The following is a 144,179-nucleotide window of genomic DNA, read 5'->3' as shown; positions in this document are numbered from 1 at the left end:
GTAAAAGAGCCCTCAAAGAGGAATTAAACCTTTGTTTCAAGCACTAGGGCTTTGTTTCAAGATTTCAAAAATCCAGGAACAATTTTTTAGGCAGATTTCATGGCGAATTGACCTGGGCTATATTCCTCTTGCCAAAAGTCTTTGCAAGAGGAAAACTCTTCCACAAAACATGGCTCAAGATGGAGCCCTACCCTTCACAGGAGGTGAGACAAAGCATGAGATTTTTCTCCCAATTCCAAAGAAAATTAACCTGGGGGGGAAAAAAGGTCACATTCCTTTTCTTGTTGCAGTGTATATCGGCATGATCATCTTGAATATGGACAGTTCAAGGATCTTGAGGTCAAACATTGGAGTGTCAAAAAGTGAACTTCAAAACTGAAAAACATGCTCTCACACAAATATACAGTGGACATATAGCAAATATTTTATTCAATTCATGAATGAAGAAATCAGTAAGATGACAAGACTGGTTCGAAGGATGTGTTGAATACTGGCATATTTATAGTCCACTTTGAAATAAGTTTGCTAAGTTAGAAGCAAAACTGGTTAATATCCAAAGAACAGTGCAACTGTAACTTTGTGGTCATATTTTCTACTGGACAGAAAATTCAATATACAAATGTGGAATGAGAGCCATGAGTTAATAGTAAATAGGAAAGTTGTAAACAGATATGTCATCCTAGATTATTAAATAACGCTTGGGCGACCCTGTCAGTGTCACAGGACAGCACTGGAAGAATATAAAACTCAATTTCTCCCCTCATTTCTCAAGTTTTTTTAAAGGTTTATTTTTTTTTTATTTGAAAGGCAGAGTTACAGAGAGAGAGAGAGAGAGAGAGAGAGAGAGAGAGAGAGAGAAAGATCTTTAATCTACTGGTTCACTCCCCAAATGGCTGCAACAAACGGTACTGGGCCAGGCCAAAGCCAGGAGCCAGGAGTTTCATCTGGGTCCCCAACGTGAATATAGGGGCCCAAACACTTAGGCAGTCTTCTGCTGCTTTCTAAGACCATAGCAGAGAGCTGAATCAGATGTGGAGCAGCTGGGACTCAGATGGGTGCCCATAAGGGATGTGGGCATTCAGGCGGCAGCTTTACCTGCTGCACCATGGCACTGGCCCTCAATTTATCAAGTTTTAAATTATATATATTTTATTTTTATTTAATAAATATAAATTTACAAAATACAACTTTTGAATCGTTGTGGCTTTTTCCCCCCATAACCTCCCTCCCACCCACAACCATCCCATCTCCAACTCCCTCTCCCATCCCATTCTTCATCAAGATTCATTTTCAATTATCTTTATATAAAGATCAACTTAGTATATATTAAGTAAAGATTTCAACAGACTGCACCCACACAGACATAAAAAATATAGAGTTCTGTTCGAGTAGTAGTTTTACCATTAATTCTCATAGTACAACACATTAAGGACAGAGATCCTACATGGAGAGTAGGTGCACAGTGACTCCCGTTGTTGATTTAAGAATTGACACTCTTCTTTGTGACATCAGTAATCACCCAACGCTCTTGCCATGAGCTGCCAAGGCTATGGAAGCCTCTTGAGTTCACCAACTCTGATCATATTTAGACAAGGCCATAGTCAAAGTGGAAGTTCCTCCCTTCAGAGAAAGGTACCTCCTTCTTTGATGGCCTGTTCTTTCCACCAGGATCTCACTCACAGAGATCTTTCATTCAGGTCGTTTTTCCCACAGTGTCTTGGCTTTCCATGCCTGCAAAACTCTCATGGGCCTTTTAGCCAGATCCGAATGCCTTAGGGGCTGATTCTGAGGCCCAGAGTGCTGTTTAGGGCATTTGCCATTCTGTGAGTCTGCTGTGTATCCTGCTTCCCCTGTAGGATCATTCTCTCCCTTTTAATTCTATCCTTCATTATTTGCAGACACTGGTCTTATTTGTGTAATCTCTTTGACACTTAACCTATCTTTTTGATCAATTATGTCCTTAAACTGATCACTTTAACAAGTGAGATGGCATTGGTACATGCCTCCTTCATGAGATTGAAATGGAATCCCCTGGCACATTTCTAGCTCTACCATTGAAGGTAAGTCCAAGTGAGCATGTGTCGAACTATATATCTCCTCCCTCTCTTATTCCCACTCTTATATTAAATAAGATATACTAACAATAACTGGGGCCGGCGCTGTGGCGCAGCAGGTTAACACCCTGGCCTGAAGCTCCGGCATCCCATATGGGCACTGGTTTGAGACCCAGCTGTTCCACTTCCGATCCAGCTCTCTGCTGTGGCCTGGGAAAGCAGAAGATGGCCCAAGTCCTTGGGCCTCTGCACCCATGTGGGAAACCTGTGAGAAGCTCCTGGCTCCTGGCTTCGGATCGGCATAGCTCTGGTCATTGTGGCCAATTGGGAAGTGAACCAGCGGATGGAAGACCCCCATCTGTCTGTGTGTGTGTGTGTGTGTGTAACTCCGACTTTCAAATAAATAAATAAATCTTTAAAAAAAATAAGAGGGCCAGTGTGGTGGCATAGTGGGTAAATCCACCATCTGTGACTCTGGCATCCCAAATGGACCCTGGTTCGAGTCCTGGCTGTACCTCTTCTATTCCAGCTCCTTGCTAATGGGCCCAGGAAAGCAGCAGAAGATGGCCAAGTACTTGGGCCCCTGCACCTAAGTGGGAGACTCAGATGAAGCTCCTGACTCATGGCTTTGGCCTGGCACAGCCTCAGCCATTGCAGCCATTTGGGGAGTGAACCAGAAGGAAGATTCTCTTTCTGTGTGTGTGTGTGTGTATGTGTGTCTGTGTTCCTCTGTATAATACAGACTTTCAAATAAATAAATAAATCCTAAAAAAATAGAGCTAAGACACTTACAAATGTACTAGTTTTTGAGTAACTATCTAAATTCTCTGAAACTCAGTTTCCTTATCTGTAAAATTGTAGTAATATCTACTTTGCCTATTTTTTAAAATATTTTATTTATTTATTTGAGAGGTAGAGTTACAGACAGTGAGAAGAAGAGACAGAGAGAAAGGTCTTCCTTCCATTGGTTTACACCCCAAATGACCGCAAAGGCCAGAGCTGCGCCGATCCGAAGCCAGGAGCCAGGTGCCTCTTCCTGGTCTCCTACATGGGTGCAGGGGCCTAAGGACTTGAGCCATCTTCTACTGCTTTCCCAGGCCACAGTAGAGAGCTGGATTGGAAGAGGAGCAGCCAGGACTAGAACCAGCACCCATATGGGATGCTGGCGCCACAGGCGGAGGATTAACCCACTGCGCCACGGCACCGGCTTCTGCCTATTTTTATTTTTTCCTCCTCCTCAAGTAGTGGAAACCAAGTAGGGATAACCCCTGAACAGAGCCTGGGTCACCATATCCAGGGCATGGGAAGGCTAGACAAGTGAAAAGGAGCAGCAAGTCTAAGGAGAAGGAATGCAGAAACAAAACTAAAAACATGTAGACCAGAGACACACACAACCTTGAAGTTCAAAAAAATCAAGCAGTGGAGAGAGGGGATGAGAGTGTTTCTGAACTCAAGCCATGGAAGATGTTAGTTTTTGTACTATTCAGTTTGGCCAATAGTGGGATGGCCTTCAAGATTAAGAGTATGGTTGAATAACGAATAGTGTAAAGGTTAAAGTTAATTTACACCAGGCACCATGTTTAGTTTCCAAGATAGCAGATACTTAAGAAACGGTAGTGATTATACTTTTTATGTCCTTTTCCCCAGCGGAGGTGGTAGTTGAGGCAGTTTTTTTTTTTTCAAAAGAAAGGAACTAGGAGAGTATGATCTCAATGACCTGTTTACTAGGAAAGATATTCACGTTACTGATGAAAGTGAAGTAGACACCTGCTGTTTCTGCCTGCTCTGGTAAACAAGCAGATGTGTGCCTTGCATCCTCCCTCAAGAACGAACGTGTTCTTTAGCTTCAAAAGGTGCAGCTAGCTGACAGCCTGCAACTGCAATGTCATTAGGATCTGCCTGTCTCAGCACGTGATCGTGAGACCCTGCTCACGTGATCATTTCTGCCAAACACAGGTCTTCACTGTTCAGACATCTTGGATCAGCGCTCCCCACTGGGTTGTTCTGGGCTTTGTCAATGTGCATTTGAGTCTCAGGCTTCCTCTGCTGAATTCTACTTCCTCCCCCAATATTTTCATAGGCATCAGGTCTGCACCACCATTTCTAGGCTTAACCTGTAAATCTGCTTCCTCCCTTTTCATGTTTCCCAAGTGTTAAATGTCTCAATAAATATTTTTTTAGTCCTTCCTCCATCTCACTGCTTCTCAGAGGACCTGAGCTGACACAGTTGGTACTGTAAGCAGTCTGAAAAATCAGGAGAAAATATGGGGGATAGTGATGGGTCATTCAACACCTGACTGGCCATGAGGACCCCATCGGGTAGAATGATGGTCCCTGGCCCAATATTAAAGTCCAGTTGCAGGGGCTGGCACTGTTGCACACAGCAGGTTAAAGCCCTAGCCTGAAGCGCCTGCAGCCCATATGGGCGCTGGTTCTAGTTCCAGCTGCTCCTCTTCCAACCCAGCTCTCTGCTATGGCCTAGGAAAGCAGAAGATGGCCCAGGTCCTTGGGCCCCTGCACCCAGAAGAAGCTCCTGGCTCCTACCTTCAGATGGGCACAGCTCTGGCCATTATGGCCATCTGGGAAGTGAACCAGCTGATAGAAGACCTCTCTCCCTGTATCTACCTCTCTCTGTAACTTTGTCTTTCAAGTAAATAAAATAAATATATTTTTTAAAAAGTCCAGTTGTGAAAATTTCCATTGCTGGTGATTTGGGAGAAGTTTCTGATAAAAGGGAATACCCTGGCTGATTCAAGGATTTGAAAAGACCATGGTGAGAGAATTGGGGGAAGATGGATGGTGCAAGGCTTATAAGAATAATGCAATTGCCTGATAGTTGTAAGTTGCAATAACACTCTACAGAGAGATAATGAAAACCAAGTGCAGTTTAATAAACAGTGGAAAACCCAATGTGCAGGCCATAAGCCTTCTGTGGGAGAACAGAACAAGCTATGGACTAATTAAGATTTAATAGTTTCATTTGTTGACCTTCAAAAATGATTGAGTGCTTAGCTGAGAGAATATATTATAGCAAGGTCAGATCCCTATTTGGGATAACCTTGGACTCATACATGAAATGGGAACATGTGGGTAGATGACCCTGAAGATTTTGACTTCTGGGGTGGGTGTTGTGGCATGGTGGGTAAAGCTGATGCCTGCAAAGCCAGCATCCCATAGTGGTTCCAGTTCGTGTCCCGGATGCTCTATTTCTGATCCAGCTCCCTGCTAATGGCCTGGTAAAAGCAGCAGAAGATGGCCCAAGTGCCTGGGCCCCTGTCACCCATGAGGGAAGCCTGGATGAAGCTCCTGGCTCCTGGTTTCAGTATGGCCCAGCCCAGGCCATGTGGTCATCTTAGAAGGTGAACCAGCAGATGGAAGATTCTGTCTCTGTCTCTCTCTCCCTCTCTCTGTAACTCTGACTTTCAAAAAACATAAATAAATCTTTAAAAAAACACAATATTTAGACTCCTCAGAGAAACTTCAGGGTGACCCACTTCTCCTTAGTAGGAGCTAGCATGCTAGCATCACTCAGCTGGGGAAGTACCAATGTACTAGCCTTAGAGCATGGCTGATCTCTGGGGCTGAAGGATAAGACTGGCTAAAGGAACATTTATCGACTTGGTGGCACTCTCCTTGGAACACCCAGGCAAGGACCTCGGAGGATGGAGCAAACTCACTGCTACATGGTTGCTACACCTCCAAAGAAAGAGATACCCCAAACTGAGAAAAGCTGAAGTGCCCAATTTCCTATAGCAAATGGTAGCACAAGGACTAGTGTTTGAGAGAAGTAGGCAGAGAGAAATGCATTATATTACGTGGCACAAAAAGATCCTCCAGGGGATTATGCCCCATAGAAAAGTCCAGAGGACACATCATTCACCAAAGCTATCAGAAAGGCATTGGTGAGATGTTCATCAATTTCACTAAGACTTCTAGTGGTGGCTTCCTTCACATGTAGGCCTGGTTAAGACAGAGAGGCTGTGACAAGTGTGGCTTGTTGATAGCCATGGCTATGCTATGATGATTTTTTTAAGGCAATGTTAGAAAACTTTAAATACAGGGTCAAGATCAAACCGGTAAGGCATCACAAATTTAAGAAGTAATTTGGCTGCATTCAGCGTAGCGAGCAGACAATCTGGGCGGGCGACAGAACGGGCGAGGGCGAGCTGGCGCCGGCCCAGGGTCTTGGCGCTGCTGCCGCGCTGCGCACCCCACACCCGTCCGCGAGGAGCCGGCGGGCTGCCCGCACCTGGGCAAGCTGGCGCCCCGGCGAGGACTTGTACCATCCCAGCAGCCTCGGGGCCTCCTAATACTGCGTCGTCCTTTGGCTCTGGGGTCCCTGTGGTGTGTGAGGTGCCACAGCACGGGGCAGCGAGTGTGGCACTGGCTGGGCCATCCTGGGTTGTGTAGTAGTTTGAGCTAACAATGTAAACTTCAAGTGGAGACCGCTTTGGATTCTGGATGACAAGTGTCTGCTGACAGTACGGTGTAGCGGCCAGCCCCCAGAAACCCAGCAACTGGACTGAGGCCGCAGCCGGCAGGGCTGACCCTGGGATCTGGCCACCGGCGGGCGGGCGCTGAGTGGTCAGACCGGCTGTGGTTCCCGAGCAATAGAAACCATGGGGATGCAATGATCATTATGATGAGAAAGTTGGAATAGCCATCAAGGGGTTTAGCTAGAATTAAATTGGGAATATGGTTAAAAACTACAGCTCCTTAGGCGTAAAACCAATGGGCATGCAACCAGGCACTGGATAACACAAAGGAAGCAAAAATATATGTATAGAAGGCTTAAGGTGTCACTGCAGTAAGAAGTCCTGATTCTCTGCCCATTTCCTGGATCTGAGCCAGTTTTCAGGACTAGAAACCCCCCGACTAAAGAGATGGCCAAGGAACCAGTTCTCCAATCCTCAAGAGGAAGGACTTTGCAACACTATGGCAAGTGTAGAGCATAACAATTCTCAGCACCTTCCCCAAAGGACTGGCTGTCACTAACTCAGGTGACTGTCACACCAGGGAAAGGGAAACTTACAGCCCATCAGAGAGCTATTGAGCAAAAGAACTGAGTTGAGATTGAGATCCAGAGATGCAGAGAGTGGAGGCATCTGAAGATAAAATTCTGGTTTACAGTGCTTCTACAAATCGTATAGACCTACTTGGTAGTCATATTCCTCGTCACCAAATGTAACACTGGGATTGATATACTTGGCAACTGATAAAAAACCAACGTTGGGTGCTTGGCCTATGTAGGGCCAAGAACTGTCATAGTGGGGAAGCCAAGTGGATGAAACATACTTTTCCCTCTATCACCTACCTACCCCAAACAGTCAGGGTAGTAACTAAATAACAGTATTGCATCCCAGGAGATGGCATGGACTAATGCTATCCTGAAGGACCTAAAAGGATCCCATGAATCCATTAGTTTTCTAATCTGGCCCCTTCATAAACAGGATGAATTCTGGGGGATGATCATAGATTGCTGTAAAATATAAGCCCAACCACAACTGCCAAGTCAGGCATGGTGTATATATTAGAACAAACTCACATGTCCTCAGGTACATGCTACTCAGGCATTGATTTGGCAAATGGGTTTATATCCCAGTCAGGAAAGATGATCATAAATAATCCTCATTTTTCTGGAATGAACAAAAACTTGCAAAGTTAGGCCACAGAGCTATGTTAACTTGTCTATCCTGTTGTAGCACAGAAAGGTCCACAGCACTGATGACATTATTATGATTGGGAAACATAAGGAAGAGGTGTTCACCAAAGACCTTATATTTCAGTAATAGGGTCCAGTTGTTGGGGCCTGCTAGAACATCCTCTGTAAAGTCAAGTACAACTGTTGAATCTCAGGTGCTTCCCACAGAGAAGGAACTATAACATCAGGTGATTTCTTTGGATTCTGGAGACATGACTTTCTATACCGAGGAATACCATTCTGGGCATGTACTGGGTGACATGAAAGGCTGCCAACTTTGAGTGAGTCTAAGCAGGAAAAAAAAGGGCTTGGCAGCAGTCCAGGCTACAGTGTAATTAGCCCTATTAAGCCAGAAGACTTGATGGTATTAGAGGTGTCAGTGGAGGAAAAAGAGGTAGTGTGGAGCCTATGCCAAATCACTATACACTTACTCCCCATGTAGGACCTCTGTCCTTAATGAGTTGTACAGTGAGAATTAACCATAAAACTAGTCTTCAAACAGTACTTTATACTTTGTGTGTCTGTGTGGGTGCAAACTGTTAAAATCTTTACTTAGTACGGAGTTGGTCTTCTGTATATAGAGATAAGTAAAAATGAAGCTTAATGAAGAATAGGATGGGAGAGCAAGTAGGAGGTGAGACGGGAGTGGGGGTAGGAGGGCGGGTATGGGGGGAAGAACCACTATATTCCTAAAGCTGTACCTATGAAATTTATATTCATTAAATAAAAGCTTTCTAAAAAAAAAGAGCCAGAGGCTGGTATCAAACTCAGATGCTCCCATATCCTGACCAGTGTCTTAACTGCTAGGCCAAGGATTTTGCTTGAGTACAGGAGTTTCTTAAATTGCTGATTAAAAGTAGATTTGTATGCTTAACCACCAATCAAGTGGAGTTTGATTTTGATTTTGATATTTATAATAACCCATGTTGGCACGGAGGTGAGTTAAGGAAGTCAAGATGCTTCTAGAAAACAGTTCTGGGCCTCCAGATGAATGCATAATCCATCCCCTAAAGCACCTGTCAATGATTTCTTAATTATAGTAATTCCTAAGGAGAGTTTATTAGTGACCCATCATATGGCATAGAAATAACTATAATAGAGGCCAACACTGTGACTCAGAGAGCTAAGCTGCCGTCTTCAGTGGCATCATCCCATATGGGTGCTGGTTCCAGTCTCAGCTGCTTGACTTCGCATCCAGCTCCCTGCCAATGCACCTGGGAAGGCAGTAGAGGGAAGGCAGTGCTTGGGCCCCTGGCACCCATGTGGGACACGCAGAAGAAACTTGTGGCTCTTGGCTTCAGCTTCAAACAACCCCAACCATTGCGGCCATTTGGGGAATGAACCAGTGGATGGAAGACCTTTCTAACTTTAAAAAAATAGTTATGAAAACACATACACAAAATAGTTTAAGTAATATAGCTTTTGGTGAACTCTTAGTGTGAGTTATCTGAAAAATTATATGCATAAAATTATTGGATATGTACTTTTTAATTTCCTGAAGCATAGAATGTTTGGATATGTATATATAAATTTCAAAGAATGGTTTGGACTTTGTGGCAGAGATTATTTACTAATAGAGTGGCCACAAGATTTGTTCTCCAATTTTTCCTTAATAATTTATTTTTCTATCTATCTACTTTTTAAAAAGACTAGGTACATGGCTTCTCAAATAAATGTACATTTCCCAGCCTCCTATATAATTAGAAGGGATAAAGTGAATAATAAGCCACTATATTAGCCCTTTACTTCTTTTTCTTATAAACAATTATTTATTTATTTGAAAGGCAGAGTTGCAGAGAGAGAGAGAGAGAGAGAGAATTTATTGATTGACCTTCTATCTGCTGGTTCACTCTCCAAATGGCAGTAATAGCCAGGGCTGGGCCAGGCTGAGGCCAGGAGCCAGGAGCTTCTTCTGGGTCTCCCATGCAGGTACATTAGCAGGGAGTTGGATTGGAAGTCGAGCAGCAGGGACTTGAACTGGTATCCATATGGAATGCTGGTGCCACAGTGGATTTACCTGCTACATCACAGCCCCTGCCTCACAGATTCTGATTTTAAATTGAGTGATCAGCAGACCAACATGTCAGTAGTTCGGCCTGGATTAGAGGATTGCCCATAAAAACCGTTTGATGGGGCCAGCGCTGTGGTGTAGCGGGTAAAGCTGCCACCTGTAATGCCAGCATCTCATATGGGTGCCGGTTCAAAACCTGGCTGCTCCACTTCCTATCCAGCTCTCTGCTATGGCCTGGAAAAGCAGTAGAAGAGGTCTAACTCTCCTGCACCCGCGTGGGAGACCCATAAGAAGCTCCTGGCTCCTGGCTTCAGATTGGCACAGCTCTGGCCGTTGCATACATTTGTGGAGTGAACCAGGGGATGGAAGACCTCCCTGCCCCCATCTCTCTGTAACTTGTTCAAATAAAAATAAATCTTAAAAAAAAAACTCAAATGATAGACTTTCTTTAAAAAATGAGGACTGTAATTTAAGAGGGCTTAATAAAATTTTGGGCAGGGGTCTTGGATTATGAAGGCTGAATAAAAGGGACTTTTGGATTTCAACATAAATATGAGCATACTTTGTTGATCTCATTTACTAAAAATATGGATTCATAATGCCCCCTAAACCATGTTCATTAGTGCTTCCAGAAGCCTAACCTAGCACAATTATGTAATGAATCAAAGAAATATTTTACTTCCGCATTTTTTTCTTAACAAATTTTAAAGCTTATGAATTTTTAGTTAAGCATTTTTTTAGGCAATAAGAAGTTTGTGATAAAGGCAAACTTTAATAATCTCCTATGAGGTAACCTCTTTTGTATCTCTTTTCATGAGGCACTGCATTAGCATGGCCAAGGCTGGGTTTTGTTTTATTGCATCCTAACATACTTGTCAAACCAGAAACCAGAAGGGTGAGACCTACATTTACCAAAACCTGGAACAGTTATTCTGGGGTTGGCGCTGTGGCATAGTGGGTAAAGTCGCCGCCTGCAGTGCCGGCATCCCATATGGGCGCAGGTTCAAGTCCCGGCTGCTCCACTTCTGATCCAGCTCTCTGCTATGGCCTGGGAAAGAAGTAAAAGATGGCCCAAGCCCTTGGGCACCTGCACTCATGTGGGAAACCTGGAAGAAACTCCTGGCTTCAGACCAGCACAGCTCTGACTGTTGGGGCCAACTGGGGAGTGAACCAGCAGTTGGACGACTCTCTCTCTGCCTCCCCTTCTCTCTCTGTGTAACTCTGACTTTCAAGTAAAATAAATAAATCTTTAAAAAAAATAAAAAGTTATTTTTATTTATTTGAAAGAGTGACATGGAGAGGGAGAGGGAGAGGGAGAGGGAGAGGGAGAGGGAGAGAGAGAGAGAGAGAGAGAGAAATATCTTAGGACTCTTTCATCTGGTAGCTCACTCCCCAAATGGATGCAACAGCTGGAGCTGGCCGGGTCCAAGCCAGGTGCTCGGAACCCCATCTAGATCTCCCATGTGGGTGGCAGGAGCAAGTACTTGAGCCATCATCTGTTGCCTCCCAGGTGCATCAGGAGGAAGCTGAATTGGAAACTGGGACTCCAAACAGTATTTCAGTATGGGATGTAGGCATCCTAAATGGTAGCTTAACCTGTGGTGCCACCATGCTGGCCACTGGAACATGATTTTAATTTTCAGTGGTCTGCTGTTAGAAATGAAAAGAGAAACTCCTGTCTCCAGGCATTAGGGACAGTTTCAAGAAACAGCAGGAAATTGCCAGTGGAATTTTCTTTTTTTTTTTTTATTAAACTTTTATTTAATGAATATAAATTTCCAAAGTATAGCTTATGGGTTACAATGGTTTCCCCCCTCCCATAACTTCCCTCCCGCCCGCAATTCAGTGGAATTTTCAAAATCCTTGCTCTGGACTACTTTTCTCAACGTTTTAATATCTCCTTCCAATTAGACTAACTAGACTTGGGTAAGTTGTCATCAGTTGAGGAGAAGGAAAACTTTTAAACTTTCTACAGAACTAAAAATATAGGCAAATACAATGTATAGCACTAACCTCATGCCTATAGACAATATTGTCCCAAGATTTGTCATATTTCCCATTACTCAGCAATATGCAATTGATAATTTTAGGTGGTTTGTTGAGAATTTTCCATTTTTTTAAATTTTTAAAAAAAATTTTTTAAATTTTTGACAGGCAGAGTGGATAGTGAGAGAGAGAGACAGAGAGAAAGGTCTTCCTTTTTGCCGTTCGTTCACCCTCCAATGGCCGCTGCGGCCGGCGCATCGCGCTGATCCGAACCCAGGAGCCAGGTGCTTCTCCCGGTCTCCCATGCAGGTGCAGGGCCCAAGGACTTGGGCCATCCTCCACTGCCTTCCCGGGCCACAGCAGAGAGCTGGCCTGGAAGAGGGGCAACCGGGATAGAATCCGGCGCCCCAACCAGGACTAGAACCCGGTGTGCCAGCGCCGCAAGGTGGAGGATTAGCCTGTTAAGCCACTGCGCCGGCGAATTTTCCATTTTTTAAGAAATTTTACAGTTAAGCTCTCCTAGGACAACTGCCTGTGAAGAACCAGTCTTGGCTGTCAATGTTAATGTTTGGGTTTTCAAAGATCCATAAATAAATATGGTTAAAACTGGTACTGACCAAAACAGAGAAAAATACAATCATGGAGACATATACAGTGTAAAATAAAAAAGAATGTATTTTTTCTGAAAGGCAACTTGGCATTATGCATTAAGTTATATTTCTTTTATCCAAACATCTACACTTTAAAGAAATTTTTGTAAGGCTAAAATCATGTAATTGAATACACACATCTGTAAAATAATATCTATTGCAGTTTTGATTATGGCAATAACATAATTGAAAACAATGCAGTACATCACAATACAGGATTGGCTAAAAATTATGATGTAAATTTAGGAGCTGGCATTGTGGCACAGCAGTTTGGGCAGCTGCCTACAATACTGGCATTCCATATCAGAACGCCAGGTGGAGTCCTGATTGCTCCTCTTCCAATCCAGCTCCCTGCTAAGGCACCTGGGAAGGCAGTAAAGAAGGCCCAAGTGCTTGGTTCTCTGCTAACAATGTAAGAGTCCCGGATGGAATTCCTGGTTTCTGGCTTAAGGCTTGGTTGTAATGGCCATTTAGAAAGTGAACTAAAATTGGAATCTCTCTCTCACTCTGTTTCTCCCTCTCTCTGTCACTATGCCTTTCCAATAAATCCATTTTTAAAAATGTATAATTGAAATATTATAAGCTGCTACAATAGTTTCAATAAATATAGAGGTAGGAGTTGGTGGGCAGAGGGTTAAGCCCCTGCTTGGGATGCCAATATTCCTGATGGGAGTGCCTCGATTTGAGTCCTGCCTTCACCTCTGCTTCAGATGCAGCTTCTGCTACTGTGCCTGGAAGGCAGCAGATGATGGCTCAAGAGCTGAGTCCCTGCCACCTACGTGGGAAACTGGCTTTGGCCTGGCCTAGCCTTAGCTATTACAGGCATTTAGGGAATGAACAAGGTGATGGAAGATCCCTCTGTCATTCTGCCTTTCAAATACAGAAAAATGAATACATATTTTAAAAATATATTTATTAATATAAGCTATTCAGTATTCAGTGAAGATCATATGTAGCAAAGTACTATGAATTCTGAGTTTGATAGTTTAAAATGTAAATGTATATATTTGCGTATATATGCATTGAATATGTTTGGACATGTATGATAGAAAATATTGATTATTGGTAGGTTCTAAAAATATTTTATCACTGAATATTGCAAACAGTTATGAAAAATAAAATACTACGTGTGAATTTATCAGATGACGTTATCAAATGTTAAGATTTTGCCATCTCTGCTTTAAATATATTTTAAGAAATGAAACATTTCATGGACAAACCTCTCTCTATTGACCCCTCTCCAAGCTTTTCTTCTCTTTCTCCTCAAGTTCACTAATCTTCTGAACTTGCCAAAATGTTAGATTTGCCAGAATTATATATTTACTATCTGTAATACTAGTATCACTCCATTACACATTTTCGTAGATAATACATGTATCATAAACATATAATACCTATATAATACATACTTCTTGCATTTAAAAAACTTTATAGAAGTATTATTATAAAGTATTTGCCTTGCAACTTTTTTTCTAATATTGTGGTTTTTAATTATTTAACTCATTTTTATTTATGAGAAAGACAGAGAGACAGAGAGAGTGATCTCCCATATTCCAGGTTACTCTTCAAACGCCAGCAGCATGGAGCTCAGCCTGTCTCTCATGTTGGTGGCAGGGACCATCCCCTTCTCCTTCCCAGGATGCACATTACCAGGAAGTTGAATTCCAAATTGGAGTGGGGACCTCAACCCAGGCACTCCCTAGTGGCATCTTAACTGTTGTGCCAAATGCCAGACCCACTATTGTCATTATTGTATTTTTTTAAAAAAAAAATTGAAAACTTACATGAGATTGAGGGAGGGGAAGAATGAGAGAAAGCTCTTCCTCTGGTTCACTCCCCAAATTCCAGAGAGAGAGAGAGAGGGAGGGAGGGAGGGGCAGGCCAGTGTTGTGGCTTAGTGGGTAAAGCCACTGCCTAAAGTGCCAGCATCCCATATGGGCGCTGGTTCTAGACCTGGCTGCTCCGCTTCTGATCCAGGTCTCTGTTATGGCCTGGGAAAGCAGAGGAAGATGGCCCAAGTGCTTGGGCCCCTGCACCCACGTGGGAGACCCAGAGGAAGCTCCTGGCTCCTGGCTCCTGGCTCCAGGCTTCAGATCAGCACAGCTTCACCCACTGCGGTCAACTGGGGAGGAAAGCAGAAGATGGAAGATCTTTCTCTCTCTGTGCCTCTGCCTCTCTGTAACTCTGCTTTTCAAATAAATACATTAAAAAAGAAGAAGGAAGGAAGGAAGGAAAAGAAGAGTGAGCGAGCGAGCATGCGCTTGCCCTTCCTCTGGCACTCCCCAAATGCCTGTAACAGATAGGGGCTGAGGCCAGAGATGGGAACTCAGTTCCATTATCCCACGTGTGCAGCAGGAACCCAATCACTTGAACCATCATGACTGCCTCTCGCGGTCTGCATGAGCTGGACGCTGCAGTCTGGGTCTGAGTCAGGCAGCGAGCCTAGACACTTCAATATGCGACCTGGGTGCCTTAACTGCTAGGCCAAGTGCTTGCCCCAATACTGTGCTTTTAAGATTTACACCAATAACAAGTTTGGGTCATTTGGGTTTGTTTATTTATTTATTTGAGAGGCAGAGAGAGAAAGAGAGAGCGAGTTCTCCCATCCTCTCACCTGTTGGCTCATTCCTCAAATGCCCAGATCAGAGCCAAATCTTGGAGTCAGAAACTCATTCCATGTCCCCATTGTGCAAAGCAAGAACTCGTTACATGAGCCTCATCGCTGCCTCCCTGGGTCTGCATTAGCAGCAAGCATAGTGAAGTGCCAGGGCTCAGAGCTAGCACTGCGGCATAGTGGGCTAAACCCCCACCTGTGGCACCAGAATCCCATATGGGCTCCAGTTTGTGTCCCGGCTGCTCCTCTCCTGATCCAGCTCTCTGCTATGGCCTGGGAAAGCAGTAGAAGGTGGCCCAAGTCCCTGGGTCCCTGCACCTACATGGGAGACCCAGCAGAAGCTCTTGGCTCCTGGCTTCAGATCGGTTCAGCTCTAGCTGTTCTGGCCATCTGGGGAGCAAACCAGCAGATGGAAGACCTTTCTTTCTCTCCCTCTCTGTCTATAACTCCACCTCTCAAATAAATAAATTTTTTTTTTGACAGGCAGAGTTAGACAGTGAGAGAGAGAGACAGAGAGAAAGGTCTTCCTTTTGCTGTTGGTTCACCCCCCAAATGGTTGCTATGGCTGGCACGCTGTGCCGATCCGAAACCAGGAGCCAGGTGCTTCCCCTGGTCTCCCATGCGGGTGCAGGGCCCAAGCACTTGGGCCATCCTCCACTGCCTTCCTGGTTCACAGCAGAGAACTGGCCTGGAAGAGGAGCAACCAGGACAAACCGGCGCCCCAACTGGGACTAGAACCCGGGGTGCTGGCACCACAGGCGGAGGAATAGCCTAGTGAGCTGCGATGCTGGCCAAATAAATAAAATCTTTATAAAAAAAAAAGAGCCAGGGCTGGGAACTGAACCGAAGTCATGTAGGACATGGGCGCCCTTACCGTCATCTTAACCATTAGACCAAATGCCCAAACCATATTCTTCTGTATCCAAGCATTTTCTTATCATAGGTACCTCATGTAAGTGGAGTCATGCAATATTTGTCCTTTTATGTCTGGCTTATTTCACTTAGCAAAATGTTTTCAAAGGTTTGTCCATGTTGTAGCATGAATCCGAATTTTGCTCCCTTTCTAAGGCTGAATGATATCCCATTGTATGTATACATCATGTGTTTTTGTTATTTTTGTCCATTGCCTGTTGATGCATACTTAGGTCATTCCCCTCTCTTTGGAAAAACGTCAAGTCAAGTCTTTGCTCATTTTGAATTGGTTGTTGAGTTCTCTCTGAAATGTCTGTCTGTCTCTGTGTTATGTTCTGTATGAACTCCTCTGTTCTAGCTTCTAACTAGTCCTTTCTTGGAGTGAGTTCAAACCTATCTTGTCCTATCAACGGGTCTTCTTTCCATCTCTAGATGCTCTCGTCACGTGTGATCCTCTGAGTTCTTTCTTGAAGTCCTCCATGTCCAACATGAAATTTCTTCTCTAGTTGGTGAGAACTCAAACAACTGCCGTTGATGTGAGCTCCAGGAAGTGAGCAGCTCACAGCTCCAATTTCTCTTCTGTCTGATAGTGTTTCCCCTACGCATGTGCAGCTTAGTATTCTATTCAGCAGCAGACTTGGTGGCCTAAGTTTATTTTTGGAGCTATTTCTCTGCACATCTGCCTCCTCTCCGCTACTCTGCCCTACCAATTCCAGTCATAAGTATTCCTGAATACTGATATCCGTTTCTTCAATTCAACAATTCCTTGCTCTACTTGGGATTCTGGACCACGATCTGGAAATTGCCTCTAGGCAGAAAACACAGGGGTGCGTGTATGACTCACTGAATTTGTTTGCTTTCCTCATGTTCTTATGGTCTTGTTCTGCTTACTGGTCAATGTCCAAAAGTTCTTACTCAGTTCTATGTTTTGACCAGTTTTGTAGTTTTCTGTGGTGGAAGGATATACTGAGCTCCATTTACTCCACCACAGCTCAAAGTAAAAATCTGTCTTTGAGGGTTTTATTTTTTAAATTGTAACACCACCAATTTTCCAACTACCTTGGAGATTCAATTTATTTTGTGAATTTTTTTTTTGAAAGGCAGAGGAGGGAGAGAGCGAGCGAGCGAGCAAGAGACTCCTTCTTCCATCTACTACTTCACTCTCCAAACGTCCACACCAGTTAGGGCTGGGCTAGAGTGACGCCAGGAGCCTGGAACTCCATTCGGGCCTCCTATGGGAGTGACCGGGACCCAAGTACTTGAGCCATCATCTGCTGCCCCGGGGTGGAATTGGAAGCAGAGCTGGACCTCAAACCAGGTACTCAGATATGGGATGTGAGTATCCCAAGCAGTGTCTTAACTGCTGTGCCAAATGCCAGCCTCAGTCTTTGAGTTTGAAAGTCGCATTTCCTCCAGAAGAGCTCGAATGAAAATAAAAGCACCTTCCCACTAATTCAAGTGTGGCGTCTGCCTACAGAAAGCCACAGAAGTGAGGGTTAATTGTGATTTGCCAGAGTTAATGAGAAAGGTAAGTTTGGAGAAACTAGGAAGTGATGAGAGCTTTGCCTAGAGACACTGAAATGACTTCAGGAGCTCTTAGAGAATAGAGGGTAACTAATATATTAGATGCCACAGGTAGCCTTTCCATGTCCCCTTGGCTTGTGAGGCTATGGACATTCCCAGCAAGGCAGCAACTTCCTACTGCATAGTATCTGTTTATCACTACTCTAGTGCCAAGGGCTTCCTCTGGCGCTGCAGGGGTTGGTTCAGCCTCAGGTAGGCACAAACCGCAAAGGGCTATTGATGGCTCCCAGGACAACTCTCAAACAAGTGAGGAGAGGAGCTGCTGGATCAATTCCTCAGTGCCTTCAACAGTCAATGGGCAAATTCGAGGGCTATTTTGTACAGATGATCTGCACCAGGACTGAAACTTCATTGCCTACGGCATTCTTTGTAGGTATTTCCCCTTCCTTTCCTCACCTTCCCCAGTTCTGCACGTGTGCTTCCTGGGACTACTTCCAAATAAACTACCTGCTTCGAAACCCTTGTCTCAGGGTCTGCTTTTAGGAAAATCCAAGCTAAGATGTTTACTTTGCCTGCTGTATGGTGTAGACTCTTTCCATTATGGACCTCCTCCAAAAAGTATGCTTCTTGACTGCAGTTACAACAGTAAATGCTAAAAGGAAAATTATAGACTGAAAGACCTGGTTTTCCTTACTTGCTCAATGGATTTCATCTATGTAGATTTTAAATGAGTGAGCCATCTCTACGGTTGATGGAATTGGCCCTACACTCAGAAAGGAAACAGGAAGAAGACTGTAAGGTTTGAATTTAATCGTAAACGTCAGAAACTTACTCAAAATAACTTAATCAAAAAGGAATATTTATTGGCTCACTGAGTACCAGGATGTACTTGGGTCTCGGGAATATTTGCAACTTGGAGTGTTATTGACAATCTTTCCTTTTTCTCTTTGAATCTTATCTTTGTTTCACTTTGTGCATTGATTGGATTTTTCTCTCATTACAGATCAATTGTCTTATTTCCCTCTTTATCATCCAAATGGCTAATATTTATTTAGTCCTACAATAATATAATATTTCATTTCATGGTCAAGCAATATTATGATTTAGGAGCTTTCATTATCCCAGTATTTCATCTGTGTCATTGATCCTAAGCAAGTCACTTAAATTCTCCCGGCCTTAGTTCTCTCATTTATAAAATGGAGATAATGAGGGTACCTACTTCATGGAGTTCTTGTGATGATTAAATCAGATAATATAAGATCTAGCACAGTGCCTTGCCCATGGTAAGTAATGAATAATAGTAGCTATTATCATTATTACAGGGTTTCATCATCAAAGTAAAATGAGCAGATACAATTAGTCCTTCTCCCTACATATACTCTCTTCATGGTAACATGCTTTTCACTAAAGCTGTGCTGATTTTTAAAAATCAGATTATTTCAGGGCAAAATTGTTTAAAGTAAATGAAGGGAGCATAAAATATCAAGGATTGTGGCTCTAAAGGCCCTAGTAATGGCCTAAAGCATGATCAAGAGTGAAAAGGGATTATGAAAATGTCTGCTCACTTGTACAATTCCTCTGATACTTCCAGGGTGCCTTATTTCTAATTTCAAGTTGAATGTCACACACATCCTTCTTCATTTTAATTCTAGACCATTGACTGTTTGGGTTGACTGTGACCTGAATATCTTAAGAGTGTGGTCAATGTTTTTTGAGGGAGTCGTCTTATAATTAATTGCATGTGACACAAGAAGTAAGAAAAATGAAGCCTAAAACTAGTTGTGATGCCTGGAAGAAAAATCAACTATTATAGCTAATGCAAATTTCTGCAAAAGGGAATCATGCCCTAGAGAAATAAGGTACTTTGTTAAAGAATATCATGTCCAAACAACTTTATAAATTCAGATTTTATGATCATCAATTGTGGACTGCTTTGCTTTTCCTTTTCTCCCTCAAAGTTTGAAGAAATACTAGGCTCAAACTAAGAAGGTGTTATCCATTATGATGACATTACTTGAAATGCCACCTTATATTTTAAAATAACTTTAGAATTTTCAAGGAACATTTTTTCACATTTCACTCCTTTATAGTCTCTTTCATAAAGTAGAACATGAGGTTTATCCACAAACAATAAAAATAACAGCAATGCATGATGGTGTAAAAATAATACTTGCCCCAAACCAAGGTGAGGATCCCATTAGGGTGAGGAAGAGTTCGAATTTGGAGAGGAAAGTGACAGAGTTCAGCGAGTGTCCCTAAGTGTACTGGGGCCTGGTCCCCACTGTTGGAATGGGTCTGGAGTGTGAAGGAGTAATACAAGCCTCAGAAGGGTCTTAGAGGATCTGAGGGTGGAAGGGATTGTGCCCCACAACCCAAGTACAGCCAGAAGCCTGCAAGCCTAGGGAAGCGTCTCATTTCACAAGACACCATGATGGAAGACAGTGAGGCAGAGAGAGCTTCCCAAGCCGCTGTACGTGACGTCAGCCTCATAAAGGGCAGCGATCAGTGTTCCTGGCCCTGTGCAAGCATGACAGAGTAACAGGAGACCCAGGGCGTCCAGGGTCAGGGTGAGAGGAATCAGGATTGTGTCTTGATGACCACAGGCCATGACAGGATTATGGACCTCAGCGATGAATGCCAGGACTCAATGACAAAGACCAGATAAGAAAGTTAAAGTTCAGTAAATTCCAGCAAAACATAGGGCCTCTGTATCTAGAAACTCTCTCGAGCTTGATCTGTTCTAAACCACTCAAAATGAAACAAGCTCATTCCTGGGGAAAAGAAAGGGTGTGGAACACTAAATTACTCAAAGGGGTTTTAATCTGGAAATAACTGAGTTACCTTGAATTGACAAGATTAGGTTTTCTACTCAACTGCCTTGGGGACTCAATACCTAAGTGCAGTGAACAAAAAAGGAAGAAAGTTACAATTTTTTAGGTTATTTGAAAGTTTAATTGTCTTAAGCTATAGTGATTTTTTACTCCCGACAATGAAAAATTGTCTCCTAATTAATTCATGACTTTTCTAATTTCCAAGGAAGTATTTGAACATCAGATTTGAAAGTTACATTTTTGCACACTCAGACTGTGGGACTGTGAATTTAATCCCTATATCTTTGTGCAACTAAGTCACACACTTCCCTATCTAATGGACAAAGGTCATTTGCTCTTAGAGGGATTGCAGGCAGGAGATAAACTGTGAGAGAATACGTGAGAGAGACAGAGGTGGCGGGGCGGGGGGACACAGAAAGACACAGACTCTGCTGTCCCTAAATTGGCTCCACCCCTAGTTTTCTTAATATCTGAGCCAATGTTTGGTTTTATTCTTGAAGCTCATTTGTTCTGGTTCCTGTCACAACTGAATTTCTTCACTAAAACAAGTGAACAAAAATATGCTAGTCTTATAGAAAACTACACCAATTTGCACTATGTTCTACAAGAAGGCCTCAATAAATGGAGAGACACAGCTAGTGGATACCCAAGAAGAAAGCTTTCTCTTTGGAAGGGATCCCATATTTTATGTAGCATTAGTGGCACCACTGTGGAAAATGAAGATGGGAAATCCTCTCTCTCCCTGCAAGGAAGGGAAGGCAAGGAATCAGCACATGGCAAGAGTTCAGTCAGTGAGTCCTACACCCATGGAATAGGAAGGAGTGATTTTTAGATATAGGGAAGTTTAGAGATTGTTCATAGTCATGGTGGCCATGAGAGTCCAGCACCAGGCAGGCTGCGTGCTGCTGGGGTCAGGTGTACCTGCTAACTATAGAGGACCCACTCTTGAATAATCCCTTCCCCATGAGTCTGGGCAGAACCTGTGACTTGCTCCTAGACAACAGAATATAGCAAATGTGATTAGACAGTCATTCCCTTGATTATGTTCCATTATCTAAAGCTATCCCCGTGGACTGGAGAGCGATTTTTCTGCTTTCTTGAAGAGGTAAGATGCTAAATTGCAAGAGTGCCACTTGGCAAGAACTTGCAGTAAACATCCAGGAGGTGAGAACAACTCCAGACAACAGGCAGCAAGAAAGCAGGGACCCCAGTCCCGCAATCACAAGGCACTGAGTTCTGCCAACCAGCGTGTGCGTTTGGACAAGGAATCAAACTCAGATCAGAGCACAGCCCTGGCTGACATCTCTGAGACCCTGAGCAGAGGACCCAGTGGTGCCATGCCCAGTCTCCTGACCCACAGAAACTCCTAGATAATAAATGTATGTTGACTTATCTGCCGCCTTTGTGGTAATTTGTTATGTAACAATAGAAAATTAGCGAGCGAACAGTCCTCTTTTTGTGCCAGCTAATGTCCATCATCCCTCAGCTCTTTAACCAGCTCTTGTTTTCTTCTGTAACCTTCAGGGCTCAAAACCCTGCAAACTACATTCTTCAGTCTCAATATTTGGCTTTCTGCTAAATTCCGCTGATGCAAAGTAGTGATGAAAGACTTCGTGCAGGCAAGGAAGAAACCCTTTCTCCCACTTTTGGAGCATCATTAGAGAAATTAATGAAGACTGCTATTGAAAGCACTAGCATTGTTCGTGAGAGGGGAGGATCCTAGTTTCTCGCTCAGCAGAAGTGGTGCAGTTTCAATGGCGGCAGCATTTGTGATGTCTCCAGGAGTTCAAGGGTGAGTATTCATTCGCTCATGGGCTCCAGCCCAGGGACAGTAATATCACATTGGTTTCTGAATAATAATACTATCCATAGTCATTCCATCTGTTCCATTTTTCTCTGCCCCACTTTTTTGTTTTGCTTTTTCAGAATTTCCAATCCCCATTTAAACAGTCCCCTTTGCTTGAATCCTGAAGTGGTTTCTGATATTTCAACTGGACTCCAACTGGTGTGAAAACTCTGGTTATGCATCTTGCTGTCTGACCTCCCTTGGTTCTTGCTTTATCTCCAGATCTTGATTTTCTAAAATTTGGGGGCTCTAGAAAATCTTGAATGCTATTGCAATAAATTCCTTGTATGTTTAAGTTAGCCAGAATCTATTTCTGTTACTTGCAACCAAATATACCAACTGTTATGGGAATTTCAATACTGTAGATTGTATTAGTTTATATTGCCTCTGTAAAAAAATCACTACAAGGTTAGTAGCTTAAAATAACACATATTTATCATCTTACATCTCTGCTAGTTCGAAGTTCCACAGGAGTCTCACTGGGCTAAAGTCAGTGTGTCAGCAGGGCTGCATTCCTTTCTGGAGGCTCCAGGGGAGACTGGAATTCCTTGCCTTTTCCAGCTTCTTGAGGCCACCACATTCCTTGGCTCATGCCTTCTTCCTCCACCTCAAAGCCAGGGACACTGTGTCTCTCTGACCCTTTTTCCATAGTCATGTCTCTCTCCCTCCAACTCTCCTCGTAGGCTTCCCTGTTCACTTTTATTTTTAAATGTTCTGGAAAGATTTATTTGAAAGTCAGAGTTACAGTGAAAGAGGGAGACACACACACACACACACACAGAGAGAGAGAGAGAGAGAGAGGAGAGAGAGAAAGCGAGAAGAGAGAAAGAGAGAGATTAATTTTCCATCCTCTGGTTCACTCCCTGGATAGCTGTAATGGCCAGGACTGGACCAGGCCAAAGCCAGGAGGTTAGAACTTCTTCCAGGTCTCCCACATGGATGGCAGGGGCCCAAGCACTTGGGCCATCTTTCACTGCTGTTCCCATGCCATTAGCAGGGAACTGGATCAGAAGTGGAGCAGCTGAGACATGAACCAGTACTCATATGGGACGCCAGGATCTCAGGTAGCAGCTTTACCCATGGTACCACAGTGCCACCCTCCCTCTTCACTTTTAAGGACTCGAGGACTTTCACCCAGATAATCCAGAATGATCTATTTTAAGGTTAGTTGATTAGCAACCTTCATTTCATATGCAGCCTAAATTGCCCCTTGGCATGCAGCATAATATATTCACAGGTTCCAGGCATTAGGATGTGGACTTTTGGGGGTGGGGTGGGTGGGCATTAATCTGCTTGTCACATAAAGCTGTCATTTTTCCCTATAGTTAATTTTTTAAAGATTTATTTATTTATTTTAGAGGCAGAGTTACAAACAGAGAGAAGGAGAGAGAGAGAGAGAGAGAGAGAGAGAGAGAGAGAAAGAAAAAGAGAGAGAGAGGTCTTCCATCTGCTGATTCACTCCCCAAATGGCCACAACGGCTGAAGCTGCACTGATCTGAAGCCAGGAGCCAGGAGCTTCTTCCGGGTCTCCCACATGGGTGCAGGGGCCCAAGGACTTGGGCCATCTTCCACTGCTTTCCCAGGCCATTATCAGGGAGCTGGATCAGAAGAGGAGCAGCCAGGACATGAACCAGCACCCATATGGGATGCTGGCGCCGCAGGCAGAGGCTTAACCTACTGCACATAACACTGTCCCCGCCACCATAGTTAATCTATACATTTAATGCAATGGCAATTCAAATATTTATCATACATTGTCAACTGCATGTAAAAGAGGTAATGTATGAGAATAAAAAAGAAGTCTGAAAAGTAGGAATAATGGTGGCGATTTCTCTACCAGATATAGAACATACTATAAAACTAAACTAATAAAAAATACTTTGGCATTGGTAGGTGATAGAATATGTTTTTATGAAAATAAGCAATTCATTGAGTTTAAAACAGGGTCCTTCTGTACATCATATACAAAAATACATTCTAGGCACTAGCACTGTGGTGCAGCAGGCTACGCCACCGATTGTGACACTAGCAGCCCATATAGGAGCAACTTCAAGTCTTGGCTGCTCTGCTTCCTGCTGATGTGCCTGGGAATGCTGTAATGATAGTCTAAGTATTTGGGTCCCTGCCACCCATCTGAGAGACCTGGATGGAGTTCCTGTCTCCTGTCTTCAACCTGACATAGACATGGCTGTTGCATCTATTTGGAGAGTGAACCGGTGGATCAAAGATCTGTCTTTATCTCTTTCTTTTCCTGTCACTCTGCCTTTCTAATAAATAAATCTTTAAAAACATTTCAGATAAACTACATATCTAAATAGTAACAAAATTTAGTAAGTACTAGAAATACATATACACATTCACACACAATCTCAGAGTAGGGAAAATTATTTTTAGAAACTTGGAAGTCATAAAGGAAAATAGTTGACATATTTGAACACATGCAAATTTAACATTTTTGTACACTGAGACATACCATAAACCCAAATAAAAGATAAGCAATAAGCTGGGAGAATATTCTAAACATATATATATATATATATATGTATATAAACAAAGGATCTCTATCCATATTTTATATGCATTTATATACCTTTTATTTTTATATGTGTACCTATATGACATATAAAACACCTGGTATCAAAAGTAAAACACAGGAAATAATTTATTGAAGAAGAAAAAGCATATTGCAATAAACATGAATAAATGCTTATTTGGAATCAGGAAAATTTAAATTAAGCAATAATAACTCATTTTTCTCTAATCAAATTATGAAAAATTTAAAAATTATGCATAATACCTGGTATTTACTAGTGTGGTGGAAATAGGTCCTTATACTCTGTTTGGAGTAGATTTTCTGGACAGTAATTTGGCAATAGGTTTGCAAATTAAAACTATGCTCATATCTATAAATAGAAATGCTCTCACATTTACACCATTATATATATAATCACACTTTTTGCCACATTAAAGAAAAATATGTGTATAATTATGTTGTTACTTTAAACATCTTGGAAACAACCTAAGAGCAAATGAATAAAAGAAAGATTAAATAAAATATAGCACGAGCACCTTTCACAGTTTTAAAAGAAATGTGGTAAATCTATATGTCCTGATGTAGATCTCCAAGATATGTTGTTAAATGAAAGAGAAATTTGGAACAAATGTGTCTGGAATTATCTCATTTATGTAAAACAAAAATATATAATGTCTGCACATAACTAAGATGTAATTTGGGGCTGGCGCTGTGGCGCAGCGGGTAAAGCTGCCATCTGCAGTGCCAGCATCCCATATGGAAGCCAGTTCAAGTCCCGGCTGCTCCACTTCTGATCCAGCTCTCTGATATGGCTTGGAAAAACAGTAGAAGATAGCCCCTGCACCCACATGGGAGACCCGGAAGAAGTTCCTGGCTCCTGGCTCTAGATCGGCACAGCTCCTGCCATTGCAGCTAATTGGGGGGTGAACCAGTGGATGGAAGACCCCCACCCCCGTAACTCTGAATTTAAAATAAATAAATCTTTAAAAAAAAAGATGTAATTTAATACAATGCAATCTTTTGTGCAATATATGTTTATATGCACACACACCAAACATACTTTTAAAAAATCTTGCAAGCTTTTTGATTCTTTAATTTTTATAATCAACATGTTCATATATTATAGTCATGGTTTAATAAATAATAATTAAAGTGCTTTTTGGCTTAAGAAAATCCAGTGTAGAGAAAATAGATGGGAAAAAAGTCCCAAAATTTATTTAATGATAGTTGCTTGGGAGCAATAGAATCTTGGATGCATGAATAATGCTTTTATGCCAATTTTTCCTAAAGGCATGTATTCCCATCAAAAGAAAATAATATGGAAAAATTAAATGTGATAAAATTGTTTCACAATAACTACTTTGACTAAGCTGAGTGGCATGTCAACAAGTAAGACAGTGACAAAAAAGAAATACCTAAGCCTTTGCAGCCCAAAGCTCTGAGTTCATACCCTGGTTATTACATCTTATTCTGTGCAAACGTAGGCAAATTAGCTTCTCCAAGCTTAGTTTCTTCATAGTAAGATGAATTGATAATAACAGCTACTTTATAGCATTGTTTTGGGAGTTAAATGAGCTAATGCATATAAATAACTGGGAACCTTGCAGGTGCTCAATAACCATTAGCTCCTTTGCCACCATTTCTCAAGCTGCCTGGGAGATGGAGTACTCCTCTGTGGTTTTTCCCTGGTCTTCATTTATTTTCCTTAGACTAACTTGTACTCCCAATTTGTGTGTAGTTACAATTATAGCTTAATTTTGTATAATGATATAATGTTTATCAGCATTTTCACATATCATCTTCTACAACATACTTTGAATCCTTGTTTTATACTGGTGTGAATCTCATTCTTGCTTCCTACTACTAGAGTGCTCAGGCATGAACAGGGTGGCAAATATACTACCCCTAAGAATGTCTTTAAAATGAGAAAATTGGGGGAAAAAGATGAGGGAATTATAGTGCCACTTTAATTCAATTTACAAAGCCCAGATATCCAAGTGTTTTGCTTAAATGCTACTATATACATTAGCTTTCACTGTGTAACAGATACCCCAAAATTTAGTAGCTTCAATAGCAGCCATTTCTTCAGCTCTAATTCTGATGACAGCCTTGGTGATCTGAACCAGGCCCACCTTCTCTTGACTGGGCTCATTTCTGTGTCTGGGGCCATGGTTGGATGGCTGGGACAGCTAGCAGCTCTCCGTATGGTTTCTTAGCTTCCAGCTGGCTAGCCCAGCCTCATTCACAGTGTGGCATCAGGTCCCAAGGGCAGTGAGAGTGGAAGCTGCAAGGCCTCCTGAGGCTTAGACTTGAAACTCACCCAACTCCACTTTCCCTACATTCTCATGGTCAAAGCAAATCAAAAGAGCAACTATGATTCCAAGGGTTGGTAAACGGACGCCATCTTTCAATGGGAGAAGCTGTAACAGGGAAAGGTGAAGCACTGGGGACATTTTTGCCATCTATCCCAGATGCATAGTTAATTAGCGGGTATGCTGTAATGAGACGCCTGCCCCAATGACTGATGAGCTCAGACTAACCGCAATATGTTTTTTGTAATAAAACCAATTATGCAGAAGTGTAAATACTTTCTTCATTTTCTTTTACTCCCTTAATGTCTTAGGAATGTATGACATTGGGTCAAAAGACTAAACTGGAGATTAGTTTTCATAAATTTTCCCATCATGCAGTTAGCTACCTCAGGAAAGTAGAATGACTTCTTAATGACATTCTTAAAGAGTGACAGTAAAACCTGTCTTCCATAGGCTGAATCTAGGACACAATTGTTGAAAAAGTATCAGGGAGTGATGACAGTATACAGAAGGACTTCAATGTCCCTGAATCAGTCACGGATGGAAAGTTTAAAAAAAAAATACCCAAAACACTTTAAAAAGTCTGCCTCAGGCAATCTTAAAACGTTTGACATTTCATTTATTGGGAAAATGCAGCTTTTTATAATTAAAAAAGTTTTGACAACTGAAAGTGACTTTAAGACCTGTTAAAATCAGGTCAGTGAAGCTGCTGATCATCTCAAAGTTTGATCTTAACATGGGGAGATTGCAGGCTGCAGATTTTTAGCTCTACATGTAGTCGGCACTACAGAGGGAAAATGCATCCTAATGAAACATTTTTAGATTGCACTGATGCGGAAGCTTGTGGAAGCTTAGGGAATCCAAAATAATTTTTATTCATGTCCTACTTTTATATAGTAGCTATAAAAGAAATGAGCTCTATTAAAGTAGCATGCTGTTGGAACTAATCCTTATTTTATTTGTCAACTCTGTCAACAATACCTTGGCTGCAATGGTGGATAGGGTGCATTGGATCAAGATAGCTACCTACAAACAGTGCATGAAAGCAATAAGGGATTAATGATGCCAGTGGGATCCTCACTTTACCTCCTGCATGTCCAGGTTTGGAGCATCCTTTACAGTTGGCGCCCCCACCGTTGGATAGCGGGATGGTTGAATCGTCGCTCACAGTTCACTGCAGACACATAGTCTGTGCAACAGTAACTGCGAAGGAAAAATGTGTCTACTTCCCAAACTGCTCCTGAAAGACTGCTGAACTGTCCTTTCATCTCACTCGCATGGCTGGTAGCCTTCAGCTTCCTTTGCTATAAGCTCTGCCTCATCTGTTACCAGCCACTTGTCTTCGGCCTCTTCCAGGTCTGTGCCAGCCTCTTTCCATATGATGGGAAAGGCAATGTCCCATTTGGATTTTCAGCAAATAAGAAGCCTCTTGAATGGTCTGTTTCAATTAAGGTTTCTGCTCGTAAGGGAAGTAACAACCTCTTATACATTTATATGGGGAAAAAAAGGCTTATTGAAGAATATGGGGTTGCCAAATCAGAGAGCACACTGACTCTGCAGGTCTCAGAAAAGACAAGAGCATAGAACACAGCGGTGTCTGGAGGAGGAACTGTGGAGCATCTGTGAGATTCCAATTCCAGAAACAGGGGAGAGGGGATTGTATTGTTTTGGCTTGTATCACACTGGCCAGGGGAAAGGGCAGGGCATCTTGACTGACAGCTAGCGGAGACTGTATGCACAGGAAATCTGAGATGCTACTATCAAGATGAGGTGACAAGAATGACTGGGCCAAATATTGCAGGTGTTCCTGAACTTGGAAGCCGGATGCCGTTGCACGTACGGTCCATCCTCTCACTGTAAAAATCCATGGCTTTACTTTCTAAACATTCCAGACCTGACCTTCACGGAACTCCTGGGGGCAGGGTTTTGTCTTTTTGTTTTTTGTTTTTTTTGGAGTCAGGCTGCTGGGTTTTGAAGAACAGAGTTGCCATTTCCCAGCTGTGTGAGCTTGAAATTTTTCCCTCATTAACAAAATGTGGATGATAAAGTGCGCTCATCATAGTATTGAATAATGATTGAACAGATTAATATATTAAGAACTCTTAGGGTAGCATCTAGCATTTTAGATCTTAGCTATTATCAGCATGAAATGACACGTCATTGTATTGTCCGAGATCTTTAATTATGGCTTAAAACATTAGTTATGTTTATAAAAAAATCAAGCAATGGCCTCCCTTTCCATGCTTCACAGGCCACCAAATTCCTGTCAGATTTCCCCGTGATGGGGCTATGCTCAGAGATGGCTATTGCATTAGTTTCCTATCGCAGCTTTAATAAATTCCAAATTTCGTGGCTTAAATATACACAGTTCTGGTGATAAGAGTCTCTGTGGACTAAAGTCAAGGTCTCAGCTGGGCTGTGTTGATTCTGGAGGCTCTAGGAGAGAATCTGTTCCCTGCCTTTTCGAGCTTCTAGAGGCCACTGGCACGCCTTGGCTCATGGCCTCTTCCTCTATCCTCAAAGCCAGCGGCTGCCCCACTGCAGCAACTGTTCCCATCGTCACATCCCTTCTCACCCTGCCTCTTCTGCCTCCTTCTGGTAAGGATACTTTTGATTACATTGGGCCCATCTGGATAGTCCAGGGCACTCTCCCCATAGCCTTAATTTAATTACACCTGCAAATTCCCTTTTGCCTTAGAGGTTCTGGAGATTAAGGCACAGACATCTTCACCAGGGGCAGAGGCAGTATCCTGCCTGCCACAGACACTTAATCAGTTGCTGCATTTAAAATTTCTGATTAGGGGCTGGCACTATGGTGTGGCAGGTAAAGCCGCTGTCTGCAGTACTGGCATCCCAAATGGACACCAGTTCAAGTCCCAGATGCTCCACTTCCGATCCAGCTCTCTGCTATGGCCTGGGAAAGCAGTAGAAGATGGCCCAAGTCCTTGGGCCCCTGCACCCGTGTGGGAGATCTGGAACAAGCTTCCTGGCTGTTGCGGCCATCTGAGGAGTAAACCAGCAGATGGAAGATCGATCTCTCTCTCTCTCTCTCTCTCTCTCTCACCTCTGCACCTCTGCACCCCTGTAACTCTACCTTTTAAATAAATAAACAAATATTTTTTAAAAAAAGAAAAAGCAAATTAAAAAAGAAAATTTCTGATTCCTTCTCACCAAGAGTGGCTAAGAATGAGGTCGGCATAGCTCTTTTGTTTATTAGAAGCCAAAAATTTTTTTTGACAGGCAGAGTTAGACAGTGAGAGAGAGAGAGAGACAGAGAGAAAGGTCTTCCTTTTCCGTTGGTTCACCACCCAACGGCCACTGTGGCCAGCGCTGCGCTGATCCAAAGCCAGGAGCCAGGTGCTTCTCCTGGTCTCCCATGCAGGTGTAGGGCCATCCTTCACTGTCCTCCCGGGCCACAGCAGAGAGCTGGACTGGAAGAGGAGCAACCGGGACAGATTCCGGCGCCCCGACTGGGACTAGAACCCAGGGTGCTGGCGCTGCAGGCGGAGGATTAGCCTAGTGAGCTGTGGCGTCGGCCAAGAAGCCAAAATTTAAGGCTCAGGTTTTTCACAGGAAATAGAGATTCCTCATTGAAAACTAGATGTCTTCTGTTCGCTATTTCTTGGCTCCATTTTGAAATGCTATTTGATTTTGCTGCCAAACAGAGTTTTGCCAAGTTTGACACTTTTGAATTAAGAAAGTCAAATCCTTGGGGTTTGGCTTAGGGGAAAGGTCTGTGTATTCTGTCTCAAGTTTTAATTTCCAGACTCTGTCCTTATCTGTGAATGGTTTTCGGTCTCCCTCCAGCGCAGTGGTTCTCAGCAGTGCCATCAGGGGTCGTTCAGCTTGTCAAAGATGGAAGTGGGTGAGCGCTACCTGCATGAGTTCCAGGGAGGCTATGAAGCACTCTGCGAGGTGGGGAATGGCGCTCTCCCTACCTTCACAAGACAGCATCATCCCACCAGCATCAACAGTGCTGAGGCTGAGAAAAGCTGCTCTAGCCACCCCCCCACCTTGATTATTTTTTGACTCATTCTATGATAGCAACTTACAGATTACAGGAAAGGTTTTTCTAGCCAACTTTCAGATTTTATCAAGCCATGTTTTCGTAACATTAAGTATATATAACTTGGTGTGTTAAAAAATAACGAAAACTTTATGATGACTCTTTTACAAATATATAGGACTAAAGAAAATTCAGGAAATAAGAGAGAAATTCATTTTAGTCTAGGTGTTCAGGTGGCTCCTTACTCTCACATAATATTGTCTTAAAGAAAACATTTTGCTTTCTGTGGGCAGGGAACATAAAAACATGCCATGCTTTCTCAATGAGAGGTTTGGGAAATCTTTTCAGACATAGACTTTCCAGTTTTCTATATTAATCCCTCTTGCAATTCCCTGGGTTTAGAAAGGCAGTATATATTTTAGGAGATTTCTTGTGAGGAGATAAATTCAGAAGCTACTTGATGTACATGAGGAGACAGCGGTCTCTACTCGATTGGAAGACTTGGAGTCTATGGTAACCCCTCAGAGACCTGGAAGAGACAGAAGGATGTGTTCTTCGGGTTCACTGATGAAGGCAATTTTCATTCAGAGCAGGGGCTCTCTTCCAACAGCTTGCAGACTAGTCGCTGGGTGAAAATCAACCAGTCCCCTGGAGATGGCAGTAGCAGTCAGGGATGGAGAGCTTTTGACAATCAGCCACAGGCAAAACTGCACGCTCAGCTTTGGACCGTGGTCTGGCCAGGGAGGCAGCCATGATGGAGCCCTTTGGCTGCAGAGGGCTGCTTGTGCTAGTGGTCTCTTACAGACAGTGAAATACCATCTTCTCTCTCTCTCTTTCTCTCTCTCGGAAGTCTAGTTCTTAAGTGCTGCCTTAAGTCTTTTCTGAACAAAGATTTTGTGTACATGAACAAATATATAAGTAATATTGCTAGTGCAGGTTAAGCTCTACCACATCTGCTTTAAGGTGAAGCCCTGCCACCATTGCAAACCTATCGCACAGCAGGTACAATGCTGACAGGCATGGAGGTTAAAAAGAAAAAGTGATAAGAGAATGCCCTTGGGCTGGAGAGGTTTAAAAACAGAAATCTGTTTCCAGAGTAATTTATGACCAGATAACCCAGTGTTATGGAAGCCAACGGGTAAACTTAACCCAGCCACAAGGGTCAGAAGCACTTTGCTGATGAGATGGCACTTGGGCTGAGTTGGAAAGAATAAGGAAAAGTTAGCCAGGAGAGAAAAGACCAAAAGAATGTTCCAGGCAGGAGACTCAGCATGAATAAAGATCCCAGGAGATGGGGAGCATCCTGACACTTGCAGGGTTACTGGACTGCAAAGTGTAAGGCAGGATGACTAGAAAGATAAGCAATGGCCAAATCAAACAAGTATAAACAGTGGAAATCCTTGGCACTTGAAGATGGAGGCGGTGTGCAGAAGCATCATCTGGGCTCTTGTTTCGCAGGCAGTTGCCTGCCAGGTCCTTCCGCAGAGATTTCTGCACATCCCTCATCACGTTCCTGTGCTCACGGCACATTATTCTCCCTGTTTGAACAGAACTCATAATGGCTTGTCTGCTAGATGTTTACCCATTTGCTTTCCCTCTTATCCTTGGTCTTCACTCTTATTCCAAGTCCCCTGTAGTATCTTTTCTATTTAAATATCTTTACTTAAAAAAAGTGTTTTTTAAAAATAAATGCATTTTAAATTTACCCAGCTCTTGGTTTTTAGTCTTCCCCCTTGCTCTATGGTACATTATGCTCCAAACTACTGTACCTCCACACATTTTGCTTAGCCAACGTATCATGGTTGATAATTTTTTTCTCCAAACTCTGGCTATGGAAAATGCCTTTTTGATGAGCATTCCCATTCACATAACCTTATAGACCAGATAAAAATATCTCTATCCCCAAAGCTTCTGATTCAGTAGGTCTCAATATGGGCCCTTATGATGTAGATGCAAATAGACTGCTATCCTAGTGAGGTCACTTACTGAGAAGAAGGGAGACAATGGTTCTCAAACTCTGGCATACATCATAATCCCCAGGAGGCCTTGTAAGGCAAGGAGTGACTGGCAAACTCTGAGGTACTCATCCTGCACTTACATGACTGCAAGAATGAGTACCTCCTTGAATTTTGTGACCAATGCTCCTCTCTTGCCTACGTTTAGTCCTTGTCCTGCCTGGACTGGACACCACATAGTGAGTTTCCAATTTGGCAAGTAAGAAGCAGGTCTGGGGTGGGGCCTGAGAAGTCACATCTCAACAAGTTCCCAGATGAGGCTGACACTTCTTGTCTGGGCACCATACAGCAGGATTCATGTATTGCGACCAGACACCAAGGCCTCTTAACAGGAAGTAGTCTCTTATTATGCCGGCATAAGGTCCAGGTGGACTTTCTTATCCAAAATCCTGAGCCCCAAAGAAGGGTTTTCCCTTATGTATGGTTTTAGGCTCTTTGTCTCCCTTATGTGGTTACCTGCATACATTTGATTGGATATTCTAATGTTACATGGCAGCCACAGGATTGATACAATACTGCATATGAGAATGTAGTTATTGAAGATTTTTTTTTCATATATACTGAGCCGTAAGCTGCCTGCCAAGGGTTAACATCATTGCTCTGTACTAACAAGAAGAGCCTGCGATGGTTACATATGCACAGATAGGGACCACAGCTGAAGCATTCACAGGCGAGCAGATAACAACCACATTTCGTTCCCAGGACAGATGCCTCCCTTTTTCTTCTTCTGACCTTGGGAAGGCCTCTGCCACAACTTTAATCATGTCAGTTAGAAACAAGTTTAATTAAAAGACAAGCCTCTGCCACAACCACACTTTGAGAACCACTTCAACCACTGTTTTAGGACCTTGCTATGTAGGATTTGACCTGTAGACCAGCAGTGATCATATCATCAAAGAGCATCTTAGAGATGCAGAATATTGTGCCTCCTTCAAGACCTGTAGAACCACAATCTGCATTTGAACAGGCTCTCTGAGGGATCGCTAAGCACACTCAAGTCTGAGCAGCACAGCTCTGGGATAGACACAGGGAGGGTACCTTTTCCCACCTGGGGAATGAATTACAAGTAGGCCCCACCTTTCCTGAAAGCAACCAAAGGATATGTTTTAGGGGAGCTAAGGTTGAGTTTGTCACTTTAAAGCAATGAAGTGATGTTGTATTTAACCCAGAGTGTCTCAGCTAGAGGCACACCATGTGAGCATTATTGAGAAAGTTCATGGAAAATGAAAAGACAACTTTATTTTGGGGCAAAAACAATTGAAATCCATGCATGCAAAGAGTCTTCAAAGTTTCATGAAAAAAATGTGCACTATCAAACAATTATGGTGGATTTCAAAATCTTTTTGTACCAAAATGGACTTCCCCTTTAATTTTGTCTTTTCCATGAACTTTTGGAAGTACCTTGGTGGCTGTTTGTCCTTCACTGACAGTCTTCATTTCCGTCACTTGGCTAGGGAATGCTCTGATTTTTCAGCTATGGAAATATGAGCTTACAACTTATGTTCAATTCCTGTTTGATGGAGTTACTCGAGAGAGACTGCCCCTCGATGAGGCATGAAGGTCAGTTTGGCTGTCTCCTCAGCACTTCATTTTCTGCTCCAGGACAAGTAAGAAAACAATCAAAGCGTCTCTCTGCTTCCAAAGAGGGCAGCAGGCAGACCTCCCAGGCTTGACTGTGGAGTGCAGCCAATCACTCCTGAGACCTGATGAACCCAAGCAGCTCCTGATGCAGGGCGGTGCAGAGCTGAGATGATAAAGGCCGTCTCCAGCAGAAGGCTGGACGCTGTGCAGACACAACGCTATTTGATGTTGCTTAGGATTTTTGTGGACAGGGAATAAAAAGCTAAATTCACACACAAATCGGCAAACGTGACTCCTGGTGTTCAGAAACTTCTGTTTTGTTGATTTTCAAAGGATCCAAATGATGCCTCATTGAGAGAGTAATGCCTAATTTAAAAAAAAAAAAGATTTATTTATTTGAAAGGCAGAGTTACAGAGAGAAGGGGAGAGGGAGAGAGATCTTCTATCTGCTGTTTCACTTCCTAAATGGCTGCAACAGTCAGGGCTAGGCCAGGCCAAAGCCAGGAGCCTGGAACTCTACCTGGGGCTCCCATGTGGTGTACAAGGATTTGGACCATCTTCTGCTGCTGCTCAGGTCATTAGAAGTGAGTTGGATTGGAAGTGGAGCAGCTGGGACTTGAACCTGCACTCATATGGGATGCTGGCTTGCAGGCAGTGGCTTTACCTGCTGTGCCACAAAGCTGGGCCCCATGTCTAACTTCTATAAGAATTTAAAACACCACCCTCTCATCCCTCCCTGGAAGCAGTATGCACAGGCTCCCTCTGTGTGCTTAAACAAGGAGAAAACACAGAAGAGAAAAAATACTAGTTAATATTTCAGGGGCCAGTGTGGTGCTATAGCAGGTTAAGCCACTGCCTGCAATGCCCTCATCCCGTATGGCATCGGGTAGAGTCCTGGATGTTTTACTTCCAATCCAGTTCCCTGCTAATGTTCCTGGGAAGGCAACAGAAGCTAGCCCAAGTGCTTGGGCTTCTGCTACCTGCGTGGAAGACCCAGATGAAGCTCTGGCTCCTGGCCATGTGGGGAGCAATTCAGAGGAAGGAAGATCTCTGTGTCTCCCTCTATCTCTAACTCTGCCTTTCAAATAAATATGTATCTTTTAAAAATATTTCAGAAATATGCATCTATGCCTCTGACTACATATTAATAGAGTCTGTGAATGAAATTCCTCAGAACATCAAGATGTCCCCTGGAGAAAGATAATGTGTGTACATTGGCTACTAATGCAGACTTCCCTCATAAGAAAAGAAACACTCATGTGCAGTGAACAAGGGTCCTGTCTTGTGCTAAGGCCAGGTCAGATTTTCTGTGCCCCAAATACTGGGAAGTGTGGAAAAAGCCAGCAATCATTCAGCACAGTCCTACGGGGGGGGGGGGGGGGGGGGGGGGGGGCGGACATCAGCACCCCTAGGAGGAAAAGGCAAGAAATGCAATGAATAAATGAATCACCATTCTCCAAGGTCCAGCTGAAGTAATTCCTTCTTTGCGAAGCCTTACTTTAATCCTCCCATCCCTGTCCACCAACTGAAATCATTATCTGGTTCTTCAGAGATTATTCCTCTGTTGAAGAGTCCATGTCCTTCATTTTGTTTTGAAAACTTTTGTGGAAAAATATGCATATCATGAAATTTATAATTTTCATTATTTTTAGGTACACAACACCATTAAGTACATTTATAATATGGCCCAAGCATCACCACTATTTATTTCCAGAACATGTTCATCATCCAGAGACTCTGTACCCACTGAACATCAATTCCTTACTCCCTCCTCACGATCTTTGGTAATCTCCATTCTACTTTCTGTTTCTACTAATTTGTCCATTCTAGCTACATCAGATAAATTAAATCATACAATTTTTGTCCAATTGTGATTGATTTATCTCAGTATAATATTTTCGAAGCTCACCTATGTTGAAAAATATATTAGAATTTCACTCCTACTTAAAGGTGGAATAAATATTTCATTGTATATATGGACACATTTTGTTTATCCAGTAATCTGAGTAATCTATTAATGAACATTTGGGTTATTTTCATCTTTGACTATTGTTAATAATGCTGCTAAGAACACTGGTGTACAAACACCTGTTTAAATTCCTGTTTTTAATTACGTGGGGTATACCTAGACATGGAATGCTAGATCATACAGTAATTCTATGTTTAACTGTTTGAGAAAGTATCCCTCATTTTTAGCCTACATTAAACAAAGAGGTAAGAAAGAGTCCAATTAATAATGTATGACATATCTGTGGAGAGCTCCCAGTGAATCTCCTGGAGCTGTATTTCCTAACAATTCAATCAAATCAACCTAATCCAAACTGCTGCTCTGTACAATGCACCAAATTGAGGCTTGGGGTCCTGAAAGCACAGTGGACACGTTATCAGGTGTTTGACGGAGTTATTCTGACTCTAGACTTCTAAAATTTTTCTTCCCTGGCTCTTGGTTTAATCAAGCATTTGTGGCATTGGGTTGATCTTCTGGTTTCAAAGCTGTTGACCATTTTTTTTACCTGTTCCCAATAAGGAGCTTAGAACATTCTACTCAAAGGGTAGAATGCTAGCCCCATTCCCCACCCTCTGCTTTACAGCACCACTTTCAGCTGCCCTTGAGCAACTGAACACTGGCCATGTACAGCTCTCAAATAGCTCAATAAATAGTCTTGCTGTGGTCAAGACTGTCAAGACTGTTGGTGTTAACCAATCTGGCTCTTTTCTTTGTTGGACTCCCAGCTAAACTAAATTTCTCAGCCACCCATGTATTTAAGTAGGATCATGTGCTTGAGTTCTGGTCCTTGGAATGTGGGCAGAACTGATGTATGTTACTTCAAGACCTCCCCATAAAACATTCCACATAACATTCTATGTGTCTGTCTCTCCATCTATTAGATAGTTGGCACAAGAGCTACCATTAAGTCACAAAATGGAGGTAGGTAACTGCATCCCAAAGTTACCACTTGGAGGATAACATCCCAGGAGAGTTGCCCAAACAAGAATGTCTTCCCAGTACCTTGAAGGAGATAGTAACACACTTTATTAGGTGAAGCCATTGAGATGACTTAGCCTAATACACAAGCCCTTTCAGATTTATAATTCTCCTTAATAAAAAACAAACTAGCCCCAAACCATGTGAAGTTGTTCTGTGTAGCTGTGGTATTGACAACTCTAATAGCATCTTCTATCATTCTTAATGCCTATGTCTCAAAGTAAGTGCTCACCCTTTGACTTACCACCATCTTAGGGTTCGTTCCTACTTTCCTAGACACCTCTCCTGGGTGAATGAAGGTAACTTTGTCCTAATTTACTAGTGGAAAAGTACTAATCCCAGTGTTTGCTAATCTACTCTTGGACTACAAAGTGACCCTCAAAATTCTTCCCAGAGGGCTTAGGAACTGTTATGGATTGAACAGGATTTGGCACTCCAAACTCACGCAGACATTTGAACTTCAAAGTTTTATGTTAAGGATTAATGACAATTGTTGATGGATTAGAGGGGAGGTCTGATCCAATTATGGTATCTGAAGGTGAGGCCTTTGGGAAGTGATTGGATTGGATTAGATCTGGTAGGGTGGAGCCCCATAATTGAATCATGATGGTATTATAAGGAGAGACCACATAAAAGGTTGAGGAAGAGTGTGCTCCCTGTCTCTCAGCTTCCTGTTTGGCCACGTGATTATTCCTCTGCACACACTCCACCATTGCCACCCCCTGTCAAACACCAGACTAATGGGCTTGGCCACCCAATCTTGGACTGTGAACCTCCAAACTATAAGCATAAATAACCCTTCTTCCCCTCAAAGTTGCTCCTTTCAAGTATTTTAAAGTAATGAAAACAGACTAATAGAGTAACCACACATAAATAAGACATCTAACAGTTTGTTGTGACATTCTCAGATATGAAGTATGCATTAAGTATGACCCCATACTACCCACTTATTTATTTATTTATTTTTTGGACAGGCAGAGTGGACAGTGAGAGAGAGAGAGACAGAGAGAAAGGTCTTCCTTCTGTTGGTTCACCCCCCAAATGGCCACCACGGCTGGCGCGCTGCGCTGATCCGAAGCCAGGAGCCAGGTGCCTCCTCCTGGTCTCCCATGCGGGTGCAGGGCCCAAGCACCTGGGCCATCCTCCACTGCCTTCCCGGGCCACAGCAGAGAGCTGGACTGGAAGAGGAGCAACGGGAACAGAACTGGCGCCCTGACCAGGACTAGAGCCCGGGGTGCCGGCGCCGCAGGTGGAGGATTAGCCTAGTGAGCCGCAGCGCCGGCCTACCCACTTATTTTTTATATTACAGTAATTAGTTGAGTGTATGACCATTGTTTTTATCACTATTAGATAAAAAATAAATAGCAATTTGAGAGCAGGAATCCTGAATTATTTATCTTTATACCTCTAATAATAATTATTCATCTTTATATTGCCAGCATCATCGCTCAGTGACTGCTGAATTTAATGAGGCATACAGCAGAAGTTTTACCAACACACCAAGGACCTCACCGATTCAGCTCATCTCCTTTGGCCTGCCAAAATGTGAATTCTCAGAGGCCAAAACAGGACCCACCTTTGGTACTCTGAGAAAAATATTTTCTAAATCCATGCCTAGACTCCAGTATGAATCTTTAAATCAATGTTATTGAGATAGTTTACACACAATAAAATGTATAACTATTCAGTGTATAATCTGATGACTTTCAACAGATATACTCTTGCAATCACCATATAAAACATTTCCAACACACAGAGAAAGTTCTCTCATTATCCTCTAAATCACTATCTTTTTTTAAAAAAGATTTATTTATTTGAAAGGAAGAGTTACAGATAGAAAGGGAGAGATGTGAGAGAATGAGAGAGAGAGATAGAATTCATCCACTGGTTCACTCCCCAAATAGCCACAATAGCTGGAGCTGGGCTGGTCCAAAGCCAGTTCTCCCATGTGGGGTGCAGGGGCACAAACACTTGGGCCATCTTCTACTGCTTTCCCAGTTGCATCAGCAGGGAGCTGAATCAGAACTAGAGCAGCCAGGACTTGAACCGGCACCCATATGGAATGCCAGCATCACAGGCAGAGTGGTTCTACCTGACATAAAACAATGCTGGCCCCTAAATAAATATCTTTTCACCAATGCCAGTCCTGTTGCTCCAGGGAACTGGTCATCATCTCTCTATCATCATAGATTCATTTTATCTGTCACAAAACTTTATATAATTAAAAAATATACAGCAGGCACTGTTGTGGGCCTACCTTCTTTCATTCAACACAATGTTGGCGAGATTTATCCAGGTTAGTGCAGGCATTAGCAGTTCATTCTTTTTTATTGCTGAGTAGTAATTGTTTAGATGAAGATATCATCATTTGTGCATCCATTCCTTTGCTACGGACATTTGGGCCATATTGTGAGTAAAGCTCCTATGACATCATGCCCAAGTTTTTTATGGGCATATGTTTCCATTTTTCTTGGGTAAATACCTAGGAGAAGAACTAGGAGTGGTACTGCTGGGTCTTAGGGGAGACATGTTTTCACATTATAAGAAACTGCCGGGTTGGTGCTGTGGCACAGCGGGTTAAAGCCTGGCCTGCAGTGCCGGCATCCCATATGGGTGCTGGTTCGAGTCTTGGCTGTTCCACTTCGTGTCCAGCTCTCTGCTATGGCCTGGGAAAGCAGTAGAAGATGGTCCAAGTCCTTGGACCCTGCACCTGCATGGGAGACCCGGAAGAAGCTCCTGGCTTCGGATCAGCTCAGCTCTGGCCATTGCAGTTGTTTGGGGAGTGAACCAGTGGATGGAAAATCTCCTCTCTCTCTGGCTCTACCTTTCTCTGTAACTCTGTCGTTCAAATAAATAAAATAAATCTTAAAAAAAAAGAAACTGCCAAATCTAAATGTAAAGTGGTTGCTCCATTTTACACATCTACCAGCAGTGCGTGAGAGGTCTAGTTACTTCATATCCTTGACCGCACTTGGTATTACCAGTTCTAGCATAAATTTATTTATAACAAATATCCTAAAAGGAGAGGGAAAGGGAGGGAGAGGGAGGAAAAAATGATAAGAGGAGAGGAAAGGAGAGAACAGGAGGAGAGAGAAGGGAGAAGAGGGGAGAGAAAAAGCAGAGACTCTAAGAGAGCCAGGTTTTGGTATCTGCTCCGATCTCTTATCAACTGGACTGCATTGCCTTTCAAGGGAGAAATATGAAGCCGTATTCTTCCTGTTACTGCGGGGGTGGTGTGAGCGGGGCATTGCAGAGTGTTTATTCTAGGGAGCTGGTAGTCTTTCAAGTATAATTTGGACTCCAAAAAACTAAAATTCTGGAAGACTCAGCTGCATGTCAGGAATTGGCAATAATTTTGAAGTTCTTGTTCGTGTTGTGAAACCTCGCTTTCTGTGCTTGCAGGAGGAGACATCTTTTTGTCTTTTGTTAAAGCATAAAAATGAAGGCTTTATTCACCGTAGGTACAAACTAATGATCAGCAAAGCGGCAAAAGCCTGTAGCTACCACAGATAACATGGGGAGCGGGAAAGGGCAGGATGTAGGTTCTTAAACTTCACTTCTGCCTAAATAAGCTCAAAGCCGATCTTGCTCAGTAGGAACATATAATGAACATCATGGTGGGGTATGCTTCAAAGCAGCAGTCTTTCCAGCGTAAAAGGATGGTCCTTCTGGGAATGATGAATTTGAATACAGAAAGCCAAAGACGATGGAATTCGTGAGGCCAAAAAAAAAGTGGATTAAAAACAAATCCATTAGAAACAAGTATCATAATGAATATTTGCCTGATTTCCCAATTACTCTCCTTGTTGAGACATGATTTAGCGCCATCGTCTTGTCAGGTACTCCTCCAATCCAGGATTCAGAGTTCTGGATTGCTGGAGAGGAAACAGGACAAGAAGAGTATCCCCAGCCTTCTCACTTTGGGATCCTCACTGTAGATCTAGGGCACAGCACGTCAGGGAGACAGTGAGTGGATAAACAGAGGCAGTCTCTCAAGTTTGCATTAAATAAGACACTTGACTCACTTAGCGCTAATCAACTCTTACCCAACACTCACAACCACTAGCGAGGCAAAGAGAATGGGCTGCCACCAGCCTCTTTTAGCTATGCCCCTCAAATTTGCCATTGTCCCGTCTCTTTTCCCCTAAAAGCTGCCCTTAACTAATTGAATTAAGGTGACTAGTGCACAGAACACACTCAGGAAATATGAGCTTCGGTTCATTCAGTCACTCCTTTTGCTTAGTGTTGACTGAGGTTCTGCTATATGTCATGTATTAATCTAAGTTCTGGGGAAAGAGAGGCAAGGAAAACAGACAAAAAGTTCTGCTTTTGTACCAGTAGGGGGAGACAGACAACATAAACAAGCAAATATGTCAGTTATAGAAAGTATTAGAAGATAGTGCATATGGAGAAGAAAAACACAGGATAAGGGAGACGGGAGGAGAGTGCTACTGGGGATAATAATAAGCTATTATTAGTATGAACATTTATTGAAGCCAGAATTCACCAAGCCCATAAAGTGAGAGTTATCTCAGCACTCTCTACGCCACCAGTACCATGACAACCTAGAATTGTCAAAATGATTCTAGATGATCCATTTCCCACTCTGGAGAAGGAAGCTAAATTTTGGTATAATTACATTCTGTGTAGGTAGTGACATCACCATCACACATGTCAGTACCTAGTAGGTGTCACGTGATCAGCCAAGACCAAGAAATCCAATACCAGTAGTACTGTATACAGTTGAAATGATGGTGCGGATTCAGCCCCATCCCAGTTGCACAGTGCACATATTGATAGCCTTCTCTTATTCTTTTCCTGTAAACAATGTGTATTTCCTCATGCATAGATATATTAATGACATATATATGTTTATAACATGGTTTTATTGCTGGCATATTATTTTTCTTTGTATATGTCACGATTTATGAACCACTCCATTATGTAAGAACATTTAGTTTCAAAATTTTCACTGTGATAAAATACTTGTACATATAGCTTTCAGTATATTTGTAGTTTTACCCTGTGAAAAGCAGAATTGTAGGCTCACAAGATATGCATGTTTTAAAGATTTGTTTATTTATTTATTTGAAAGGCAGAATGACAGAAGGGTGGGGGGGAATCTTCCATCCACTGGTTCACTCCCCAAATGGCTGCAACATCCAGGTCTAGGCTAGGCTTAAGCCAGAAGCCAGGGACTCCATCTGGGTCTCCAAACGTGGGTGGCAAAGGCCCAATACACTGGGCCATCATCCACTGCGTTCCCAGTTGCATTAGCAGGAAGCTGGATCAGAAGCAGAAAAACCAACACTTGGACCACCCCTCCAATATGGGATGTCAGTGACACAAGTGGTGGCTTAACCCACCCCTGCTGCACTGTAATGCTGGTCCCCAAGATAAGCATAGCTTAAGATTTGTTGATTTTTTTTTTGGTCACAAATTATCAATTGCCAATTGGAAAGCACAAAATTAGTCCACGTCTCTCTAGCCATGTATGAGAATGCTTATTTCCTTATATTCTCAAAACTGCTTGTGTCATTCTTTTTACTTCTTTAATTTGAAAGGTGATACTTGGTATCTCATTAATGTTTTCAGTTGCCTGTCCCTGAGTGTGAGGTTTACTGGGATTTGTATTCTCCTCTTGGAAATTGCCAATTTTATTGATTTATTTTAGTTTTATTTTATTTTTGATTGATACATAATTATATCTATATCTGTGGCATACAATATGAGGCTTTGATACAATTATGAGAGTGTTTCAAAGGTTTGTGGAAAATGAAATTAAAATACAAGTTTATTGTGATGCAAAAATTTTTTGAAACCATGAAGCTTTTTCATATTGTTGCATTTTCATAATCATTTTGAAAACTCCTTATATAGTAGGATATTGTCAATTTCAAATGATTAACCCTAATACTAACTCATGGAGAAAGAAAATTTTCTTTTTATTGAAGGATAATATAGAAATTTCCATAATTAAAAAAAAGCTGTTAAAAAAGAATTCAGATTATGTAACCAAGATACTTGAGCTAATAAGTAAATGAGTTTTATATACAAGATCAAGCCAGTGGGTGGGGTTGACTCAGGCACTATTTCCCTTAAAATAAAAGTAAATGCTGCACACTGTATCTTTAAAATATAATCTTTTTCTCTTTTGGGTGCACGTCACAACAGCTGAGCTGGCTCGCTGAGCAGAGCTCCTGCTATAAGGTCTTTCCTGATCTCTATCTTTTCCCCGCTGGCCTCATCATTAAAAATGTGCTACTGTCAGATATAAATGATGCTTCTCAGTAAGTACGCTCAATAGCATTTTCCGTTCACTCTATTTTCCTCCAGATCTAACAATAAGCCATTTGCCTTCATGAAGACATATCCCAAGCCTCTGACTGTTCCCAGGCTTACAGCTTGGCATGACTGGCAGTCTGAGTGATTGATCCCTAACTTTTGGGCACTCCGACAATTTTAAGTTGCCCATAAGCTTTGCTGTGCTAGCAGAGCAAATAAAAATACTTGGGGATCTAATTCTGGGTTAGTAAAGCTCTCATTTCATGATATCATATGAAAAAAGAATTTTTGCTCTAAGAATTCTTCACAGAGTCATGACAATTATTTATATTTCCCTTTTAATCACCATGAAGCAGAAAGATTGCTTCTTGTCTCCTTGTCCACGCATGCATTTTTTTCTACCTTCAACCTTCAGCATTCCCTTCTGCAATCCTTTCACTAATCTAGGAATAGAGGTTAAGAAATTCAAGTTTGAAAGAAAAATGAGAGTCAGAAATAGCCTTTGCAAAACAAAGCTTCAGATTTCCATTCCCATAACTCTGGAAGTTTCTAATGATTTTTATTTTCGCTAATGAGGCAATAACTCAAGGGCTGGGCCTCTTCTGTCAGGAAACAAATATTATGAAACAGGACTGTCATTTGTTTCAGAGCTCTGCTTTATGCAGAGGCGTGTGTGTATGTGCTTGTAAGAAAGGGGGAGGGCATTTTTCTCAGCCAAGATAGAATGAGCTGTAATAGACTGATTACCAAATGGTTTATCACAAAATCTCAGTACTGCAAAAGCACATTAAAGGTCATATGGTTCAATCTTCTGTCTACAGATTTGCTCATTCAAAGCAGAAGGGCCAAGAGAAGTTTTAGAAGCTGCTAAACACTGTCATCATCTCATTGGATGACCGCTCTCTTCTCAAAATGTTCTCTGAGAAGTGTATTTTTCAAATTGATTGTCTTCAGAATTCCATGACATTGAGAGAAATCACAGACATACTACACTAGGTTATAATACCCTTAGGAAAATGCTGTTTTTCCAGGACAATGACTGGCTTGCTTTTCTCTTTAGTTTCAGCTGCTGTGTATGGCCTGTAGGAAGAGAGCGCTGTTCCTAAACAACTTGTGGTTGATTGCTAAATGAATGGCCTTCCATGTGCCACACCTCCTTCTCTATGCCCTTGTGTGGTTCCTCCACTCACATCCCCTAGACACTAGGCCTGGCTGTGCAACTTCCTTTTTGTCAGTGAGACATTTGCAAATGTGACACAAGTAGACACTGATAAAATGTTTGTGCATTGGGGCTTGCCTTCTCTTTTGCTGCATCTTGAATCCAATTTCCATGGGAGCAAACTCAGGTTAGTCAGCTAGAGACATATGACCCAGCCAGTGTCAACTGTCAGCCATATGAGTGAGGCCATCTTAGATCATTCAGTCCCAGCTGAGCCCTTAGGGGACTGAAACTGCACAGAGTTAGACAAGCAGAAAACCCACCAAGCTGAAGCCCTTTGTCCATCCCATTTAATCATGCACCCCAGCAAAAATCTAATCCTAGCTACAGTCAATTAGCTTATCCTGCACCAGTATTGGAGAAGCTGAACTTTGCTGGAGAAAATTATATACCCTGCCTAAGCACTCTCAATTTAACTTTGTTATCACAAACCTCTAACAAGCCTCCGGCAGCACTGGCTAATTCTACCATATTTCTCTTGACAATTCACCTTCAAATCTGACACAACCATTTACTCTTTCTTTTCTTTCCTTTTATCTCCACCATCCCTTGCTCCAGCAATACTGATTCAAGGATAAATTTCAGTGAGTGTTGATACATATGTGCACATATGCAAATACCACTGTGCTCAAGTTATAGAACATTTCTATCAGCCTAGCAAGTTCTCTCATGCGTTTTTGTAGACATATGCTTTCATTTCTCTGGTGTCAATACCTGGAATGGAATAGGCTAAGGGGTAGACATGTACCTCCATAAGCAGCTTCCCAGGGAACTCCTCTGGCACCCAGGCACCAGCTGGTTGCTTGCCATGTCAAATCATAGCACCACAGTGGGCTTCTCTGTCCTCCAGTGGGCAGCGGACACACTGTTTCCAACAACATCTGAGTCTTGGCCCCAGTTAATGCCCTCTTCTAAGTTTGTTCTTCTCTTGGCTGCTCTGCCTTCGCCCTAGAAAACGTGAGTGCTTCCTTCCTCTGACAGTGTTATTAGTTAATCCCCTGTTGCTAGTTACTGCTTATTTGTATTAAACTTGCCCTGTTCAAACCACTGATGTGGCTGCAGTCTCCTGATTTCATCCCAACTAATACACTGCAGTCGTCAATCCTTCCCCACTGTGCCTCGGAGTAGACAGCCCTTCTCATTTCTAAGGTTAACAACCAAGCCAAGCCACCAACATATTTTATTTGAACAAATGCAGCAGTATCCTATCTGGTTTTGCCACTTTTCCATCTTCCCTCCCCCCCCCCTCCATATAGTAGCCATAGTAAACGTTCTAATATAAATCCAATCATATTATTATAGTGATTCAAACCCTGCAATCAGGACTTTTGGTTCCAGTTTAGACATGCAGAGGGCTAGAAAGGGAAGCTGGACATTCTGCAAATTAGTAATGTTTCTTGAACCATTCTGAGAACTGAGGTGATAAGGCAACCACATAACCCTAAATCTGAGCAAAGCCATGCTCCTGCGGGGAGATACAGGACCCGGACGTCTGCTAATCTGGGGCAGATGCCGCTGGAGTCCATATAAGCTGGTAAGCGGATTCAGCTAAATGTTGTTTAATGAATTGCTAAAGGCCAAGTGTGGGCTAGTTTGAAGACTTTATCCTCTTGCAGGATTTTCCTCTACAAACCCCACCAGGCATTCAGAAGGAAGGTCAAGTGGAATCTAGAAGAAGCTTCCATCGTTCTGCTGGCTGGGGGAGGGCAACAGCAGCCACTGCCAGAACTCGGCTCAACCCATCCACTCTACCTCCCCTACGGAACAAAAACTAAATTTGTAGGAGGGAGAGCAAAACAAAACAAAACAAAACGGTTGTATTAGGGCACTGGTGCCCACCTGTAACAGCTGGGACGGCTCTCTCCGAAGGCAAGGCAAGGCTGTGGGCCAGCTCAGAACTACAGCTGGGAAGGCCACGCCTCTGAACTCTGAGACACAGAACCAGACTGATGAAGACTGAGGCTTAATCAGACTATCAGAGAATGCTCCTACCTCCCGGCCCTCGCCACAGGTCAGTAAGTATCAAGGGAAAAAGAATCCCAGTAGGGCGGGGGAGCTGCAAGAGACATACTATGGTGTGGTGCCACGCAGTGGAAAACTCAAGGCCAAGAGAGGAGGAGACATTGAGAAAGTAGCCCCTGGCAAAGCAGGCCGTATCCTAAATACTAAATACCACCAGAAGAATTTGATACCTGTGCTTTACAGACGGTAATCATAGCAATGGCCCCAACTAGGTTTGTGTTAATGCTAAAGGTTTAGCAGCAAAAAAAAAAAAAAAAAACAAAACATGCTCTTCTGTAAACGTAAAAATAGTGCCTCCATATTTACCATCCTATACAAAGAATTGCCTTCCAGCAAATATATGAAGCATCCAAAACATTACATGAATAAATACTCTCCCAAAACAAAAGCAATCATCAGAACCAGACCCGAATATGACACATGTATTTTAAAAAGTGAGATGGGGAACTTTAAATAATTATGACCAACAATTATGCTAAGGGCTCTAATTGCCAGAAGTAGGTAACATTGCAGCAGAGAAATAGAAAGTACAAGAATCAAATGGAAATGTTAAAGATAGAAAATACAAAAATAGATGAACAACACCTTTGATAGGCTAATAAGTGGAGATGACACAACCAAGGAAAGAACCAGTGAACTTGACAGCAGGCCAGTAGAAATCATCCAAACCAAAACACAGCAGACTGAATATTTGTGTGCTCTGCCTCCAAACTCATGCTGAAATCCTAACTCCCAATATGATGGTATTACAAGGTGAGGCCTTTGCAAGGTGATAAAATCGTGAATGTGGAGCCCTAAGAAGATTAGTTTCCTTATATAAGGGACTCAGAGAACTCGCTTGCCTTCCTTCTGCCGTGAGAACAAAAAACAGCAAGAAGGTGGCAGTCTACAGCCTAGAAGACGGCTCTCCTCAGAGCCAAGTCATGATGACATCTGAACCTCAGATCTCCAGGTCCATGAGAAACAGGGTTCTCTGCTCATGCGTCACCCAGTCGATAGCAGCGTACTAGGGAAGCCCACGCTAAAGGCACCATTTTATTGTTTTTCCCTAATGTGTATAGTATATAAGTTAAATGAATATGAATCAGGCCCCACTGTAATACCTTCTCTCTTTTAACAGCTTTGTGTGCCTTAGAAACCCCATCAACTTCACTGACTTATTCAGCTTTATACCCGTATGCTGCTGGTAGCTGTTTCTTAACCTGTAATGATTGGTTTCAAAAATTATTCAAATTTAATTTGATAAAGGAGATGGCCTTATTCATAAACACTATTCAAACATTAAGGCAATAAACCAAAGCAAATCTAGAATGAAGCGATTCTACCACCTTTTGGATTAAAACCTATATTCAGGGATAAAAATCTGTGAGGGTGGATGGTACTGGGAGGGAAAATTCAAACAGCAACTATGACAGAATAATGCACCTCTGTTTTTATTTGTCGTATGACTTACTTCTCCATATTGTGTGTACATGTGAATGTTAGCTTGCTTCTGTGTATGTGTTCATTGTAGACTCAACTTACTGCTTATCAGGAGGCAAAAAGTATTCTGATAGTCTGAAACTAGACTCAGTTCCAGCATTGCAAACATCTTACCTTTAATATTTAGTGGAATCAGAAATAAAAAGAGACAGAGTGAATAAATCATTTTCTGACTATAACTTATCTTGGGAGAAATTCTCCTTAATTGGTACTACAGCACAAAGCGGTTTGCTTTTTAAAATTATTTATTTTCATTTTATTTGAAAGATAGAGAACACCCCAGAGAGAGAAACCTTCCATTGGCTGGTTCACTCCCAAAACACCTATAATAGCAAGGGCTGGGCCAGACCAAAGCCAGGAGCCCACAACTCAATTTGGGTCTCCCATGTGGGTGGCAGAGACCCAAAAACTGGATCCATCATCTGCTGCCTCCCACATTGTGCATTAGCAGGAAGCTAGATTGGAAGCGGAGGTGCTGGGACTCAAATGAGGCCCTCAGATAGGGGATGTGGGCATCCCAAGGAGCATCTTAACCATTGGGCCAAATGCCTGCCTCACAGATCAGTTTTTAACGAGTAAGTGTATCAGCCTCTGAAGAAAATTTACATATTAGCTCTCTTTCATTAAACTACCTTGCATATAGTTTTAATAAAATCTCATGTTGTGCTTTAATAAATGTATTCAATCACTAAAACAGAGCCTTATTGAAGGTAGCGATTGCCTGGGCTGATCCTGGCTTCAGTACTGATTGCTCCGCATCCCGGGAGGCCCTTCAGTCTTCAGTAAGCTGGGACAACTGGTCACCACACAGTCTCGGGAAGCCAGAATGGGGGGAACGGGAAACAAGCAGGGGAAGCAAAGGCAAGGAGATGTATTAACAAGCTGGCCAGAACTTCAAGGGAAGACGACTCACACCGCCAATTGCTTACTTATGCAACTTATTTCCAGGCAGGCTACACCTAGCCACTGCTCCTGGGAACACCTGTTAGAAGGAGGAAGAAAGGAATGGGTCTGCTAATTTCTTCCTGTCTCACATCTGTCCCTGGTCACTTTCACTGTGTGGAGTGTTAAACCCCAGCAACTTCAGGCTCTGTCACCTAGACTTGCTGAACATCTGCTGGGGAAGCCAGATCACACAGCTCCCTCTGCAGTATTTCTGAGTTTAAGAGGATTTGGGTGAGGCCATGGCCTCTGCAGGCCTGGCTAGGTCAGGCCTCTGTGTGGTGGAGCCCTGTGATTCCCATTACAATGAGCAGCATGGAGGCTGTGCCATTTCCCAGCCCTTAGCCCATAGATGATGAAAGAGCTGGCAGTGGTAGGAGGTGAGGCATGGGACGATCGGGAAGACAGGCAGAGATCTGGAGAGGTATATGAACAGAGCACAGTACAGCATATGCATGTTCGTTATTGGGTTTGTCAATGTGTGTTAATATTTTGAATTGGTGTGAAGGCATCAGAAGATTGTGGTTAATGCTTGCAGTCTGGAGTCAGATAAACGTGGACTTGAATCTCAGCCCTGTTATTGACAAGTAGTATCCTTTTGGGTAAGTCACTTAAACTCACATGTAAAATGAGGATCACAATAGTGCCAAAAGATTCATGGAAGATGTATGTTATGAACAAGCTACCTCAAACATTTTTTTTGCACCAAAATACACTCATCTTTCTAAAAATTTATTTTTATTTATTTTCAACACAGAGAGACAGAGTTAAAGATGGATAGATACACAGAGATCTCCTATCTGCTGGTTCACTCTCCAGATGCCTGCAGGGGCCAGAGCTGGACCAGCACAAAGCCAGAGCCCAAAACGGGGTCCAGAGCTTCCATATGGGTGGCAGGGACCCAGGTGCTTCAGCCATCACCTACCTCCCAGGGTGTACATTACCAGGAAGCTGGAATTGGAAGTAGAGCCAAGACTTGAACCCAGGCAATCGCATAGGAGATGTGCCAAATGCCTGCCCCCTCAGCTTTTAAAAACCTTTTATTACAAAACAGTTCTAAATTTACAAAGCAGAAATTGTGAGGTAGTAATACAAAGAGGTCCCAAATACCTCTCATCCTACTTCCCCTATTGTTAACATTTCATATTAGTATAGCTATCATCATTAATGAACTATGCCCTTGTTCCCCTATTTTAACTCAGATTACCTCTAACTTATAATTTTATCCAATTATCTTTTAAATCCACTTTTCTACGAACTCTCTGAAGTATCTTTGTATTTGATCCGAAGGAAACATGAGATAAAACCTATTAGTTGTTACAAGAGCACTTGACATACGAAAAGTATTTAGCAAGAGTTGATGATTAGTATTAATTGATGGTAGTACTTCTTAAAGGTACATCTCACATGCACTTAATCTGAAAATTTTCATTCAGAATTCCTTGGATTTCACTCAGCAAATCCCGTTTTTTTTTCTTTTATTTAATAAATATAAATTTCATAGGTACAGCTTTTGGAATACAGCAGTTCTTCCCCCCATACCACCCTCCCACCCCCAATCCCGTCCCACCTCCTACTCCCTCTTCCATCTCATTCTTCTTAAGAGTCATTTTAAATTATCTTTATATACTTAAGATCAACTCTATACTACATAAAGATTTCAACAGTTTGCACCCACGCAGACACAGAGTATAAAGTACTGTTTGAAGACTAGTTTTACTGTTAATTCTCATAGTACAACTCATTTTTTTTTCTGACAGGCAGAGTTAGACAGTGAGAGAGAGAGACAGAGAGAAAGGTCTTCCTTCCATTGGTTCACCCCCAAATGGCCGCCATGCTGATCTGAAGCCAGGAGCCAGGTGCTTCCTCTTGGTCTCCCATGTGGGTACAGGGCCCAAGCACTTGGGTCATCCTCCACTGCCTTCCCGGGCCACAGCAGAGAGCTGGACTGGAAGAGGAGCAACCAAAACTAGAACCCGGGGTGCCGGCACCTCAGGTGATGATTAGCCTAGTGAGCTGCGGCACCGACCAATAGTATAACTCATTAAAGACAGAGGTACTACATGGGGAGTAAGTATACAGTGACTCCTGTTGGTGATTTAACCATTGACGCTCTTATTTATGACATCAGTGATCACCCGAGGCTCTTGTCATGAGCTGCCAAGGCTATGGAAACCTTTTGAGTCCACAAACTCCAACCTTATGTAGACAGGGCCATAATCAAAGTGGAAGTTCTCTCCTCCCTTCAGAGAAAGGTACCTCCCTCTTTGATCATCCCTTCTTTCCACTGGCATCTCACTTACAGAGATCTTTCATGTAGGCCATTTTTTGCCACAGTGTCTTGGCTTTCCATGCCTGAATTGCTCTCATAGGCTTTTCAGCCAGATCCAAATGCCTTAAGGGCTGATTCTGAGGCCAGGGTGCTGTTTAGGGCGTTTGTCATTCTAGGAGTCTGCTGTGTGGCCTCTTAGCAAATCTAATAATGATAACAATACCACTTTCTAGGTATTAGGAATGTATCGGGAGCTACACACACAACATTTAACTCCTCATAATACCCTGAGGATTATCTTCATTTTCCAAAGAGTAACCCAGGGTTTAGAGAGCTTGTACAAGCCACTCACATCTCCAAGATTACAAGTAGCTGAAAAGATTTTTTAAAGTTTACTTGCATTTTATGTCAGTCACGATCTCTGTGAAATACAAATGGCACATTTAAGCTGAATGCTTGAGAAATGCTTCAAAAGTTGTGGAGGGTGGAGCTGGTGCTGTGGCACAGTGGTTAAGGCACTGCTTGAGACACTAACACCCCACATTAGAGTGCCGGGGTTTGAGTCCCAGGTACTCTGCTTCCAGTCTAGCTCCCTGCTAACTTGCCTGGGAAGCAGCAGATGATCACTGAAGTATGCAGTCCATGCCACCCACAAAAGAGATCCAGATGGAGTTCCTGCTCCTGGTTTCAGCCTGACCCAGACCCAACTGTTGTGGGCTTTTGGGGAGTGAACCAGTGGCTGGAAGATCTCTCTCCCACTTAAGAGTTTTCTCTTTGTGTCACTCTACCTTTCAAACAAACAAATAAATAAATCTTTAAAGACTGTTGTAAGTTAACTGAAAATAGATCTTTGTAAAAAATAAGAATGGGAATGGGAGAGAGAGGAAGAAGTGGGATTATGGGCAGGAGGGAGGTAGGGTGGGAAGAATCACCATGTTCCCAAATTTGTATATATGAAACACATGAAGTCTGTATTCCTTAAATAGACTTACAAAAAAATATCTCTAAGCATAATAATGAATATCCTGCTCACCTGTTTTTTTTAAATTAAACTTTTATTTAATGAATATAAATTTCCAAAGTACAGCTTATGGGTTACAATGGCTTCCCCCTCCCAAAATTTTCCTCCCACCCACAACCCTCCCCCCTCCCGCTCCCTCTCCCCTTCCTATCACATCATGATTCATTTTCAATTCTCTTTATATACAAAAGATCAGTTTTGTATATATTAGGTAACGATTTCAACAGTTTTCCCCCATATAGCAACACAAAGTGAAAGAAAAAAAAATACTGTTGGAGTACTAGTTATAGCTTTAAATAAAAGTATACAGCACATTAAAGACAGAGATCCTACATATTATTTTTTTTAAATTAATTAATTTTCTATGCCATTTCCAATTTAACACCAGGTTTTTTTTTTCATTTCCAATTATCTTTATATACAGAAGATCGATTCAGTATATAATTAGTAAAGATCTCTTCAGTTTGTACCCACGCAGAAACACAAAGTGTAAAAATACTGTTTCAGTACTAGTTATAGCATCACTGCACATTAGACAACACATTAAGGACAGATCCCACATGGGATGTAAGTACACAGTGACTCCTGTTGCTGACTTAACAATTTGACACTCCTGTTCATGGCGTCAGTAATCTCCCTAGGCTCTAGTCATGAGTTGCCAGGGCTATGGAAGCCTTTAGAGTTCACCAACTTCGATCTTATTCCGATAGGGTCATAGTCAAAGTGGAAGTTCTCTCCTCCCTTCAGAGAAAGGTACCTCCTTCTTTGATGGCCCCGTTCTTTCTACTGGGATCTCACTCACAGAGATCTTTCATTTAGGTCTTCTTCTTTTTTTCTTTTCCATGGTATCTTGGCTTTCCATGCCTACAATACTCTCATGGGCTCTTCATCCGGATCCGAATGCCTTAAGGGCTGATTCTGAGGCCAGAGTGTTGTTTAGGACATCTGCCATTCTATGAGTCTGCTGTGTATCCCACTTCCCTTGTTGGATCATTCTCTCCCTTTTTGATTCTATCAGTTAGTATTAGCAGACACTTGTCTTGTTTGTGTGATCCCTTTGATTTTTAGACCTATCTAAGCCATCGAATGTGAACTGAAATTGATCACTTGGACTAGTGAGATGGCATTGGTACATGCCACCTTGATGGGATTGTATTGGAATCCCCTGGCACATTTCTAACTCCATCATTTGGGGCAAGACTGATTGTGCATGTCCCAAATTGTGCATCTCCTCCCTCTCTTTTTCCACTCTGAAATTTAACAGGGATCACTTTTCAGTTAGAATTTAAACACCTAAGAATAATTGTGTGTTATTTACAGAGTTCAACCACTAGTACTAGAATAACAACAACAACAACAAATACTAAAAAGGATAAAGTATTACGTTGTACATCTAGAGTCAGGACAAAAGCTGATCAGGTCATTGTTTCTTATAGTGTCCATTTCACTTCAACAGGTTTCCCCTTTGGTGCTCAGTTGTCGCCGATCAGGGAAAACAAATGATATTTGTCTCTTTGGGACTGGCTTAATTCACTCAGCATGATGCTTTCCAGATCCTTCCATCTTGTTGCAAATGACTGGGTTTCATTGTTCCTTACTGCTGTATAGTATTCTATGGAGTACATGTCCCATAATTTCTTTATCCAGTCTACTGTTGATGGGCATTTGGGTTGGTTCCAGGTCTTAGCTATTGTGAATGCTCACCTGTTTTTTTATTGTTGTTGTTATATCAAGTTTTATGGAAACAAACAAAAATGGTGCAGACCTCCAAGGTTAACAAGTTTTTTTTTTTTTTAAATTTTGATGTAGGTCAAATTTTCATGTTTTTAAAAAACTTTCAAAGATGTATTCATTTATTTGAAAGTCAGAATTAGAGAGAGAGAGCGAGCGCAATCTTCCATCCACTGGTTCGTTCCCCAGATGGCCCCAACGGCCAGTGCTGGACCAGGCTGAAACCAGGAACCAAGAGCTACATCGTGGTCTTCCATGTGGGTACCAGGGTCCCAAGCATTTGGGCCATCCTCTGCTGCTTTTCCCAGGCCATTAGCAGAGAGCTGGATCAGAGGTGGAGCAGCTGGGACATGAACTGGTGTTCATAAAGGATGCTGGCATTGCAGGTTGCAGCTTAACGTGCTATGCCAGAGCACAGCCCCAGGGTTAGCAACAGTTGAAGGTTATGGCTGACCAATATCCATAGGATTGGCTACCCTGTATACTGACTTAGCAGGCTCACCTCTGAAGTGGATGACCTCTGTTAGGCATTTGTGGGGGTATAAACATCTTCAAACTTCCTTTCCATTTTGAGAAATCCATCCATATCCCTATCCCCTATCCTCATTGTCATTGATTTTTCAATCTTACTCTTCCTAAGTTCCTGAACAGCTAGTCAACTTATCAGTCGATCACCTTGAATTACTGTAGATCCTTATCTTAGGCCCTCTCTCATGCTAAAGGAAGCAGACAACCAGATTTATAAGCTTAAGATTACCTCTCACCAATACCCTTCAAGAGCACTTGCAGATATAGGGCTATATATGAGCATTATTATGGCTATTGACTTCTGGCTGCAGCTGGCATGCCATGCAGATCCATTTGTAAACCAGGTCTGAGTTTTGCCTCTATTACCTGGTCACAGGGAACTCCCTGTGAAGCCATAAATTAGATTAAAAGAAATATGACAAAGCAGTAGGAGCAGGTACCATGGGAATGTGAGCCACCAGCTTGAGTAGTTTATTTAGGAATTTTCTGGTTATATAGCTTGAACATAACTTTTCTATTTTACAATGAAATACTACTGCACAATCCAATTTTATGGCATTTAGGCAAGATAAAACCAAGCCCATGGTGGTCAGTTACGTTGGTCATACTTTGTTTGATACCGAAGTTAAGTAGCAAGCCAGGTATTGCTTTTTGAATGGGGGACTGGTGGCAGGAGATACTCCCATTCAGGTCTTTTGGAAGCTCTGTGCAGTTCCACTATCTGCTCTGAGCCACTTATGATATTGGTCTGATGAGAGATAAGGCCCAAGTGGCAGGACAACAGCATTGCAATCTGGACCTACCATAGACTCTTGTTTTGCTCCCTGCATGGCTTACTGGGTTCAAGAAGCAGGACCAAATGTAGTCTGTGTTTACTTCAAAATCATTGTAACAGGCTGCGTAAAGAGAGGGAGCTCACCTCATTTAGAGGTGATATTCCAACCTATTCCCGACCATTGGACCCCCAGAAATTTAAATGACACTGCAGGTCCTGGAATATTCTTGGTGTTTATCTCCCACCCCTGGTATGCATGTATCTTACTTGGTATTTACTGTGTATATTTCTTGTTAGCTGGGTCTAATTACCATGTGACAATTACACTGTGTCAGCAAGATATTCTATGGGAAATCAAGACCAGGGTCTCTCTGGACTCTGAAATGGCAGACCACAGGACAGCTGACAGAGCTCTGTATACAGTCAGGCTCACTGCTGTGCCTGCACGTGAAGGCAGCTGGCTTCTGGTGATCCTTTCTGCTAGGAATATGTTAAACAATGTTTTTAGGTCAGCAGCTATAAACCAGACAACGCGTCCATTTATTTGATCCTATAAAATTAGCAAATCCAGAACTTCAGCTATGATTTGAGGTCACTATCTTGCTAAATCTTTGCCTATTTATGGTCATTTCTCAAGATCTGTCTTGCTAAATCTTTGCCTACTTATGGTCATTTCTCAAGATCTGTCTGGCCCTTATACTGTCCAAACTCTCAAGTCAAATGGGGATGTGGCAGGAATCACCACCCTTACATCTTTGAAGTCTTTGATGGTGGCGCTTGGCCTCTTAAATGCATGCAAAATTATTTCTCATTTACTATCTTGGTGAGGTCTAAGGGGCATTTTCAGGACTTGTATTTGCCCCTCTCTTCTATATTAGCCCTAACTTCATGGGTCAGGAAGCCAGAGTGGGAATTTTTCCACTTACCCAGTGTATCCATTCCTGTTGTATGTACTGAGACTAGAGTAGGCAGGATATGTCCATTGTCCTGTTGGATATGGGCTAAGACACACTCACCTGATCTACAAAAGCCTTAACCCTTAGGATCCAGTTTCATATATGTTCCCTAGACTTCTGATGATACCATTTGGCATGTAACTCTTTCTTGTAAACTTTCTTTTCTTGGACTAGGCCTCTTACTTCCTCACATGGGATATGTTTGAAATCTTGTGAGGCTAGCATTCCAAGAGAAATCATTGAAAAACATCTAAAGGGTAGACACAATGTAGTTACCAGAAGTTCCATTTATGTGCTCCTATAAAGGTACCATAACCAGAACTGCAGCTGTATTGCAATCATCACGTGATCCAGAAGAGAGTCTGGAGGATCTGCCTTCACCAGCAAGGGAGCTACAGGCAGACTTGGAACTTCAGCATTCTCAATTTTCTCTGTGTCTGCCAAATGTGTATAATCTATTCCTCAGGATCCTATTTTGCAGTTTGTGAGCTTGGTCCTCAACTCTATGAGTGCTCTGCCACCTCAGGAGGTGACCAACTACTTAGACTGATTTCAAGGCTTTTTCATTTTGCACCTGTGTCCTGAGTTGAAAACCAAGCTTTCAGTTTTTTTCCCTCCTCCCTCATATTCTTTCTAGGGTAATTAGAAATATCATCTGACCCCTCAGTCTCTATAATCAACATCATTGCGGGGTGACCAAACTCCACAGACATTTGCTCTCATCAAACTTCGTACTTCTGCACTGTATGATAATTTGAGTTACTGTGATGTCACTAAATCCACATAATTACCAGTATTCCTGTTTTTCTTGGCAAAGAAGTTATAGATGTATCTTTCATGTGACCCATTGTATCCCAGAGTTCCATTTTAAGATTGTGTCTGTTGTGTCATTCAGTATCCCATCATTAACTATATGACAACTTCAAACTGGATAATGGAAAGGAGTTAATAAATGGGCCATGTTCAAAGGTGTGGGTAGGGTTTAGAGAACGGATGCTGCTGGTAACGCTAGCACTAGCATGAAAGGAACTAAGCGAAGAAAGCGGTATCAAGCCAGGTGAGAGTGCAAAGGACCACCAGACAGAACCAATGGTCTTTGATAGAGTGATACGTGCAACCCATGGCCCAGCAGGGAGGGGTTACTCTCCTCCTACCTACTAATCTCCAATTAATCATTCCCTTGATGGAGATAAGCCTTAAGCCAGAAGATGAGAGTTCAGCCACTGGGGGCACAGAACAGAGTACAGATGGGTGGAGAGTAGATTGGAATTTCAAATGGAAACATCCAGTCTAACTCTCAATCCTAGGTTATTCATGATTCTATACTAAGATGCTACCCTGGGGCCGCACGGTAACATAGTGGGTAAAGCTGCCGCCGGCAATGCAGGCATCCCATATAGGCGCTGGTTTGATGGAGTCCCGGCTGCTTCACTACTGATCCAGCTCTCTGCTATGGCCTGGAAAAGCAGTGGAAGATGGCCAAGTGCTTGGGCCCCTGCACCCACGTGGGAGACCCGGAAGAAGCTCCTGGCATTGGATCAGTGCAGCTCCAGCTGTTGCAGCCATCTGGAGAGTGAACCAGTGGATGAAAGACACCTCTCTCTCTCTTTCTCTCTCTCTCTCTCTCTCTCTCTCTGCCTCTGCCTCTGCCTCCCTGTAACTCTGCCTTTCAAATAAATAAATAAATCTTTTAAAAAAGATGCTATCTCCCCAATCTACTATTTAGAATATCTATAGAAATAGGAAATGTGGGAGAATTTCACTATTGTTTTATCACTCGAGGATTTCATTACTCCTTTGTGGTCAGGGAACACAATTCCATGGTGTCATGCACTGACCAGCCTCCAGGTGAGAGTCACCACAGAGAGTTTTAAGGATGGTGGCCTTACAGATACTAATTCTTAAGGCATTGTGATGCCTTAAGGTATGTAAGCACCTTAAGGTGCGTAAGCACACCTAGAAACCTGGAAAAGCATTATTTCTGTGAGAGTGTTTGTAGAGGAGGTTAGTGTGTGAGTGTGACGAGGGTAGAGGAGAAGATTCACCCTCAACGTGTGCAGGCACCATCCAGTCAGCCTGGGGCTCAGAGACAATAAATACAGAAGGTGAATTAGCATCTCTTCTTGAGAGCACCAAGACACCTGCCTCCTGCCCGGTACGTAAGAACTCCAGGCTTGCTGGCCTTGGGACACTAGGGCTTACGCTGGTGGTCCCCTCCTCAGGTATTCAGTCTGTTGGCCTCAAACAGAAACTTACACGATCAGATTCACTGGTTCTGAACCACAAGACTGACTCCAGGATCTCCAGCCAGTAAATGACCTGTCTTGGGACTTCTCAGCTGTCATAATTGTGTGAGCCAATTCCCTAATAAATCCCCTCTCACAGATCCATTTTAGCTTTGATTTTCTGGAGAACTCTACCACAGGCACATATATTTTATATGCCTCCGATGTATTAAAATATTTAAGTAGGAAAATTATAAGAAGGGAAGGGCCAACAGAACCATGTATTACTTTTACTATTTTTCACTCAATCATTTACTCAATAAATGCTTATTGACCATTGCCAATAAAAAACAAACAATCCTCCATGAACACCACATTCTATCTAAGAAGTCAGACAAGGTCAAAGAGGAAGGCAGGTGCTAGACGGTACAGTACACTAAGTTCGTGCTTCATGTGTGGTCCAGTACAAAGCAACTAGAGGATTAAAGCAAGGTGTGGTATTATAACCTAGGATATAATGAATTTTTTTCTTTTATTTTTAAATTTGACAGATAGAGTTAGACAGTGAGAGAAAGAGACAAAGGTCTTCCTTCCATTGGTTCACTCAAATGGCTGCTACGGCTGGAGCTACGCTGATCTGAAGCCAGGAGCCAAGTGCTTCCTCCCGGTCTCCCATGCAGGTGCAGGCGCCCAAGCACTTGGGCCATCCTCCACTGCCCTCTGGGGCCACAGCAGAGAGCTGAACTGGAAGAGGAGCAACTGGGACTAGAACCCGGCGCCCATTTGGGATGCCGGCACCACAGGTGGAGGATTAACCAAGTGAGCCACGGTGCTGGCCCCCATGATGAATGTTTTTAAATTATCATCGTGGCTGCTGTCTGGAGAACAGACTATGGCAAATAAATGGTAGAAATAGAGGACCCATAATGTAGAAGCTTAGAAAAGAAATGATGATGTTTTGAACTAATATTAGAAAAGGAAGCACAGGGGCTGGTGCTATGACGTAGCGGGTAAAGCCAACGTCTGCAGCGCTGGCATCAATATAGGCACCAGTTCATGTCCTGGCTGCTCCACTTCTGATCCAGCTCTCTGCTATGGCCTGGAAAAGCAGTGGAAGATGGCCCAAGTGCTTGGGCCCCTGCACCTGTGTGGGAGACCTGGAAGAAACTCCTGGTTCCTGGTTTTGGATCAACAGCTTGGGCTGTTGTGGCCATTTGAGGAGTGAACCAGCAGACGGAAGACCCCTCCCTCCCTCCCTCTCTCTCTCTCTCTCTCTCTCTCTCTCTCTCTCTCTGCCTCTCTGTACCTCTGCCTTTCAAATAAATAAATAAATCTTTAAAAAAGAAAAGGAAGCCCGGTTGATATATTTGGGACACAGAACTAATACAATTTGCTTTTGGACTGCATCTAAGGGAAGGATAAGGGAAAGATCTGAGAATGATTTCTAGCCTTCTGTCTAGTCAACTGGATGGCTGGAGATGGCAGTAACTGACACTAGGAAAGTTATAGGAAGGGAAGACTAGGGGGTTCAGGATTGAGCATTAAGAGTCCCGTTTTGGCTAGGAACCTCCACCAGAGTTACCTCTGGCATCGCCCTGTCCAGGCATAGTTCACCATCTTTCGGGTTCTAACACGTGTGCCCATGCTCCACCTCCCCGGTGCGGCGGGCAAGACGGGCCGGTGGTGCGCCCTCGGCGGACTGGAAGGGCCTCGGGATCCCACCTCGGCCGATGATGGCGGGAAGTCACTGCCAGCATTCACCTTCATTGTGCCATGGTGGCTTTCGTATTTTTTTGTTCTAGTTAATACTATTGGTTGAACTCTGTAATTAACACACATTTATTCTTAGGTTGTTGAAATTTAACTGAAAAGTGATCCCTGTTAAATATAAGAGTGGGAAAAAGAGAGGGAGGAGATGTACAATTTGGGGCATGCTCAATCGGACTTGCTTCAAATGGTGGAGTTAGAAATGTGCCAGGGGATTCCAATACAATCCCTTCAAGATTACATGTACCAATGCCATCTCCCTAGTCCAAGTGATTAATTTCAGTTCACAATTGATGGCTCTGATAGGTCTAAGAGTCAAAGGGATCACACAAACAAGACTAGTGTCTGCGAATACTAACTGATAGAATCAAAAAGGGAGAGAACGGTCCAACATGGGAAGCAGGATACACAGCAGACTCATAGAATGGCAGATGTCCTAAACAGCACTCTGGCCTCAGAATCAGCCCCTAAGGCATTTGGATATGGCTGAAGAGCCCATGAGAGTATTTTAGGCATGGAAAGCCAAGACACTCTGGAAAAAAAAAAAACCCTAAATGAAAGATCTCTGTGAGTGAGATCCCAGTAGAAAGAATGGGCCATCAAAGGAGGAGGTACCTTTCTCTGGGGGAGAGAACTTCCATTTTGACTAGGATCTTGTCTAAATAAGATCAAAGTCAGCAAACTCAAGAGGCTTCCATAGCCTTGGAAACTCATGACTAGAGCCTAGGGAGATTACTGATGCCATAAACAAGAATGTCAAATCGTTAAGTCAACAACAGGAGTCACTGTGTACTTACTCCTCATGTGGGATCTCTGTCCTTAATGTGTTGTCCAATGTGAAGTAATGCTATAACTAGTAGTCAAACAGTATTTTACACTTTATGTTCTGTGTGGTGCAAACTGATGAAATCTTTACTTAATATATACTAAATCGATCTTCTGTATATAAAGATAATTGAAAATAAATCTTGATGTGAATGGAATGGGAGAGGGAGCGGGAGATGGGAGGGAAGTTATGGGGGGGGGAAGCCATTGCAATCCATAAACTGTACTTTGGAAAATTATATTTACTAAATAAAAGTGTTTATAATAAAAAAAAGAGTCCCGTTTTGGATGTGTTAAGACTGATATCCATAGGGAGATGTTTAGTTGATAGTTGGCTATCGGATATTGATCTTCAGAAGAGAAAGAAGGGCTGGAGTTATAAACACGGCAGTCATGGCTATACAAAGAGAATTTAAAGCACATGAAGAGATACGTAGGGAAATAGCTTAAAATACAGAGTTCCCCAGGAATTCCATCTAGAAAACTAGGAAGAAGAGGAAGAAGCAGAGAGAAGGCTGAATGCAGCTAGGGTGGTAGGGTCAGGGGAGCCTGATGTCCTGGGAGCATGTTCAGGAAAGTGGAGCTGGCAGGAAACCAGCTGGGGATGACTGGGGACAATTAGGAGAAAGGAAGCACAGACAACAAGTGTACACGACTCTTCCAGGGAGTTCTTCTGTGAACGGGACAGAGAAAAGTAGCAATCAATCATTTAATCTTTTCTTTTTCCTCGCTCTATAAATATAATGTTTTATGGTAATACTTTCCATATCATTCAGCTTCTGAACAAACCACCCCCAAAACTTAGTGGCTTTGAAGATCAATATTTAGCCCGATGATTTACCTGGTGGTTCTTCTGGCCTGGGCTGGACTGGCTGGGAGCGGCTTATCCCATGCGGCCTCATTCCCACGACTATCAGCCAGCCCCGTTTCAGGTGAAGCTGAGGATGACCTGGCCATGTATTATTTCTCATCCTTCAGCAGGCCAGCCTGGGCTCATGCACATGGTCATGTTTATAGGATTCCCAAGAGTGACTAGAGAGGGCCAACCTAACACAAAAGTGCTAAGTAAGTCTTGGGTTATGTTATGTCACATTTGCTATTGTCCTGTTACCCAGAGCATAGGCAAATCCTGAGTCAGTGTGTGAGGGGGATAGCTAAAGGCAGGAAGAGAGAAAGGACATTATTGTAGGTCTATATGCAAATAACCTTCCCCAATTACTACTGTATTCCTAGTCATGTAAAATCATCAACAAGTTGCTCATGTTAGAAGACTTGAAGTTATTTTTCTACTTCTTTTTTTCTCTTGTAGTGTAAAATGGAAGATTATTTAATTAACTAAACAAAAATGTGTTTTGTGGGAAATAATTTTCCCTCAGTACTTTGATAATCTAACTACTAATATAAATTTTGATCACAGAAGCATTATTGTTTTAATTATGTTCAGAAACTAGACACAAATCACATAATTGGCAGATTAAAATATGAAATTTATTTTAAAGCTCTCATAACAGAATGTGACTCAATATCCCAGTAATGAATTTCCTTTTATTTATTTTCTTACAAATATGCAAAGACGTAATCACCAATAAGTGGTAATATTTAAACATGTAGAAAAATACGGAGTGGTACTCCTGTTTTAGCTGATTGCACAGGTGCTTCTTATCTGAAAGTTCGAAGCAAGTGAAACTGAATGATTATCCAAATGACTGCGTCAAATATTCACCTTCTCCCAGCTAATTGACTGATTTCTGTCACTGCTGTCTCCCCAGGGGATCACCTGCACACACACACACACACACACACACACACCCCAGAGTGCTGACAATCCTAAAATGCCTCCAAAGCTTCCTGCAAGCATCGCTGGCTGCAAATTAGTGCAACTTTATAAGGGGTCATTTAGAAAACACCGAGGAGGGAGCCTCTCCTACTGGGAGAGGTGGGATGGGAGAGAGGCACGGCACTGCAGTGAAGCCAAGTGTTGGCTCCCACTCAGATTAGCTCTGTAAGGATTCGAGGTCTCAGTTTATTCACCTGGAAAACAGAAGATTGCCTTTAAGCTCTTTTGGCAACCCCTAGTTCTCTGAGTCCTTGTGGGCTCTGCCTGTGCAATGGAATCGCCAATCTATTAATCAGGGATCTGGAGGAGGGGCACTCAGCACTCCGAATCCTGCTGAACACAAAGGGCAGGGGCACTCCCAACCTGTGATAACATAGTTAGCCTTCTGCAGACATAAACCCAAAGTTCAGGAGATCCAAGCATAAGAGCAGGGTAGGAATCCCAAAGTTCACATACAGCTGGGACTGGTATTGGCTTGATGCTTTTTTCTAACGTTTTAAAATGTTTGCGGAGCCTCCCTTGCAGCTGAAGTAACGGCTCCTCTGCTTGCTGAAGTCACTCTGGTTGACCAGCTCGTCAGTCTCCATCACCTTGTGGTTGCAGATGCCTTTGAGGATCTGCAGCAGATCCCGCTGCAGTCGGTCTGGTCCTGTGCGCACTATAAGAGCGCACAGGTAGCTGTACCTCCCACATGCGAACAACGAAGAAGGGAAGGCTTCCCGGATCTCAGGCACCACAGGAGACCTCCTTGTTTGGGCTAATGCCCCCTACCTTTACGGTGGCTGACCTGTGTCTGAACATTGTGCCTCATGGTCTCAATACTGGCAGGCTTCCACCCCACTCAGACTACTCAAACGGAAGGTAAATTCCTCATCCCCAAGGAAATTCTCCAACCCCTCATGCATACCTCGCATCTCTTTCCCCATACTCTCAGGACTTCTCGATTGAATAAACACTGCATAAATCTAGTATAACAATGAAAGGGTTTACAACAGGTTTGGGAGATACAAGTCTTACAGTCTTAACAACTGAATTCTGGTTACTGATCCCTGAATAGAACCACTCATGCCACCAGCCTGTCGATTTGCATGGGATTCCAAGATGGAGGAATAGGGGGGAAAAAAAAGTGCTGATTTTGATGAGGCGAAGGTAGTGGAGGAAAAACAGAGCAAGTGTCTTCCCAGGGGAGAGTTGGAGAGAATTTTACGTGGAAATTTTAGAGAAAGCAGGGGGATGATGTGGAGCAGCGTGGAAAGAGCAGACATGCAGCAGTGAGCGGGGGGGCCCCACATTTGACTCCCGCAGCTGGGGGGCTGGAGGAGACGCCAGCTTCTCAGAGCAAGGTGAGAGCTGACCGCAGCCGCTCAGGCCACTGGGGATACTGCATGAGGGAGCACCTTACTGACCACGATGACTTTCATTCCGGCCTGCAGCCCTAGTGGGGGGTTAGGTATCCACCTAATGTAGTGAAGGAAAAGCACACTTCTTTCTCCCCATCCCCCCACAAGGGTGCCTAGCAACTGGCAGGGAGAAGGTGCCATCCTCACACCAGTACAAGCTATTGCGGCTCACGTGCACAGCCAGGGGGTTTTACCAGAGGGAAAAATCTGCATTTCCCACTGACTTTGAGACTGGCTGGGAGGGTTGACAGGGGGCTGGGCACCCACTTAGGATTGTGAGCTGCTCCCATCCTCTCAATCTACCACAGGCTCCAGAGCTCAAACTGCCAAGGCGGAGCACCCAGACAGCTGGCTCTGGGAATGTCTCTGCTCTCTCTGTGGACAGGGCAGACTTGTGCAGCTGAGGGGGGACGCTCTGCACTCCATAAGTGTGGGAGCCTTACATACAGTGATGGCGGGAATTCTGTGACTACACAAAAGGGCGGGAGTATAGGTGGGTCTCTGGGCAATCACTGTCTGATGCCAGAGGTTCAGAGCTCCCTGACTGCCTGGGGTGGGTCACTGCATAGGGTTCCATGCTCACACTGAGGAACGTACAGACCCTTTGCATGGTTCACGCATCAGCATGGGTGAGGGTTGTACACACTGTGGGCTAACCCTGGCTATTGATCACCTTGGAAGAGAGGACATAGAGTTGTGGTTATGCCAATAGGTGAGACCAACCCTACCTCTGCTGACAATAGAGGAAACTTAGCAGGTCCAACACGGGTGACCCAAGTTCGGTCACCCTGGTTTCTCAACCCTGCACTGACCAGAGATCCCTAGTCCCACCCAGTATATGCCTCTGGGTATTCACTGAAGGAGCAGACAATCTACTAATCTACAGATGCATAGTTTAAAGAGGAAACTCATCAGTGGAGAAAACCAACAAGTGTTTCCACAAATGTCTAAAAGTAAATCCATAAATATAAAAGAAGACAACAACATCTAATTTTAGAATGTGAAGGTGAAGAGATTGATGAAATGCCTGAAAAGGAATTCAAAAGAATGATCATAGGATTACTCAGAAGCAGTGAGAAGCAAATTCATGACTTCAAGAAATCCATACATGACATGGATGAAAAATTTTCCTGAGATAGAGATTTTGAAGAGAAATAAAAATGAAATATTAGAAATGAAGACTTTAGTATGTCAAGTTAAAAAAAAAACAGTGGAAAGCTTTAACAGCAGACTTGGTGAGGCAGAAGAAGTAATATCCAAGCTAGAATACAAATCTTTGGAAATTTCTCAATCAGACCAAAAAAATTAGAAAAATTAAAAAACAGTATTTGAAATTTATGGGATACTATCAAACGACTCAACATATGGGTCCTAGAAATTCCTGAAGGTGTAGAAAGAGAATGCATTAGAAGCCTTATTCAGTGAAAAAACAGAAAATTTCCCTAATTTGGAGAAAGTGACATTCAAATACAGGAAACACATGGCATGCCTAATACATATGACCAGAAAAGATCTTTACCACAACACACTGTAGTCAAACTTTCATCAGTAAAATATAAAGAAAAGATTCTAAACTGTGTATGAGAGAAATCTTCAGAGGATCTCCAATTAGACTCACAACTGATTTCTCATCAGAAATCCTACAGGCTAGGAGAGAATGGAGAGATACAGTACAAGTCTTAAAAGAAAAAAAACTGTCAGCCGAGAATACTGTTCCCTGCAAATTTCTCATTTATGAATGAAAGTGAAATAAAGACCTTCCATAACAGAAATTGAGTTTATCATCATTTTTTCAGCCTTACAAATTATGCTTAAGGATGTGCTGCATACAGAAACACAGATAGTCATCTATATAAAAGAATGTGAAGGCAGAAAATCTCCTAATAAAAGTGCAAAGGAAATCCAAAGCAAATGATAGAAATATTTACAGAAAAATGGCAGGACCAAATTGTTACTTATCAATAGGAACCTTGGAGGTAAATAGCCTAAATTATCCAATTAAAAGATAAAGACTCGCAGAATGGATTAAAAAATGACTCATCTATTTGCTGCCTACAAGAAACACACCACAGCAAAGATATACATAGACTGAAAGTGAAAGGATGGGAAAAGATATTCTGTGCTAATGAAAAGGAAAAATGAGTAGTCATCCTACTATCATGCAGACTAGATTTTAACACAAACTGTTAAAAGAGACTATGTAATGATCAAGGGATCAATTCAACAGGAAGATGTGACCATAATAAACGTATATGCGCCAATGCCAGGGCCCCTGGCTATTTAAAACAAACGTTAATGGATCTAAAGGGAGACATACACACCAATACAATAGTAATAACATGGGATGCCAACACCACACTTTCATCAATGGACATAACTAGATGGAAAATCAACAAAGAACCAACAGAGCTATTCTACACTGTAGACCAAATGAACTTAAGTGGTATCTATAGAATATTTCATGCCACAGTTGAAGACTACACATTCTTTTCATAGTACATGGAAGTTTCTCCAGGATAGACCATATGTTAAGCCATACAGCAAGTCTTAGCAAATTTTTAAAAATATTGAAATCATACCATGCATCTTTTCTGACCACAATGGAATGAAGCTGGAAATTAACAACTTCAGAATCTCTAGAAAATATACAAACACATGGACACTGAAGGATATGCTCTTGAATGAACGGCATATCATAGAAGAAATCAAAATGGAAATAAAAAAATTCCTGGAAATGAATTAAGATGATAATACAACACATTAAAATTTCTAGATAAAGCAAAATCAGTGTTAAGAAGGAAGTGTATAGCAACTGATGCCTACATCAAGAAATTGGAAAGGCATCAAATAAATGGGCTATAAGCACATCTCATGGAACTAGAAAAATGACAGCAAAGCAGTTCCAAAATTAGTAGGAGGAAAGAAATAATTAAAATTAGAGAAGAAATAAAATTGAAATAAAAAATATAAAAGATCTGGGAAATGAAGAGTTTAAAAAAAACAAAATTGATACTCCATTGGCCCAACTAACCAAAAATAAAACAAAACAAAAAGAGGGAAACACCCAAATAAATAAAATCAGAAATGCAAAAGGAGATGTAACAACAGATATAACAGAAATCAAAAGAAACGTCAGGAATTCCTACAAACATCTCTATGCCAATAAATTGGAAAATCCACGAGAAATGAGTAATTCCTGAACACATGCAATCTACCAAAACTGAGTCACACAGAATACAAAATCTAAATAGACCAATAACCAAGATAGAGATTGAATCTGTAATAAAGACCCTCCCAACAAAGAAAAGCTCAAGACTGAATGGCTTCACTGATCAACTCTACTAGACTTTTAAATAACTAACCTCAATTCTTCTCAAGCTATTCAAAAACTATTAAAAGTGCGGGAATCCTCCCATATTATTTCTATGAGGCCAGCATCACCTTAATTCCAAATAGGAATTGAGAAAAAAATACAAAAAGGAAAAATAATTACAGACCTACTTCACTGATGAAAATAAATGCAGAAATCCTCAACAAAATACTAGCTACACATCCAACAACACGTCAGAAAAATCATTCACCCAGATGAAGTCGGATTTATCCCTGGTACGCATGGATGGTTCAACACATGCAAATCAACAAATATGATAAATTACATTAACAAATTAAAGAATAAAAACCATATGATTATCTTAATAGATACAGAGAAAGCATTTGATAAAATACAATATTTTTTCATGATAAAAACCTTAAGCAAATTGAATATAGAAGGAACATTCCTCTACACAATCAAGGTAATATATGACAAACCCACAGCCAGTATCATATTGAATGGTAGAAAGTTGGAAGCATTTCTACCAAGATCTAGAACAAGACAAGGATCCCTACTTTCACCATTGCTATTCAATACAGTTCTGTAAGTTTTAGCCAGAGCCATTAGACAAGAAAAAGAAATCAAAGGGATAGAAATTGGAAAGGAGGAAGTCAAATTATCCCTGGTTGGTTGCAGATGACATGAATCTATTTATAGGGGAACCACAAGATACCACTAAGAGACTATTGGGACTCATAAGAGAGTTCAGTAAAATTGAAGGATATAAAATTAACACCTAAAAATCAATAGCCTTTGTTTACACAGAAAATGCCAAGGCTGAGAAAGAACTTGTAAGGGGGGCTGATGCAGGGGCAGCGTTGTGGCATAGCGGGTAAAGCCGCAGTCTGCAGCACTGGCATCCCATATGAGCACCAGTTCAAGACTCAGCTGCTCCACTTCCGATCCAGCTCTCTGCTGTGGCCTGGGAAAGCGGATCAAGATGGCTCAAATCCTTGGGCCCCTACACCCACATGGGAGACCGTGAAGAACCTCCTGGCTCCTGTCTTCAGATCGGCCCAGATGCAGCCAGTGTCACCGTTTGGGGAGTGAATCAGTAGATGGAAGATCTCTCTCTCTCTCTCTCTCTCTCTGCCTCTACATCTCTGTAACTATGCCTTTCAAATAAATAAATACATCATTAAAAAATAAAAAAAGGAGTTGATGTTGTGGTGTAGTGGATAAAGCTGCTGTCTGCAATGTCAGCATCCCACATGGGTACTTGTTCGAGACCCAGCTGATCCACTTTCCAATCCAGTTTCCTGTTAATGTTCCTGGGAAAGCAGCAGAAGATGGCTCAAGTTGTTTGGCCTCTGCCTCTCATATGGGAGACCTAGATGAAGCTCCTGGCTCCTAGCTTTGGCCTGGACTAGCCCTGGCTATTGCAGCTATTTGGGAAGTGAATAAGGGATGGAAGATATCCCCTTCCCAGTAAGTCTGCCTTTCAAATAAACAAAATAAATCTTTAAATAAAATGAATTTGTAAGATACTAGCTATGAAAAAATTTAAATACCTTGGAATAAATTTAATCCAGGAGGTCAAAGATTTTTGCAATGAAAATTACTAAACATTAAAAAAAATATATAAGAAGAGTCAAAAATGGAAGTTTTCCATGTTCATGGATTGGAAGAATTAATATCATCAAAATGCCCATACAATTGAAAGCAATTTATAAATTCAATGTGATCCCAATTAAAATATCAATGACATTCTTTTCAGATCTAGAAAAAAACTATTTTAAAATTCATATGGAAACACAAGAGACCCTGAGTAGCTAAAGCAATCTTAAACAACAGCAAAGCCAGAGGCATCACAATACCAGATTTCAAGTTCTACTACAGGGCAGTTATAATCAAAATAGCCTGGTACTGGCACAAAAAGAGATGTGTAGACCAACAGAACAGAATAGAAACCCCAGAAACCAATCAATGCAACTGCAACCAACTAATCTTTGACAGAAGATCTAAAATCAATCCCTGGAGAAAGGACACCCTCTTCAACAAATGGTACTGGGAAAATTGGCTCTCCACATGCAGAAATATGAAGCAAGACCCCTACCACACACCTCATACAAAAATCAACTCAAAACGGATGAAGGATCTAAATCTACAACCTGATACCACCAACTTACTAGAGGAGAACATTAGGGAAACTCTACAAGACACTGGTATAGGCAACTACTTCTTGGAGAAGACCCCAGAAGCACAGGCAACCAAAGCAAAAATAGACAAATGGGATTACATCAAAATAAGAAGTTTCTGCACTGCAAAAAAAAAAACACACTCAAAAAAAGTATACAGGCAACCAACAGAATGAGAGAAAATATTTGCAAACTATAAAACTGATAAGTCATTAATATCTGGAATCTATAACGATCTCGAGAAACTCAACAAGAAAACAAACAATCCAATTAAGAAATGGCCAAATGACTTGAGGTAGACTTTTTTCAAAAGAGGAAATCCAAATGGCCAACAGACACATGAAAAAATGCTCAGGATCACTAGCCATCAGAGAAATGCAAATCAAAACCATAACATGGTTTCATCTCACCCTGGCTGAATGGCTGTCACACAGAAATCAAAAAACAATAAATGCTGCAAGGATGCAGGGCTAAAAGTTTCCCTAATCCACTGCTGGTGGGAATGCAAACTAGTACAGCCATTGTGGAAGACAGTATGGCGATTCCTCAGAAAGCTGAAAATAAATCTACCATATAACCCAGTCAGCCCACTTCTGGGAATTTACCCAGATGAAATGAAATCAGCATATGAAAGTGTTATCTGTACCCCCATGTGTATTGAAGCTCAATTCACAATAGCTAAGATATGAAATCAACCCAGGTGCCCATCAAATGATGACTGCATAAAGAAAATGTGATGTGTGTGGAATATTACTTAGCTGTAAAAAAAAAAAAAAAGAATGAAAAAGAATGGATGCAACCAGAGACCATTATACTTAGTGAAAAAAGCCAGTTCCAAAAGCACAAATATATATTCTCCCTGATCTGTGATAAATAACAGAATACAAAAAACGTAATATGTTAGCAAAATTGACAATTTGAGAATTGATTATTCTTTATAGCCCTTGTCTCTAATGTTGAGGAACAGTGTTTATTCTTACTATTTGAATTTTTTACTTAATGGAGGTTTAATCTTAAGATTACAAAATAAACTGAAAGTATGTCATTGTAAAAACTCAAAGAAAGAATAATAAATGAAGGAAGAGAGGGTGGGAGTGTGGGAGGGTAGGGTGCAAAGTATCATTATGCTCATAAATCTATGTATATGAAACATGAAATGTGTTCACTTTCTATAAATTTAAAAATTATAAAAATGTATAAAAAACTGGGTTCTGGGGTAGGTATTGTGGCACAGTGGGTAAAGCTACCACCTATGGCACCAGCATCAAATATAGGTGCCAGTTTGAGTGCTGGCTGCTCTACTTTGGATCCAACTCCCTGCTATTGTGCCTTGAAAAGAAGTGAAAGATGGAACCAAGTACTTGGGCCGCTGCACCCAGGTGGGAGACCTGGAAGAAGCTCTTGGGTCCTCTCTTCAAATTGATCTAACTCTGACCATTGTAGCCATCTGGGGAGCGTGACTGTTGCAGCCATTTGGGGAGTGAATCAGTGGATAGAAGATTTTCTCTCTTTCTTTGTAATTCTGCCTTTCAAATAAAAGAAATCTTTTTTAAAAACTGAGTTATAGATTTTAAACTAAAATATTCCTGGCTCTCTTCCCTCTCTCCTTGCTCACCAACCTTAGAGCAGAGTCCGCCAGCTATCCAACTGCTACATGAAGTAGAATTGTTTCCCTGACTACACAGGACCTCTAACACAGAGAACTTCAGTGTCCTTGTCTTTAAAATAGGATAACAGGGGTTTGTGCTGTGGAGTAGTGGGTAATGCCTCCACCTGCAGTGCCAGCATCCCATATGGGCACTAGTTCAAGTCCCAGCTGCTCCACTTCCAGTCCAGCTATCTGATATGACCTGGGAAAGCAGAGGAAGATGGCCAAAGTCCTTGGGGCCCCTGTACCTGCATGGGAGACTCTGAAGAAGCTCCTGGCTCCTGGCTTCAGATTGGCATAGCTCTGGTCATTGTAGCCATTTGGGGAGTGAACCAGTGGGTAGAAGACCTCCCTCCCCCCACTCTGCCCCAGCCTCTCTGTAACTTTGCCTTTCCAATACAGAAAATCTTAAAAAAAGAGGGAGGGGGGAATAATATACCTCCTGTCCCAAGGAATAAATGAGAGTATACATGAAAATAACTCTGCATGGCATTTGTCTTAAGTAACTGCCCTAAAAACATGACCTATTTTGATATTATATTTTTGCCATTTAGTTCCAAACTATAAATGTCTTCTGTATCAAACTATTGCTGATTTTTAATGATGATTTCTTCTTAGGCATTTGTTACCCATTATTCTGTACTACAATTAACTCATCAACTTGTTATTCGACCCTTCTTGAAGGAAGAGTTAACTATATTTGGATTCTACATTCTGATATATGCACACACGGATTCTTCCTGTGCACACTAATCATGGCGTTCCATTTACTCCATTGCTGTCAGAGAGAACGGACAAATTATGTGACATTATTTGCATTCCCTCCCAAATACTAAGAATTTGTAATATTTATACCATGCAGAATATTAGATTGCTATCTAAATCATCCTTGCCAGTTTTTACTATCAATTATTTACTAGGTTCATTTTAGTTTTTCCAGAAATCTTACTATTTTCACTTACTTCAGTGTGACTTCGGTTTTTGCTCCACCCATAAAGCTTTTTTGCCCATGTTCGTCTTTTGCAAAGGTTGTAAGCGTGAGGCAGGCCCCAGGAGGTAGAGTACAGTTGTGTCATTCCAAGAGTATCTCTGGGTGACTGGGAGGAACTAGTGTGCCTATCTGTCTGAGGAGAAAATGGTCAAGACCCCTCCAGTGTAGGACACAGGGTTAACCTTAGCTTTGCACTATGATGTGTGCCTGGTCTCTTCTGCAACTTCTCTCTGCTCATGAACTTGCAGGCATTGAAGAAGGCCTCAGAGTCACAGGCCAGAGAATCTAAGCCCTGCAGGCACTTTGCAGGCCATGTTTTCGATCCTCTCTCCCAAACACAGCTCGGATGCCCTCCACAGTATCTTCACATCAAGTGGCCATGTGAATGTGTCTTTCCCCTTAAACGAGTTCTCACCCCCCCCCCCGACTTGAGAAGAACATTATGAGAAAGTTCAGGGACTGCTTTAATTAAATGGGATCAACATGTACTCGAAAGACTTTTATAAACTGCAAAGTAGAATTCCAATTTAGGCAAAGATTCTCCTGGTCTGTCATAAAACTGCAAATGGGACTGTGTCTCCTAGGGAATAAGAACAACAATAATAGCTAAATTTATTACATCTTTAATAAAAGGTAAAAAAAAAAGCACTTTTCCTATTGACTCATGCAATTGCAACCATCCATGCATGTGGGATGCACCGCTGTTTCCATATTCAGAGGAGCAAACCCAAACTGAGAAGTTGCAAATACTGTCTAAGAGCCTCTGCTAGCAGCCACATGCTCACAGTTTTTCTTTCTAAAAATGGGGCTGTCTGTATGTGTACTTCTTCAGCCTTCACAAACTCCTTTGAGACGCGTATTTCCATTAGATCTTCCTGCCAGGTGCTCCTGAGAGTCTGCGCCCAGTGCATCTTGCCTGCCATCTATTGTTGCCCCGTTCACTAGGGAAAGCCCATGGAAGGCATATCCAAAGCTGGAAAACGTTAGCTGCAGGACATCACTCACATCTTACAAAGAAGGGACTCGACTTTGGGCCCAAGGCTGCCTTCAGATTTGCTCTGGACCACGGTAATTTCGTGTCTGCGTTTTGGTAAAGCAGCAGAGAGTTTGCTTTGCCCGTTTCCTCAAGGAACCTTAAAGTGTGAGAAAACCACAGGGCCACTGCTCTGCTTGCTTCTTCTCCCTCGATGAAGCCAGGCCGCGCCAGGAGCCAGCAGGTTCCTGTCAAGCCACTAGGGGCCAGCAAGCCTCAGCCCAGAACCTCCGAGCGGATGCATGCTTCTCCCACACCGCGTGTGTGCAGGCTCAGCATGGGGAGAGTCACGCAGGAACCTATTGAGGAGAATAGATCCATGATTCCAAGGTGTGCGGCTGTGATGTCTCTGTTTTTTTAGACTTCCCAACGGTTCCCTGGAAGTCAAACAACTAAGGAAGGTGTGTCTCTGGGGTGCCCCTCCACGTTTTCTGAAAGCCCCATGTTCTCATAACACTTTCCTTCTTCTCATTCCTTTTTGAAATAAAACAACGTTAAATTTTCTCAGCCCCTCCCGTTGTTTCATTTCCCTGTTGCCATAGGGCCTCGCTCCTTTCTCATTTGGCTCCAGGCTAAAAGCCCTTTCTCTTCCTGCCTCTCCACAGCGCAGGCTGCACGCTTCTCCCCCCAACTCTTGCATTACCCTTCTGGAAGGGAACAGAGGGAAGCTACTGTGGCCTGAGGAAAGGGGGAGTATATGGAAGGGGCTTTTCCCAGCTGAGCACCGGCTGTGCAGTTTGGGAGCTCCTGGTGGTGGAGGGATACCTCTTTAGTGTCAGTTCCCTGCCATGGAAGGGGCTTTGTGAATATCCTTATGCTTCAAAAATGTACATTGAAATGCAGTTATGATGTATGCAATTTACTCTCCAATGGTTCAGTTATACATCTATATCTGTATGTGTTTGTGTGTATGAGAGAGAGAGAGAGATCAAGAATGCCAATGATACAGCAAATGGAGTAAAATATTAATAACAGGTCCCTCTGGATAAAGGGTCAGCTCTTCAATGCACTATTCATATTCTTATAGTTTTTTGGAAGATTGAAAAATTACCCCTAAATAAAATATTAAAACTCCTCATATTTTAAACGTTTTCTTTCTTTTTATTTATTTGAAAGGCTGAGAGACAGAGACAGATAGAGGTCTTCCGCCTGCTGGTCTACTCCCCAAATACCCGCAATTACTGGGATTGGGCCGAGCCGAAGCCAGGAGCTGGGAGCTCAGTCCAGATCTCCCATGTGAGTGGCAGGGACTTACATACTTCACCTATCACCTGTTCCCTCCCAGGGGGCATATTAACAGGAAGCTGGAAAAAGAGTGGAGCCAGGACTTGAACCCAGGTGCTGGCCTATGGTATGTGGGTACCAAATAGCATCTTTACCTCTGTACCAAATGCCTGCCCCTAAAACTACTTTTTCAAAATGAAGCTGTAGGGCCAGCATTGTGGCTTAGTGAGTTAAGCTGCCGCCTGCGATATATGAGCATCAGTTTGAGTCATGGCTGCTCTACTTCTAAGCCAGCTCCCTCCTAATGCATTTGGGAAGGCAAAGGACGATGGCCCAAGTACGTGGGCCCCTTCCACCCACATGGGAGACCTGGATGGAGTTCCTGGCTTCAGCTTGGCCCAGCCCCAGATGTTGTGGTCATTTGGGAAGTAAACCAGCAGATGGAAGATCTCTTTCCCTCTATGTATCTCCTTTTCTCTCCGTAACTCTGCCTTTCATATAAATAAAATAAATCTTAAAAAAAAAATTAGCCAGTGCCATGGCTCACTTGGTTAATCCTCCGCCTGAGACGCCAGCATTCCATGTGGGCCCCGGTTCTAGTCCTGGTTGCTCCTCTTCCAGTCCAGCTCTCTGCTGTGGCCCAGGAGGGCAGTGGAGGATGGCCCAAGTGCTTGGGTCCTGCACCTGCATGGGAGACCAGGAGAAGCACCTGGCTCCTGGCTCCTGGCTCCTAGCTCCTAGCTTCAGATCAGCGTAGCTCTGGCCATGGTGGCCATTTGGAGGGTAAACCAGCGGAAGGAAGACCTTTCTCTCTCTCTCTCTCACTAACTCTGTCAAATAAAAAAAATTAAAGATCAAATAAAATGAAGCATACAATCGTCTAATTTTTAAAATACACTGCCCACTTTTCTCAGAAGTGAGCATTCAAAGTGACCTTGACATGGCTGAACTGCTGCGTGGAAGGCAGCACAAGCGGTGTGCAGAGAAGAACCTGCCCAGGCCAGGCCTCTCTGGCCTGCAGCTTTCATGTTTCCTTCCTCACGACTCTGTAGTAGCCTGCGCAGGACGCGCCTCCTCTTTGCTCCCCCTCTAGCCAGTCTGGATCTGCGGACAAGGCCGGCCACCTGGAGTCGCTCCCCGCCCAGCCTGCTCTTTATCTCTTCTTTTCAGCTGCTTGCTTGCATTCACCACTTTCCAAAGTAGCAACGAATCCAGCCAGGGGCCAATGGGAAGGGCTCCTCAAGAGACAGTTGGCTCCATCATTCTTTCTTCAGCCATTTGTTTCTCTTCTGTTACCTTCCCAGAGAGTGACCAAGGATAGATGATGCCAGGAGGAAGAAATAGAAGAAGGAAGACAGAGCTTGTGGTATATCGCAAAAGCAGTCAGAAATTCTTGCCATGCCTGTATGCATTCCCCTGTTGAACGTGGCACTGCAGGTCCTCCCATTGCAGGAGGCCTTGATTTCCCTACCTCCTGAATCCACACTGACTTGGTGGCCCAGCCAATGAACTCTAGAAGAGGTTTAAAAGCCTATGCATGGGGCCGGCGCTGTGGCATAGCAGGTAAAGCCGCCTGCAGTGCCGGCATCCCACGTGGGCGCCAGTTCGAGTCCTAGCTGCTCCACTTCCGATCCAGCTCTCTGCTATGGCCTGGGAAAGCAGTAGAAGATGGCCTAAGTCCTTGGGCTCCTGCACCTGCATGGGAGACTCGGAAGAAACTCCTGGCTCCTGGCTTCGGATCAGCCCAGCTCTGGTCATTGTGGCCATTTGAGGAGTGAACCAGTGGATAGAAGACCTCTCTCTCCAACCTCTGCCTCTGCCTCTCTGTAACTCTGCCTTTCAAATAAAATAAATCTTAAAAAAAAGAATAATATACCTCCTGTCTCAAGGAATAAATGAGACTATACATGAAAATAACTCTGCAAGGCATTTGTCTTCAGTAACTGTCCTAAAAATATGAGCTATTTTGATGTCATATTTTTGCCATTTAGTTCCAAATTATAAATGTATTATGTATCAAATTATTGCTGATTTATAATGGTGACTTCTTCTTAGGCTCCTGGCTCCAGGCTTCAGATCGGTGCAGCTCCAGCCATTGCAGCCAACTGGGGAGTGAACCAGCGGTTAGAAGACACCTCTCTCTCTCTCTCTCTCTCTCTTTGCCTTTCCTTCTCTATGTAACTCTGACTTTCAAATAAATAAATAAATCTTTTAAAAAAGTTTATGCACCGGGTCTTGCTGTCATGCCGCATTTGGAACCCTGAGAGTACCATGTGACTGAAGCTGAACTAACCTGTTGGGTGAAGGGAGGCACACAAAGGCAGCCATATTGCCCCAGCTGATACTGAGCCCACAGAAAGACATGCGAGTGAGGCCACCCTAACCTACTCAGGCTTAGCCAAGCCATCAGCTGACACAGACACAGAGAAATCTCATCAGAGGTCAGGGAAGTGGGCTGGGCAAGAGTTAACTAGCCAGCCCACAGAGGAGCGAGGAGCAATGTTAGGAAGGATTTGCAGAGAGCATTGAAAGAGCCAGGATCTAGCTAGCTGGAGTGCTGGAGGCCCTCACGGTAGCATCCCATGGCACAGAGAGCTCCCTTGGTTGCCTGGCTATATGGCCTGCTCTTTTCCATCAGGGTCTTGGCCGGTGGTGGTCACTTGCTGTAACAAAGAACAGAAACATGCTGTGGCAGGGAGCATTAGGACTGATTTCTGCGCTTTCTGCCTGGTCTGGCCTGGCGTGCTCCTTCTCTGGCTGTGGAGGCATTATCCCGAAAGGAGCAGTCCATTCTTCACAATAAGCTCCTATTCTCTGGAAGAGGTGAAACAGTGAGATGTATATGTGGCCTGCGTGTCTTGATGGCAGGTTCTATCTGGAGGGGAATATCTTTATTAAGAAGTCGTCAAGATGTAGATGAGTAGCAGAGGGATTACCGGAAAAACACCCCCTGCTGTATATTTCATAATAGCAATGGCCCCATCCATCTCCAGAGAGGAAAGGAGGTGGCAGCTAGAGACGGTTTTGTAGTTCTGTGAATAAAGGTTTATTACTTTCCTCTACCTTCCATCAATCAGTTCAATGTTAGGAGAACTAAAAAGGAAAAAGCAAACCTAATCTTTGTGTCTGCTCATAAAATAAAATGGGCAGAACAGTCCCTCACTCCTGACCTTGAAAGTAACTTTTTCAAAGTTGGATAAAACCAGGGAGCAGTGATTTAACTGGAGCTGGAAATGGGAGGAGAACCTCATTGTGGACACCGGTCCAGCTATCTCCGTTCAAATCTGCAAGCGATTCTGGGCATCTGCTCGGTGCAGGGAGTAAGGTGGGAGACACGGAGAATAGAGAGATGCGTGAGACAGGTGTTTGCCCTCTCCAGACTTGCCAAACAGCAGCAGGTGCTGCACCATACATGTATAATATACAACAGAGGCAATCAGTGTTAGAATCAAAGGACAAACAAATGAGGAAACAGGCAAGGGACATATGAATCCCAACAACTTACTATAGGAGAAGGGCTTTGAGAGGCAACTTTGCTTACACAGACAGAATGCTAGGGAAAACGGCTTCCTAAGAGACCAGAGCAAAGGCAGCTGTCCCTAACCAAGAGATGGAAGCCATAACTCAAGGAATCCCTGAACTTCCTACCCCTGCACTACTACATGAGCAAAACAGATTTACATCTTATTTAAGTCACTTTTAAAAAAGCAGTGGGAAGGGAACGCTAGACAATCAGGAGGACTTGAGCAAAGGCAGGAAACTTGAACATGTGTTGAGCAGAGCAGAAAAGGCGAGGATCCAATGAAGACTGGATGAGCAGTGAGGACCTGAATGTGTGCTACATGTGGTACTTGAACACATACCACCACCACCACCACCCTCCTCCCTGGCCCTGTCGGAGAATTTTCCTTGTTACTGCCAGGGGACTGGGGGCACTACCAATTCTGATGGCTCAATTCAATCTTAAGAGATGTAGTTTTCTGGGTCTCTTGGGTGACTTGAGGCTGGGTTGCGGCTTCATAGTAGGTTTGTTTCTAGCTCCTCCTGACTCTTACTCTTTCATCTTCCTACACCTGAGATGCTGTCAAAGCCTAACTTGGGGGCGGGCATTGGTGTAATGGTTAAGACACAGAAGAGAGGCACATGGGAGTTCCCGGGTTCAAATCCTGGCTTGGTTCCTGACTCCAGCTTTCTGCTAATGCCCTGAGAGGCAGCAGGTAAATGATTCAAGTAGCTGAGTTCCTGCTACCCATGTGGGGAGACTTGGATTGAGTTTTGGACTCCTGGCTTTGGCCTCATCCAGCCCCAGCTGCTGCAGGCATTTGAGGAGTGAACCAGCAGAAGGGAGAACGGGGTCTCCCTCTCTCTCTCTCCCTTGCTCCCCCTCTCTCTCACTTTCTCTGTATGTATGTGTGTATGTATGCGTGTGTGTGTGTGTGTGTATATATATATATATATATATATATATATATATCTGCCTTTCAAATAAATAAGGTGAGAAAAAATGAAGAAAGGAGAGAAAGTGGGAGGGAGGGAGGGAAGCAAGGAGGGAAGGTAGGAAGGAAAGATGAAAGGCAGGCCGACAGGCAGACCAAGCAAGCAAAACTTGGTCTCTCCACTGCAGGCAGGATTAACAATGGCCCATAGGGCAAGAGCAACCTACATGCTACTGTTACCCTTCTGAATGTTCTCTCAGAGCAGTTGCTCATCCCCGTTTTGTTACCTACTTGGTGATTTTAAGCACATTTTAAAAATATTTTGTCTAGCTTTTTATTTTTTTCCTGCTGGATCATTGCTCTGAATGATCTGGTTTAAATCCCTGCTTTAAGTTTGCAATCTGAAATAGGAGGTGGACTCTCAGCACTGCTGAGCAGTCTTAACACCTCTGCGAGTTAATCCATTCCCTCATTCCCGAGATAACTAATGGATAGCTGCTTCTTTCTCCTCAAATTTTCAGCACCCCTTCCTGCTTCCTCTCTCAGCTTATGACATCGAAGCGGCAAAAAACAAAAGGAAGAGAACGGCTTTGTCTGCACTGCCTGTCTCTGTGACTGCATCTCTACCCAGGAATTGTATGGAAAAGGGGTGCAGATCGGCGCCTCCTCACAGGGGCACCAAATGGAAGGAAAAGTGCACCGAAACAGGACAGTGCTCTGGAGACGGCCTCTCAGCGCCGTCTGGGCCAGAAGGGAAAAGAAGATTGTAGGAAAGAGAAGGTGAGGGGTGGGCAGACAATAAAAAGGGAAAGGACTTCTCCGGGCACAGTGCAGGAAGGGCCCGAATTCCTACTCGAGTCAACTTGCCACCGGATGCCATCCCTTTGTGCCTTCTCTGTGACTTTTCTCCTGCCATTTGTCCCTTGCTTATTTATCATTCCTTTTTCTTTTCCTGCAGCACCTTGGTAAAAACATTCACAGTGGTGCTGGGTGTCTGGCGTGGTGGCTCAGATGCTGACCAGGTGCCTATATCCCACACCAGAGCACCTGGGTTCTGTAGCCAACTATGGCTCCTGACCCCAGCTTCCTGCTAATAAAAACCCTGAGAAACAGTGGTGACAGCTCCACTACTCAGGTCCCTGCCACCCACATGGGAGACTTGGATTGAGTCATAGGCATTCAATTCAATTCAAGCATACATTTTTCGTTCGGTCCAAGCAAAACTCCTCGAAGGCGTTCTCTCTCACTTTCTACTGCTTTCTTAACCCCCACCCTCTCAGCAACACACTCCTGTTAGATTTTCATCCCAGCACGCTGCCGGAGCCTCACCTGACATCACGACTTCTATCTCGCCCAATCCCAAGGTTAATTCTCAAACAGCTTTCTAATACAGTGGTCTCTTTTCTTCCTTTTATCTTTTTCTTTTAAAACACTTTTAAACTTACATAAAATTGAAAGATCAGAATAACCTCCATAAATCATTCATTCAATTTATTACTTCTCACATTGTTAACAGTTACCAGTAACAATTGTTAACAATTGTTGGCATCATCATTTCCATCTACCCCATGGGTGTGTCTTTCTCTCTTTCTTTCCCTTGCAATGTCTCTTAAACCAATAGGAAGTAAGATACATTCCTAGTGTTCCACAGCACAGTGGGGTGATGATCATTCACAACTATTACATATCTTCTGAGCAAATAGAAGAGAGGAGCCTCAAAACACCAATCAAGAAAAAGTGACAGAGAGATGGAGATGTTAATTACACCTATTTGATCAGGACACATTGTATACATGTATTGAAATGTCACACTGTACCCCATAAATATGTATAATTACTGTTAACGAAAGATAAAATACTTAAAAAAGTTGTCGACATCACACCCCATTACCTGTAAATACTTGAGCAGTATTTATTCCCTAAGGACACTTGCATAGCCATGTTACAATGATCAAAAATCATACTAATAAAATTCTGTTATCTAATCAACATACCATACAAGGGTACTTCTTTTTATTTTTGAGAGTACTTCAAAAAGCCTGTGTAAAAAAGTAATAAAAGGTAGGTTTATGGTTTCCAGTTGCATTCATTCATTGCAGAAGACATGATTTTTTATGGCTGAGTAATATTCCATGGTGTATATATACCACATTTTCTTTATCCAGTCATTGGTTGAAACCATTAGTGAAATAAGCCAGTTACCACAGATCACTACATGTGCTGGACTTTTCAAAGGAATAGACAGAAAGAGGGTTAAAGTCTAATGCTTATGGCAAAAATCAGTCATTTCATGTTTTATGTGAAAAAGCAGAAGCCACAAAGGTATCCCGGAACCATAGTGCACAGTGGACTGGCGGCCGGAAGATTTACCAGGGTACCCACGGAAGTGGGATGGCAGGGAAGGGAGGGCAAGGATGGGAGAAGAAACCCGGATACTATGTGCTGCGGCACACTGGCAGTGGAACTCTAGGTCATCCAGACATTCCAGAGAATAGGAAGAGGGTGTCACATGGACAGCAGCGTGGACAGGAGTGTTGCAGTAACTGTGATGAAAGAATGTAGCACCAGGGTTTATTTTCCAGAAGGGAACCTGGTACTGGTTGAAGAACCTTGAAACCTTTGTGACATATGTGGCTGCGGCACACTGGCAGTGGAGAGTTGGGTCCTTTAGTCGTTTAGGGGAGTAGGAGGAATGTGTGGCTTAGCACCGTGGCCACAGTGCTGGCCCCTGCATTTCGTTTTCATATCTCTTTAGACTCCTTTATTCTAGAATGGTTCATCAGCCTTTAACTGTCATGGCCTTGACATTTGAAAAATGATATTTCGCACAATATCCAATATCCCTCGTTTTTGGGTTTATCTGATGCTGCCTTGTGATTTAATTCAGCTCATGCATTCTTGACAGGGATACTGCAGAAGTCATCCTGTATACTTCTTGGTGTAGCGTGTGAAGAGGTAACTAATGCCAGTTTGTGCTACTCCTGATAATGTTTACTTTGACCTCTTGGTTAGGATGATCTCTACAAGGATTCTCTGCTGTACTGTTATTTTTTGTTTAAGATTTATTTTATTTATTTGAAAGACAGCATTACAGAGAGAGGTAGACACACACACACACACACAGAGAGAGAGAGAGAGAGAGAGAGAGTGAGAGAGAGAGAGAGAGAGAGAGAGAGTTCTTCTATCCACCAGTTTACTCCCCAAATGGCCACAACAGCCGGAGCTGAGCCACTGAGCCTATCCGAAGTCAGGAGCCAGGAGCCTCTCCCAGGTTTTCCAAGCAGGTACAGGGGCCCAAGGACTTTGGCCATCCTCTACTGCTTTCCCAGGCCATAGCAGAGAGCTGGGTCAGAAGTAGTGCAGCCGGGACTCAAACCAGCGCCCATGTGGGATGCTGGAGCTTCAGGCCGAGACTTTAACCCATTGCACCACAGGCCAGCCCCCTCTGCTGTACTGTTAGACTCTTTCTTTTTGTAATTAGTAAGTAATTTGTGGAGAGATATTTTGAGGGGGGAGGGGGGAGAGGGGAGAGGGGAGAAGGGAGAGGGGGAGAGGGGGAGAGGGGGAGAGGGGGAAGAGTTTTCCATCCACTGGTTCACTACCCAAATGTCTACAATGGCCAGGGCTGGGCCAGGCTGAAGCCAGGAGCCTAGAACTCTATCCAGGTCTCCCACTTTGGTGACGGGGCCCAAACACTTGGGCCATCTTCTGTTGCTTTTCCCAGGGGCATTAGCAGGGAGCTGGATCAGAAGTGGAGCAGCTGGGAGTTGAACCATTGCTCACATTGCAGGCAGTGGCTTAACCTGCTATGCCACAAGCTGGCCCCTACAATGCCTTCTGATCCAGTCTCTCTGCTTTCACTACTACTCATCCAGCAGTCAATGTGACCAAATCATGTCACTTTCATGTTCAAATTGCTCAGTATCTCCTCACTCATAAAATAGCATTTCCTGGGGCAGGTATTTGGCACAGCAGTTAGGACACACTTGCATCCCATGTTGGTCTGCTAAGTTTGAGACTTCACTCCCTTTCTGATCTGACTTCCTGCTAAAGCACGTTCTGGGAGGTAGCACATGATGGTTCAGGTACTTGGGCCCCTGCCACCCCTGTGGGAGACCCAGACTGAGTGCCAGGCTCCTGGCCTTGGGCTCACCCAGCCTTGCCCTGTTGTAGGCATTTGGGGAGTGAATCAGCAAATGGAAGAGCTAGCTCTCTCCGTCACTCTCTTTTCAAATAAATAAATATAAATAAATAAATAAATAAATAAATACATCTTTTTAAAAACTGTATTCTCCATATCATCGCCTACAAGCCCCTGCGCCATCTAGGTCCACCAGTCACTCTGTGACCTTACCTCCTAGCATTTCTCCCTCTCCTCCCCAAGTCAACTGGGAGTCGCAGTGGCCATTCTGGTGTTCTCAAAGACATCCAGCTTATTTCTCCTGCAGGGACTGCACTTGCTGTTACCCATGCCTGGAAGTCTGTGTTTTGGGGGAAGTTGTATACAGCTTTTTCTCTCACTACATTCAGGGCTCTGTTCAAATGTCACCTCTTTTGAGAGGCATTCCCTGAAAACCCCACGTAAATTTGCATCATTTACTTCCATCACGCTCAAGCCCCTTAACCTGCTGTATTTTTTTTCCAAACATTTATCATCATCTTATCACTGTCTCCAGAATGCCTACACTGATTATTTTCATGCTTACCATGTAGTCCCAGTGGCTTGAACAGCACCTGACACGTGGCATTTAATAAATATCTGTTGAATAATTTAATAAGTGAATGAATGAATTATAAAGTTTTGAGCCGCAGTCTTTGGATCCTTACATTGCTGAGAAATCATTTTAGTTAATTCCCATTTGTCTTCCTAATGGCTACTGTACAACATTTACTGTTCTTTTCAACTCTTCCTCCCCCTTATCTCAGTAGATAGCCACAGAGAATATTTGGTTTTCTTTCTTAGCTTCCCAGCAATTTGAGAACCCTCTTTCCATGTTCCCATCTTCCCAAGTTAAAGCCAGAAATGTACTTTGCAGCTTCCTGTGCAGCTAGAGTGATGGCCACCCCGTGCCCCTCTGAGTGGATGCACCCCCAGGGGCCCACAGCACAGTGAGATCACAGTGCTTTCCTGGTCACTCAGTTTACTAAGAAAATAATGTTCCTCAAATAATCCCCATACTCTATCAATCTTATCTGTCCCCCCCCCTTCCTTCCTGCCTTGAAGAGGCTCTGTCTCTAGGGATTCTGATCAAGGCCAACTTCTCTACCTAAGTGCTTGCTCCTATCCTGCACCACAGCACCCCTTGCATCCAGTATCCTCATTCTCTCTGGAATCCTGATTTCTCCAACTTGCTCCCATCCTCCTGAATAGAAATGGGTTCAAACTGCCATACGTATGGAAGTCTTCTCTTGACACTGACAACATTCCTCCCAACCCTGCAAAAGAGATACCTTATCTGTTTCTTGACTTCTCATCAAGATCTTGGGAGTAGACTTTGCCTCACAGCAATGTCCACCTACTGTAACCCTTCTAAGTCTTTCTAGAAGCCAGTGGCCTCTTGTCTTCTTCTGATTCTCTTTGGCTTTTGCAGAGGACTGGGACACCAGGTGGCGACCATATTCTTTTCAAACACTTTATCTTTTTTCTTCTGGACCACACTTACGCCTAATTTTCTCCCTGTATCTTTGAGTGTTGCTTGCCTTTTCCTTATTGTTCTCCCTCTTCCAGATCCTCAAATACTGGAATTTACTATGGCCCTGTTTGCAGCCACTCTTCCTTTTTACTTCAAACAATCCCTAATGAAATGCATCTATTTCTGTATCTTCAACTCCTACACCCTAACCAATATTATCAAATCCACATTTCTGCTCACTTTCCTAAATATAGACCATATTTCTTATCTCAACACAGATATGCTTTGGGCATCTCAAACTCAATTTGTCCGCATTTGTCAGAGTTGGATCAGAGGTGTACAACCATTAGGAAATTACATATATGTGATTTCTTTCAGAGACATGATCCTTTGCATTCGTGGAATTTGAAAAAAGGTTTCTGAAAGACTATGGTCTTTACTTGAGACAGGACAGGTACTTGGGAATGGAAGATGCCTTTGAAATGAGGTGGAGACAAGAACAAAAAAAACCAAAAACATAAGAAAGACCAGTATGTCAGTGTAGGCCCACGACTACTGCTGTAATGTTGTGACTTTCCTACAGGAGAAGTTGGCATCCTTTGTTTTGGAGCTAATTATGCACCTGGCACAGAAATCCGAGAAGCTGGAGGAGGATCAGGTGGAGGGTAAAACAGATGCTACTGCACACGAATCAGGTGAGCCAACATGTAAGTGACAATGTACGTGAACTTCAACATCATTTGGCACCCCTGCACTGACCTCCAGAAAATAACAAAGCAATATTAATCCTGCTTCAAATACACCCTCTGAATTTCACACAAAATCTTTTTTGTGACCAACTCTAACCAGCAACAGGAAAGCTTCAGGTAAGGGATTCTATGAAACAGAGATTAGCCTAAGCACGTTGACACATTGTGAACCTGCCACATGGTTCAAGATCAGATTTGCTATCTTTTTATGTTCCATTCTCCAGAAAAGTGCTCTTCCTGCAGCTTTCTCTCCTTTAGGGTACACTATCACCATTCACCTAGCTGTCCAACTCAGGAACTTCTGGGTCACCTCTTTTTCCCTCACCAACCATATGCCCTCCCACTCCTGACACATCCAGTCACGAAGCCTTCTAATACTAACCCATCAATTGTTTTCATATTTATCTTAATCATGAAATCTCTTGCCATAACCACGTCTTGTCTGGTCCCTTCACTATAAACACTGGGCTCAATGCTTCCTCCACGTTCCTCTCCACTCACCTTCCGTATAGCCACTAGGATGAATGCTATGCAATTTCGATCTAATCATGTCATTTCCTTAATACAATGTCTTTTACAGAGCTTTCAACCTATAAAATGAATTAAAACTCCCAAACAAGGAGATTTGATCAGTGTTCCCAATTCTTTACTCTCCTCCGTGATAGTTATACATCCATCCCCTTTGCCATGTGAGTTGGTAACTCTTGCCATAGCAGTACTGTCAAAGCAGTATACTTCTCCACCCTGTATGATTTCAGTTGGTTGATGGATTTCAGTTGGCACATGTGCTGTAAGGAGATTTTAAATGTGCATATGGGGCCAGTGCTATGGTGCAATAGGTTAATCCTCTGCCTGCAGTGCTGGCATCCCATATGGGCGCCGCTTCGAGCCTCAGCTGCTCCTCTTCCAATCCAGCTCTCTGCTGTGGCCTGGGAAAGCAGTGGAGGATGGCCCAAGTGCTTGGACCCCTGCATCCACGTGGTAGATTGGGAAGAAGCACCTGGCTCCTGATCAGCACAGCTCTGCCAGTTCCGACCATCTGGGGAGTGAACCAACGAAAGGAAGACCTCTCTTTTTGTCTCTCCCTCTCACTGTCTGTAACTCTACTTCTCAAATAAATAAATAAAATCTTACAAAAAAACTGACTTGCAGCCTTGAGCTAAGCCCAAGCAGACCCAAGAAAAATCAATCAAAATGAGCCAAAACTCAGCTGACCTGCCTGAGAGAAAGTAAATGCTTGTCTGTTGCTGTGAACGTCTACGGTTTGGGGAGTGTTACACAGAATTATTACAAGAGCTGAGCAATGCACATAATATATAGACTCTTCCCACTCTGCATTTGTCCAGAACTCTAGAGTCAGGCTCCAATCATACTCTCTCATGTGCCCATAGTAATACTTGTTCTCATGGATTGAGTGCTTAATCCTCTCACGCTAAATTGACTTGTGCAGGCACCTAGCCAGTGAGGGGCAGACACAGTCCAGATCAGTGTGTGTTGTGATCACTTTTCTTTTGTTTTTCTATTCTTCAGCCAAAGTGGATTGAGATTCACTTGGAATTTCCTCAACATGCCTGTAAAATGAAGCCTCTATTTCTTTTTATTATGATTATTTATTTCAAAGTCAGAGTTAGAGAGAGACAGGAAGAGAAAGAGAGAGAGACAGAGAGAGAGGTCTCCCATCCGCTAGTTCACTCCCCAAGTGGCTGCAATGGCCAAGGCTGAACCAGGCCAAATCAGAAGCCAGGAGCTTCATCCAGGTCTCTCACATGGGTGGCAAGAGCCCAAGCACTTGGGCCATCTTCTGCCGCTTTCCCCAGGCCATGAGCAGGGAGCTGGATCAGAAGTGGAGCAGCTAGAACACTAATCGGTGCCCATATGGGATGCTGACATTGCAGGTGGTGGCTTTACCTGCTATGCCGCAGCGCAGGACCCCAACCCTACTTCTTGATCTACTATGTATGATATGACAATATTAATAACGACTTGTATTGAGTGCTGTGTTCTAGACACTGTTCTCAGTTTGTCATTTATTCTTCACAACAGCTCTGAGAAATAGACTGCCTCACTGTCACTATTTTACAGAGGACGAAACTGAGGCAAAGAAAGACAAAATAGCTGATGAGGTCACGCACTGAGTCTCAGACCTGGGGTTCCAGTCCAGGCATTGGAATCCCAAAGCCCCTGCTCAGCGGCAACCCGCCGATGTGGGTCCTCTATGCCCCTGTGCTACTCTGCGCACTTCATGATGACTATTTATTTACACTACTATTTGCTCCACTTCGCTGTGAGCTTGGAGAAGGCAAGGACTCACCCTCAGGTGTCTTTTGTACGTCCAGAATCTGTAAGGTGGCTGGCCTGTAGCTAGTTCTCACTCAATGTTTGTGAACGCTATTTGCTGTTGAATTGCTTTGTCATCAGTCAAATTTTGATCACAAATTGCTGGAAAACTGGTCCAAATTGCCTTTCTCTGAAACATGAAAATGACACAATGTATTTTGAGAGTGATTTATAGAAAATCATGTATTTCATACAGCTGGAAAAGGTACAATGATAAGGAGTTTTTCAAATTTCCCCTTGGGCACTTGCCTTTCAAACATCAATCAAACAATAAACAAATCATGGCCGAGTCCCTCCTATGCATCAAAAATAGACTAACCACTGTACCAGTGGTGGCTAACTAATTACTTTGTGCTCCGGTGGCTGTATTTTATTTTTTTTTCTGATCCAATCTTGTTTTTGTATCTTTGAGCTGGTGAGATCAATGAATATGGAAAGAAGTTAAGATAAAATAAAAATTTTACCTGACAGTTTTTTTCTGGAAACTTCAATGACTTTGGGAGAGTTTATTGATTCGTAAGGAAAAAAAAATTACCATTTTCTTTTAAGGAAGGGTGAAATGAAGGAGGATTTAGTGAATAAAAGGAATCAGAGCAATTAGCATAGCCTTTTAAAATCTGGGATTATCTTTATTGATTAGATTGTCTCAGAATTGTTGAAGGTAATGGAAATTACATGTGTGAGCCAGACAGAAGAAGTTAGGTCTGTGAACCAAGACCCACTTTTTTGAAGAACAAAGGCTGGGATTGAGAGAATCCAGTCACCAAAGTAAAATGAGAGTTTCTGAAGGTTTCAAAGTATGGAACAAAAAAAAAAGCCTTTTTTTTCCTTTATAAATGTTAAGTACTACTCATAGGCATGTGTCAAGATTTTGGACACCAAGTACAAGATATCTGGCTAAAACACAGTCCAAACAAAAGTGGAAATGAGAGGCAATATTTATCTAACCTACTGGACCTACAAACATGAATAGAGAAGGTGGCTATCATTGGTAAGTGAAGTCTTGTTCTCTTCAAAGCTAAAAGTTTGTTAGTGAGTTGTTTTCTTTCACTGAATGTAGCATATATTTCTTTGGTGATGGGTATTTTAGGCAGATTTCTTGTCCTAACCAAACTGGAAAAAAATGTGTGTGATGGAGTTCACATATTTCAGCACAGTTCATCAAGAAATAAAGATAGGTGAGCAACATTTTCCTTAATGTTGACTTCTTACCAGTTCTGCATGAATATACTCAATGAGAAAATGGAGATTTTTGAATGGCCCAGTGATTTGTTTGGTCAAATCCTGCCTGGTTTCAGAGAATTAAAACAGATGCATATTTCCCTTATCATATGCATTTGCTGTATCAACACAATGTCTTGTATCCCAGATGTGAGGAATGCAATTTAAGAAATCTCAAGGTTGAAGAAGGAATATAATGATGAAAACCATAATTGAGGCAAGAAAGCACAGAGCTCAGTATTTTGTTGGTCTGGGTAATTTAAAAAATCATTTATACATAAGGAGGAAGACGGAAGATGGTGCTTTGGTGGTTCTTTGTGTGATGTGATAGCACAGAATGAATGGTACACAATTAGGGCATACCCTAAAATCACATTTTAATGAACAACGAGTGAGGCATAGTTGGCTTTAAACATAGGCCTCTGTTCCCAATGTAAGTCAGATATCATTTCATCAAAACATATGCTGTCATCTATTCCACTGCACATCCCCTTGTTTGCTGTGGGGAAATTCATTTATTCATGAATATGGATTGAGTCTGTATGATATGCTTGACTAAGGACACAGTAACTCTTCTCTTCTCCCCAAATCTGTCACTTCCACTGTCTTTCCTTTTGGAGTAGAATCAACTATCTCTACGCCTTTAGATCAGGGCACAGAGGCCTCTGCCTTGTGACCCGGCCCATGCAGGATCCCACTTGGGTTGCTTTTGATCACAGTCCTCCCCAAAGGGTGGGAAATACATGGCACCAAGGAAATATGCCCACTGAGAAGCCTGGTCCACAGAAGCTTGTGTTCACTGAGAACATATTCCCCCACCCCTCTAGGACTAACTCAGAGTTCAGGTGGGTTTTCACAGGTGATCCATACATACACAGTAATAAAAGTTCTTGTGCCCAGAAAGGCCCACCTTTGACTTAACTTTCTGTTCTATCTTGAAATTTTTAATAATTTTATCTTTGAACTTGTGTTTTGTAAGAGAAGTCCAATGGGGGTAATGGACATGGATGTGCTGAGGAGGCACGCTGTGTTTCCTATATGCTATACCTCTGCAAGTCATTGCTTCCCCTTCAGCACACAGTGCCTGCAATGTCCCCTGAGTACAGATCTGGTGGACCCACATATGTTTGTACTGAGACTGAAGGCAAATACAAAATAAGCATGTTACATCTATGACTGTCGAAGAAGAGTGCTAATAGCCTGGAGAGATCAAGCTTCCCATGCAAACTAGAACTACCTTCAAATGCAGTAATAAGGCAACTCTAAGAAAGCATCAAGAAAAGAATGAGGAAAGAACCTTAGTAAATCTTTCTTACTCATTTACTTCTTTGGATTAGCCATCCACTTATGATGAAAATGAAGACACAGAAAGAAAAGGAAAGATGCAGCACCACATGCTTCCTGTTTCTCAGGCCTTCCTTACTCATCAATGTGTTGTAGGCAGAGAAAATTAGTACAATATGTGCATATCAAGAAGGGAAATAAAAACAGCTAATTTTGTGCAGATTATCCATTGTTCAGGTAAGAATGAAATACAAATGCGTGTATGAGGTCTAAAACAGGAACTGTTTGATTACAGTGATTCTTTACACAGTCTACATAATTGAGTTAGAAGTTTTTATATTTGCAGCTAAAACAGATATTGTACCATACAGAGCTAACTGAAAAAATCATGCTAATAATTAAAAATTTTATTTTGTCTTTGTAATGACATTAAAAAGCAAATAATCAACACCATGGCAAGTTGAGACAGACAGACAGACTATGGAATAAAGGAATAAGCTTTATATTTTGTTACCCTTAACAGCACTTTTCTTGCATTTTTCCCCTTTTCAATTTTAACATAATACCTGTACATTCTCATGGGACAGGGCTCAATGTTTCAACACACTTGCACAGTGTGAATCGAGTAAACCATACAACTATCTGGATTTTCCATAATCATTCCTTGGCATTTGGAGCCTACCAGCTCCAAGGGGGTTTGCATTTTCATTTTGCCCTAGGCTATGCCAATTCTATATAGTCAGCAGTGCTCAGGATAATCTGATATCCATGGGTCCACTGATCACTGGATCCTTATTGTTCTTCTGGACCTTTCCCTCAGATTTCTCTCATACTTTGCCACTGCTCTGTGCCCTCCTAGGTGAGGAGTGCGTAAGCGGCAGCTATTGACGCAATTGTAGAAAGTGCTAGAACTTGCAGGCTGAGACATACACTACATGTCACTACATTCGGGGATGTTCCTTACATGGTAAATAAAATAAGAACACATATGCTATAGTCTGAAAACCATTTAACTCTCCAACTCATGCAGATACTTAAGCCCCAAAGTCTTATGTTAATAGCTAATGGATTAAAGCTAATAGTTCATAAATGAATGGTGGAGATTTGATAAATTAAGGGTGGAGATCTTTCGGTCAATTGTGGGCTTGTTCTTGAAAGGCAGTTCTCATGAGAGGATTGATTATATAAGCCCCCCTCCTTTCTGACTTGAGATGTAATCCTTCCTTCATCAACCTCCAACCTCACCAGATATAAGAACCAACAGGGTCACCTACTCTTGGACTGTGAACCTCCAAAATATAAGACAAACCTTCTTGCTTCCTTAGTTCCTCTCAGGTATTAAACTATAGTCATGAAAATCTAACTAATACAACATATTGTCTTTTTATTTTCTATTTCCCTCTCTAAACTCTGAACACACGTGGTACCTTCTTCGTGGTCATATTCTCAAGTACTGGCACAGAGACTGACTCTTAGATACATAATGAGTACTTACTAAGTTAGTGAGTGAATGAATGGGTAGGAATAGGAAAGTCCCTGCCTTTGATGGCTTAAAATCTAAAGGGGGCAAGAGGCAATGGCAATACTGTGAAGTTAAATTTGGTAACAGGTAATAAAAATACACAAATAAAAATGAGTTACTATGGGACCACAGAAAAGAGGCATCTAACTCAGCTTTGGGTGCTTATAGGCTAGTGGTCCTCACTTGGGGTAAACTTTACAATTATTTCGGATTTTTGAAAGCTAAGTAATTATGATTTGGTTTTCCACATCTCCTATCAATTTTAAGCAGAATCCCTCAAAATCAGATACAGATGGCAGCACATTTTTTCTTAATTTTTGTTTGTTTATTTAACAGGCAGAGAGAGGGAGAGGGAGAAAGAGCGAACTGTCTTATCTGCTGGTTTACTCCCCAAATGCCTACAACAACCAGCTCTAGGCCTTGACAAAGCCAGGAGACAGGAACTCAATCCAGGTCTCCCATGTGGGTAGCAGAAGCTCAATTAGCTGAGCCATCACTACTGCCTCAAGTGTCTGCATTAGCAGGAAGCTACAGCCAGGAGCCAGAGCTGGGCACTGAGCTCAGCTACTCTGACATAGCACATGGGCGTCTGAACTGCTAGGCCTAGTGTCTGGCCCAGGAGTACTTCTGGAAAGCTTCTCAGGTGATTTCAAGATGATGTAGAAGCTGAGAAATACAGGTCTAAGCCAGGTCATAAAAGATTAGTAGGGGCCGGCACTGTGGTGTAGCAGGTAAGGCCACCAGCTGCAGTGCAGGCATCCCATATGGGTGCCAGTTCAAGTCCCGGCTGCTCCACTTCCAATCCAGTCCTCTGCTATGGCCTGGGAAAGCAGGAGAAGATGGCCCAAGTCCTTGGGCCCCTGCACCGGCGTGGGAGACCTGGAAATAGGTCCTGACTCCTGGCTTTGAATCGGCACAACTCTGGCCATTGCGGCCAACTGGGGATTGAACCAGTGGATGGAAGACCTCCCTCTCTCTCTCTCTGCCACTGCCTCTCTGTTTAACTCTGACTTTAAGATAAATAAATAAATCTTTAAAAAAAAATTAGCAGCAGTCAAGATGGAGGTGGGGGAAGCCAGGGTGTGATCTTGGTGTGGTAAGATTAAAGATGGCTTGGAGGGCAAATAACTTACTTCAATTCTTAGAACCTCATTTATCTCACGTGCAAAATATAGCTAAAAATATTTAGCTGCCAGCAGGATTATAAGCATCAAAAAGGTGATTTGTGGGCCAGTGCTGTGCTGTAGCAGGTAGAGCCACGCCTAGAGTGCAGATATCCCATATGGGTGCTTTCGAGTCCCGGCTGCTTCACTTCTGATCCACCTCTCTGCCATGTCCTTGGGCTCCTTCACCTGTGTGGTGAGACCTTCCCCTAACCCTCCCCTTCCCCTAACCCTCCCCCAGCCCTCCCCTTCCCCTTTCCCCCTCCCCATCTCCTCAAAGAAATGGATAGATTCCTAGACACATTAAACCTACATAAATTGAGCCATGAAGACATAGAAAACCTAAACAGACCCATTACCAAGATGGAAATTGAATCAGTAATAAAGGCCCTCTCAACAAAGAAAAGCACAGGACCAGATGGCTTCACTGCTATATTCTACCAGACATTTAAAGAAGAACTAACTCCACTTCTTCTCACACTATTCAAAACAATTGAAAGGGAGGGAATCCTCCCAAATTTTTCTATGAAGCCAGCATCACCTTAATTCCTAAACCTGAAAAAGATACAGCAGAGAAAGAGAACTACAGACCAGCTTCCCTGATGAACATTGATGCAAAAACCCTCAATGAAATTCTGGCCAATTGAATCCAACACATCAGAAAGATCATTCACCGGTACCAAGTGGGATTTATCCCTGGTTTTCAGGGATGATTCAACATTCCCAAATCAATCAAGGTGATACATCACTTTAACAAACTGAAGAACAAAAACCATGTGATTATCTCAATAGATGCAGAGAAAGCATTTGATAAAATATAATACTCTTTCATGATGAAAACTCTAAGCAAATTGGTTATAGAAGGAACATTCCTCAACACAATCAAGGCAATTTATGATAAACCCACGACCAGTGTCCTATTGAATGGGGAAAGTTGGAAGCATTCCCACCGAGATCTGCAACCAGACAAGGATGCCCACTCTCACCATTGCTATTCAATATAGTCCTGGAAGTTTTAGCCAGAGCCATTAGACAAGAAAAAGAAATTAAAGGGATTCAAATTGGGATGAGATGTCAAACTATCCCTATTTGCAGATGACATGATTCTATATATAGGGGATCCTAAAGACTCCACCAAGAGACTATTGGAACTCATAGAAGAGTTTGGTAAAGTAGCAGGATATAAAATCAATACTCAAGAATCAACAGCCTTTGTATACACAGACAATGCCATGGCTGAGAAAGAACTTCTAAGATATTCCCATTCATAATAGCTACAAAAAGAACCAAATACCTTGGAATAAATTTAATAAATTTAACCAAGGATGTCAAAGATCTCTATGATGAGAATTACAAAACATTAAAGTAAGAAATAGAAGAAGATAAAAAAAAAGGAAAAATCTTCCATGACCACGGATTGGAAGAATCAGTATCATCAAAATGTCCATTCTTCTGAAAGCAATCTACACATTCAATGCGATACAAATCAAAATACCAAAGACATTCTTCTCAGATCTGGGAAAAATGATGCTGAAATTCATATGGAAACACAGGAGACCTCAAATAGCTAAAGGAATCTTATACAACAAAAACAAAGCCGGAGGCATCATAATACCAAATTTCAAAACATGCTACAGGCGGGCACCATGGCTCACTAGGCTAATTCTCCACCTGCGGTGCCGGCACCCTGGGTTCTAGTCCCGGTTGGGGCACCGGATTCTGTCCCGGTTGCTCCTCTTTCAGTCCAGCTCTCTGCTGTGGCCCGGGAGTGCAGTGGAGGATGGCCCAGGTGCTTGGGCCCTGCACCCATATGGGAAACCAGAAGGAAGCACCTGGCTCCTGGCTTCGGATCGGTGTAGCGCACCGGGCACAATGCGCTGGCTGTAGTGGCCACTTGGGGGGTGAACCAACGGAAAAAGACCTTTCCCTCTCTCTCTCACTGTCTAACTCTGCATGTCAAAAAAAAAAAAAATTACTACAAGGCAGTTATAATCAAAACAGCCTGGTACTGGTCCAAAAACAGATGGATAGACCAATGGAGCAGGACAGAAATGCCAGAAAACAATTCAAGCGTCTATAACAACTTATATTTGACCAAGGTGCTAAAACCAATCTCTGGAGGAAGGATAGTCTTCAATAAATGGTGCTAGAAAAATTGGATTTCCACATGCAGGAGAATAAAACAGTACCCCAACCTTACACCTTACATGAAAATCCATTCAAAATGGATTAAAAAGCTAAATCTACGACCTGATCCCATCAAATTATTAGAGAGCATTGGGGAAATCCTGCAAGACATTGCCACAGGCAATGAGTTCCTGGAAAAAGACCCCAGAGGCACAGGGAATCAAAGCCAAAATCAACAAATGGGATTATATCAAATTGAGAAGCTTCTGTAACTGCGAAAGAAACAGGAAAGTGAAGAGGCAACCAACAGAATGGAAGAAAATATTTGCAAACAATGGAACTGATAAAGGTTTAATAAACAGTATATATAAAGAGATCAAGAAACTCCACAACAACAAAACAAACAACTCAATTAAGAAATGGGCCAAGGATCTTAACAGACATTTTTCAAAACAAGAAATCCAAATGGCCAACAGACACATGAAAAAATGCTCAGGATCACTAGTTGTCTGGGAAATGCAAATTAAAACCACAATGAGGTTTCGCCTCACCCCAGTTAGAGTGGCCCTCATATAGAAATCAACAAACAACAAATGCTGGTGAGGATGTAGGGGAAAAAGGTACCCTAACCCACACTGTTGGTGGGAATGTAAATTGGTAAAACCACTGTGGAAGACAGTTTGGAGATACCTCAGAAATCTGAAATAGACCTACCATATGACCCAGCCATCCTATGCCTGGGAATTCATCTGAGGGAAATTGAATCAGCAAATAAAAGAGTTATTTGCACACTCATGTTTATTGCAGCTCAATTCATAATAGCTAAGACATGGATTCAACCCAAATGCCCATTAACTGAAGACTGTATAAAAAAATTATGGGATATCTGCTCTATGGAATACTACACAGCAGTTAAAAAAATGAAATCCAGTCATTTGCAACAAAATGGATGAACCTGGAAAACATGTTTAGTGAAATAAGCCAGTCCCAAAGGGACAAATACCATATGTTCTCCCTGATCTGTGATAACTAATAGAGCACCTAAAAGGAAACTTGCCAAAGTAAAATTTATACTTCAAGAAGCAATGTCTTGAACAGCCCTTGTCTTGACTGTTGAGGAAGTTTTTTTTTCCTTAATGGAGAATGGGACTGGGAATGGGAGAGGGAGGACGAGGTGGGGTGGGAGGGCGGTTTTGATGAGAAGAATCACTATATTCCTAAAGTTATATTTATGAAATTTGTACTCATTAAACAAATGCTTTCTTTAGGAAAAAAATAAATGTAATCAGATCAGGTATACAGAAGAAAATTTCAGAAACCACACGTTCTTTGTGAAAATATGCATATGAGTGATGAATATAATCACTATCATACTCCTAACTTTTTGCTGTTCCACAATCATAACCAAACAAATGTTGAGTGAAGTAGCAATTCCCCATATTGAATGCCTATAAACATTTTTGAACAAACACTGCATATATCAATATTTGAAGTTTTTGATGTAATAAATGAGCTTGTATCATGCTTCTTAACTAATCCAGATGCCTCTACTAAAATACCATAATGTGTATCTAAAATGTTTCTGTTTTATGTTAACACTCATCGGGGGAGATCCATCTTATACAAGTGCAATGACAGGAATGGGAGAAGATATTTTAAGGCAATTTCAGCTAGCTCAGGATATCTGCTTCAACTTTTATCCAGAAAGGGGCTAAGCAAAGCGTTTTCAAAATTCATCTTTAATCTTTCATCAGCAGCCAGTTCTAACAATTAATTTTATAAAGTTATAATTGAATTTAAATTATCTTTTGATGAAAAAGATAAAGATCCATGAATTTCCTGTGTGTGAATTTTCTTTTGAAGGAAAAGAAAAACAATTTAAAATGTTCTATCAGATTTGTAAGATAGAGAAAAAGTTTTGGAAATATGCAATATTAAGATCATTACCCACAGCAATGGTAATTGCTAAATTATAAGACATGTCATTACAGTCTGTGAAAACTCTGTTCCAAGGTTCTTACTTTTGTTTTGGTCCTTAGAACTTATCTGCCCTGAAAAACATGTCGTACTACATCTGTGCATCGGCTAAGTTCAGAGTGTGCATCATAAGTACACTGAAAATATAGGCTAAAAATAGCAAACTGGCTGTCCAACGCCTATCTTACGAAGTTGAGCTAAAGTAGTTTTTTATCTTGCAGAAATACTGAGAATTTATTCCACAGTCGCAACATTCCTCTTGATAATCATACCCTACATGCAATGTCATTGTTTATGGTAAGCTTCTATATTATCACAAAATATAGAGAGAGCACCATCTGAAATGTAATACGTTACCGTGTATGTACTTTCCAGATTTCACTGTCAGTGAGCACACTGGTTAGCTCAGCTGGCTCTATTTTCATAGTAAGATTTTTCTTGATGAAGGCAAGTGCACTCATTTACATTCTGGGGACACCTAATGTGAGTAGCTACGCAGAATGTTTTCTTGTGATTGCAGCTGAGCCATCAGAACACTAGTTCTGCACGAAACTTCAACCTCAAGTCACATTTGCTGACAGTATTTTGTCATACAAAGCATTTGCTTTCATCATTTTATACAGAGAAGTGTTCGTTGTGCTTGTCAGCAATGAGGTTGAAAAGGGAATTTGATATTTTCATCATGTTTAAATTGTGCATATGCTAAACATGGCTACAGTAATCCTTTATTAGTGATATTAAAAAAAAACACTTTGCAAACTGTGTTCCCTGTGAGTTGGCCTGCCCTAAACTGGCCCATTCTTGTTATTGACAAATGATACTTGAGATGACTTCTTTGCCATTAGATTCATCCAACATTTGCAAGCAAACGTCCTTCTCGGCTTCTTTCACTCATGTCTCGGCAATTGTAAACTGATGGGCTATTTTATAAGAAGTGAGCATAGCCCTAAGGTTTCCATGTGGAAAACCGAACATCCACTTCTGTCAGATTTTTATTCTATTTCAATACTGTCTCTTTCATGGGTTTTGTTGGTTTTGGACTTCTTTATTATATTATGTAAACTCCACTTACATCTTGTGATTTTTTTTTTTAAGCTAGATAATCTCCAGAAGTAACACACTGTATTTTGAGTATTTTACTATCACTTTTGGCTACCATTTAAAGGAAAATATTTCTGGAAAAAACTAGTTAGAGGCCTTCCATTTTCACAGCTCACTTTGGTCAGTATCAATTAGTTTGCTGCTATTGCTGCAACTGAAATGATATGTCTTCTTGACAAACAAGTCCAGTGATGCTCATTATGCCAAAAGTAATTCAGAGTTTAAATATCCCAAAATCCTCTCCCTTAATTTAGTTAATAATGTTAATCTTGGGGCCAGTGCTGTGGCATAGTAGGCTAAGCCTCCACCTGCAGTGCCAGCATCCTATATGAATGCCGGTTAGTATCCAGCTGCTCCACTTCCATTCCAGTTCCCGACTAATGCCCCTGGGAAAGCAGTGGAAGATGACCCAATTCCTTGGGCCCCTGCTCCCACAAAGGAAACCCAGAAGAAGCTCCTGGCTTCGGACAGGCCTAGTTCCAGCTGTTGTGGCCATTTGGGGAAGATTTCTCTCCACCCCCCCCCCCATAACTCTGCCTTTCAAATAAATAAAATCTTTTAAAAATGTTAATCTCTCAAATTAAAACAGGGCGGACACTGTTTTTACATAGTCCCACCTATGCTTCCAATCCAGCTTCCTGTTAGTGTGCCTGAGAGGCAGCAGACGATGGCCCAAGTACTTGGGTCCCTACCACCCATGTGGGAGACCCAGATGGCTATTGTGGGCACCTACAGAGTGAAGTAGAGGATGGAAGATCTCTCTCTCTCCCTCTATGTCATTTTGTCTTTCAAATAAGTAAATATTTTTAAAAATTTAAATGTAACAATGAAAAATTATTAGAAGAAATAAATGCTTAAATTTTCTGATTTTATACACTTTTGAATTACACTTGACAAAGCAATCCTAAAACATGACATACTTGGAAGTGGTCCTATTACACATAACTCATGTGCAACTTGAACCACATTTTTTTTTTAGATTTATTTATTTGAAAGGCAGAGTTACAGAGAGAGAGACAGAGACAGACATCTTCCTTCGGCTGGTTCACTCCTCAAAAATCCTCTCCCTTAATTTAGCCACAATAGCTGGAGCTGGGTCAATCCGAGGCCAGGAGCTATTTCTGGGTCTCCCATCCGCGTGCAAGGGCTCAAGGACTTGGGCCATCTTCCACTGCTTTCCCAGATCATAGCAGAGAGCTGGATCAGAAGTGGAGCAGCTGGGAATTGAACTGGTGCCCATTAAGGGATGCCCATGCCGCCCCTGGCTGCTTCACCTGCTACACCACAGAGCTGGCTCCAACGTGCACCACATTTAACTCACCAGGCAAATCTGACAACATTCTAACTGGTAGGCGCCCTGTTAATTGAGACAAATCCATTGGTTTGCTCTCTTTTGAAGGTTGCAGCAATGTCAGTTTATTAGAAGAGTTTCCAAATGCTCTCAATTTGGCTTATGGGGGCCAGTAAGTAACAAACAGTTCACAGAAAGAAACAATCTACAGAAGACTTTTTGAAGTATGAGATTTGGAATCTGAAGAGACTCGATTTGAAAAACAAAAACAAATTTTACTACTCACTGGCTCTATTACCATGGGTAAATTTTACAACCTCTTCTGAGATAACACTTTCCATCTCAAAGAGCTGTTAAAGAAAATGTGGCCTATATTACACAATGGAATACTATTCAGCCATAAAATGAATGACATTTCATCATTTGCAGTAAAACATATGGATCTGGAGGACATCACGTCAAGTGAAATAAGCCAGACAGGCACAGAAATTAAAGAAAAACCTGCACACTTGTCCTCATTAGTGGACGCTAAAGCCAAAAACTCAATCTGAACACAAAATATTGATTACCAGCAGCTGGGAGGAGTAGGAAGGATAAAAGCAGTTTAGCTAAAAAAAAAAAATAGGGGAAGCTATGTGTGGTTCATTAATTGTGGCAAAGATGCTAATATGACATTCATAGGGAAGGAGGAGAGGGGCATTTGGGAACTCTTTGTATTACTCTCACAACTTCTGTAAATTCTGTAAAGTTAAAGCTATTCTAAACTAAAATTTTTAAAAAATATAAAACACAGCAGCTTTACACTATCAATTTAAAAAATACTCATTGAACCCCAATCATATGCCAGAAACTGTTGTAGGATCTGGGGTTATGTCAATGAACAAAACAGACAATAGTGGAAATGGGACAGGTGATAATAACAAGAAATAAGTGAGTATAAAGTATGTTAAAAGGTGGTAAGCGTTACACAAAAATGCGCAGTAACGTATGGTGAGAGAAATCAAGAACGTTGAGGCAGATTGGGGTATGGGTTGCATTTGTAATAGAATGTTCAGAAAAAAATTCCATTTGGTAATTCAAGCAGAGCTACCAGTTAGAGAGCTTAGTTAATGCTTAGTAAAAAGTAGCTGTAAAAAAAAAAATGAAGGCTAATTTTTTAAAAAAAAAAAAAAAAGCAGACATGCAGAGAAAGAAAAAGAATGAGCGAGCTCCCATCTGCCGGTTCACTCCCACAGGCTGATAATAGTGAGGGCTGGGTTGAGGCTGAAGCCAAAACTGGAAGCAAAGAACTCAGTCCAGATCTTCTCCCGTGTGGGTGGCAGGAGCTCAATTACTTGACTCATAGTAGCTGCCTCCCAGGGTCTGCACTTACAGAAACTGGAATCAGGAGCCAGAGCCAGGAATCCAACCCAGGCACTCTGATACAGGACTGGGGAGTCTTAACAGGCCAAACATCTGCCCCTGCGTCACAACTGTTATTATCATTAGCTCATGAGTACTTGGTATTACTACCCAGGAAACTAAAAGGGCTTCATTTTGCGTGCTCATCTGAATAAATGTGTGAGTACACACAGGTATGTGTATGTACATACAAACATGCACATTCCATAGACATACACATGTACTCACATGGCATAGAAATTTCATGTGAATTTAGCCAGTTTCCTGTAGCACATACCTATTTGCACTCATGTTCATTTGGGAGCCCATGGGAGCCCAAATAATTGAGCTAGCTAGGTATGCTGTGGAAAATAGGATGATATATAATATACATATATATACATATATATGTATACACACATACATTGCTCATTAACACAGAACAGCATTTGATTCCATCTCAATTTTCTGTGTGCCTACCTTGACTTCTTTGTTCTCTTACTTTGTTCAAGTGTCACTCTTTTGATTCTGCAAGATGTATTATATTTGGCAGATGCCATGGAAGAAAGTATATCAGAGAAGTGAGAACTGTTGTCATCCAGTAACCTTCACGGTTTATGTTTGTTAAAGATTCACCTGACCTTCACTGCTTTTTCAAGAATAACTTACTCTGACAACATTGTGCACACAGTGAGATAAAGCTTTCATTAAAACCAAACCAATATACATGTCTATAGAAAAAAATGATTATTTTAGAGTGAAGAGATTCTGTATAGTTTCTGATTTTCTACAATTGGTGTGTACCTTGTTTAATAATCAAGAAGAGCTAAGAGTTTTTTTTTCAAGAAAAAAAAAAAACTTACTAACACAAAGGCCCTTGCTCTGGTGGTTTTGTTTTCATCACGGGAGAAGTAGAGGAGAGGAATTTATTGGTTTGTGGACTGTTTTGAGAAATTCTCTTTTGGATTTTATCTCTATATTCTCTGAAAACCTGTATGTGAATTTACTACTCAAACCGCTTTGCTCTTTTATTAGACTGTGCTCCTCTAAACTTGGCTGAAAATCAAAGGCTGATCCAGATAAGAATCTCCACAATGTGCATTTGCAGAGCAAGTCAGAAGCTGCTTTGTTTTAACACTCAAAGAAAGCTTTTGTATTTTCAATTTCAAGTGCTCTGCAGCGAACCAACAGTCTATATAGAGTTTACAAAAGGGTCATGTGTTGCTTTGAGCCAGTTTCTGGGGGAAAAAAATCACGACTGAAGAACAGCAAGTGTTTCCACAATGAACTGACAGCTGCCGATCCATTAGATCCCTCATTGGACCAACTCCTGCTCTTTTCAATTTCACAGAGATCTGTAGATACAACTCTTGAGGGCTGAGCTGGTGGTGATGGGCTGTGTTCCAATAGCACCTGCACTTATCTGAGCAGTACCTTTTATCAGAGGACTCTCACATAAAGTCCTTTATAAGGAAGAGAAACTGTGCTGGCTTGGAAAGGAAACAGAACATAGATTTCTATTTCAAGTTATGTATTGCCCATTTAAGTACGTGTAGAGTTAGCACTAAGAGCTTGAAGCTCTTGTTTTATAACTACAATCTTGTGGCCATTCTCAGGAATGTTAGGATCTATCTTTACCCAAAGTTTAATCCAAATAGTTCAATCTCATAGTTTGCTAAATTAAGCACTAACTCAAGGACGGCTATGTGTCTTTAAAAGATACCTTTCTGGTGTCAGGCTTAAATAAGCAACACGAAACAATGTTTTCTTCAGCTTCTACTTCTGGCTGCTACAAGCCTTTTAGTTTCTTCTGTACCGGAGTTGGATGTTCGTAGCCATCAGGCCTCGCAAACAGCCTTGTGGTTTGGCCCAGGGTTTCCCAGCAATTGAGTAAAAAATCCTAGCCTTGGATTCTTTTGATCTAGGTCTCTCCTCACCCTTGACTCCATTCTCTACTGAAGGGCTCCTCCCTTCAGTGCCTTAGGATGTCTTCATCTGGGATACCTGGTTTCGCTTCTTGGTTGCAGTTTCCATCTTGGACTCCGCCTGTCCACCTGAGTTTGGGCTCAATCCTTGCTCCCTCTGCATCTCCTCAGATCTGCCAAATCTTGGTTGCTTACTCAGGTGTTAACCCCATTTCCTTCCTTCTCCTCCGATCTTCCACAGGTGCACCTCTGCTTTCCGAGACAGGGCTTAAACCTGTAGCTCTAACTCAGTTCCACCGAACAGTCAGTTCAACTGAAGCTTCGAAAATCAGTCATGCCCTTTGAATTCAATGGATGGACTTGTTAACATTTTTCTCAAGCGGTAATGAAGTAATTTCAGCAATTTATTTCAGGGGCAGGAATTTTCTGCAGCAGTTAAGATGATGTCTGGGTCCCTGGCACAACATATCACAGTACCTGGTTTGAGTCCACGCTCCATTGCTTCCAATACAGCTTCCTGGTAATGCATACTGGGAGACATCAGGTACTTGGGAGCCTGCCACCTACCTGGGAGACTCCTGGCTTTGGCCCGGCCCAGCCTGGGCTGCTATGGGCATCTGAGGAAAGAATCAGCAGATCAAAGATCTCTCTCTTTCTGACTCTCAAATAATTTAAATTTTAAAAATTTATTTTTATTTTATTTGAAAGGTAGAGGGCTGGGGTCAAAGCCAGAACCAGGAGCCAAGAAGCAGGAACTCACTATCAATCCAGGGCTCCTATAGGCGAGGTAGGAATCCGATTACTTGGGTCATCACCACTGCCTTTCAGGGTTTGCATTAGCAAAAAGCCGGAGTCAAACGTGGGAGCTGGAAACAGAGCTCACATTCTCTAGCATGGGATGCAGAACTCTTAACCTTCACCCTAGCTGCAAGGCTGCGTGCCTGCCCCTTGAGCAAACAGAAAATTGTTCTCGTCTCAAATAGCAGCCTTTTCCCCCAACCTGCAAGAATGCTGAGTAAATTTGAAAGGTGTAGGGTGTAAGTATTTTGAAATTTCACAGTTGAAAGTTTCATCATTTGACCTCAAAAGCCAAGAGGGCGCTTCATTTGATCAGACCAAAGTGGACAGTAGCGGGCAGCACTTTAATACGAACATCAAAGGAGGCCTCAAGTTGATGCCAGGAGGCGTGTGCTAACTCCATTACCTTAAATCCTCCATCTAAAACTCAGTCTGCCCATGCTATTCCATTAACAGTTTTCAAAAGTGTCCAAGGTTTCTTCCCCAGGACAAGTGTAAATGCTCTGAGACTGGGCATGTCCCACTCTGTACCTTTCAATGATACCTGGCGCCAAATTCAGGGTCCAGGAAGTCCCCTGCAGTTACTGAACTGAGTTGAATTCATGGTTAACCCAAAGAAGGAAAAGGCTTGCATTGAAAAAATACAGATTCACACATTTTTTAGGTGATAAATGTTGATATAACACATGGATAAAGGAGATTGTAAATAATACCGTAAAGGAAGGGCCTTACAAGAACCTCAGGGGAGCCTCTAACCACTCAGAATAGATTGACGTCACTTCACCTTGACTATGGGGAAATAAACTCCAACTAGGTTTAGTATTCAAACAACCACTTAAAAAGCAAAAGTTCCTTCTGAATAAATTCCGCATAATATTTTTTGCAAAAAATGACATCAAGCACTGGATGGCAAAATAATATTAAAAGATTCATTAGACCTGCTTAATCCATCCGGCTGAGATGAACAGTGGAGCAATTTTATCTGGACATGGAGGAACCCAAACTGCTCTGTATCAGACAGGAACATTCCAGCCAATGAGATAAATGCAAACACTGCGAAACATTCTCTATGTATCATCAGAATATGGAGCAACACGAGTTATAAAAAAAATGCTGAACAAAGTCTGAAGCGCTACCACTGTCAAAACGCTGACACTGATTTTGTTCACTTCTAGAGATCTAAATTGGAAAATCAAAAAAGATCAGATTGAGTACAGGTCTTTATGATACACTATAATCAAAGACAATATAGGGCTAAGACTACAATGCATAATGGACAGTCTTGAAGGGTAGAATTTGCTGATTCTGGGATGGAGGAATGAGCTGCCATTATCAGAATGAGCTTTGTTCCGCAACTTAGTGATTTATTACTCATGTTGCCAATTCACAGATCGTTGTCACATCACACAGACAAAGAAATCGAGCTTTCTAAGCAATAAACAAGCAAACCGGAAGACCTAAACCCACACAATGATGTACAAATAAAGAAAAGGCAAACTAATCCGCTATCAGACGACTTTAATCTTCATTTAAAAAGAAACAGACTTGCCTGTGGTTCTGTGTAAAAGCAGAATTGCTTAAAATGTTTAAGGAGATCGGCTCTCATGGAGAAATATATTTATAGAGAGAACAGACATGCCAAAATGGAGCTGGAGCGCTCAGCTCTGGCATCTCTGCTTCCTTTGTCAGACGACTGCTCGTTAATGAACGCACTATGTCGGGAGTCGGCAAACTGGCTCCGAGGCAAGAGCCTCCCCGCCTCCTGTTTTCGTTCTGCTCCAAGGCTAAGAATGGTTCTGACATTTGCAGCCATTTGTAGATGGCTGCAAAATATTTTGAAAAGAATGATATTTCATGACATGTGAAAATTATGAGAAATTTCAAATTCAGTGTCCATGAATAAGTTTTTATTGGGACGCAGCCGTGCCCATGAATTATAGATTGTTTATAACTGCTTCCACACTCCAAGGGCAGAATTGAGGTGTTGTGAGAGACTGTGTGGCCTGGCCTGCAAAGACTAAAACATTTGTTATCTGGCCCTTTATGGAAAAAGTTTGGGAACCCCTGTATTGTATCATGAATGACCTATTTATACCCTGAAAGAAGACATGGCCAAATATGTTCAGCAATAGGTTGGAACCTCATGCAATTTTTACATCTGAAGGGAAAAACAAATTATCCTATGCGGATATGCACACATACTTACCAGCATATACACACATGGGTACCTACAGATGAGCTATACGGGCAGTTAATCCATCTCACAGATGCTTTTGCTAGAAAGATAAATTCACATGTCACCTGGCCAGTTACTTATGAGAAGAGATTAGCATTTGGAACAGATTCCCCGAGTTTTTCCTCTGTCTTCTGTATGACCTGGTCTACCTGCCTCTGACTGGGTCTATTTCATAAAATTCTAGAACCATGTCACAGGAAGGCAAACCAAGGTTAGGTCGTTCCAAATGTAAATATATTGACTGTCACCAGTACTGCCGAGAGCCAGATTATTCTCAGAAACTTCCAACACTGAGAGAAAAATTGCGGCCTCCTTGATGCCACCTCCCTCCCATACGCTAGAGTGCATTTGAGGGTGTGCCTTTTTTAAACACCTGAGAATCTGGCCACAGAGAAAAGAGTACACGCAGGAAAATATGTGGAACCACCTTGTTATAGCTTTCTTATTTTAGACAAGTCAAATGTAAATGCAATCCTGACCTTTAACTAGCCACATAATGATGTATGAGAATAGACAATCGTCTCTCAGTGTCCACAGGGGATTGGTTCCTGGAGCTGCATTGGATATAAAAATTCTCAGATACTCAAGTCTCTTATATATAAAATGGTACAGTATTTGTACATATGCAAAGCATATTCTCCCAAATCCTTTAAATCATGTCAAGATTACTTATATGTAATACAATGTAAATGATATGTAATTGTTATGTTGTACTGTTTAGGCAATAACGAGGAAAAATATGAATGCATTCAGTACAGAAACAATCTTTTGTAGAATCTTTTCGATCCCTGCTTGGCTAATTCCACAGGTGAGGAACCCACAGAAACAGAGGGCCGAGTATACAATAGAAGGACCCAGAACTGGGCAGGGATGAGGACAGCTCCTCGAATTTCCCTACCAGTTGACAATTCTATTAACTACACCCTCTTTAGGATCCTTGGACATTTACATTAACCATAATTAGCCACATGTTCTATTTCTGTTTTTCCTCAATTTGTTTTTACAATTCCTTATAAAATAATAAGTATATCTCACTTAAAATGTAAGGTTTTGAAGTACTTACAAGGGCAAAAGTTCATGGAAATGAAATTAAAAGAACTTTATTGTGGTGCAAAAAGATTTTGAAATCCATGCATATGAGGCATCTTCAAAAAGTTTGTGACAAATGTATATTATGAAAAACTACACATATATTTGTACATTTCTTTGCCTCAAAATAAACTTACCATTTAATCCAACTTTTCAATGAACATTTTAAAGTACCATGGTATACATTGTGGAACGGTTAAATCTAGCTAATTAACAAATGCGTTATCTCATATTTTGAATTTAGTCTGCTTCTGTCTCCCAGCATGTTGATTAGCTCCATCTAACATGTAGCGTTGCTCTTGGGCAGAAAGCCACAACTCACAAGCAGGCTCCCTGAGTAAAACCTTGCTGTAACATATCGGTAATAAAGAAACAAATACTTTTTTAAAATTTTTACTTGTTATATGAACAAATGAGTCTGAAAATAAAATATGTGTGGACAGAACATGCAGATGAAAACTAGCCATTTTTATTGGAATTTTATCATACTGGAATATCTAAATGTCTCTGTGGGAGCCAATAACTTAAGAAGCAAAGCAAGTGACCATGGGAAACAAGGAAGGTAAGTGCTGACTCTTGTTCCCAGGGTGAGGAAGGAGGTTTATGCCCACAGGGCCCTGGATAAAATACTGCTAGAGAGCGTTTCTTCTGCCAGACTGATTGCTCGCTTGCTCTCTGCCCCGCCCCCCCCCCAAGACACACAATGACCACAAAATCATCTGATTTCTGTATGTCTGCCCTTTACAAGGGAACTTTGCTGCTCCTCCCATCAGGAGGTAGAGTCTTTCCCTATCTCCGGAACCTGGATTCAGCCATGGGACTGCAGCAAACAGGACGCAGAATCTTGAATAACCGCCCTTTGGGCTTTGCCCTCTCCACGCTCTTAGCAACTGAGTCCACTGCGTGAAGCAGCAGCACAGGTCTCCTTACTGGGCCCCACGAAGCAGAGACAAACTGCCTCAGCCATGGCTCCTTAGTCCAAACACCCTGCGAGCAACCTGTAATGTGAAGGAGACCCCAGTAGGTACCCCAGACCAGAAGAGCCTCTCAGCTGACGCACAACAGGAGAACTAATCAATGCTTGTTATTTTAAGCCACTCAATTTTAGCATGAACCGATACACAGCAAAAGCTAGAGTAGGTAGTAGGACCTGAGTGGTTCCTGCATTGGGAGTTGTTATGGTTTGGGTGTGGTTTGAGTGTCTCCCAAGTGTCCACTGTCATTGAAGGCTTGGTCCATATGGTGGTACTATTGGCAGGTGGTGGAATTTTTGGGAGATGGGGCCCACTGAGAAGTCCTTGGGTCAACTGGAGCATTCTCTCGCTCGCTTGCTATCTCCCCCTCCTTCTACCTCTACAAACTAAAAATGAAAATAAATAAATAAAAACTTAAAAAATAACCAAGCAATGGAAGGGACTGTATAAATGTGGTGTTGTGGTATGTTTAACAAATGGCACTCCAATTTGGCACAGTGCTAAGTTTTTCCTTTTTGGCTGGTTTCAAATTATCAGCAGTAGCCTGTGTAAGGTACGTTGTTAAGAGTGATCAAAGCTGATGAATGTACCAGTTCAATCACATTGCTTGTGCCTAGAACCTGCCTGCCTGAGAGGCCCATTCGACAGCAAGTCCCATGAATGTGACATCACACTGGGCTGGGGCTTGTTTATGGGGCCTAGGGTTACTATAGGTGGCAGGGATTGTGCAGAGCCCTAGGGACCTTCTTTGCCTGGCATTCGTATCTGTGAAGGGTCTCCTACATTCTGAATATCTTGGTCCTCCTACTCTGCTGGAATGCTTCAGGCAAGGACTTCAACTCACAAGTTTCCTTAGCTTGCTGTACTCTGTACATTTTGTGGCCTTAACAAAATTTTGGTTTCTGTACTACATTGTAGGCTAATCACTCTAAATTAATGTGTAGGAGGGTTTTGGTTTTGTTTTAAGGAAAATACCTATGAAAAAAATCTGTTTTTCCTTTTGTGTCACTCTGCCTTTCAAATAAAATAATCTTAAAAACTATAGTGGTTGGTGCTGTGGCGTAGCGGGTAAAGCCTCTGCCTGCAGTGCCAGCATCCCACATGGGTGCCGGTTTGAGTCCTGGCTGCTCCTATTCCCATCCAGCTCTCTGCTATTGACTGGGAAGGCAGTGGAGGATGACCCAAGTCCTTGGGCCCCTGCACCCGCGTGGGAGACCAGGAGGAAGCACCCAGCTCCTGGCTTCAGATTAGCGCAGCTCCAGCCATTGCGGCCAATTGGAGAGTGAACCATTGGATGGAAGACCTCTCTATCTCTCTCTGCCTCTCCTTCTTTCTGTGTGTGACTCTTTCAAATAAATAAACAAATCTTTAAGAAAAAAAACATGAGTTATCTCAGCACTTAAGTGTTTAATACTGAACACTCCCAAACTAATCCTTGTTCAAAATCCACCAATGACTTTCCATCAAGTGAAATCCTCATGAGTTCCAATGACTGAAAGTGACACTAAAATCATCTTTTTCATGGACCTCAAGTCCCACCATCATTCGCTCTATTGCAGACATACCAGTCTTTCGTGCTGTTCCTGAAATACACCAAGATTGTTCCCACCTCCTGGCCTTTGCCCTGGCTATTTCCTGTGCTTGCAGGACTCCAACCCTAGGTGTTCATTTTTTAATATTTATTTCAAACATTATTTTAGTTAATTAATTAGAGGGAGTGAGAGATACACCCCCCAAATGTCCACGGTCTCCAGCTCCAGCCCAATCTGAGACCTGACAACAGCATCCAGGCCTCCCTTATGGGTGGAAGTGGCTCAGTTGCTTCACTTAAGACATCCTCCCACCTCCCATGGTCTGCATTAGCAGGAGCTTGAGTCGGGAGGCAGAGCCAGGGCCTGAATGCAAGTACTCCAGTGTGGGACATGGGCATCTCAACCCGTGTCTTACCTGTGAGGATAAACACCTGCCTCTAAAATGTATTTTTTTTAAGATTTATGTATTTACTGGAAAGGCAGAGGTACACAGAGAGAGAGAGATCTTCCATTCCACTGGTTCTCTCCCCAAATGGCCACAACAGCTGGAGGTAGGCCGGTCCAAAGTCAGGAGGCAGGAGCTTCTTCCAGGTCTCCCACGTGGGTGCAGGGGCCCAAGCACTCAGGCAGGCTGTCCGCTACTCTCCAGTCACATTAACAGGGAGCCAATGTGGAACAGCTGGGACCAGAACCTTCACCCATGTGGGATGCTGGCGTCATAGGCCAAGGCTTTACCCACTTGGCCACAACGCCTGCCCCTAAAATTTATTTTTAATTGACAATTAATACTTGTGTCTATTTGTGGGACACAATGTGATGTTCTGGTCTATGTATACATTGTAGGAAGATTTTATCAAACTAATCAACATATCTATCATCTCATCAACTCAGCATTTTTTACTGATGAAAACATTAAAAACTTACTCTTTAACAATTTTGAAACATATCAGCAGCTGTGGTCACCATTCAATGCAATAGATCACTAAAATATACCCCTCCAGTCTAATTGAAATCTTGTACCAGAGCTTCTTGTGATTTAACCCTCCCCTAGGTAGTAGGGTTTTTTGAATGTTCCCGAATGTTCTAATCTGCAGCCAGGGTAGAGAATAACTGGGAAAGAGGAGCATTTAAGTTCAAACTTCCTCAAACTTGCACATGCATGTAAACCATCTGGTGGTAATCATACTGTAACACAGATTTTCTTTGTATTCTTTCTAAAGATGTACTTGTTTATTTGAAAGCAGAGTTACATAGAAAACAGAGACAGAGAGAGGGAGAGAGAAAGTGACAGAGAGGGAGTATATGAGCGCTTCCATCTGCCGGTTCACTCCTCAAATGGCCACAATGGCCAGGGCTGGGCCAGGATCTTGGAACTCCATTTGGTCTCTTACATGGGTGGCAGGGGCCCAAATACTTGGGCCATCTTCTACTGTTTTTGCAGGTGCATTAGCAGGAAGCTGGATCAGAAGTGGAACAGTTGGAACTTGAACTAAGCGCCCACATGGGATGTCATCATCTCGGGCAGTGGCTCAACCTGCTGCACCACAAAGCTGGCCCCCAACACAGATTTTGATTCAGGAGTAGGGTGAGGCCCCAAATTCTCCATTTCTTTTTTTTTAAAAAATTATTTTAAAGGCAGTGAGTAAGAAAGAGAGATAGAGCAATCAGTCTTCTATCCATTGATTCACTCCCAAATACCCACAACAGGGATGGGGCTGAGCCAGGAACCCGGAACTCAATCCAGGTCTCCAACATTAGTGGTAGGGACACAAGTACTTGAGCCATTGTCTACTGCCTCCTAGAATGCATTAACAGGGAGCTGGATCAGAAGCAGAGCTGGGACTCAAACCCAGGGACTGATCAGGGACACAGACATACCCAGCAGCAACCTAACCACTGCTCCAAACACCTGCCTCAGGTTCTCCATGGCTAACAAGCTCCCAGGTGGTCAGCTTCTGATGACCTAAAATCAGGTGCTATAAATTACACAGACACCACATCAGGCTCTGTAACACACATATGGATATTACAGAAAGATGTTACATTGAGTCAAAGTTTTGTATTAAATCCTTACATTTTAGAGCCATAACAATTTTATTCCGGACCAAGAATGATGCTTTTATCTCTCTTGCTATAATAAAATGGTCTCTCAGGGGGCCGACATTGTAGCACATTGGGTTACACTGCTGCCTGGGAAACCAAGGTTCCCTAAGAACACTGGATGGAGTCCCAGCTGTTCCACTTCTGATTCAGCTCCCTGCTAATGCACCTGGGAAAGCAGCCTGAGGCTGACCCGGGTGCTTGGGCCCCTGCCACGCACCAGATGTGAGAGACATGGATAGAATTCCAAGCTCCTGCCTTCAGCCTAGCCCAGCCTTTTGGGAAGTGAACCAGGAAATGGAAGCTCTTTCTGTCTTTGTCTCCTCCTCCTCCTCTCCATAACTCTGCCTTTCAAATCAACAAAAACTTTTTTTAAATGGCTTTTTGTTCTTCAAATCATAGCTATTATTACTACCTTAGTCGTACTGGGTTTGACATGGAGTGAGGTAGACCTCAGCCAGAGAAATTTTCTGAAGGAAAAAATACTGTAAAGGCGCTTCTTTTCTTTTGGTATCCAATATCCTTCAAATGACCATAAATAGCACTGATTCCTGACATGCATACCTCGTAACTAGGTTTCCAAGTCTCAGTTCTGTCAGCAACATCATCAATTGCCTTTAGAGTGTTTTCTTCTGAACTCTTCTTTCTGCCACTTTATCTATCTTCTCTGGCCAGAGTGTTCTCACCCAGAAGGCAACCCTCGGGCACCCCATTTAGTCACCAGCTAAATCCACAATGAAGTCACCCCTCATCTTGCCCCACCCTACCCCAGCCAGGGCTGGTAATGTAATTTGAGGGGCTGCACCGACTCTCTTCCCCAGAGCACACGAAAAGGAATCTCTTCCTAACGAAGTTAACAGGGATATTGTTGTTCTGGGGTTTGCTGACAGCCTGAAGATTTATCCTCCACACTATTTTTCCTGACTCGGAAGAGAATCGCAAATCTGGAATCTGCAGTGTCTCTGGGTCACTTGGTAATTTAAAATTGATGACTTGGAAAGAGAATGGAGATAAAGATGCTGCCCGGCGCTGTATCCTTCTATAGAGAGGTATTGTAATTTCAGGGGCAGTGTTTTCATGCAACCCTTTTGAAAAAGAAAAAAAATCCCAGTGGTTTAAGGATGTACTTTGATCAATGACTTAATCAGCCTGGCTCTCAGGGCCACCCCTTTCTGAGCATGGAGACAAAGATGCACAACTTACTGATCAGAGAAGGGGAACAGGAGGGCGCTAATTAAAAGCATACAAACACAATAGTGAGTGATTCCATTCTGTAATGCTCAAAGCCGGATAAAACGAAATCTATGCTGTCAGAAGTCAAAGTACAGGTTACCTTGGGATGGGGCTTCGCACCTGGAAGGGAGCATTTGGTGCACTGTTGGAGTGCTGGGAATGTTCTCCGTCTTTATTCTTTTACTTGGATGTGGTAATTTTCAATATTTTATTGATGTATACAAGTTTAATCCATGTAATTTTCTTTGTACTCCATACTGCATTAAAAAGTTTGCTAATACACGTCCAAAGATAAGCACTGTTTTCAATCCAGTTTTCTACTTACGAATAAATCACAAGAACAAGAAATCAGTGTCTGAAAATGTATTTGCAAATAGGTTGTTCGGTTACAGAACGGCTTCCGCCCTTCTCCGAAATTTACGTTTGCCAATCAGACTTTAGTGCCATGGGTATGTCAGCCCTTTTCCTGATCCTAACAGCTTTGCTTTGATTGTGCGTAATGCTGGGAAAGCCATTACTTGGAAAAAGCTGTAACCTTAATGGGTTTCTTTATCTTGTTGACAAATTATATCCTGGATACATGCTTGCATTGAAATATGCAGCCTTCCCTCAGTTATTAGTCACTGAAAGCACCCCAGCTCTCGGTTGCGGTACTAAGTATCAACAGCTGCAGGACGAGATGAGGGCCCCTGGTGATCACATCTAGTGCTTCCGGGATACGAAGTAGGGCCCCCGCACAAGGGAGCAGGCTCAGTTTACCAGCTTAAAGACCCAATTCAAATGCTGAGGCAGATAAAATCAGTGCCTGCTTCACTCCCTAGGAACAAACCAGTTATAATAAAGGAATTCCCTTTTTGAAGGGAACCCTGTTTTTAATTAAATAATTTATTAATTTAATAACTTAATTTCTGGAATGAGCATAGTCTCATATAGCTCATGAATTACAGATATTCCTAGTAGACAGGACATTCTTTCTCCCACTGCTGCCTTCCGTCAGCCAGCATCCACTCTGCCACCATCACTATTTGTAGTGTCTTTGCATCTTTCCAGAAACTATTCATGTATAGTCAAATAAAATTTGAAAATACCAGTAAGAGGGTTCTCTCAGGCTCTTAGGATAACTAACAAATCCTGTTTCAGGCACTTGCCACTCAAAATGTCATCCCCAAACCAGCAGCTGCAGCCGGTGCAGCAGCAGCAGCAGCAACATTTGGGAGTCGGTTAGAAATGCATGTCAGACACCATCCCAGAGCCATCCATCAGAATTGGTGTCTTCGTCTATACCACTGACTAATTCAGAATGGACAGAAAGGTCTTGAGTCGCAGTTCTGGACCCTGGGAAGTCCAAGGGGCCAGCATCTGGCCGAGGCCTTCTTGCTGCGTTATCACACGGCAGGAGGTGAGAGGTAACAGAGAAAGGAGCCCAACTTGCCCTTTCATAATGGCAGCTCCCACCCAAGAAGGCTCTGCTTTAAAGGCCCAGCTCTTAACATTGTCCCGATGGTGATGAGATTTTAACATGCATTTCAGAGGGGACACTCAAACTGTACCGTTCCAACAAAGCCCCGCCCCCCAACTCATGTCCTTCCCCAGTACAAAATGCATGCATCCCATCTCAGCAGCCCAAAAAGTGCTAACTCATTGCAGCACCAACTCAGAAGCTCAAAGTTCAGAGTCTCCTCTAAACCATACGTGAGTGAAACGCAAGGCAGCATTCATCCCGAGGCGAGCTGCCCTGCAGCTGTGAGCTGTGACATCAAAACGGATTAGATACTTCTGAAACACAGTGGCCGCACAGGCCGAGGACACATTCCCATTCCAAAGGGAGCAAGAGGCAAGAAGAAAGGGAAACCAAGTGCCAAGTCAGTCCAAAACCCAACAGGGAAAACCTTAAATATGAGAGCCGGAGAACAACTTTCTCTGACTCCGTGTCTCATCATCTGTGTACACCGGAGCAGGGCTTGAGGGGCTGCTCTCCCAGGCTGGGGCTGCAAGCTGGTGGGGTCTACTGGTGCATTACTGAAACCTGAAACCATGCATAACAAAGGTTCCCCTTCCACTTGCAAGCTTCCTATGGTGGCCTAACCTAGTAATAGCCCATAATAGTTCTTTGCCTACCTGTTGCATAGGAACTTGGAATCTCATAATAGTTTTTTACCAAGAAATATATATATATATATCTGCTGAGCCTCTTTCCAGGGTCCCTAATTAAGTTGAACAGAACTAGCCACAGCTCACCTTGTAACTGGAGCCTGTGCAGATCCACTCAGACTGACTAGAGAGTTCTCTTATGATTCATTATAAAGTTAAATGACTCAGTTCCTAAGACATTTCAGCAGCCATCTTTGAACACAGGTGTATGTATGTATGAATGATCTATCAAGGCGCATGCGCAAAGGAAATCCCCACCCCTTTCTTTCACCCACTTCTGCCCCAATTACCCTCCCTGCCTGACTAAACTCCTAAGTCCCGTTCTGTTCAGGGAGAGTTAGTCCACAGCGTGACCTGCCCTTTCCCCTGCGGGCCCCTAATCACTAATACACGCTCCCTCCTCTGCAGGTAAGTCCGCTGTTTTTATAACCGTAACTGCGTGTGTGCAATAGGTGCGCGGGGCGCTGGGCGGGGGGAGGAGGGGCGTCTCATTATGGGTTCTGTGGGGCGGCTTTGCTCCCAGAGTTCCAGTAGGCATTGCCCCGTGAAGCCTTTCTGCTGTGGTTCTGAAATCGGAGAAGACCCCCTAAAATCTGCACTAAAATGTGGCCCCTTAAAGTTCCCTAGAAATTCCATCTGGGGTGCCACATGTGCTAACAGAATTTGGGGTGCTTTTAACCCACTCCAAATGGGAGTGGTTAATTAACCTGATTGGCTGGTGGGCACCCCGGTGTGGCCAGGTAGGGGGACCAGGCCACTCAGTGGCGTGGCAAAGGCATCAGGTAGGGGCATGAGGCCACACAGGGGTGTAGCGAAGGCGTGCTCTTCCAGTTCACAAATCTGATCAATTTTAACCTGTATGCCTGCCTACTTCAGTTCCACTCTTGGCCAGTGTCTGTGTGGGCCCCAAGGCTTGTCTGCAATGTCCTTCGAAAAAAAAATGTAAAAGCAGCCTACCGCCATGCTGTCGCCTTCTCCAAGCCGGCAGAACTGGCACCTCGTGGGTTGACTTGAGCATTCTGGAGTGCTGAGTTGAGCCGCACCTGGAGACTCTTGAGCTGTGGCTGAGGCGTGTTACATCCGAACTTGGGGAGCCATGGCCCTGGGCAGCAAGCCCCGAGGAATCCCAAGCTCTTGGGCCCAGCCCGAAAACCTGGCGGCTTTAGGCCTTAATGCTTGGAGCCTGCGATGGAAGGAGCTGCCTCAACCCTTTGAAATGCCTTCTGGGTGGTTCTCCAATTCCTGATGAATAGCACCTGACTTCCCTCTAGTGCTGCTAATCTACTTAGCAAAGGGTCACCTGGCTACACCCTTGGTTTTCTCTCCCAAACCGGCTTTTTTGTTCTTTACCTGGCCAGGCTGAAGATTTTCCACATCTGTGTTTTGGTCTCCTTTTCATGATAAACTCCATCTTCAAATCATTTCTATCTTCTCACACTTTACACAGCACCCAGAATGCTTTTCTGTTTGGGGAATTCTGCTACGCGATCTCCTAGTTCATTGGTTTTCAGCTCTGCCTTCCACAAAGTCCTAGGACGTGAGCACGATTCACATTCTTTGCCAGTTCATAACCAGCGTATCTTTTCCTCTAGTTTCTGGTATCTCGCTCCGCATTTCCATCAAGACCTTAGCAGAAAGACCTTCACTTCCCTGTTTCTACCACCACTCTGGTTGCAGCCACTTAAGTACTCACTAAGAAGATTCCGACTTTCTCAACAGGTCTCCTCTCCCTCTGAAGAGGCCTTGCCCGAACTGCCCTACTGCACCGTTTGTGGCAATCTTGGCTTTTTCTAGCACAGACTTCAAAACCGTTCAGCCTCTTACCCAGTTCCCAGTTCCAAAGCAGCTTCCGTATTTTCAGATATTTATTATAGCAATGCGTCTGTCAGAGGGGCGAATACGCAGTTAGCTTAGTCCCTATGGGAATGCGTCTCTAAGTGGGTGCAAAACATTCCCTTACCCCTAAAGTTATCTTTGGCAAGATCAAAGTGCCTACCCACTCCACTGGAGCTTCCAGTTTTGTCATGAGAATAGCGAGGAAGTAGTGGTTCCAGCCTTCTGAGTTCTCTGTTTACCATGAGAACGAAGTCATGGAACTCTGTCTTAGCTCGGGCAAGCGATGCAGGACAGATGACATTACAAATCCAGCCTTTTGATTGTTAGCTGCTGTTCTGTTTTTTTACTTTCCCCTAAAAGTGTGCTTGAAAGACTGATCACTGTGGCAGGAGGTTTCTTTTTTCTTTCTTTTTTTTTTTAAAAAAAGAGTTATTTGTTTATTTAAAAGGCAGAGTTACAGAGAGACAGAGACAGAGGCAGAGAGAGAGAGAAAAGTCTTCCAACTGCTGGTTCACTCCCCAAATGGCCACAATAGCCAGAGCTGGGCCAATCCGGAGCCAGGAGCCAAGAGCTTTCTCTGGGTCTCCCATGCAGGTGCAGGGGCCCACCTTTGGACCATATTCCACTGCCTTCCCAGGCCATTAGCACAGAGCTGGATTGGAAGTGGAGCAGCTCATACTCAAACCAGTGCCTGTTTGGGATGCCGGCACAGCAGGTGGCGGCTTTACCTGCTACATCACAGCTCTGGCCCCAGGAGGTTTCTGGCTTAAAGAAATCTTGCTTTTCTGTCTTGCCAACGTGGAAATTCCTCTTTCACAGGAGACAGAGAACTGAGGTTGTCTTTCTCCACTGATGTTTAACCTGTAACAGCAACATCCCACTTCTCTGGTGCACATTTATGTCTTAGTTCATTTTGTGCTGCTCTGACAGAATTTCATAGGCTAACTCATGATGATCACAAATTTATTTCTCACAGTTTGGGAGGCTGGGAAGTCCAAGGTCAAGGTTATGGCATTTGGCTAGGGCCTTTTTGATTCTTCATTATCGCATGGTACAAGGTGAAAAAGTGGGGGCGAGAAAGGAGCTGAACTCACCTTTATATTTTATAATGGCAATAATCCCACCTGGGAGAGGAGAGCCCTCAGGGGCTAATCACCTGTTAAATGTCTTGTCTTTTAATACTATTACACTTACATTTCAACATGAAATCTACAAGTTCCCCAGGAGAGTCATAGTTTTTCAAGTATGAGAAACAGTGCTTTAGGGGAAAAAGACCTTAAGCAATGTTGAGATCTGTGGGTTACAACAGCACCAAACTTATTCCCAGTGAGTTGTTTAGTTTTTGGAGGTAAAGTTAATTCAATACAATCTCATGATCCTTACCACATTATCCCTGGAGACTTTCCCCTTGTGCACATGTACTACGATATACAAGTATCATAGACGAACATTTATAACTCAGAATGCGTGGCCCTGTCCCCTCTATTGCTAGTATTTCAAGACTTTCCCCTGAGTGTGAGTGACCCCAATGTTGGGTGTCTAAGTGCTGAGAAGTGGAAATGGCCCCAAGAAAGAGTCTGGCCCAGGGAATGCCTACCAGGAAAATGTGGTACGTTTCAGATAAGTTTCTGTGTCATTTCTCCTTGAACACCCCCTGTCTCACTGTTTGCTCATTTCTCCTCCCTCAGTGGCCTCTACCTACCTTCCTTTATGCCTTGGCCCAGTATCTTGCACCAGAATTCTTCCCAGCCACCATCCTCATCATCCCTTGTCTTTGCACTGAACAGTTCCTCTTACATTCAGGGATCCTACCTGAAGTCCTCCTACGTATTGACCTGTTTCAGTCTGTGAGTATGGAGCTGGAGAGTTATAACCATGAAAAATAAGAGAGAAATAGTGCTTTTTAAAAAAAATTCTCATGGCTTTTCAGAATACAGTATAATGATATTGTTAATGACTTTCAGTGGAAGGAAGAAATGCCGTAGATTGTTTACCTCTTAATAGACATATGACCTTTTTATGGTTCAATCTATTGAAGAGAGGGATTTTTTTTTTGCATCAGTGTATCCTGATTCTCACAAGAAGGGGCATACTGAATGAAATTTACCACACTTTCTCACGTCCCTTCCTCTGCTTTTCCAAGTTCTTTCAACAGATGCTAGCCATGGGATAGAACTTTATGCCACTTAACCATTCATCTAGATTTACTTTGCTCTAGATTTCCTTCATTGTAATTTACAGTTTTCAGTCATTTGTTAAAGACTGATGCTGAGGGTTTCTTTACAAACCACTTTTATTGAATTATACACACACACCAAACAGTGCACATATCATAATTGCGCAGCTCAGGGAGGCTTCAAAAACTGATTACACCCATGAACTAGCACCCAGATGACAACACAACAACGAGCATGTCCACCACCCATTCCTCCTGCATAGTCACTGCAGGCCTCTATCAGGAATCACTATCTTGACCACTAATGGCATGTCCAACTCCTGTTAGTATGCTTTATGCAGATGGTATCATACGGTATGTATTCTGTTGTGTCTGATTTCTTTCACTCGATATGCTCATCACATCTGACTGTTGTATATAAAGTCAAAGATCATTAATTTTAATTGCTGTATTATTTTTCTATTCTATTGATGATTGTGTGGTTTCCAGTTCGAGGGTATTACAAACATGGTGACTATGGAAATTCTTGCTCATGTCTCTTTGTGAAAATACATATTTATTGTGTATATACCAAAGATGAAAATTGCTGGGTGATACTCAGTTTTTAATGTATCAAGTCTGATGAGTTTGTGCCCGTCAGTGCCAAGGAAGTAAGGTATGTGATTAGGCAAGTACACATGCATTCAGACTCCCAAGTTGGAGAATAGGAGCCAAAAATCTTCTTCCCTTCACATGAAAAGGGAACTCTTTGCCTACTAGCAATTTCCAAACTCCTGCCTTATTCCAGCTTTCCAAGGATGCAGTGTTGATTACTTTAGTTTATTTTGTGATTTTAATGAGATCACCCTGCTGCTGCAATAGCTTTTCCAAGCATGACACATCCTGGCTCCGTAGTGAGAACCAAGTCAATTCTCAGCTGTGTGCCAGCGGCAGCTAAAAAATTGCTGCTCATGATGTTCTGCTTTGGAATTTCCATCGTTGAGGGTAATCAGTGGGGGCAGCACAAGCCATAAGCAGAGGAGGTGGTCGTCTGCATGCTATCATTAAAAGCTGTGCCAGGCCTTAAATAGCTCTACCCTAAACACCCCCTTCTCAGAGGGCCTAGGTCTTTCACCAATGAAGCTAGCATTTTAGGATAGACCACTCATGCAGGGGAGATGTCTCTGGAAGGCTCCTGCTGAAATGCACTGGTTTCTTGCAGGGAGAGAGAGGGTCTTGAACTGTCTCCCAGGGGATTAATAAGTCATCGATGTGAAAGTCAAAGAGAAGTCAGTGCTCAGGGCATAGGAACCAGAGGGTTCAATGGTGGTAACAAGTCTGGGAGATGACACCAGTAGAGGCTCAGAGTGTAAGCAAACAGTCTTAGGGCAGTGAGAAGGTCTTGGGCCTGGAGTGGACTCTTGGTGAGACTCACTGACCCTCTAGAAGGCAAATCTGTGGTTAAGAGACCAGCCAGGTTCAAGACCTGCTGAGAAGCGCCATGGATCTTTGATCATCTACCCCCTCAGATTCTCTGATTTCATCTGATGAATTTTTTAAAAATCTGATTGTTATAGTAAAAAAATCTCTGCTGTTTATGTTTTATTATACTGATCCTATTTGGCTGTAGTTTAGCTATTTCTTGTAAGGGATGGTAATGGGGCCGGGACTTGATGGTTTATTCTCAGCTCTAGCTGTTCAAGACTTTTTCTGTTAAATCCGTACTGTTTTTCTCTGTACTTGGTTTGGTCAGCTTTTCATCACTGTAACAAATTCCCTGGAGAATCTACTTGTGGAAGAAAGAGGTTTATTTAGTTCATGCTTTTGGAGGTTCACAGTTCAAGATCAGGTGACCACGTTGGTTTAGCCATCTAGTGAGGCCAGAGAATGGCAATGGCAGAGCATGTGCAGAGAGAGGATCACATGGTGAACAAAGGGAGAATGGCTGGGCTGGGCTCAGGGTCTCAGAACCACTCTTCTCATGAGAACTACTTTCCCAGGGCATGCTCCCAATGACCTAAAGACTTCCTATTAGGTCCATCTCCCAAATACCATAATTGGAGCTGATTTCCACACTCTCAGTGTCACTACCTTATTACTTCTGGAATCAAATATCTGCATGACTTTGGAAGCCAAATCCTAATTCAAATCATATCAGTACTCATACATATAGCCTGTGTATGTGTATAATAATATATACTACATAAACACCTATGTGAATATATAGTGTTTTGTATCATTACATTCTTTCCTGATGATTTTTAAAAAGTTTTTATTTACTCATTTGAGAGACAGAGACACACAGAGAAATTCCATCCACTGACTCACTCCCCTAATACCTGCAGTGGCTTGGTTGGGGGCCAAAGCTGGGATCCGTAAACTTAATCCCGGTCCCCTTTGTGGGTGACAGGGGCACAACTGCTTGAGCTACCAGTGCTGTCTCCCAGGGTGCACATTAGCATAAAGCTGGTGTCAGGAGCCAGAGCCAGACAGTGAACATGATTTACCCCAATATGGGACACATGTATCCTAACCAGTGGCTTGGCAGCTAGACCAACTGACCATCCCCATGATGGGGATTCTGATGATGGTGATTTTGTAGGAGAAGAGACGTGTTCTGGGAGATTCACTAATATTGAGTAGATAATATGTTTTTCTGATTATAAAATGCTGCATCTCATAAGAAATTTAAATTTTACAGAGATGAAGAAAGTAGAAAGTGAAAGTTCTGTGTTCTTGGAGTTTATCTTAAAGACAGAGTAGGAGCTAGGGATATTTGTTGCTCTCATTTTTGTTTTTGTTTTTCTTATAACAAAGGGCAGATTCTTTTTTTTTTTTTTTTTTTGACAGGCAGAGTGGACAGTGAGAGAGAGACAGAGAGAAAGGTCTTCCTTTTGCCGTTGGTTCACCCTCCAATGGCCGCCGCGGTAGCACGCTGAGGCCGGCGCACCGCGCTGATCCGATGGCAGGAGCCAGGTGTTTATCCTGGTCTCCCATGGGGTGCAGGGCCCAAGGACTTGGGCCATCCTCCACTGCACTCCCTGGCCACAGCAGAGAGCTGGCCTGGAAGAGGGGCAACCGGGACAGGATCGGTGCCCCAACCGGGACTAGAACCCGGTGTGCCGGAGGATTAGCCTATTGAGCCGCGGCGCCGGCCGGCAGATTCATTTTTAAAAAGTATTCTGATGACTTCCTGTACAACAACATCAGACACATGTATTAAATACACTGCCTGTAAGAGAATGTCCTGGTTGACCATGGGACTTGGCAGGTCTTTGGGGAAGCAGAGTGAAAACTTCTTCCTTGCTTCTCTCTGGTTCCTCGGTCTGCCTTTAACCAAGATTTATGAAACAATAACAAAAAGAAAAACTGCATACTGTGACAACTCTACACATGCAAAAAGACTTGACAGAATCGAGAAACTATCGAGTAATAGCCACCAAAGACTTACTTAAAAAGTAGGCTTTCCTCATAATAGGAAAAACTTGGCAATGACTCATTTCTATCAATAGGAGTATGGGTAAACCAACTGTGGTTTATTCATACAAAGGAAAACTTGGCAGTAATGTAAATGAACAAGCCACTGATCATGTAAGATTTCAGGGGAATCTCTTTTGTTGAGCAAAAGAAGTCAGAATCAGTAGTATATACTATATGATTCCATTCGTAAGGTGTTCTAAAAACAGTGTAACTTAGCCTGGGTGATAGAAATGAGAACAGTGGTTGACTAGGCTGGAGATGGAGGGCTTATGCAGGGACTGGCTGCAAGTAGCACAATGGATCTTCTGTGATCATTGAATACCTCAGATTGAGTAGTGTTTTCATGTACATATACACTTGTCAAAATTCACCTAGATATCTTCTTAAAGTCAGTCTATCTTTTGGCATATAAATTATATTTTTGCTAAAACAACTTTAAAGGAATTCCAGAGAACATGAGAGGGAGCCTATAGCAGATGCCTCCATTGTCTAGGTTGTGCTTCCTATTTCAACTACAGCTACCGGGCACTGTACTCAATAGCCTTGTGCATTGGTCCTAGGCTCTTGTCCAATACTTGCAACTCTAGGAACTCACACTAAAGCACGGCTCACAACTTATCATTCCTGGGGTCCACCCTCAAGCCCTGGGGAAACAGAGTCAGTGGATAAACACTTCAGCTTGTCAGGTGGACAATTCTGGAAAGTCTTTTACAAGCTGTTCAGTAGTCTTGGTAGGATCAGGTCTCTGTATGCTGAGTGAAACACACTTACACTGGCTATTTCTACTTCCCCAACTCACTCTTCCTTCTCCTTTATTACTACATCCTAAGTTCTCCTCCCAAATAAAAATCTGCACCTCTATTTCAAGTTGTGCTCTTGGAAGAACACGAACTAGGAAAGGCACCATAGTGTACTGTAGAGGAAGTTGCTGTGGTTCCTGCACCAACATTTCCCTGCTTCCTTATTCCTCTCCATCTGCCTCCATCTTTCATTTAGACATTCTTCCATAACTACACTTTAAGAAAAATGAAAGGAAGTATATCATTAAAGCTAGTTAAGAGAAATCTAAAACAGGAGAAGTAAGAGGTATATATTCACCTTAAAACTTGAGGGGAAAGTTGAAGAAGGAGGAAGTGTTTTTAAAAAAGGCAATGTCTAATTTGGATACTCATATATTACCGGTGGGAATGTAAGGTGGTGTAGGCATGTTGGAAAACAGTTGGCGGCTCCTTACAAAGCTGAATATAGAATTACCATGTGATCCAGCAGTTCCAGACCTAAAAGTGTATACCTAAAATAAATGAAAATAGGTGCTCAGACAAAAGCTTATACACAAATGTTCATATAACATTATTCACAATAGCTAAAATGTGGACACAACCCAAATGTCCATCAACAGATGAATGGATAAACAAAACGTGAGATATACAAACAATGGAATATTATTTGGCCATAAAAAGCAATGAAGTCCTGGTATATGCTACAATAGGAATGGACCTTTAAAATACTATGCTAAGTAAAAGAAGCCATACAAGATTATATATTTTATGATTGTATTTATATTAAATGTCCAGGGTAGGCAAATCCATGCAGACAGGGAGTAGACTAATGGTTAAGGAGCCACGGACAAGTTAGGGGTGGGGCAAGGAGTGACTACTAATTGGTACAAGGTTTCTTTTGGGGGTGGTTAAAATCTTCTAAAATTAGATTATAGTGATGGTTGTACCACTGAATTGGTATACTTTAAACAGGTGAACTATGATATGTAAGTTACATGTCGATAGAGCTATTTAGGGGCTGGCTTTGTGGCACAATGGGTTAAGCTGCCACCTGCAATACCAGCCTCCCATATGGGCACCCGGTGAAGTCCTAGCTGCTCCATTTCCAATCCAGTTCCTTACTAATGCTCCTGGAAAAGCATCAGAAGATAGCCCAAGTACTTGAGCCACTTCCACGCATGTGGGAGACCTGAATGGAGTTCCAGGTTCCTGGATTCTGTCTGGCCCAGCTCCAGCCATTGAGGCCATTTAGGGAGTGAACCAGTAGATGGAAACTCTTTCTCTGTTTCTCTCTCTATATAAACTCTGTGTTTCAAATGAATAAATAAATCTTTATTTAAAAAATTAGTCCTGGCCCAGGGAAGAAATTCACTAATTTTAGAAGATAGTTTTCCTCCATTTTAAATTTGATTGGTAAAATTCCAAATATTATAAACAGTGGAGGGGGGAATGATACACTTGTACTCACACAGTAGCTTCCTCAGATATCATATTTTCCTGATTAATTCATTAGTTCAATTATCTTACAAATATTTAATCATTAATTAAGCATTGGGTGCATCTAGAGATGCAAGTGCAGTGCGTAGGACAGTCACTGTTCCCTGACTCAAGGAAATTAGAGTCTAGTAGAGGAAACAGAAAAAGGGGCAAGAAATCACAAAAAGGATGTTAAGAAATGCCATACTTGTGTGATTTCTGTTCTTAAAAACCAGATTTCTGGAAAAAAGTGTGGTGCGTGAAGTTGGGCTCTTAGGTAGTATACTTGAGAATTGGACAGTGGCTACACCATTCCATACTGAGGTTGGAGATGAAGAGACTTGTCTGTTAAATCACAACTCATATGTTAACTATATTTTCTTATTTTCTCTATGCTTGACTCTCTGGCATCCGGCCGCCCTCACTGACCACCTATCCAAAAGACTCCCTCCTAGGTTTAGCTCATTCCTAGAGACAGCAAACAACTTACACGGGGGAGTGTGGGCTTTCATGTGCAAATGAACCAATCCATATCCTCCCCCCACGCCCCATACACAGCTCTACGTGCAGGGCAATATCCCCCAGCCTCATTACCTGAGGGCTGGGACCAGGTTCCCAACAGCTCAAGACAGCTTCTACACTGCAGAACCCAATGAAACTACTCAAACAAGCCTATCAGTTGGGTCGCTCTGCCTCCCTCCTTCCTTCCCATGGAAGCCACAACAAAAGCTTTCGTTCCCATTTTCCCTCGCTCCCTTTGCCTCATGACTGCTGCTCCATGTCACACAGTGTGGTGGGCTCCCTCCTTTTGGGAACTGTGAATAACCAAGTATCTTCCCAGGGGCACTGTCTACTGATCTATTGGCTTCACCATACCTAGCTAATAATAAGTCTTAAATTTGAAACCACTTGCTATAATTAAGGACAAGCCTTCAGAGAGAATTCAGAGGAAGAAGGAAAGTAGCAGTCTACACAGGTGATTCTTATTCTGCCCAAGGCCTAAGCATCAGAATGGAACATTTGTTCTGTGTCTAAAATGCAGGGACAGTCAAGCTGGATCCATTCATGCTGATAAGTATCCCCAGAGATTCTCAGAAGGTTTGTAGCTGGGAACTCTAACATCAACTTAACATGTAATGATTTATAAGAAATTGGCAAACAACCTTAAGTTTGTAAAGTTAAATAAAGTTGCATGTTTAAATATTCAGACACCACTAGGGAGATTCTTTTTAAAGACCTCACTGTTTTTCCTTTATTTTATTGTTTCTAGTTATAAATTATACATCCTTATGATTAAAAAAAAATTCAAAATCTCTACAAAGTATTCAGAAAGAGAGACAGAATATAACACCTGAAATTTCCCTACCAAATAATTACAATTATCATTTTAGGTCCTGGCAAAAGTCATCTCTGCTGATATTCAGTACAACACAGAGTTATTTCCAGGGAGGGATGCTTAAAGATCCACAGGTAAAGAATCTCCCAGCAGAGAAGAGACTGTGCTCTCTCTCTCTCACCTCTTTAATGGTTTGAAAGGGCCCTGATGGAGATTCGTCTGTGGGAATGACATTAAAGGCCCAAGGCCTGGCAGGGACTTGCCACAGGAGAGAAGGGAGCCAGATGGGTGACTGGCACCCAATATCAGGCTGTCCATGTGGGTGGATTAGACATTGTTTCTGACAACTGTGTATGTGGTTCAGACTTGAGGTCTTCGATAAAAAGTGCTTTGGGGAACAATAACTGAGCATGTGAGTGTAGACCGAGTTGGAGTTAAATAATTGTCAAGAATAGCATTGTCCTTTTTTGGGTAATAGCCATGACCTGCAGAAATCTGAATTAAGGTAGAAGTCATGCATCCTCTGGTCTGTTTTAACAAAAACCAGGAGGAAAAGAAAGCTAGGCATCAGAAGCAATGGGTGGCAGGCCTATTAATGGCTGATCTGTACAGTGATCTGCCCTCAAGGAGACCCAACAGGCCAGGCCACTGCAGTGGCTTTCAATGTGGTATGCCTGGGCTCTGCCAAGAGTTGGATCACTGGAAATGGACCTGCCCTGGAGTCGAAGGATGCCCAGGTCAGAGCCACAGATCTTATTGGCTCTAAGCTGAAAAGCCCTTCACTCAGCCCAACTTCCAAAGTGACCACTGCAGCTGAGGGGACGGCCAACTAGGGTCAGCAACATTGCAGGCAGAACTGTAAATTTCTTGTTAGAGATGCCCCCTGCCTTTACCTGGCCAGCTCTCCTCTCAGGCCAGCTAAGTAATGAAAGTCAACAGAGTGCCTTCCCCCAGGAGGTTCACACTTCCCTTAGGATGTACCCCATGTGAAGAGATAGATAGGTCTGGGCCTCTTCACTTACAAGGCCTAAAGCCCACCAGATTATTATCCAGCCCCTTCTGTCAGCTTCTATTTGCCTCTCGTTCAGAAAACTTAATTGTAGCTTAGACAGCACCTTTCTTAGCTCCTCTAATAATGACTCTGTCCTTTGTTCTAGACCCTGTCTAGCACACTTGGGCCTCATTCCTTTGTAATCATAACCTCTACTCTACCACCAATGGCTCTACTCCCAACCTGTGTGTACTGATGGTCCTCTTCCCCACTTAATACTGTATAATTGTTCAAACCTGGTTAACGCCACTCTTAGGAACATTGGTTACTATCCTCACCCTGTCTTTTATGATCTTGTCTAAATATGATCAGAGTCGGTGAACTTGGAAGGCTTCCATAGCCTTGGGAACTCATGATGAGAGCCTAGGGTGGTTACTGGCGCCATAAACTAGAGTGTCAATTTGTTGGGTCAACAACAGGAGTCACTGTGCACTTGCTCCTCATGTGGGATCTCTGTCCTTAATGTGCTGTACATTGTGATTTAATGCTATAACTAATACTCAAACAGTCAGTATGTTTCACTTTGTGTTTCTATGTGGGTGCAAACTGTTGAAATCTTTACTTAATATATACTAAATTGATCTTCTGTATATAAAGAGAATTGAAAATGAATCTTGATGTGAATGGAAGGGGAGAGGGAGCGGGAGAGGGGAGGGTTGCGGGTGGGAGGGAAAAGCCATTGTAATCCATAAGCTGTACATTGGAAATTTATATTTATTAAATAAAAGTTGCAAAAATAAAAAAAAGGTAGAAGTCACAGCTTCCAGATGATACCTTATGGGTGCCACAGAAGCAATATTGCAAGATAGAGAGACTTATTAGGGATGGAACAAAAGTCTCTAACATTTCATTCCAAAGCTGAGTGTATTCCATGCATTTGTTTCAGTGTGCTGATTTAATCCTCACAATAATCTAATGAGATAGCTACAGTGAACAATCTTTCCCACCAACAGATGAGCAGGTGCGATGCAGAGTGCTGAGGTAGTTCACATAGTCACTGAAAGACTGCTAAATTGTACAGTTGTTCAAAAATACTCACTTCCTTCTCCACACATTCCCATAAGAGAAGTGTGCTTCATTGTTCCTTCGATTTGAGACTTGATGTATGTATTTCATTCATCTATTATTGCAAAACTGATTACCTCAAATGTTAGTGAATTAAAGTAATTTTTTATTTCTTGTGGGTTTGCTGGGGCTCAGCTGGAGGTTCTGCTCGTCTCACTTGGGTGCCTCTTTAAATGCACTCAACTGGTATGTAGCTGATGCCAAAATGTCTAGAATGGTCTCTTATCCTTCAAGATTTCTCTTCACATGGCTCATAATCATTCCTTTAAGAGAGAGAGAGAGAGAGAGATCCTCTATCTGCAGGTTCACTCCCTAAATGGCTGCAACAACCAGGGCTGAGCCAGGCTGGAGCCAGGAGCCAGGAGCCTCTTCTGGGTGTCCCACATGGGTGCAGGGGCCCAAGGAGTTGGGCCATCCTCCCTTGCTCTCCCAGGCACACTAGCAGAGAGGTGGATTGGAAGCAAAGTAGCTGGGACTCAAACCAGCACCCATATGGGATGCCAGTGCTGCAGGTCGTGACTGAACCTGCTGTACCACAGCACCAGCCCTCATAATCACTCCTTAGAAAAAGATTTATTGATTTGAAAGGCACCACTTCTCACGAGGGCTCAGAAATGAAAGAGAGCTACAGAGAAAGCATTAATCTTCTAAGAGAACACCAAAGTAATCACAAAGTTGGTAGAAATACGAATGGGGAAGGTTGTTCTGATGAAATATCAAACAGAAATGAATAGCATGCTACTAAAAACTGGAGGGAAAGACCTTGTTATAAAGTGGCAAGGAACTTGGCTGAACTTTATTCATGTTCTAGTGTTTGGTGGAAGGTAGAATGTGAGTGATGAAATTGGACATTTAGCTGAAGCAATTTCTTTTTTTTTTTTAATTTTTGACAGGCAGAGTGGACAGTGAGAGAGAGACAGAGAGAAAGGTCTTCCTTTGCCGTTGGTTCACCCTCCAATGGCCACCGCGGTAGGCGCGCTGCGGCCGGTGCACCGCGCTGATCCGATGACAGGAGCCAGGTGCTTCTCCTGGTCTCCCATGTGGGTGCAGGGCCCAAGGACTTGGGCCATCCTCCACTGCACTCCCTGGCCACAGCAGAGAGCTGGCCTGGAAGAGGGGCAACCGGGACAGGATCGGTGCCCTGACCGGAACTAGAACCCGGTGTGCCGGCACCACTAGGATTAGCCTAGTGAGCCGCGGCGCCGGCCTGAAGCAATTTCTAAGCAAAGTATTGACGGTGTGGTCAGGCTTCTGTTGACTGGTCATAGTAAAATGCAAGAAAAGAGAAATGACTTAAAGATGAAGTTTTAAGAAAAGTGAAGCAGAGCTTAATGATTTGGAGGTTTCTCAGTCTATCCATATCGCAAAAAATGAGAGCAGAGAGGGAGTGACCAAGTGACCATTACATAAGGAGATTAGTATAGATACGAGACACAGAACTAATCAGCCACCCCAGCGAGAAAATTGCCAGTTGAAGAAAGTTTGTCGGATCTATTGGATTTGCTAGGACAGGACCACAGAACCGTGGAGCTGTGAATGTGATCGATCATTCAAGACAAGGGAAGATTGATCCCCAAGACTTTGCAGAGAACATCAAGGCTGCTCCCTTAGTTTCAAGAGGGAGAGCCTTCACCTTGCTTTCAAAGAGCCTCTACTCAGGCTCGTTTGTAGAAGGCCTGTGACCCCAGTGGGTTCAGAAGATTCTGTCCCAGTGGAAGGCAGACCATCAAGCCAAAGAGGATTATTCTCGAGCCTTAAGATATTATACATCTTGCCTTGTTTTGAACTTGCTTGGGACCCATTATTCCTTCCTTCTTTCCTGTTTGTTCCTTTGGAATGGGGATGTCTTTTCCTTTGCTTGTCCCACCATTATATTTTGGGAAAGCACATAAACATGTTTGATTTCACAGGTTGATAATTAGAGAGGATTTTTGCCTTAGGATAAATCATATCAAGATAAATGAGTCTCAACTAAACTGTTAGATGAGACTTCTTTAGACTTTAGAGGTAATGTTGGAATAAGTTAAGACTTGGGGACTGTTGGGATGGAATGAATGTGTTATGCATGTGAGAAGGATCTGAATGTTTCTGTCTACCCAAAATTCCGATGTTGAAACCCTATCTTATAATATGATGGTATTAGGGTATAGGGCTATTGGGAGGTAATTAGGATTCGATGCGGTAATGAGGATAGAGCACTTAAGATTTGGCTTAGTATCCTTACAACAGTCACAAGAGAGTGCTTCCCCTCTAGGCTGTCTTCCATGTAAGAATACAAGAAGAAATTAGCAGTATGTATCCTGGAAGTGGGCCCTCACAAGACTCACTCTGATCTCAGATTTCTAATATCCAGAACTGTGAGTAATACATTGTTGTTGTTTATAAACCACCCAGTGTATGGTATTCTGATATAGCAGCCCTGGTTGACTAAACTGATGACTCTGTACATGATATGGCTTCTACCAGATGGAAAGCATCTCATCTTGTACCCTAAGTGCAGGCGTAGACCCAGACACATACAAGTACATATATGAGAGTATTTCATAATGTCCATTGAGAGATGGAATTAAAAGTATGTGTTTATTTTGGTGCAAAGAATTTGAAATCTATGCATATTTCTCCATAATACATGTTCTGCATGTATTAGGAAAAAATTTTTGTATCAAAAGATCTTTTTCACCAGAATAAACTCACGCTTTTAATTCTGTATTTCCACATAATTTTGAAGTACCTCCATATATATGCTGAATGGATAAATTAGTGAAGCTAGCCATAAGGAAATTCTCTAAACCTCAAGTCCTAGGTAGGTTAACAAAATGTATTTTCAAGATAAAGTTATGTTTATTTTTTTTAAGTTGGAAGTCCAGCAAAATGTGTTCAGATTTTTCACCAAAGCTGGTAGGGAGTAAAGATGGAGAGGGGTTTGGTCTACCTCACCAAATTCTTAGATTTTCTTCTGTTCCTTGGACTGGGTTGAATGGATTCAGCAGCCCTCAGCTACACTTTAATGGCACATGGCCACATCTGGCTTCTCTGAGCTCACACAGCTGTTCTGTCAACTCCCTGCGGGTTTATGTCCCCTCCTCTTCTAGGAAATTGCATTGCCTATTGGCAATTAGCCCTAATGAAGCAGCAGGAGTTTCCTGAGGGGAATGCATTGCTGACAAGTCTAATTACCATTAGCAGCTGTGGGGCCTCTGGCTCTGTGAAAGTCACCCATCCACCTGTCAGCGTGTGCTGCAGGACTGCTAAAGCTGCACCTAGCAGCCGGCCCAGCACTCCAGGCCAGGCCACCATGTGATGGAAACGAGAGACTGGCATTTGGAAGACAATTGAGAACATTTCCTTCAAATGTTCACATTTCTGCAACCCAGCTGCATGGATTGTGGAGCCACAGCAAATCAGCAATTCACATTTCAGTTCAGTATGATCACTGTCTCTCACAAGCATCCATAATGCCTGTCTGTACTTAGAAGAGTAGATGTCCCCACAGGGATGCATGAGATTCTAATTATATTTATTTTTATCAAAGCAGAAAGGAAATAAGCTTTGCTGCTATTTAATAGCCAATTAGCATTTGGGTTCTTTACTGGGTCAGTGATGAGACCTTCCAGTTCCACTTCTGGGGGAAAATGTGGAGTTCTACAGTGAGGAGGGGTTTATAATGATGTATTTCCGTGGTGCTTACATATGGTTGCACGTCCTTTTTTATGCCTAACAGGTGGAACCTAATTGCCCTGCTATCTGAATCTTGACTGACCTCACTGATTCCTTTCCCAGTAGAGAAAGATGGAAGTGATACTGTACCAGTTATGGGTGTGGCCTATAAAGAGACTGACAGCTTCTGCATTACCATTTTAGAACCTTGGGGCGGCCATGCTGTGAGGAAGCCCAAGCTAGCCAAATGGAGAGACTGTATGGAGAGAGACAATTGGTTAGCTTCAGTGTTTGAGCCCTTGGAAAACCGAGTTATCCCTACAATGGCCCCAAATGCTATGGAGCAGAGATGAGTTGTTACCACTGTGCCTTGTCCAAATTCCTGTCCCACAAAGTTTTAATATTTAATAATAGTGGTAAATTATTGTTTTGCGTTCCTACAGTTTAGGGTACTTGCATAGCAGTAGATAATAGAAATAATTACATTTTTATGAGCCTAGTTGAGAAGATTTACAGATTATATTAAGTTTAAGTGAACTCTTGAAAGGGCCTCAAGAGATTTCTACAAAGAAACCTCAGATGGATGAAAATACCAAGACTAATGCAAGTAAATGAAGGAGCTGACACTCCTACATTTAGAACTAGAAGTTTCAGCAGCCACTTTACGGGGAAAATAGTGACAGTGTCATCAAATTTAACAGGAAGTTCTAAAAAATGGAAATTATTAAAGAAGATCATCTGAAAAATTAATATACACTCAGTCACTAACAATGCTCATCACCCTGAGTGCATATTAGCCTTGAGAAATTAGCTAATAATATAAGCCATCAGATTATTGAGACATTAAAAGCTAAGTTCTCAGAATATGAAGCCAAGCCTCTACAGTTCAAAAGCAGAAGTGTTTTCTTTTAGAACCAGGAGCAAAATTTAAAAACTATTTATTTTACCTCATCCTTGTATAATTCCTACATATGAGCACAGTGGTTATATCTGAAATTTCTATGTATGTCCTTACAGACCCATAAGAGAGTTATTTCCCTTCATTTAAAATGATTTGTTGGGAAATATGTACAGAGCACACATGCAAATTAAAGAAGAATAAAATACAGACCCACGGACCTACCACCTAACTGCAGAAATAGAACATTCCTGCTGCCTCCCTGGGGAGCCTTGCTCTGAACTCAGGTGACTCCTAGCCTGCATTTCAGCTTTTTTTTTAACCTGTGAAAGCATCGCTAAACATGGTTTAGTTTTTCCTCATTAGAATGGCAGAAGATTGGATTCAGACAGTACACATTCTTCAGTGGCTTGGCCCTCTCACTAAACTTAGTGGGTTTTTTTTGTGTGTGTGTTTTTTTTCTTCATTGACACATTATAATTGTACATATTTATGAGTTATAGTGTGACGTTTTGATACATGTATACATTGCATGGTAATCAAACCAAGCTACTTAGCATATCCATCATCTCATTTGTGCTGAGAACATTTAAAATCCTCTTTGTTAGATATTTTGGAATATTCAATACAATATTGAAGTGGATCCCTTAGAAAGAGGGGTTACCAAAGACTGCTGAGGGGTTTTTGGGGAGAGATTGGTCAAGGGGAAAAAGGTTACAGAAGGAAAGCAGGTGTGAGTTCTGTGTCCTCCTGAACATTGTGTCTTTGATACTCAGAGTGACACGTGAGGCCGTAGTTCACCCACGTCCATTGTTTCATAGCGTCCCGCCTATGACTGTGCCTCAGTCTAATTACCTCTTTACTGGCAAGAGTGACCTGCTTGTTTTCAGGGCTTTGCTCTAAGGAACAAAGCTGTGGCGTGCTTTCTTTCTATGTCACCTGATACACATGCAAGATTTCTCTACAGTGTAACCTAGAGAAGGAATTGCTAGTCATACATATGTACACGTTCAATTTTAGTTTTTTGATATTGATGAACTTCTACCAACAGAAGACAAAAGTATATGTCGCTTTTTATATTTTTTTGACAACTCATTTATTTTCACAATCTGAATGTGGAAAACAGTATTTTGTGGTTTTAATTTGCATTTTCCTGAATACTAATAGTGGTTTGTATCTTTTCATAATGTTTATGGCCGTTATTATTTATGCATTGGTGAAATGTATTTATCCCTTTGTCAATAGGATGTCATCTTAAATATTAGAGCCATTATACATGCCATTATATCTCATAGGGCATGTCTCCCTACCTCATTTTTCTTCTTCAGAAGTATTGTTATTCTTGTTCTCATTCTCTTCTTTAAAGTCTTAGAATCAGCTTGTCTTCTTTAATAATTATCCCCAATGAGTCTGATTGAAATCATATTGCCTGTATGGATACAACTGAGGAGAACCAACACCTTTACAGAGCTTTTATTTCAACCAAGGATATGCTATACCATTTCTGTAGGTCGTCCCTCTCTCTCTCTTTTTTTTAAAAGATTTATTTATTTGAAATTCAGAGTTACAGAGAAGCAGATAGAGGGGTAGAGACAGAGAGAGATTGAGATTTATATCTGTTGGTTCACTCCCCAAATGACTGCAACAGCTGGAGTCCAGCCAGGCCAAAGCCAGGAGCCAGGAGCTGCAGCTGGGTCTCCCACATGAGTCATCCCCTGCTGCCTTCCCAGGTACATTAGTAGGGAGCTGGATCAGATGGATGCCGCCAGCACCACTGGCAGCTTAACCTGCCATACCACAATGCCGGCCCTCTTTAATGTCTTTCTACATACTATTATGTTTTCCATAAAGGGTTCGCTCATCTTTTGCTTGATTTATTCTCAGAAACATTTATCGCTTATGCTAATTTCAAAGGCACTTTTAAGGACAGGTGCTTGGCCTAGCAGTTAAGATACTACTTGGTGGGCGTAGCCAGTAAAGCTGCTGCCTGCAGTGCCAGCATCCCATATGGGCGCTAGTTCGGTCCTGGCTGCTCCACTTCCAATCCAGCTCTCTGCTATGGCCTAGGAAAGCAGTAGAAGATGGCCCAAGTCCTTGGGCCCCTGCACCCACGTGGGAGACCTGGAAGAAGCTCCTGGCATCAGACCAGCCTGGCTCTGGCCATTGTGACCATTGGGGAGTGAACCAGTGGGTGGAAGACCTCTCTCTTTGCTTCTGCCTCTGCCTCTGCCTCTCTGTAACTCTGCCTTTCAAATAAATAAATCTTTAAAAAAAGATGCTACTTGGGACATCTGCATTCTGTATTGGAGTACTGGGTTTCAGTCCCATTCCACTCCCAATTTTAGGTTCCTGCAGGGAGGTAGCAGGTAATGGCTTAAGTCCTGGGATCCCTGCCGCCCATGTGGGAGACATGGATTGAGTTCCCAGCTATTGGCTTCAGCCTGGCCTGGCCCTGACTATTGCAATCATTTGGGAGTAAACTAGCAGATGGTATCGCTCTCTCTTTCTCTCTCTGTCCTCATTCCCTCCCTCCCTCTCTCTCTACCTCCCTTTTAAATAAATATATTTTAAAAATTTAAATGAAAATTTGAAATTATTTTTTGCAGTATAGACAGTGCAGTGATTTTCATATTTTGACTTTGTGCTGTATATCTTGCCAACCTCTTATTAGTTCTAATAATTTTTAATCTTCAAAACGGGAACAAAACATTTCTTCTACTTATCAATCCAAAGCCTTTTTTCCTGGTTTTCCTGTACTGACCATAGTTTCTAAAACAATGCAGCCTGGAAGCTATGTAAGCTATATTACCCTATGGAAACAGGCAGCCTCAAAGCCTCAGTGGCGTTACCAACAATCAGCTTGTTTCTTGTTTGTACTTACTGGTCACATTGGCTTGTAGCCTCCAGATCATGTTAATTCCACAAGAAAGACTAAAGAGACATTCTCAGGCTGTGGCATTGCCAGAAATTTACATATGGCAGAATCCCAGGATGGCTCTAAAACCGTCTCTCAAAAGTGGGGCATGTCACTGTCGATCAGTTTCATTAGCCAAAGCAAGTCTCTTGGCCAAGGCAGACATCAACAGGATGGGAACGTGCAAGGGTACTTCAAGAAGTTCATGGGAAATGGAATCAAAGGGTAAGTTTATTTGGGCACAAAACATGTTGAAGTCTATGTATAGTTTTTTCATAACACACATTTCTGTGAACTTTCTGAGGACCCTCATGTGCATGGATTTCAACATGTTATGCACCAAAATGAAATTACCTTTAATTCCACTTTACACAGAAATTTCAGAGTATTCTTTTTTTAAATTTTCTTTTAAATTGTTTTTAAAGATTTTATTGGGCAGAGTTACAGGGAGAGAAATGTCTTCCATCTGCTGGTTCACTCCCCAAATGGCTGCAGCAGCCGGAGCTGGGCCAAATTGAAGCCAGGAGCCAGGAGCTTCCTTCAGGTCTCCCACATAGGTGCAGGGGCCCAAGCACTTGGGCCATCCTCTACTGCTTTCCCAGGCCACGGCAGAGAGCTGTATTGGAAGAGGAGCACCTGGGACATGAACCCGTGCCCATATGGGATGCTGGCACTGCAGGTGGAGGCTTAGCCCACTACGCCACAGCACCAGCCCTCAGAGTATTCTTAAATAATCCTAAGCGAAAAGTAGCAGCAAATATTTTCTCAGGATCGCATCTTCAAAAAATGGGGCTGGCATTTGGCACAGTGGATTAAGCCCCCACTTACCACACCAGCATCCCATATCAGCGTGCCAGTTTGAGACCTGGCTGCTCTGCTTCCAGTCCATCTCCCTGCGAATGCACCTTAGAAGAAGTGGATAATGACTCAAGTACTTGAGTTCCTCAACTCACGTGGGAGACCTTGATGGAGGTTCTGGCTCTGGTTTCAGCCTGGCCCAGTCCTGGCTGTTGTAGCCCTTTTGGGACTGAATCAATGGATGGAAGAACTCTCTTCTCTCTCTTTCTCTCATTCTGCCTTTGAAATAAATATTTTTAAAAAATAGCTGGTGCCGCGGCTCACTAAGCTAATCCTCCGCCTTGCGGCGCCGGCACACCGGGTTCTAGTCCCGGTCGGGGCACCGGTCCTGTCCCGGATGCCCCTCTTCCAGGCCAGCTCTCTGCTGTGGCCAGGGAGTGCAGTGGAGGATGGCCCAAGTCCTTGGGCCCTGCACCCCATGGGAGACCAGGATAAGCACCTGGCTCCTGCCATCGGATCAGTGCGGTGCGCCGGCCGCAGCGCGCCAACCGCGGCGGCCACTGGAGGGTGAACCAACGGCAAAAGGAAGACCTTTCTCTCTGTCTCTCTCTCTCACTGTCCACTCTGCCTGTCAAAAAAATATAAATAAATAAATAAAAAATAAAAAAAATAATGAGGACCATTACCTTAGAAGACTAAGTCAAGTCTTCTTGAGTACTCCAGTCTTTTTTTGTTAAAAAAAAAGATAAGCTTATCTTTTTTTAAAAAAGATTTATTCATTTACTTGAAAGGCAGAGTTACAGACAGGCAGAGGCAGAGAGAGCAAGGGGTCTTCCATCCACTGGTTCACTCTCCAGATTGCTGCAATGGCTGGAGCTGGGTTGATTTGAAGCCAGGAGCCAGGAGTTTCTTCCATGTCTCCCATGTGAGTGCAGGGGCCCAAGCACTTGGGCCATCCTCTGCTTCTTTCCCAGGCCACGGCACAGAGCTGGATTGGAAATGAAGCAGGTGGGACTCGAACTGGCCCCCATATGGGATGCCAGCACCTTACCCGCTACTCCACAGCACCGGCCCCTCCATCCTTCTTCTATCAACACCTGCTCCTGGTGACTGTATCTCTTATTACAGCCAAACATGGAGCCCTTTCTCCATCAGTAATCTTCACACATCCTCAGACTTCCTCACCTGCTCCTCTGGTAAAGTCCATAGCCATTACTGTCTTTCAGGTACAATCCCTCAGTTTCTTCAAGGCCTGCTGGACACATAAGGTTTCCATAAGGCCTTAATTGAATTCTCACCAGAATCCCTAGAACGTACCAGAACATACCAGCAAGCTGCTGATCAATAATATTGCTTAGTACCATAGTCAAATTGTTCAGTGCATGTAATGTATGTCTTTTCACATCATCAAAATAGAAGAACCAAATGAAAAGATACTTGCACACCTCCTGCATACTTGTGTTTTTTCTTTATTATTTAAGAATATTCCATTTTACTATATTGAGAACAAGAAAAATAAAGACAGTAGATAAAAAGAGAAGCAATGGATCTGGAGATACATTGTAGGTGGTATGGCAAGGAGAGCATGTATGTTGAATATAGACAGAAAGGCCCACGTCAGACCAAATATTCATGACAACTGTATTTTTTTAAACAGCCACCTGTTAGTATCACCTCTTCTCACCCGCATGTCCTCTGAGACACACAGACAAAAGCAGTGGCTTTTGGTAGATTAATGACAAATTATAACAGTTCCCAGGTGCACATGTCCCTGTGTTTCTCTGATAGTTAGAATGTGTTGTGTCCATGTTCCTTCTCTTTGCTGTATATCTGTTCACCTTCTCCTCTCATCTTTGTAACCACATCACCAGGAAGTGATGTGGCAGAGACACGGGGCCTATAAACTTTGTGTGACCCATGATTCAATGACTCAGGTTGTGTGGTCCTTTCGTCCCATTCACACTCTATGCCAGATGTCTTAACTCAGCCCATCTCTTTTACTTTGCTTCTCACCAACTGTTTTGTTTTTTTAAGGTTTATTTTATTTATGTGAAAGCCAGAATGGCAGAGAGAGAGAAAGAAATCTTCCATCTGCTTGTTCACTCCCCAAATGGCTGCAATGGCTCAGGCTGAACCAGGCTAAAGCCAAGTGCCCAGAGCTCCATCCAGGTCTCCCACGTGGGTGGCAGGGGCCCAAGTACTTGGGCGATCTTCTGCTGCTTTTCCAGGACAGATAAGCAGGGACCTGGATCACAAGTGGACCAGCCAGGACTTGAACTGAAATCCAATATGGGATGTCAGCATAGCAAGCGGCAGTTTAACCCACAGTGTGATAACACGGGCTCATGTTTCAATCAACTAAAATTATGTGATTTGAGCACCATCATTTGACCTGTGAGCTCTTCATTTTCTTATACACTGGACAGCTTGTTTAATAGTATGCTGAAGAAGAATGCTTGTTTTAGTGGCTTTTTGAGCAGGTGCGCTCAGAGAAGGGGGAACAGGGAAGTAGGATAAGGCAGGGGAAGAAAGACAAGCAAGGAGCCTGTGTGAGCTAGAGGCTAACTTCAACCTGCCCAGGATGGGGGCTAGAGCACAAATAGCAGCACAAAAGTGGTCCTTCCTGACATGGTTGGCACTTTGTACCCTTGGGGCAGCCAGTCATTCACCAGTGGCTGCCGCTGGGAGCGGAGGGGTTTCATATCCTGGGGGCAGAGGGGCCAGCTGTCTGCGAGTCCAGCAGCTGGGAGAGGCGTGCACTGGCCAGGGCAAGGGATCCCAGCAAGGCACCAACAGTGACCGCTACACGTTGCTAACAGCCCTTGGGATTTGAAACGGAATCTTCTGGTGCTATAACCCAGGGAGTTTCTCGCCTTCACACTGCTTCACACCACACCAGGAGATCGATATCAGGTCCTCCATGGAGTGTAGGTTGTTACCATGGTAAGTGAAGGGAGAAAACCGTGAAGGGTAGGAAGGGGACAGAGTGGTATCTATGCAGTTCTAGGGGAAAATACTAGAAATAGCAGGGAATTTGATCTATTTGTTAGCATCACTTACGTTGATGAAAATAGAAACTCCTCTGCTGCAAATCTGTGACTCCTCTTTCTATCCTACTGAGCTTTACCCATGGCTTCCGTATTAGAAATTTCATTTGCAAACTTAGTAATATGGAGAAAGAAGTATAAGTTTGGGACAATCACCTTACCAGAAATGGGAAGCAGGGTTGGTTGGCTAGATTGTTCTTGTAAATATTTTTTTTTGAAGATTGATTTGTTTATTTGAGAGGCAGAGTTATAGACAGAGAGGGAGAGACAGAGAAAAAGGTCTTGCATCTGCTGGTTCACTCCCTAAATGGATGCAATGACCAGAGAGGGGCCGTTTTTAAACCAGGAGCCAGTAGCTTCTTCCGGGTCTCCCACGTGGGTGCAGGGGTCCAAGCACTTGGGCCATCTTCCACTGTTTTCCCAGGCCATTAACAGGGAGTTGGATTGGAAGTGGAGCAGTCAGGACTCGAACTGGTATCTGTGTGGGGTGCTGGCAATGTTGCAGGCAGAAGCTTAACCTACTACACCACAGTGCCAGTCCCTCTTATAAATATTTAAAACACCTTTCTCAGTATAAATAGTGTAACTCTTTTTTTTTTTTTATTTTTGACAGGCAGAGTGGACAGTGAGAGAGAGACAGAGAGAAAGGTCTTCCCCCTGCCATTGGTTCACCCTCCAATGGCTGCCGCGGTAGCGCGCTGCGGCCGGCGCACCGCGCTGCCCCGATGGCAGGAGCCAGGTGCTTCTCCTGGTCTCCCATGGGGTGCAGGGCCCAAGCACTTGGGCCATCCTCCACTGCACTCCCTGGCCACAGCAGAGAGCTGCTTAACTATTAACATTTTCATTGTCTTCCTTTCACAAGCTCACTTCTAAGAAAATGCTGAAATTAGTTATACTTTGCTATAAAACTCCCAACAAAGTTTCATGTCCATTTTTCCCTTCTTCTGTGACCTCAGGATAATTCAGTGTCATTTTTTCCCAGGAACAAATGTGCAGCATGTGGTGAGCCTGCTGGCCTATTTGCTGATTTATGGGTCAAGTCTCCAGTTATTACAGACAAAATGTGAAAGTCTCTGATTAAGAAGCCCTGCTGATTTAAGGATCTTGCTAGAAATATGTGCATAATGAATTATCTACAGATAATAATTCAGATTGTCCCTGGGTGATTCATATCGCCTGCTTTTATTGAATTATCCATTTCTGGGGGATAGTCAGGTCTGCCCAAAGTAAGATGTCCAGATGCACATGATATCATAAGAGAAAAACAGTTTTGCTTCAGAACAGCCTTTGCTCCATGTTTTAAGCTAATTTTCATAGGGCAGTGAGTAAATGTGTTGACTTCCACCTAGATTTTTAGAGAAACTTTCTGTCTCGTATATGTTGGAGATTCTGCTTATTTAAAACTATTCCTGTGAAAAGATAACCATTTTCTTGTGAGTGCTGATGGGGAGAAGCAGGATAAAAATAACCAAATTAGTTCTTAGAAAAAAATGGAAACAGCAGTCATCAAGGTCCATTTTTAGCGAGGCACATGGGCCTGACAAGGCATTAGTTAAGAAAATGTGTCACCCTTAAATATGTGGGTTTATTTAACAGTGGAACAAGTAGATATATAAAGAACAGAACCCCAGTACTGAGAATTCAGAAAGACCTATTTTTCTTATTTTTTTTTTTTGCTGGTCGAGGAATGAAGATTTTTTTTTCAAGCTCTCTCTTTTTCTATAACAAAAGGAAGAAAAGAAAATCCTCATCAAACAGATGCATCAGTATTCTAGAAGGCAGACGCCAGATGTAGGAAGAGGATCCCCCTGAGTGTGTGCACTCTTATAAACCTGTGGACTAGAACAGGGTGGGGGTGCCAGGTTTCAACAGGGGTTACCCCCGTTTTCATCCACCGACCTCATGGAGGCGTGCCCTTAGAGACCCTGCTGCAGAAGTGGGGTGGGGGGAGATTATAAAACAAGCATACAGACCTCTGGAAGCCTGTCCATGGCTTCTGCTTCTCCAGGTTGTGATTTTTCAGGTTATTTTAAGGGTTGAATACCTCAGGCAAGGTGATTTATTATTATTGGGACTTTATATAACCCTTTATTTTTGCAAAGTGCTTTCCAGTCCTTTTTCTCTCCTTATTGTGCACTGTGCCAGTGTAATTGGTTTTGGAGGAGGCGGCACTTCCTTTCTCAGGGAAAAGAAGACGGTGCCTCTGATAGGAGGTACTTTCTGAGCTTTGCCCCTTTTTCTCCTTTGCTTTCCTTCATTTGATCTTAGTCCCTGTGGCCTCCTGTCACCTGTTTCTTTCCTCCTACTCAGCTCCGAAGTCAGTTTTTTTTTTCCCACCTCTGTCCTCAAATCCCACAAAGCCCTCTTACTTTGGTCCCCCACCCCCAGCTGGATCATTCTTTCACCTCTGGGCAGCAGTCTTCAAGAAACAGCCTGACATCTTTCCTTGGCAAGTGGCCTTCGCCTCTCGCGCACTCCTGCTGCTAACCGCTCTGGATTCCGTGGAGTGCTTTGCTGCCTTGGTGGCTGACAAGACCAGAATTCCCACCTCCACTTGGAGCTCTGTATACGAGAGTCTTAAATTAGCAGTAAGGAGTAGTCCATTGATCCCAGGACACTGCTAAAAAAAAATAACCATTCTCTGTAGAATACAGATACTCTTACGTTGAACTGTGTATCATTTTCATTTTTTTGGTAGGGCTAACCAGTGAATATTAGGGATTTCTTATGTTTCAGATAAATGCTATTCACATGTAACCATGTGCAGAGTGCTGGATGTCTGGAGAGCCAGCCCTAACACTTCTCCCTCCCCACCAGAAGAGGGTAGGTTCTATTGAAAACCTTTTAGCCAGCCAAACCACCCGTGCCACAGAGTCCTGCTGTCTTTGGTCCCTATTTGCTGTGATATGGGGAGCCTTCCAGTAATCTTTCCTCTCCTCTCTACTCAGACTATGCCCTTTCTGCTGAACCATCTGCAACTCCTCTCCCACAGAAGCCCCTCCCTGGCCCCTGTTGGGGTCTGAAGTGGAGGCACTCCATTTGTCCCCTGGCAGTGGGACCAGGTTGAGAGGTGAGGCAGGTACGCACCCACATCTTCACTCTTTTTTCCGACCATTCTTCACTCTGGGATTTTCAGATCTCTATCTCACAACTATGCCACCCTTTAAAACCCCTCATCTGTGTCATCTTCCAGCTTACTGGGCACTTCCCCTCAGCCAGTGGCAGCCCATTGATTCCTGACCACTTCAGTCTTGTCATCATCCTAGGAACTTCACCCACGTAGCTAAGACAACAAACCAGCAGGATCCTTTCAACTAATGCACCCTCTCTTCTTCTATGACCTTCATCTACTCTGCTTCATTCACTCATGCTTTCATTCTGCATCTTGTCAATATTAGAACTGCATCTCCCCTGACATCTTATGATCACATAGTCCATTCTGACCACAGTTTCCTAAACATCCCTTCTCTAGCACTCCATCCACATCTGTTGGTTAACTTCAAGTGCTCTCTCCTCACTTGATTCACTGGATTCTCCTACACAGTATCAGTTCCTCCTATCTTCCCATCTCTATCCAGTTTACATTCTGTAATCCACCACTCTAACCTCTCTTGGCACGATCCTTACCATTCACTGCCCTTCCATCAAATCCATTGTGCCAAGGGCCAACATTGTGGAATAGCAAATGAAGCCATTGCCTGTGATGCTGGGATTCCATATGAGTGTGGGTTCAAGTCCAGGCTGCTTCACTTATGATCCAGTTCCTTGCTAATGCACCTGCAAAAGCAATGGAACATAGCCCAAGTACTTGGGCTCTTCCAACCATGTGGGAGACCCAGATGGAATTCCTGGCTCCCTGCTTTGGCCTGGCCCAACCCCGATGATTGCAGCCACTTGGGGAGTGAAGTAGCAGATAAAAGAGCTCTTTCTTTCTATCTCTGTCACTCTGCCTTACAAATATATATACAGATTTTAAAAGAAAAAAATCCATGTGCCAAAATCCTATTATTGGATCATTCCAACTTTCTGCTTTTTGGCTTATACCCGTTCAGCTGAGCATTGCTGGAGACAGTCACACCACTGGTGCAACCAAAGATCCTTGACATCTTGCTCCAACTGAGGACACCTTCCAAGGCACCTAGGAATCTTTCCATATTTCCATAGTCAACCCA

Source organism: Lepus europaeus, chromosome X (genome assembly GCF_033115175.1).
Source record: "Lepus europaeus isolate LE1 chromosome X, mLepTim1.pri, whole genome shotgun sequence".
Taxonomy (NCBI): domain Eukaryota; kingdom Metazoa; phylum Chordata; class Mammalia; order Lagomorpha; family Leporidae; genus Lepus; species Lepus europaeus.
Note: the sequence above shows the minus strand (reverse complement) of the source record.